This window comes from Nannobrachium achirus (genome assembly GCF_963921795.1).
Source record: "Nannobrachium achirus genome assembly, chromosome: 18".
Classification (NCBI taxonomy): domain Eukaryota; kingdom Metazoa; phylum Chordata; class Actinopteri; order Myctophiformes; family Myctophidae; genus Nannobrachium; species Nannobrachium achirus.
The window spans coordinates 21,566,948-21,688,843 of record NC_137825.1 but is presented as its reverse complement, the minus strand read 5'-3'; the positions used below and the strand labels follow the sequence as shown (position 1 = coordinate 21,688,843).

The window sequence follows — 121,896 nt, the reverse complement described above, 5'->3', positions numbered from 1 at the left end:
TTAAACGTCAACTCAGCTGCCGTCTTGTTGTGTCGTTGGTTTGTGTCACTTTTTCCCCTTGTTATCTCTTAAAAGAAAAAGAAAAAATGGACTATAGGCTACATCTCTCTCTCTATTAACAAAAAAATATAATACGGTTGCAGTTTGTCGTCATCAGCACCGTCCCGACGTTACTTTTCTCTCTCTCTCCCACAGTCTGACTACATGGATGGGACTGCCTGCAGGCTACATTATATGAACCAAAACCAGAAGCCACAGCAAGACTAATATGCAGCAACTTTAATAACGTTATCTTTATTTTATGTTTCTTTCTTTTAAATATACTTGTTTATTATCCCGTTTTCTTTGGCGTCTAGAGTAACGTGCAGAACGCTTGACCGCTTCGCTGAAGTTCAAGACTGAAGAGTAGACGGACTCAAAAGTTCTCACACAACACACACGCACGCACGCACGCAGACAGACACATGCACACGGCTGTGCGTTTCAGCAGTAGGAGGTGGAGTGAGTGAGAGCGAGAGAGAGAGAGAGAGAGAGCGAGAGAGAGAGAGAGAGAGACCGTTCCTCTCCTCTCCAAAAAGTTTTTTACAATAGCAAAAAGGAAAGTCCAACTCTGCGCCGAGGTGGCAGCCCTCTCCACACTACTATAGCCCTCGCTATGGATTGTATGTATTTATTGGTGTACTTGTCACTCGCTCTGTTGTTTTTGGACCGTAGACACGCCGCGGAGTCGCATGGTGAGTCATTCATTTATTTATTTTTAATAATTTTTGGGGGTCATTTTTCATTCTCACTCACTGCAGGCTGCTGGGACTTTTTCAAGGCATCAGCCTCTTTGTAGCACAACTACTACATAGCCTAACTGTGCAGTACATAATGATATAGACTCACAACGTATAGTTTAGCCTATATACTTGCTCCTCTGGTGAACATTAAGTATTGATGAACTAAACCTTTTGCATGCATATATATATATATATATATATATATATATATATATATATATATATATATATAAATATATATATATATATATATATATATATATATATATATAGAGAGAGAGAGAGAGAGAGAGCTATTTTCAGTAAGTTTGCACATTGTTTTAGTAAACAAATCTGTTTTTACCAACTTCAGCCACAATGTAAATATAAAGTTCAGTGAACTCCCCCCACCCCATAACACATCTGTACTAAAAGTATATTCTGCTGTCAACAGACATAATGGTTCTTTAACAGTCGATATATTCAATGAGAAACCTTTTAGCCAACTTGATAAACCTTACATAGCCATTTGTACAGTATACCGGCGGTGGGTGGCCTCTATAACCCCACCACACACACACACACACGCACACACACACACGCACACACACGCACACACGCACACGCGCACACGCGGGGTCTGTTGAACGATGATTCTCACTCGTCCCCTTCCTCCCTCCACTTGCTTTATCTCGTCCCCATCATACAGAAAAGAGGCTCTCTGGAAAGTTAAGTGAATACGGTCTTATCGTGCCATTCAGCACAGACTCCCGCGGCCGCTACATCTCTCACGTGGTCTCCGCCGCAGCTGGAGCCGGGAGTGGGAGCACAGGTGGCGGTGCTGCCAGTGCCACCGCAGCCTCGTCCCCTGCCGGCACAAGCGCCAGCAGCAGCAGCAGTAGCAGTAGCAGAAGGGTTGCCCGCAGTGCCCCTCAGTCGCCCGCCACCACCAACACCACCACCACCACCACAGACAACAACAACAATGCCGGGCAACAGCAGCAGCAGCACTTGTTTTTCAACGTCACCGTGTTCGGCAAGGAGCTCCACCTCCGCCTGAGGGCCAACCGGCGGCTGGTGGCCCCCGGCGCCACCGCGGAGTGGCAGGAGGACTTCGAGGAGCGGGCCAGGGAGAGCGTCCACGGGGACTGCGTCTTCACAGGGGACGTGTCGGACATGCCCGAGGCCTCGGTGGCCATCAGCAACTGCGACGGACTGGTAAGTGTCGAGGTGATCCGGGCCGGGGGGTATGCTGCGTTGTGCATTGCCTGCGCTCAAGACGGACCTAGAGTAGAAAGCTGTAAAAGCTCCCTACCTGCAATAATAGCTCGGCCCGGGAGGGAAACAATGGCCCCGATCTTACAGGCGTTGATCCCCCCCAACTTGGTAGCCTGGCATTAGCCAGACTGATAATGTGGATTCACTCACATGTTCGTCCGCGGAGAAATCTGAAAATGACCGGGCCAGTCAGTGACTGCGTTTGACTGTTCAGTTGAAACACAGTCACTGATTGGCCCAGGTCATTTTCTGATTTCTCATGCTTATTTCTCATATTTCTCATTCCCCATATGGGCCGAAGTCCAGACTGATACCGTGGAGGAGCTTGTGAGTGAATCCACGCTATCAGTCTGGCTAATGCCGGGCTATCCACTTGGAGCAGTGGTTCTGAACGTGGGATCGAGAGGACCCCTCACCACCCCAGGTCGTCCTTGAGGGGGTTCAAGGGGGTCTCCTGCAGCTAAATGATTGATAGTTAGGAACGGAATGGACTCTTACAGGTCTGTAACTCTGGCAGTACAAATGGAACCAATTGTACCCTTACCAGGTACATTTGGTTCCATGTGTGTACACTGTCAGGTAGTCCATGGAACCACTGAGTTGGGAGAGTGGTTCGACAGGTAGAAATATAAACATTTCTTTCAAAAAAGACTTTCACATTTTGGTATGATGATGGTCTGCTTGAACGTGGTGGTGTTATTCATTATCAGTTCAGTTGTAACTCTATACATGCATATTCAGTCAGGTCCAGCACAGTAGCCACTTAAAATATTATTCTGTTCTAAAGCCGGCGGGCCGCACGTGCAAATTCATTGCTCTCCTTCTTACCGACACTTATGTAAGACACTCATCTTAAAATGTGGTAACCTGACGCTCTCTCACATATGGGCCCCCACATATTGGCATCGGCAGTGATGGCTCAGCAAAGCATCACACATTGTACTGTATACCTCTCTCTCTCTCTCTCGCTCTCTCTCTGTGGCTACAACTGGATGCCTGCTTAACACAGGCATCTCCATTCTCTAGGACAGTGGTTCACAAACTTTTTTGCTTGAGAAAAGGAAGAGAAAATGGGATTTTGACTCAAGTCGCGACCCCTAAAAATTGGCCCGTGGCTCACGAATGGGTCCAGAGACGCACTGTTTGGCAAACAGTGCTCTGGGATACCTCTTGAACTCGGCAAAACAAGCAAAGCCTTGCCTGGGGGGGGGGGGGGAGGGGGGGGGGGATTCCAGGGGCAACCCATATGCTCCGTGAAGGACCATAGTAGCCCCAAATGCCCTCGCTAACTAACTCTCAGACTCATTCCTGTTATTTCCTAAATTCCCAACGTACTGTGCACTTTGCAGTCAAGGGGACAATCTCTACATTTTGCCTGGTGAAGACGTTTTTGGGTCGAAACGTTGCGCCATTCAAGAAAATACGTCTTGGAGCTTTAAACCAGGGGTCTTCAATGTTTTCAGGTCAAGCAAGGACCCCTTATTTGAGAGAGAGATGAAGCAGGGACCCCCACAACCTTATCATAGATTCCATAGAGTTTAATCATTTGACAGCACAATTATCAGTGTATTTTGGATTCATTGCAATTTGTGTTTTCAGATATTTAACCACTTGAACCGTCAATACTCAATAAACTTGACCTTTCACTCTGTAATTAGTCTGCTCTTTTTCCCCTCTACACCAAAGCTCTTTGCCGAAAATAGACGATCTACAAACTCACAACGCCTCGCAGTGGGAGGCGGTGTGAGCTTGTAGATTTGCTATTTTTGGCTAAAGTTCTCAGAATATGGCCGCTAGGGTTAAGTGGTTCATATAAAAAAAAAAGTTTCTATCACTCAAAGATTTGGAGGACCCCCTGTAGTAACTCTGAGGACCCCCTATGGGTCCTGGACCACCTGTTGAAGACCCCTGCTTTAAACCATTTTGCGGATGCTTTTGCCTTCCTCCTCTCTGCAAAGGGTAGAGCAGAGCCAGTCGATGCACTCGTCCCTGCCATCAATTCCGATGGGTTCATTCATTCATTCCGAGTGGGATTGATGGGTTCATTGGCGAGCAGTGACCCTGCTCTGTCAGCTGCCATGTGGTTCCATGTGTGCACTCTCAGAGTTAAAGAAACACTGAGGACTACTGTATATACAGTGTACATTGGGGGTCCCAGAGGTAAACAATGATGAAATGCGGGGTCCGTGGCCTAATGCATATCAAACTGGGTATTGGGGGACCTTGAAATGACAAAGGTTTGAATGTAGGAGTTGAGGCATTGCATTCAGTTTAACTCAGTTCCACAGAATGATATCGTGAAAATAGCCGAAGCTCACAAGTCACAAGGCCTCGTCTGAGATTGTACTGTAGATTTGCTATTTTCACAAATGTTGCCTCTTTAAAGTCATTACATTTTCACTTCACTGTCATCTGGGGACCCCCACGGAATCATGTGGGGCCTCCCTGGGGGTCCTGACCCACAGGTTGAGAACCACTGTTCTAAATCACCTCTCAACTGTAGACATCACAGTTTGTGTGCCAGCATACAATATTGTGAGTTTATTACCTGTCTGAAACAGTGTGGAAACACCTGTTTATTGTCATCATTTCTGAGAAGGGCTGCAAACATTGATTATTTTCTCAGCGATTACTCTATCAAGTACCTTTTCGATGAATCGAATAATAAGTCGTTTGATTTTCTTTTTTAATAAAGTATATTTGTAAGAATTTAATCTATCAATGAATCGATGACCCATTTAGGCCCTAATTCATACTGGATTGCACAATGGTATCGTGCAAGAAAAGTGAAAGTAGCTGATCTACAAGCTCACAATGCAGCAAGCAACGAGATGCGCTGTGAGCCTTCTAGGGTGGCTATTTTCACTAGGCCTACTCTTTTTACTTTTATCATTTTTGAAACTTTTGGGCACAATATAACGAATGACCCAAAATAGGAGGCGACTATTAATTGATTATTTCATTAAACAATCAATTATTGATGCCTTTTCTGTAATCCGGTAAACGATTGATTAGCTTGATGAACCGTTGCACCCTGTTTGTGAACTCGATGATCTCGCCCATAGCCTCTTGATTTTGTGTGCCTGTGTGCGTGCACACGTGCACGAGCGTTTGTGCGTGTGTGCGTGTTTGTGCGTGCGTGCGGGCATGTGTGTGTGTGCGCGTGTGTGTGTGCATGTGTATGTGTGTGTGCATGCGTGCGTGTGTGTGTGTTAGTGTGGGACAGTCGAACTCTTTGTACCAGTGTTTACAACGGACAGAGACAACAGAGTTTGCCCTCAACGATCACATTGTTTGCCCTCTCGCCACATCTGGGAGATGGGTTTAATAGAAGCGCATCATGTCTGCCGTACGCAGCCTTAAGTCCCCTCATGTGAGCTGACCTCAAACAAACCCAACAGCATCCAGTGGTGGACAGTAACTGAGTACATGTACTAGGGCATTCACGAATAGTGATTTTTAGTATTCGAATTATTCAACCTCAAAGTATTCGAATAGTCGAATATTCGACAGGACTGTCCAAACTGTCAAATATTAAGTAAGCAAGAGGCGTTGCGAGGCGTTGTGAGCATGTAGATCGGCTATTTTCACAATATTTATCTGTGGAACTGAGTCACATTAAATGTAATTCCTACAATTCAAAGTGCTTGTCAGGGTGGGGGTCCCCAGTTCAAACATGTTTATTTTTGGGGTCACAGCCTAAAAAGGTTTGAGAACCCCTGGTATAGAGCATTAATAAATTCATCCACCAGGGGCATTGACACAAAAGAATATTCGACTTCGGTGAACAACGTTGAATAGTGACTTTGATATTCGAATATTCGAATATTTGCTGAATGCCCTAACATGTACTAGGGATCGGACAATGGAGATTTAATTTATCGTGATATCGTCCTCCGTCATGCACTGGGATCAATTCACCTTTTATTTGCCAAGCTGCATATCCGGTACCACTTAAAGGACAACTTTAGTTTTTTACAACAAGGGTTCATATTTTAGATTGTAATTAAAGAATTTAAAAAATGGAGTGTTAAAATTATTTCATTTACTTCTTTCTATTGTTTTAGAGATTCTTATTTCAGTGGTTGGGGGCATGCGTACAAGTGGCTAAATATGTCATTTTACACAGAATAAGCCCATTCCCAAGATACAATGCAACCTTTCATGGTTGGATGTGACTTATGGGGGCTAGAAGTGTTACTGTAAATAGCAATAAAGAAACATTTTGTCCAAAATGGACCAATCTTACAAACTTTGAAAGCCAATCTCAGCCAATCAGGATGGAATATCGACAATCAGACAGATCCATGTCGATCACATGACTGTAGAGATACTGTCTACCGATTTGCGTGATTTTTGGACAAAATCTGCCTCCTTGGTGGCGCTAGAACAGGCCCATGTGAAAAATGTGGGGCAGAGGTTCTGAATTGGCATCCAGGGAGTGTGTGTGTGCTCATTTTGGCAGCGACCGGGCCAACGCCTCCAGGGAGATTAGCTGGTAACAAACTTTGTGGACGGACGGAGGCGAAAACATAGTCTCTCCCCATGCCTTCGGCTGGTGGAGACAATCACAATTTATTTTGTTACAATAATCGTGATATGTAATGTTCATATTGTCCCACCCCTGGACTGACAGCAGAACTGCAGCCTAAGTTGAACTGGGTATCAGACGGTGGCATCAGTTTGTGTCTGAAGTAATAAAGCAGAGCGCTACGGGACAATGCTGTTGTTGTCTTCTCCAATCACAAAGTCATTTCCTGAAAGGCTATAGAGTGTACCCACCCCCCTTCCCCGCCCCCGAAATCCAATCTGATCAAATAAATAAATAAATCATGTATTCACCTGCGAATAGCGATATCAAACGATATCAAATTTTTTTCCATGCCATCTGAGGGCAGTAAGGGGAACTGTGTGTGTGTGTGTGTGTGTGTGTGTGTGTGTGTGTGTGTGTGTGTGTGTGTGTGTGTGTGTGTGTGTGTGTGTGTGTGTGTTGCCATTACTTAGATTGTTGTGCTAACACATGGATACCCTGAAGCAGTGGTTCCCACACAGGGGGGGGGGGGTTCCCTTGCAGGTCTGTAACTCTAGCCTTTATGGGGTCCTTGAAATAAAAGTTTGTAGATCCAGACTGCCCTAAAAGGTCAGGAATGGCTGAATTTGCTCCTGTCATTTTGCGAACTATACTGTATGTATAGGCCTGTGGTTCTCAACCCTTTTATGGGATCGGTGGGCTGCGTGCATTTTCTGAGCATGTTTAATTTAATGATTGATCCCAGTGCATGACGGAGGAAGATATCACGATAAATAAATTAAATCTCCACGATACGATTATCGTGAGTGCTTTTTATCACGATAATATCGATATCGTCCCATCCCATCTCCCCTGTTGGTGCATGTGTCACCTGTAGGCAGTGGCGCTCAAATTTGTTTGGTTGAAGTAAAAGTAGCAGTACCACAATGTAGAAAATACTCTGTTACAAGTCATTCAAAACATACAGTATGAAATTAACGACTCATGTACAAAAGTGCTGGCATCTAAATATACTTCAAGTGCAAAAGTACAAAGGTTTTTTTTTTTTTTTCTAAAATAGCTGATCTGCAATCTCACTAAGCGTTGCATTTGTGACACATTATGGAGCTTGTAGATCGGCTATGTTGGAAAAGACAAAGTATACAATAATGGCTTAATGTATACGTTTTTCTTTTTTCAGTTATTATGAAAACGGCCAGCTCATGTCAGTGAGTGAGTGAGTCAGTCAGTCTCGTCTCATGTCACACTCCATGGATATGGCCATCCCATTTACTTAAAGATCTTCAACTCTTGGTCTCATTTTACGCTCTCAAGAGTAAAATTACCGTTAAACAGAAGTCTACACAATTAGAGAATGTTTGCCTGTTATCTCTCTTATGGTACCGCATTCAATACAGCATGGAATCAAAATTTTAAGTTTCTGGTCTGAGAGGCTAAATCCCGTGACGAATAAATAATGGACCTTGATTAGATATGAGAAAAGGGTTGATAACCACAGGTTTATACGGTAGAATTGAAAAAATTTGACAGAAATTCAAGTAAAAGTACCCAAAACAAAAAGTTAACTTCCCGTTTCCGGCAGTGCCTGCGAGGCATGTCTCCTCCTGTGGCACTTCACTTCCAACGTGCATTGTGTTCTCTTTTCAACTCACAGCTCAAGGTTTGACGGGGCTGTAGGACACAGGGGGAAATGGGGGGGGGGGGTATCTCTTTCAAGGACAATAATCACGACCCGCCGCCCCCTTAAGAATATGGACCATGTGTTGCCTTGGGCCGGGGCCAACATAAACACAGACGTGTCCGCGCTCGCATGGGTTCTCATCTCTACAGACGAGCGTCTTGAAGGCGCGCTGCTATAGAGCTAGACAGACAAGACAGACAGCTCCCAGGGCAAATTATTTAGTCTGAGAGATGTGCAGGGGTGTCACAAGGGGGGGAAAGTGGGACTGAGTTACTAGGGCCCAAGGTGGAGGGGCCTTAATTATTTTATACTTTAGCTATTGGAAAAATAGCAGATCTACAAGCTCACTGCGCGGCACCGAGTGCCGCGCTGCGAGCTTGTAGATCTGCTATTTTTGAAAAGTCGTGAAAATGTGTGCAACTCAAATTTTGCTTCTGGGGGGTCCCTGGAACTAAATATTTTGAGATGGGGGTACGTGGCCAAATACATATCATTTTGGGGGTCCTTCAAATGAAAAGGTTTGAGCGCCACTGACTTAGAAGGATTTGAAATATTCAAAGAATTTTCAAGATTTTTCAAAAAGGGTGCCGCGCTGCGAGCTTGTAGATCTGCTATTTTTCAATAGTTAAAAGCACAAAATACTGCGTAATAATGCTTTCCCAATGGGGGGCCCGCAGTGAATCCTCGTACCCGGGGCCCAGAATTTGGTGCGACGCTCCTGGTGCCTGATGTGTGTGAGCGGCGGGCTCAGAGATCTTGATGTGATGGAGGTATAGAGTGCAGGAGACGACTGATGATCTCCCGATGAAAGCGAGGGCCCAGATTGAAAGCATGGCTCACGTGCAGATAGGAGCATCCGATGCGGGAGAAAACACTTGATGAGCCTAAAGCCTGATTTATACTCGGCTCCGAGCGGCGGTCGTGTCACGCACCGGGAAATAGTAGATCGTCTAATTTCGGGTTGCACTGGGGGCTTGGTTAACAGACTCACTGGGGGCGTAGTTAAAAGACTCACCGGGGGCGTAGTTAATAATAATGAACTGCATTTTTATTGCGCTTTTCCAAGTACTCAAAGTGCTTTACAATGGTTCATTCATTGAGTACTTTTTCCCACCACTGGTCGTGTTGCATTTTAGACCAGCGGTCTTCAACGTTTTCAGGCCAAGGACCCCTTAGTTGAGAGAGAGATGAAGCAGGGACCCCCACAACCATAGGCGATTTTAAGGGGTGTCCCAGGGTGCACTTGCACCCCTTGGCCACCAGGCGGCCATTTTTTTTTTTTTACTTTTTTTTTTGGTAATGTAACTTTATTTTATAATTATTAAATAAAACAGTGATCGTGGTTTGTAAAATGTGCGCAAAAAGAGAGGAGGGGCAAGTATTTCTGATGTTAACTTGGCAGACTCGGCAGGCACTATGGGTGGTCTGTGAGATTAACACCATATAGGCATTTTACAGATTGAGAAAGAACACAAAATTAAACTGCAGCAAATAATTGATCAGTATGCAAGTGCCAAAAACCGGAGGCTGCAGTTCATTGTGTAATAAGGATGATTGCTTGATTGCTTGATGATTAACAGTTAACTTGATGTTTGGCTTTATATGTCCTGTGCTGCCTCTGCCTGCAAAATATAAGTAAATAACTTTGCTCATGGTGTCTAGAAAAAGAAACACCTGTTTTGCACTTTTCTTGTTTATATTGTGTTACATTTGGGTAAAAAATAAACTGCAGAAACCCATTAAAACAACAGGACAAAACAGCTAAAAAACTAATTTTTTTTCGCACGCGCACTTGCGCGCGCGTGCATGAGATAATAGAAATACTTGGTCTGTCTTGCACCCCCTGATAGAAGAGGCTAGAATCGCCTATGCCCACAACCTATTCGTAGATTGAATATATTTTCATTGACAGCACAATCATCAGTGTATTTTTGGATTCTTGTCAATTTGTGTTTTCAGATATTTAACCACTTGAACCGTCAATACTTAATAAACTTGACCTTTCACTCTGTACTTAGTCTGCTCTTTTTCCCTTCTACACCAAAGCTCGTTGCCAAAAATAGCCGATCTACAAGCTACACATCTACACGCCTCGTGCTGCGAGGCATTCTGAGCTTGTAGATCTGCTATTTTTGGCTAAAGTTCTCAGAATATGGACGCTAGAGTTCATTCAAGTGGTTAATATAAAAAAGGAGAACAAAGTTTCTATCACACAAAGATTTGGAGGACCCCCTGTTGTAACTCTGAGGACCCCCTGTTGAAGACCCATGTTTTAGACCTTGCAGGGTTGTCTGATTTGTTTCGACGCAACAAAGAATTGATGGCATTTTGTCTGAAACCACAAATCCCTCACACATTGATTGGTTCCCCTGTGAAAATGAAACAGCTTGTGCAGCTGGTAGATGGAAAAACATGATATCAGATTAATACAAAGTAGCACTATGTAGAAAAAATACTGTAAAAGAACAAAGTATTGACATCCAAACGTACTTAAAGCTCACAGCGCGACTCGATGCAACGCTTTGTGAGTTTGTAGATCGGCTATTTCTCTAATTGTCAAATTATAAAACGGGGCTCAATTGGTTCATGTATGCTTTGTTAGTTTACTATCAGAACCCTCACATCTTGACTGTATCTGTCTGTCTGTCTGTCTGTCTGTCTGTCTGTCTGTCTGTCTGTGTAACGCTCTGACATCACTGTGATGTCAGGGGAACCAAATCCCTTTTATGCCCATTTATGGAGATCCCTGTGATGCCAGGGAACCAGATCCCTTTTATGCCCATATATGGAGATATTGAGATCCCTGTGATGCCAGGGGAACCAAATCCCTTTTATGCCCATATATGGAGATCCCTGATGTCATCAATGTTAAGCCCATATCTGTGAATATCTATGGGTACCAGTGGTTTCCATATGGATAACATGGTCCGATATACATCACTGGCCAGATGGCCAAGACATGGCGCTAACTGGCCCTTTAGGGCGAGGTCGCTTTTCACCCTTAAGCGTCTTATTGGTAATAATAATATACTGCAAAGCAAAATAAATAAATAATTAATAATATGTTTGAACTAAAGTATAGTTCAAACGCGACGCGTTGTGAGCTTGGAGGTCGGCTATTTTCGGTGAGTGATACCACTCTGAATTAAGCATAATCAAGTCAATAATGGAGATGTGGTGTAACGGCATGGACTACACAGAGAGGGCAATTCTTACAACATAAGATGCTGCATTCATGTTCAGGAGAATTTGGACAAGGCAATTCTCCTGAATGCTGCCTTCAGGTATGGCATGGAAAGAGGGCATTTGCATCTCTTTCACCATAGAAACTTCATTCATAGTCTGGAAAGGGCACTTTTTACAGACGGATAAAAGGGCAGGGGCCCAAGCCCCCTTTGATGTCTATGTGTGCACGTGCCAGAGAGAGAGAGAGAGAGAGAGAGAGAGAGAGAGAGAGAGAGAGGGAGACGTCCTCTCTCTCAAACAGGGTGGCATGACATCAGAGCCAGTAACAGATTACGTTAGCTTGGTCCCCTGCCATGCGCCCAGAGGGGCAACACTGCCTCATCCCTGGCATCCAGGCACATGTCATGCCAGATAGGACATGCCACTTGCTGCAGAATACGCTATCTCCAGTTTAGAGGGCCCTGTCTCTGAGCCAGATGGCCCCTGGATATGTATCTCTGTCTCTGTTGGGTGGAAACCAATCATTATGTCCAAAAAAACTGTTTGCTTTTCAGGATTCAAAATCAAAAGCATCAAAAGTAAGCAGATCCACAAGCTCCAGCGTGCAGATCTGCTCCTTTTGATACAAAACAGTTATTGTTAGAATATGAAGATATTGGTTTCTGCCCGACAGCATCGATATATATTTGTCTGTGATGCTGCGTCTTTGTTAATTGAGCTTGAACTTGTAGATCGTTTTTTTCTGGCAAAGTTATTTGGTGTAGATGGGGGGGGAGAGACAGTCCAAGTACAGAGCCAACTCAGTAACCTCCAGTTTACGTCAGTAAGTCTATAGTGTTTATGTGGTTTAAGTGGTCCATTTGGTTCAATTTGTACACTCACAGAGTTACGGGAATCCTTGAAATTAAAAGGTCTGAGGACCACTATCAAAAGTTTTTTTTTCTTCGTTTTTTGGGGCATTATGTTATGAATAGAACTTGTTACAACCATGTTACATGCGTTATGTTAGTGCGTGCAGTGGCCTGATGCATGTGTAAGACTTGTGTTTGTATTGTGTGTTATAGGTATAACTGATTAACTGTGCCAAAATGCATAGTTTTCTATGCATTTCGGGGGTTTTGGGGGGTTGACTGCCTACTTTTATTCTGCCCGTGGCCGGGCGTTTCTTCTTGCCCCCCCCTAGTACAACAGGCTAGATCAGGCCCTCAGAGAGACTTTCTTCAACCCATGCGGTTTTGATTGAGCAACAGGTCGGGCAGGCCCACAGTGAACGTGTGTGAATGGAAGGGTTTGTAGAGTGGTTCTCAGAACAGCGACAGCTGCGTGCTATAATAGATGCACACAGAGTATTGTTGTGGTGGGCCATGAGTGATGGCTATGATTACACTCCGAGGCCTGCCCCTGCCTTTAGTCAAAAAAGACATCAACACCTATTGTTGAAATAGACTGTTAAAAGTATTTGAGTAAACCTACAAAAGTAAACTGCCATCAAAATAAGTAGTGGAGTAGGAGGAGTTACATTTTTTAAATTGGGAAATCAGTAAAATCTCAAAATTGTACTTACACTAAGTATAGTACGATACTTGAGGAAATGTACTTACTGTAGTTACTATCCACTGCCTCTCATGTGTTGGGAATTAGCACAGATGACGGCCCCGATTGGATTACATGCGTGATGATGGAAACACGAGCAACTGGGATAACTGCAGTCGGAAGAAGAGATGCTATTTCTGTGTCCCGTCGGTTAAATGGAGACAGATCCACCTAGCAACAAGAGGCAGCAGTTAGTTGGGGGATTAGATCACAGTGGTGGAAAAAGTAGTACTCAGGTTTAAAGCATCAACCACAATGTTGAAGAAAGTACTCAAATGTTTTACTAAAAGTATCAATATTGCAATATAGAAATACTCTGTTAGGGTGCCCTCAGGGTGCCCTCACACCAAAATACCTATGAGAGTGGAATCCACGTTCCGCCAATGCATTTCAATGAGAGTGAAGCGGTGAGGGCACCCTCACACCAAAATACCTATGAGAGTGGAATCCGCATTCCGCCAATGCATTTCAATGAGAAGGGAGCGTTTTTTGAAGAAATCCTCTGCTGGCATGAAACCGCTTCACTCTCATTGAAATGCATTGGCGGAATGCGGATTCCACTCTCATAGGTACTTTGGTGTGAGGGCACCCTTACAAGTAAAAGTCCGGAATTCGAAATGTACTTGAGTAAAATTACCAAAGTATTTGTATCAAAATATACTTTTAAGTACAAAACCTAAGTTATTCATTATGGAGGAGGTCCCATTTCACAAGTTTTCAAATGTTTTCAAATCTTTTGAAAATAGCAGAGCTACAAGCTCACAATGCGTCGCATTGTGACGCATTGTGAGCTTGTAGAGCAGCTATTTTCAAATGGCCGAAATGTATACATTGCTGAAGTGGTTAATGTATGTTTTGTAATGATAATCAAAATCGAGAGAGAGAGACAGAGAGAGAGCGAATATAGAAAACTGGAAGCACTCCAGTAAAGTAAATGTACTTAGTTACTTTACACCACTCATTTTGGGGGACCAAACTCCTTTTGGCTGCTGTGACTGACCGAGTTTGGAAAACTACTTTTCCATCTATCGGAGATGATGGAAAATTCTTTGCACAAATTGCTTTATCCGTGAATGTTTGCAGGAATACTGTAAAAAGGGGGGCTGGTGTTCATCTTGTGTTCCAGTGCAGTGGGCCAAGTATTGTTATTGTGTGTGCGTGTGCGTGTGCGTGTGCGTGTGCGTGTGCGTGTGTGTGTGTGTGCGCGCGCGTGTGTGTGTGTGTGTGTGCGCGGGTGCGCGTGTGTGTGCGTGTGCGCGTGTGTGTGCGTGTGAGTGTGTGCGTGTGCGTGTGGAAGTTATTGGGACAAAAAGTACTCAACCCCAGTTACCTGAGTCAAAGTAGAGATACTCCCTGTCAAATGTCAAACTTTGCGACGCTCGACACGGCCACTCGCTCACTTTAGCTCGCTCGGTGGTGTCTCACGTGTCTCAAGTCCGCTTGAGACAGCGCGCCTCCGTCGCTGTTTGGTCAGTAACTACTCCTTGTTTTCTCAGTCTTGCGTTCAGCCAATGAGAACGCAGGGAGGAACTGTCGGAAGATGTAACCATAAAAGTAATATATATAAATAGAGAACGGATAGCCCCGCCCCCAGCTATACATTTCAATGCAAGTTGCTCAGTGGCGTTTTGAAGCACCCGGAAGACTGCAGAATCCAGGTGCATTGTGGGTGAATCCAGGTGCATTGTGGGAAATTGGCACACTTTTGTGTGCCAATTTTTCTTACGTCGAGGAACGTCCTAGGTCACGAACGTCGAACGACGTCCATTGAACCCATGGCAGACCCCAGTGGCGCGCTCTTATGCTCATGTATTTCACCCTGCCTGCGGCTTCAATATTTACAAGCCGTTTTCTGGGGGCTTGGATGTAACCCATGAAGTAACGTGTCACTCTGCAAGTCTAACTAAAGTTTTCCACCTGTCCAGTCAGTCATTTCTGATACAGACATAACCGTTTTTATTTTATCACCCTATTGTAGATCAATGATAAAACATTATGTAGTGATATAATAATAGCAGCCACTGGACTGCCAGTCACCTTCTGTGTTTTGTTACGATTGATGCACGACTACCGCACGAATTCCGGGACTTTTAGTTTGTAAGTCAGAACTTTTACTTCAGTGAAACATACGAGTACTTCTTCCAGCACTGTCTGCAATGCAGTAGTCCAAGTGTTGTTGTTGTTGTGTGTGTGGAGGCTGGGACTTAATGAGGCACAGCACAGAGGCCCCGACACTACGTTAAACACTTCATCACAGTCACGTAAAACAGTGGTTCTCAACCTTTTCAGACCACGACCCCCAAAATAATTTAATTTTACTGGCCACCCTGACAAGCACAAAGAGTTGAGGCATTACATTTTGTATAACATGGTTCTATTGTGAAAACAGCAGATCTACATACTACGAGCATGTATACAGCTATTTTCATAATTTCTGCCTCTAATATTTGACAATTTGGCATTCATCATAGAGGTATTTAAAAGTCCTTAAATTTAAATTGTCCGGCACACAAAACAATGTTGCACATTAAGTTAATCATCTGGGGACCCCCCAAAATAATAGGGGTGTCCAGGCCCACAGGTTGTGAACTACTGACCTCAAAGGCACACATAATTGATTTGATTGGTTGCTGTGAAGGGCAGTGTCCCCATCGCTGTGTGCAGCATCTACTGTATGTCAAAACATCTCATACTGTGTATGCTCCGGTGGTGTAAAGTAACTAAGTACATTTACTTAAGAAAAACATTGAGGTATTTGTACTTTACTTGAGTATTTCCAATTTCCAATACTTCTACTTCTACTCCACTACATATTGGACCCAAATATTGTACTTTTACTCCACTACATTTATTTGAGAACTTTATTTACTAGTAGACAAACTATTTACTATAGTTACTGTAGATTTTGATTATTACTTCAAAACTATACAAAACGCTGCGACACATTGTGAGCTTGTAGATCTGCTATTTTCAAAAGATGTTTATACATTTAAAACTTGAAATGGGAGATTCTGCACAATGACTACTTTTACTTTTGGTACTTTAAGTACATTTTGATGCCAACACTTTCATACTTTTACTCAAGTACATTTTGAATTACAGACGTTTACTTATATTTTAAATATTTCTATATTGCAGCATTGATACTTTTACTTAAGTGAAATATGTGAGTACTTTTCCCACCGCACACACACTACAGTACGCATACTGTACATGTCAGCAGATTTGCGTGACAAATTCATTTACCGGGGCAATCTATAATTGCCCCGATCTTGATAGAATGGAATTATCCACGCTAGACAAGCATTTCTGTTATGACAGCCCAGTCAGCATCTCACTGTCAAACTGTAATTCTGTGCTTCGTCTCTGTCGTGTCAGGTGGGGGGAAAATAATGTTACTTTTCAGGATTCAAATAAAAAAAATGGCAAAAGCAGCAGGATCTGCTACTTTTGATGCTTTTGCGACACTTGTAGCAGGGTGTTAATCTACAAAAAAAAACACTTAAAAAGTTAGTCAATGGAGATAAGAATAATATCTAAAATGTATATAGAATTTATAAGTGCTCAAAGACGCTTTACATGGGGCTCATGAGAAAACAATAATGAAAACAACTTTATCAAGGAAACACAAAAGAAACATGGCTGGAATAACATAACTACAAACTGTTTTCCATTCATACACTCTCAGAGTCCTTGAAATCACAATCGTTGAGAACCAGTACACTGTGGTATAATATCGTGCATATTGCATAGCCCTGTTCCGTGGCCGATTTTGGGACCCCCGGCTATGTGTGCCCTTTCTGCCTCACCCCGGTGGGAGGTGAAGGCTGATAAAAAGGAATCGACTAGTAATCCCTTGCTCCCACGACCTGTCTCACGCTGTTATTTCAACCTCTAACCCTGCCGACTCAGCAGTGTTGATTTTGACAGCAAAGTTTTAGTTTTAGTCGTAGTCTTTTGAATAGCATTTGATTTGGATCCAAGATGCACTGGAGTAGAAGTAAAAGATTTGGAAATTGGAAATACTCCAGTAAAGTACACATACCTCAAAATTGTACTTAAGTGCATTACTTAAGTACTGTAAATATACTTGGTGTTACTTTACACCAGGGGTCTTCAACAGGGGGCCCTGGACCCATAGGGGGTCCTCAGAGTTACTACAGGGGGTCCTCCAAATCTTTGTGTGATAGAAACTTGTTTTCTTTTCTTTCCTTTTTTACCACTTGAACCCTAGCGTCCAGATCTACAAGCTTGTAGATCTGCTATTTTCGGCAAAGAGGTTTGGTGTACAGTAGATGGGGGGAAAGAGCAGACTAAGTACAGAGTGAAAGGTTAAGTTTATTAAGTATTGACGGTTCAAGTGGTTAAAATATCTGAAAACACACTTTGACATGAATCCAAAATACACTGATGATTGAGCTGTCAAACGATGAAACTATATGGAATCTATGAAAAGTTGCGGGGGTCCCTGCTTCATCTCCTTGGCCTGAAAACGTTGAAGACCCCTGCTTTTCACCACTGCATACAGTAGGCTACAAAAGCAGAAGAGGCTCTGCGGGTGTCCAGGCGTGCGTGCGTGGGTGGGTGGGTGCGCACATCCGTGTGCAGCACACTTTTTAACCTAAAATATACAGAAGAATGTTGTTTCTGGGAATTGAATCGGTGTGACTCCATAAACTGCGTGACCTCCAGCGACAGCTGGGCTCAGGGACGACGGCTTGTTGAGATCTTTGAGTTTTGAGAAGAAAAAAGAAAAAAAAAGTGGGGGAGCAGGGGGGATTAACTTCTCTCTCTCCTTTATGGATCAACAAAGTGCACGCCTGGAACTGAAATTATACGTTTCGAAACAATCGGCCCACAAATTGCAGGTTAAGCCTGTTGGAATGACGGTGAAGACATTGATTTCCCTCTGCACATTGTAGTGCAGGCATCCGTAGCCTGTGGGCTCTTCCTCCATTTTTAGATTGTGTGTGCATACGTGCGTGCGTGTGTGCGTGCATCAATGTGCACACAGGACCTGTTCCACCTATACCAGGGGTCTTCAACGTTTTCAGGCCAAGGACTCCTTAGTTGAGAGAGCAATGAAGCAGGGACCCCCATAACCTTTTCGTAGATTCCATATAGTTTCATCGTTTGACAGTCACAGCACAATCATCAGTGTATTTTGGATTCATGTCAATTTGTGTTTTCAGATATTTAACCACTTGAGCCGTCATTACTTATAAAATAAACTTGACCTTTCACTACTTAGTCTGTACTTAGTACTTACTGTACTTAGTCTGCTCTTTTTCCCATCTACACCAAACCTCTCTACCGAAAATAGCCAATCTCACAATGCCTCGCTTGTAAATCTGCAATTTTTTGGCTACAGTTCTCAGAATATGGACACTAGGGTTCACGTGGTTAATATTAAAATTACTGGAAGCTGTGGAGGACCCCCTGTAGTAACTCTGAGGACCCCCTAGAAACCCCAAGAAGACCCTTGGACTAACTGATTTTCAAAAGGGAGGACGGGGGACAGAGATTTATTTCGGGGCCCTCTGTTCATTAACGACTTGTCAGAGTGTGGATGATGCACTGGCTGAGTAGAGAGAGAGAGAGAGAGAGAGCCTGCTGCTGCCAAGCTCGCACGGCCAAAACGACAGCCCCTCTGAATGGCATAAATATCCACCTTCAAAGTTGCTTTTGCCGGTGTGTGGAATGTAGTGTATGGGTGAGCTCTGGAGGTTAGATATATTTGCCTTTTTTCTAAGAGGTCATTGACGACTGGCCCGGATGAGACTCATACCTCACTAGTGTAAAAGACGCTGTACTTTGACATTATATTTTTGAGCGGTGCCTCCCGCTCCAACATTTGACCCAGTGTGTATGTCTGTATGTCCATATTGTCACTGTCTGTCAGACAGAAACCGTGTATCTCTTAAATTTCAAATGTGTATGTTTTTTCCCTGCTTCATCATACAAGACTGTCGCACAAGACTAGTGAAAATAGCCGATCTACAAGCACACAATGCCTCACAGTGCGAGGCGTTGTGTGCTTGTAGATCGGCTATTTTCCATCAGTTTAAATTGTTTTTAAAATTGATAAATACAAAACGAACGGTTTTGGACATAACAAGGTTTCCACTCGACAGCATGATATGGATGAGTACGGCCTCAACAGCTGCAATTGACCGATCATTGCGGTCATAGCGGATTTTGTCGGGGTTTTTTTTTCATGTCATATGAAAGTGGGGAATCGTCATAGCTACAAATTGACATATTGGTTGTGCAGTTTGACCCACCACCAGTTTTGGAAATATGGCTCATAGAGTGATGTCTTGCAGAGATACAGCAAGCTGAGAGCACAGGCCTGAATTTCTGTGATCTGTTCAGACAGGGAACAATGTCAGACTCATGCGACAGCTGAGACTGAAATCAGGCAGTGGTGTCAGTTCAGAAAAAGCTAAGGTATGGCAACATGATGACTGGTGTCTTGCATGTGCGCAAGACACCAGTCATGTTGCCATACCTTAGCAACAGGCATGATACATTTATTTTAAGAAGTACATTTTATTTTCCCCCCCGTTTCTACGGTTTCTTGGGCTGGATATGGCAGCCTGGAATGGTTGTTCAAGCGCAGCTAAACTTTGCATGTTAGTAAACATGCCACAATTAACAATAATGCATTGCACCTGTGCAGCTGACCTGCAGAACCTGGGAATATACCATTGTCAAGATGGGGAGAATATAATTATAATACATTGTTAAAGTGACCAAATTTTGCATTTGTAGTTATTTTACTATAATTTAACAACATAATAACAAGCACAGATAGATAAAGAGACATTCATGGATTTATATTTAAACATAACTTTTGTTTTCCCCCCTGGACCCAGGGTATGGCAGCTGCATACCCCTGTCATACCCAATTGACGCCCCTGTATCCCAGAATGCATTACTGTCTGAAAGGTGTAAGCAATTCTTCACTTGTGTTGAAGATAGTTTTAGAAAAAAAAAAAAGTATTGTTGAAATGCACTTTTTTTTTAATTTATAGCACTTGCCACTTTAAGACGACATGACAGTGACCATTGTCATCTTGGTGTCTGTCATCCCTAATTAGTGGGATTGTCCCCATCCGTGCAAGTGCATATCAGGCAGACCGACACGCAGGTCTGCTTTCAGATTTTGAGTGAAACATTTTTTGTTTGAAAACATTAGTTACTAGTTACTTTGTAGATTTTGGATTTTTATCAAAAAACATAACTATTTCAGCCCCATATACCTTTTGACCATTTGAAAATAGCCGATCCATGAGCTCACATTGCGTCGCGACGAGCTCACAATGCGTCGCGATGTGCTATTTTCCAAACATTTTTATACATTTGAAAACTTTAAATAGGACACTCTGCCTAATGAGTACTTTTACTTTTGGGTAGTTTAAGTACATTTTCACACCAATACTTTTGAATTCCAGAATTTTACTTGCAACAGAGTATTTCTATATTGCAGTATTGATACTTTCACTTAAGTAAAACAAATGTAGTACTTTTTCCACCTTTGTTGATCTTTGAAACATCACAGGCATGTGTGCGTGTGCGTGTGCGTGTGCGTGCGTGTGCGTGTGTGTGTGCGCGTGCGTGCGTGCGTGCGTGCGTGCGTGCGTGCAGAGGGGTGAGCTTCAGGTGAGGCCCAGTCTGTCTACACCACATGTTTACATCTGTTTCCTCTGCATGGCTCTCCTTCCCAGATGTTGGTCCGGTGCCGCGGTGTACCATTAGACACTCTTCCCCCCCAGACAGATGTTTTTGGCCCCTTACCGTACGCCTCTGTGTACCATACATAGACCATTGGTTCTCAGAGTGGGGTCCGGGGACCCCCAAGGACTGGGGTCCCCCGCAAAAGTAGTTAATGTAGCGTCACAAGACTCACAATCGTTTTAAGCTCTTTATCCATGTAGTGCCGTTTCAACTTTTCAGTGTTTACTGCCACTGTGTTTACTGAAGAGATTCATTTTATGTTTGGTTGCTCTCAGGTGTTGCGTGCTGAAAAGATCTGCTATTTTCTGCACACAACCAAGTGTAAAATCAGTCATTATGATGCCATCAAGGCCTGCCAAAATACATTTCAGTTGACAAAATCAACTGTAGATTTAGTCACCTAAAATTAGACTAAAACTAAAACTTTTCAGGGGACTAAATTATGACTGAAACTAAATGACATTTTATTCAAAAGACTATGACTAAAACTAAATCAAAATTTGCTGTCAAAAACAACATTGACAGACAGAAAGACAGACAGACAGACAGACAGACAGACAGTCTCTGGTGATGGTGGGTGGTGGGTGGGGGAGAAGACCACAGAGGAAGCATTGGAGTACTGTATGTCTTACTTGGAATTTCCTGGTTCGGGTCGGCTCGGAATTCCTTCGCCATTCTGTCACCTCTCTTGCCCTGCCGACTGTCACTATTCAAATCACAGCGCACGTATGCGTGTGTGAGTGTGAGTGTGAGTGTGAGTGTGCGTGTGCGTGTGTGTGTGTGCGTTCGTGCAAGCTGTCAGTCCGGAGATGATGATGAGAGCATGGCCCTTTATATGACACAATTTAAATTTAGAACGCTACAACGTTGTTCTCTGGGTGCTTTGCTCTATTTATACATGTCTTCTTGCAGACTGAAATACACATAACTGTAGTATCCCTGCCAGATTCTTGTCGGCATGCTTTTTTTTCTCCCCCCTCACACACACAAGTATAATTATGGGACATACTGTATTTTCTTTTTTCTTTGGAAGGCTGTGGGAATAGGACATATATAGCATATCATTGTTGTCGGGTGCTAAACAGTTAGTTTTTTATTTATCATTTTAAAAATGATTTAAACTAGTGAAAATAGCCGATCTGCAAGCACACAGATGCGAGGCGTTGTGTGCTTGTTGATCTGCTATTTTTACTAGTTTTGCGCAACAGTCCTGTTTGATGAAGCAGGGGTTTACTTGACAGAAAAACGTACAAATTTGAAACTTGGTTTCTGTCTGACAGTGATGATATTATCGTTGCTGTCCTCCTATCTCCATATTCTAACTTTTAGAATATGGAGATTGTTCTTGATCATACTAGAGCTTCACACAAAAGCATCAAAAGTAGCAGACATGTTACTCATGACGTGCTATACCACACAAGTCAGCCAATGAGAAGCCTGCCTAGCATTTTCTAGACATAAATCATTATTTTGGTTGTTTTATGAATGATAATCCTATCTCCCCTACCATTACCAAGACCTCACGGGACAGCAGTGGCTCAGGAGGTAGAACGGCCGCTTGGAAACCAGATGGTTCAGCAGGTTGGTGCCTTGCTGACAGAGCCTTCCAGTTGTACACCCCCCCCCCCCCCCCCCCCCCAGTTCCTTTTTCAATTTTGACATTATGTTTGTAATTTTTTAGTGGGATGGCCGTGTCCTCCTCTGGTTGGGTATCACTGCCTCTATCTATTGTGAGGCTTTTACACACTTCTTTACAAGATCAGCTACAGAAAAGGTCCCCATGTAACAAGCTCTGGAGTAGTGCATGCAGTGCAACCCTTAATACTTGGTGAACTTGACCTTTGGCTGCGAGTCTGCGATGCATTGTGAGCTCCTTTCCCCCGGAAAAGGGATGCTGGGGTTTAAGTGTGGTTTAAAATGTTACTAGCCTACGTGTGAGCGCTAGTAGAATAATAATAGAGATCTCATTGGAACATAAACTATGTACTAGGCTTTTCACGACTACTGATTATAGTTGACAAATTTGACCTAGTAGTAGTCGACTAGTCCATGTAATAATAAAGACGCGGAGAGGACTTCTAGCCTAACAATGACAACTGTATCTTGTAAAACAGAAGGTTCAAGCATTCTGTAGCAGCAACCTATCACAGTTTCTGAACAAAAAGATAACTGTACAGTGGTGGTGACTATAATCTAGTTGAAATTAGCAATCGCTACCTTGTTATAAAGCAGACTGTTGAAAAACCCCTAACATGTACTGTATTTTGATGAAATTAGGCAGCTTCATAATTGTGTGTAAAATGGGGCCGCGACCCTCTAGTGATATACACTTGACTACAGCCCTGTTAACAAACAATGAACTCCGTTTCAAAGAACCTCTCACTGACCGGAGACCCCCGGGGGGTGTGGGGTAGCGAGGGGAGGGGGAAGAGGCTTTTGAGCAACAATCTGGTCTTGAACACAGCCATAAATAAGACCAATCCATCCATCCAGCGAAATATTTACGTTAAATCACTTCAGTGTCTAAAACAAAGATGGCCAGGAAGAGGATGTTTACCTTATGGAAATCAGTGTCTGTAAATGTTTGCCCTCTTCTCTCTTTCCTGCCGTTGTGCCGGTGCCACTCAGAGCTGCTCTGTGGCCTCCTTAGAGTCCTCCTCCATCGCTCTGAGTGTCCTCCTGTCTTCTTAACCCATTGAGACCCTTCTACAGAATGTTTTCTAAAGCAGTGTTTCTCAAACCTTTAAATTTCAAGGTGTCCCCTTAACTCTGACAATGTACATTTGTACACTGTCAGAGTAAAGGCACACTGCTGCGTTTTTCGGGCCGAATATCGGAGTGAATTTCGGAGTGCGTGAATAAAAAAATCAACCTCACGTTATGTCAATCACGTTTGCACACTGCTGCCCGTTTCGTATTTATTTTCGGACCAGGGTTGATTTTTCCCGATTTTCGCAGCTGTCGCACTGAGTCCATTGCTCTCTCTCTCTTTCCTCTCTCTCTCCCTGGCCTACGGCTTTCGGATTTCCAAACCTCAACGAAAACACGCAGTGCAGTGTGCAACCACCTTTAGACTTGTATGGGCCCATTTAGAGCCCCTTAAAGTGACCCACAAGAGTCCCTGGAATCCACTTTGAGAAATGCTGTTCTAAATCTTATCAGTTTTCTGAAAAAAACGTAGGTTGCTACAGTATATCAGTGGTGCCCTCAAACCTTTTCATGTCAAGGACCCCCAAAATGATATGTATATGGCCGCCGACCCCCCAACCCCCCCCCCCCCCCCCCCCCCAGGGACCAGGGACCCCCCAGAAGCAAAGGTTTTAGTTAAAAATTACAGATATTCAAGCTCAAAGTACTTGAGAAAATGTACCTAGCAGACGCTTAATCCAGAGCAATTTACAATAGCAAGGTAAGCAATAGCAATACATCAACATCAATACATCAAATGCATAGAAATTGTAATCTAAGAAAAAAACTAGGGAGCGAGTCTGCCGTTTTTAGTGCAACAGGGAGTTTATTCCACAGTTTGGGGGCCAGGAGGGCAAAGAGTCTGGGACGAGAGGATCGTTTACCTGGGGTTTTTAGCGATGGTTCTGTCAGCATCCCTGTGTTAGCTGATCTGAGTGAACGGGAGGGGTTGTGGGGTTCAATCAGGTTTTGAAGGTTACTTTTTACAATGCTGGTAAAGTGCTTTGGAAAACCTCGCAAATAGCTGGAATCCTCCCAAATTACTGTATGCGTACCTGCGTCACGCGCCCCCGCTCAGCCCCCGACTAAATCGCCCCCAATTGATTAGGCCCCGCCCACGCCGTAATTACAGGCTCCCCGGACAATTACTACCCTCCAAGAGAGGGGGTGGGGGGGAACACGGTGTTGCCATGTCGGCTTATTATAAGCAACGTTTGGCTTGTTTTTCTGTAAAGTCGCTTGTTAAATATCGGTAGTTTTGTGGATTGCAGTAAGTTGTTTTTTGGGGGGGCTTGTTTCTGAAGTGTAGTTGCATATGTTTGGCTTCCTCTCTAAATGTTGTTTAAACTAGTGGTTCTCAAACATTTTCATGTCAAGGACCGCCACCCAAAAGAAGAATATGTATTTGTCTGCGGACCCCCCATCTGAAAATATTTTGTGCCAGTGACCCACCCGGTACCACATTTGTGTGATACGTTGTGAGCTTGATAGCTCGTCTTAATTTCAAATAGCCAACGTATACAGTATATAGGTTTAAAGTGCTGCACGTTTGCCTAATAGTCGCTTCTTTTGGAGCTTGTTTTCACAGACGCGGCTGCAGGCTTTTATTCCTCTCACAAAAATCTGGCAACCACGATCGGTTTGGCTGGTGGTGGGTGGACTAATTTGGAAAACCTCTCTCTCTCTCTCCCCCCTCTCCCTCTCTGTCTCTCTCTCCCTCTCTCTCTCTCTCTCTCTCTCTTGTGTTTTTTCCAGGCAGGTCTGATCCGGACCGATAATGGGGAGTTCTTCATCGAGCCCCTGGAGAAGGGACAGCAGGATGTGGAAGTCAAGGGGCGGGTGCATGTGGTCTACCGCAGGTCCGCCGTCAAGAGGGAGCCCAGCCAACGCAGGGAGGACGTCCACAATGAAGGTAATACAGGCAAGAGGCCTCTGTGTGTGTGTGTGTGTGTGTGTGTGTGTGTGTGTGTGTGTGTGTGTGTGTGTGTGTGTGTGTGTGTGTGTGTGTGTGTGTGTGTGTGTGTGTGTGTGTGTGTGTGTGTGTGTGTGTGTGTGTGTGTGTGTGTGTGTGTGTGTGTGTGTGTGTGTGTGTGTGTGTGTGTGTGTGTGACGTCAGTGGAAACAACAAGAGCAGTGTGTTGTGCGCAGGCACGTGCACACACAGACATCAAAGGGGGCTTGAGTCTGTAAAAAAGTGCCCTCTCCAGTCCAGACCATGAATGCAGTTTCTACTATGGGGAAAGAAATGAAAATGCCTCCTTTCCATGCCATACCTGAAGGCAGCATTCAAGAGAATTGCCTTGTCCAACTTCTCCTGAACTTGAATGCAGTATCTAATGTTGAAAGAAATGCTCTCTCCAGGGTTCCCACACATTTTTACCAATTAATTTCCAAAACTTTTCCAGAATATTTAACCCAATTTCCAGGACTATATAACAATAATTCAGCTCAATAACAGGTCGCTTACTCCTAGGGCAATGCCCAAAGACAGGTAGTGTATGCCAGTGGTTCTCAACCTTTTCAGGCCGTGGCCCCTGAAATAATCATGTTTTAACTGGGGACCCCCACCCTGACGAGCACTAAGAGTTGAGAGGAACTTTGTATAACACGGTTCTATTGTGAAAATAGCTGATCTACATGAGGCGTTGTGAGCATGTAGATCGGCTATTTTCACAATTTCTACCTCTAATATTTGACAATTTGGCCCATGTTTAATTTGTCATTTCAGAGGTATTAACAAAATCAATAACCAAAGACAATGCATAGCTATTTTTTCCAGGACCTTCCAGGACCCTTGATAAATTCCCAAACTTTTCCAGCACTGGAAAAATATTTTTCTAAATTAAAAATATTTCCAGGAATTTCATGACCGTGGGAACCCTGTCTCTCTGTGTAGAATTCCTTGCCGTTACGCCACATCTCCAGTATTGACTTGATTATGCTTAGCTCAGTGTGGTATCAAGCACTGAAAATAGCCGACCTCCAAGCTCACGACGTGTCACGCTACGACGCGTTGTGAGCTTTTTGATATTTTCACCTAAAGGCCCCTTTTCAGCCCCTGCCTCTCTAACATTCTCTGCACGTCCCTGAACAAGAGCAGTGTGTCGTGTGTGTTGTGTGTGTGTGTTGTTGTGAATGTCCATGCATCTTCTTTTCCTTTCGGCTCTTCCCTACAGAGGTCACCACAGCCTACATCTCACCCTGTCCTCTGCCTCCTCCTCTCTCAAACCAACTAACTTCATGGTCCTCTGTCCCCGACCGGGGACGCTGTGGGCACTGGGTGGCATGTTCTCTCCTCTGTGTCATCAGTGCCCCGTGCCCACACTCTAGGTTGGGTTGACGAAAGGGCCTTTCTGTGTGGAGTTTGCATGTTCTCCCTGTGTCCCCTAGGGTAGCTACCCTCACGAAAAAACATGCAGTAATCCTGGTCTTTATACTGCCTCCCCCTGGTCTGGTTGGAATAACGTTACGTGTTCCTTCTACACTCTACATCTTACCAGGGAACCCCCCACCCCCACCCCGTCAGGTGATAAGGAGCGGCCCGCACACTCCTCATTCATTGAAGGAAGCATGAGCTCAGTTCGGGGCAATTGGCTCCCAGGATTACAGTTTAGGCAATTGGCACAGTGTGAACAATGGGTCACAAAATTGTGCGATAAAATGTATTTAAAAAAAAAAGGCGTAGTGTTTGTGAGGTTAAGGTTAGGGTTTAGGTTAGGGTTAGGCATAGTTTTGGTGAAGTTAAAGGTTTCACAGGGTTTAGGCGCCGCCTGGGCGACACACCAAAAGGAAGCGGGAGTCCCGTTACGCCATGGCCCTTATATTCCACTCAGAGTTATGACCGCCACAGACACACAGCAGCAGAACCAAGGTCCCCTTCACTTCAACAGCTGTTAAAGTGAGGAATGCTGGGATTTTGCGGTAATGCCGGAGGAGGTGTTGGAGTGGAGTGGCGGGGGGTTGTTGGAAATTACTTCTCGGAGAAATGACCCAACTTCACCATGAATTCCTTTTCTTTCTTTCTCTCTCGCTCTCTCTCCCTGCGCACAACAATAGCTTGAGCATCTGGTGGTCTGCTAGAACTGCTGCTGCTAGTGCTATTAATCCACCCCACTCCGTCTATGGTGTCTGTGGCTGCATGAAGGGTTTTTCAATTTCCTGCACAGCACTCGCACCTCGGCTCCTGACTGCAGTGTAGCCTTCAAATCAAGCTTTTTTAATCAAGAAAGGCACTCGTTTTTGTGTTCATAACGGGGTATGATTACATTATAATTTATGTATTGTGACTTTTTGTGTTTTTCCTTTGTGAATTAACGTCTTACATCATACTACAGCATCACGCAAAAGCATCCTTCGCTCCCTTTTCTTCTTTTGATATTGTTTCATTTGAATCCTGAAAAGTAACAGTTTTGGACATACAAGCTCACATTGGCACAGCGCTTCTTTACCATAACTACAAAGAAATTACTTTCTCCCATGCAATTGACCTTGATGTTCTAGTTCCATACAAAGGGGAATGTATATTACATTATACTGTACAAGGCTGTCATGCATTCAAATAAGCTCCTGGGAGAATGATAATAATATAATAATATACCAGTAAGACTCCCTAATCGGGAGATAAGCGACCGCCAGGTGACATGTATACACAAAGAGGGCTGTAAGTGGCATTGGTTCCTGGGTGTAGGGGGACGTGTAGACATAGTGTGTACCGATTTGTGTGATTTTAGGGCAAAATCTGTAGGAGCAGTGTCCAAAAATGTGTTTTGCAAGAATCGGCCTCATGGTGGCGCTAGAAGAGGGGCATGTGAGAAATGAGGGGTGGGGTCTCCGCGTTGTCTTGGCGGACAAATAGGTACCGGCCCCGGCTCTCCCGGACGCTCCTAGCCCGAGTTACGGCATTTTATGTGAGCTGCAGTGGAGGGGGTCCTCCACTGGGGGCGCCACCACTTTTGCATCCGTTCTGGAGCACCAGGAGTCGGTGGTCCCCGGGAATTCCCTGTGAGCAGCCCCGTTGGGGTGGTCATTTGGTCATTTTTTACATCTGGGGGTCCCCCAGGGACCTGGGGGTCCCTGGAGCTCCGGGGGTCCTTGGAGGTTGTAGTTTGGCAGGCAAGGAACGTGTGTGCAAAATTTGGCATGGATCGGGGCAACGGTTGCGGAGATATGAGCAGGGCAAGAGTGTGACGTGTGAGGTGTGACAGACAGACAGACGGAGGGACGGACGGACGGACGGACGGAGTTACTTACACTTTGTGGTGGTTTTGATAGTAAGTGCGACCTGACGGTCGCAATTATATACCGTGGATGGCATTGCACTTTATAGAGTCTGCTTCCCATTCGTTATCAATGGAGTCAGCTTCACAGTGTTGAGGCATTTTGTTGATAACTAGAAGGGGCCATTGGAAGTGTGACAAAAACAACAGATCTTCCGCCCTCACATCTAAAGTTCAGGTCTCACATCTAGAGTTCAGGTCTCACATCTAGAGTTCAGGTCTCACATCTAGAGTTCAGGTCTCACATCTAGAGTTCCGGTCGCTGCGTGGCCCTCATATCTAGAGTTCAGGTCTCACATTTAGAGTTCAGGTCACTACGCGTCCCTCACATCTAGAGTTCAGATCGCTACGCGGCCCTCACATCTAGAGTTTAGTTCCGACCAATATGTCTGAGTCATAGTGTCAGGCTTTGTACCCGTTGTACCTGTTGTCATAGTAACATGCCTATAACATACTGTATATGGGAGTATCGGGTTTGTTTATGGTTATTTTTGAGTCAGAGTGGCGTGGCCGTGGTCCCGCCCGTTAGTTGCTCTTAAGTCCTATATGCACTTTGTCATATCCAACCATCCATCCATCTTCAACCGCTTATCCGGAATCGGGTCGCGGGGGTAACAGTTCCAACTGAGACCTCCAGATTTCCTTATCCTGAGCAACTTCCTCCACTCCCTCAGGGAGTATACCGAGGCGTTCCCAAGCCAGTTTGGAGATATAATCCCTCCATCTGGTCTTTGGTCTGCCACGGGGTCTCCTCCCAGTGGGACGCGCATCGAGGACCTTCCTAGGAAGGCGCTCGGGGGGCATCCGTACTAGATGCCCGAACCACCTAAGCTGACTCCTTAGAAGTGTAGGAGCAGCGGTTCTACTCCAAGTCTCTCTCGGGTGACTGAACTTTTCAATAAGGGAGATACCAGCCAACCGTCTGAGGAAACCCATTTCGGCCAAAAATAAATGAAGCACTGCTTTCAGGCAGGGCACAGTCTGATTGCTTTCAATCAACCACACTTTTCTACACTCCAGTAACAGCTCATTCCCTCAACAAGGCGCCCCGTTTAAATACGGCTTCCTCCTACACTAGATCTCTGCTTTTCAAGCGATGCCACGCGCTGCTGATGTTGGCAAACCTTGCCTCCACCACCCCAGCCTCCGTCTTTTAGTTCCGAATCTTGCATTACTCAAACGCTTAAACTGAAGGTTAAACTGAAATGTATCATGTGTGGCCATGGCCTTTAAGTAAACTGAAATTCAATGTGTGCATGGCTCTAAACTGTATTCAGTGTTCTATGGCTTTAGTGTTACAATGCATTCAAGTTGGCATGACTCAAGTTAATCTGATTAAACGTCTTGCTGTGGGCCCGCTCTTGTATACATGTGGGGGGTGTGCATAGCTTTTCCTGATTTGACAGTATGCCCAAGCAGGGCATTCATTCAAAAGAAAAGTTGAAGTATGGAAATATGAGGTTTCTGCCCGACAGCAAAAACAATATACGGTTATCAACAATATGACTTTCTCAGGAATTCTCCGCAATCAAAATGGAATTCGATCATTCACAGCCCCGAAGCCAAATGCCAAGGCTTTTATTGTACATGGCTGTTTGAACGAGGCAGGTTTCTGCTTCTTGTCAACATCTAGCCCACAATGACATTTAGAATCTTATAATTGCATCCTATAATCTCCCATTTTCAGCTGATTGCCCTGCTATTCGCTGGGTGCCGCCGTCGACGCAGCTTTCAGCGCGCTGGGATGATGATTCTAAACGGGGCCGTGTCTCACCTCGTCTCACGGAGACAGCAGCTTAATTAATGTCAGGCACTGACCTGATGTGACCTGCAGGGGTGTGAATGAATGAAGAGATAATGTACATTATTATTATTATTATTTGGTTATGCAACTGTCAGACTGATGGCTTTTAGATTACTATGCATTTGATGTATTACCTTGTGCTGTCCTTGCTCATTGTAAGTCTGTCTGGAGTGGATGGATGGATGGATGGATGGATGGATGGATGGATGGATGGATTAATGGATGGATTAATGGATGGATTAATGGATGGATGAATGAATGAATGAATGAATGAATGAATGAATGAATGAATGAATGGACGGACGGACGGACGGATGGACGGACGGACAGATGAATGGATTTATTTGGTGATAAAAGGAACACATCAGCACTTCCACACATACAGCAGACACAATATCACACAATACACAATAAAGCCCTAAGGCTTGTTTCCATTTTGGTCCTCTCTAAAAAAAAAAAAAAAAAACATTTACAACATAAAAGAGACAAATACATTGTGTAAAATGAAGTTTTTTTGCTATTAGACCAGTCAGAATATTTGTACAACGAATTAGTTCTCAAACGTTCTGAAAACGTTTTGTGCCAGGGACCAAACGATCTCAGTGGCTTGTTTCCATGCTCACGAGACATACTGTACAGTAGAGGATGTAAGATGAAAAGCTGCTGCTGTGTGTGTGTGTGTGTGTGTGTGTGTGTGTGTGTGTGTGTGTGTGTGTGTGTGTGTGTGTGTGTGTGTGTGTGTGTGTGTGTGTGTGTGTGTGTGTGTGTGTGTGTGTGTGTGTGTGTGTGTGTGTGTGTGTGTGAGATACGGAGGAATGAATGAATGGCCTTTGGAGTGGGCGTGAGTCAGCTCTGAATGCACATATTATAGTTTGTAGAGTGAATGTAGGCCAGAGGAAATAGTCTTCTGACTCTAGCCTCTGTAGGCAGCAGGAGATTTAAGAGTCTGGAGAGGGTGTGTTTTCTTTTTTTTTTCTTTTTTTTTTTTTCAATTTCTTTCCTTTCTTTTTTCTGGATGGATTGGAAATGTAGGCCCTAATAGCAGTGATTCTCAGATTCTCTTTTTTCATGTCAAAGACCACCCAATATGACATGTCTTTGGCTGTGGAAGTGTAAAAGAAAATCGATCCATAAGGAAAAAACAAAGAAGAAAAAATAACTTGTTGATCATGTATCAGACACAGACATTCATGCAGTGGCTTGAAAAGTCGATCCCATTTTTAGTTGTTTAACCCTGTCTTCAACGCTGAGCCAACTTAGGCTAACAAAATGTGTGGGAGAAACAAGGGTCATGGGCCCCAGGTCAAGAAGTTGCCGAATCAGTTTGTTTTGGGAGGTTTGGAGCTTAGTCTTTAATTGCTTTTTGATGTTGGAGTACCATGAGGTGCAAGGCTAAAGCGTAGTCAAAGTGGGACTGAATGAGGGCTGAGGGGAACTTTTGTTGACAAAAGTGGAGATTCTGCCCAGGAATCTTGTTCTTTGATTACATTTTATTGATCACCATTGTTGCCATGCTATCCCCAGACAAGTATTTGTCAAGAATACAGCCCAAATAGGTAATCTCTTTTGTGTGACGCTGCAGTATGATCAACTAGGGCGTTAGTTTGAGAGGTTGGAGATGAGTGGTTTCTGCCCGACAGTAACAAAATAATCCAAGCACTTCTTCGTTCCTCCACCACTGACCGCTGTTCCTATGCTACGGTCATGCTTTTACAGTGGTGGACTTTGGCATCGCGGACCTCCCTGCAGCGCTGGACGTGTTGGAGCACAAGCTATCGGAGGAGTCTGAGCGGAAGCGGCGGCACGCCAAGAAGGACGACTACAACATCGAGGTGCTGCTCGCGGTGGACGACTCGGTGGTGCGCTTCCACGGCAAGGAGCACGTGCAGAACTACGTGCTCACACTCATGAACATAGTAAGTCACTGTCATCAACATACAGTAGTATGTCACTGTCATCAACATAGTAAGTCACTGTCATCAACACAGTAAGTCACTCTCATCAACATAGCACTCTCATGAACATAGCAAGTCACTATCATCATCATAGTAAGTCACTGTCATCAACATAGCACTCTCATGAAAATAGTAAGTCTCTGTCATCAACATACAGTAGTATGTCACTGTCATCAACATAGCACTCTCATGAAAATAGTAAGTCTCTCTCATCAACATAGTATGTCACTCTCATGTACCTATAATCACTCTCATCAACATAGTAAGTCACTGTCATCAACATAGTAAGTCACTCTCATCAACACAGTAAGTCACTCTCATCAACACAGTAAGTCACTCTCATCAACATAGTATGTCACTCTCATGTACATATAAGTCACTCTCATCAACATAGTAAGTCACTGTCATCAACATATTAAGTCACTCTCATCAGCATAGTAAGTCACTCTCATCAACATAGTAAGTCACTCTCATCAACATAGTAAGTCACTGTCATCAACATAGTAAGTCACTGTCATCAACATATTAAGTCACTCTCATCAGCATAGTAAGTCACTCTCATCAACATAGCACTCTCATGGACATAGTCACTGTCATCAAGAGAGGTGGGTTTTGAAGGAGAGGAGGAAGGAGGCATTTTTTCGATGGTTGAGGACTGGGGAGTGCATTCCAGAGGGCAACAGAGAAAGCCCTGTCCCCCCAGGTACGGTACTTGGCCTTAGGGACTTCCAGGAGGTTGGCTTCACTGGACCTGAGGGAATGGGAGGGGACATATTAAGGTTGGAGAAGATGGGTGAGCTAGGGGGGATTAGCCAGATTATTGACAAACTCATAAAATAACAAAACTAAAATGTCATTTAGAAGGTCATTCCAAGACAGGTGCGCTGATAGCAAAGATGTTTCCTCTTTAGCAACGACATCATCTTTATTGTTATCATCTCCTCATTAATGTTATCATCATTAACCAGCCCCGGTGTCCCCACACAACCTACTCAACAAAGACAAACTTTGACATTGTAACCTTTTAGGCAAACCTCTGATAGGTTGACCTTTTGACAATTAAATGCATTACACACCAGCACAGTAGTTTACCTAAACAGTGGCTTTGACCCAATAGCACATCTACAAGACTCAAACACCAGATCTACCCGTTGCGTTGTGAGCTTGTTCATTTTCACTGTTAAATCGTCTCTGTCGGTTGGAAACCTCATGTCCAAAACTGTTGCTTTTCAGGATTAAAATGTAAAGAATAGCGAAGCAGCAGACCGACGAGCTCGAAACGCTTCCGCTTGAGGATCTACTACTTCTGACACAAAAAGGTTGAATATGGAGAGGTTTCTGCCCGACAGCAACGAAATAGGGCCCACGGGCGGGCAAAAGAAATATGTAATATAATATACCAGTAAGACGCACTAGGGGCGAGAAGCGACCTCTTCGCTCGCACTGTTAGTCCCCACTCTCAGGGGCAAAGCTTGTAAATCTGCTATTTTCAATTTCTTATACATTTGAAAACTTGAAATGGGACATTCTGCATATTGAGTACTTTTATTTTGGTACTTTGAGTACATTTTTTACCAATGCTTTTGCCCATTTTTTATTCCAGACTTTTACTTCTAACAGAGTATTTTTATATTGCAGTATTGATACTTTTAAGTAAAAAAGAAAATAAGTACTTTTTCCATCACTGCTGAATACAGACTAAAGCAAACCCTCAAGCTCATTCATAATGGGTTCCACCAGCTCCTTCCACCCTAATCTGCTTACCGGGGCCCAAATCCCCCCCAAGTCAGATTTCCAGTGAGGTGCTGGTTTCACTCTGTAACAGTTACCATTTGGACGCAGCAGCCAGTGGCGTCACAAGGGGGGGAAAGTGGGACTGAGTTACTAGGGCCCAAGGTGGAGGGGGCCTTAATTACTTTAGCTATTGAAAAATAGCAGATATACAAGCTCACAGCGCTGCAAGCTTGTAGATCTGCTATTTTTTGAAAAGTTGTGAAAATGTGTGCAAATCTTTGAATATGTGTATTTTTTAAGCGAACATTTGTGACTCAAATTTTGCATCGGGGGGTCCCTGTAACTAAATATTTTGAGATGGGGGGTCCATGGCCAAATACATATCATTTTGGGGGTCCTTCACATGAAAAGGTTTAAGCACCACTGACATAGAAACATGGGTTTTTCAAAAAACCTTAGAAGGATTTGAAATATTCAAATACTTATATCTGCTATTTTTCAATAGTTAAAGCACAAAATAATGCATAATAATTTCGTTCCCAGTTCAATGGGGGCCCCCAGTGAATCCTTGTACCCAGGGCCCAGAATTTGGTGCGACACCCCTGGCAGCAGCGGCCGCGGTGGTCAGATTAGCCGCTCCCCGGCCCGCACTAGACCAATTATAAAGCTGACTGGAAACCCTTTTGGCAGCCGGAGGAGAGCAGTGCCAGAAGTCCCCTCGCACTGCTAGACTCTCAGGGGGCAAAGCGTATTTACATAAACAAGATATTGTCCCCTCATCCGCAACTGGCCCGAGGTAGGGAGCAATCTCTCCTTTGTAATGGACCGGCGGTTCATTCATTGTGCTGGTGTTAGTGGGCGAGTCGGTAGGTAGGTGGCGATAACCCTGGCACGTGCTGACTGACTCTCTGATAAACACTTTAGAACAATGGTTGTCAAACTCAGGGTTACTTAATTATTGACTGCTTTAACTATTGAAAAATAGCAGATATACAAGCTCACAGCGCGGCACAGAGTGCCGCGCTGCGAGCTTGTAGATCTGCTATTTTTTAAAAACCGTGACATTTTGAATTTTCTATAAGTGTCTTTGAATCCTTCTAAGGTTTTTTTTTAAAACCCAATCTGGCTAGCCATCGTCAAAGAAAAGGTCCTTTTCACTTAACTGGAGCTCAGTTATGTCTGTTCTTGAGAGACTACTATGTCAGTGGTTCTCAAACCTTTTCATGTGAAGGACCCCCAAAATGACATGTATTTGGCCACGGACCCCCATCTCAAAATATCTAGTTCCAGGGAAAATTTGAGTTACAAACGTTTGCTCTAAAAATACATATATTCAAAGATTTGCACACATTTTCACGACTTTTTCAAAAATAGCAGATATGCAGGCTCACAGCGCGGCACCGTTTCAACAGTTAAAGCAGGCAATAATTCTAGGCCTAAATGGGTTAAGGGGGGTTCCAAATGAACCCTACAGTTCTGTTACTCTGAGTGTGTACAAATTGAACCAAATGATTCCCTGCGGATAAAAAAAAAACGAATGTTTATGTCTGAAAATGAACTGATAAGATACGTATCGCAGATGAGAGAGAGAGACTTTGAGAGGCCAGTGGTGGAACATGTACTGGAAGATTATGCTATTTTCTGAAAAGGTTCTACTATGTCTGATTGCGACTGTAGGGAGCAGTTAGTATCAAAACGTCCGTCTCATGCCATTTAGTGAGTCATGCCTCATGTCACACTCCATGAGATCCCTGATGTCATCAATATTAAGCCCATATCTGGGAATGCCCATATATGGACATCTCTCATGTGGTTTAAGCCAAGGAAAAGTGCAACATTTGCCACTGAGATGTACAGCATTAGTGGAAGTATAAAGTACCAAGAAACGGAAACACGCAAGTAAAAGTAAAAGTACCTTGAAACTCTACGTCCACTGCCATGGCCCTGTTGTTATGTCCAGGGACGTGTTAACTGGTTAGTGGTTACCATGATAACCGATAGCCCCTATCATATGATATCAGGAATCATATAGGGTAGAACATTAGTTCTATGCCAATCAGACACATTGAAACACCTGTGTTGGTCCTCAACATGGCCGTTTAGGACTACAAAGGCAACTCATGAATATACATGAGAAAGAAATGTGAAAACTGGGTGTGGAGGCTCACAAACTCTCTGTACTCGGAAGAGACGGTATAAAAAAGGAAGATGAACGGGCACATCCACCTTTTATACCCCACTGGGGCTTGATAACATGGGGCGCTGTTCAGCTCAGTAGGCCCAGATTTTGTTATGAATAACAAAATACTGGGAGTGTATTATATTCTTCTGGACAAGTCTAACCAGAAGGTTATCTCAATAGGCGAGTTAATCTCGCCAGTGTTAACGAACCGGGGTTACCTATGCAACTAGTTATCTTCCTCACCACTACTGCTTGTAAACCAGAGCCGTGCTGTTTGTGAAAGAGCTCTGGCCCTGCCCGGCTTTCCAAATCCCCCAGAATCCCTTGTCCCAGTGCGGGAGGAGGGGGGGGGGGGGGCTGCTAGAATGTGTATAGTACCACCTGGAGAAACTCTCCCCGAGGGATTGATTACTGAACATCCTGTCTGCAAGAAAGCCAGGGGAGACGGCCGAGGTGCCTGGCACACAATGGCCGCCTTGTTTGAAGCCCTGACCAGGTTTTGTCCACGTCGATGCGATGCTGAAGCCACAGGCAGGGCCAGGGGATACCTAACGCCCTACTAAAGCCCCACCAACAGCTGCTACTCTCATTTCTTTTCTTCTTCTTCCCTTTTTTTGAGAGGGGGGTGGGAAGTAAACTAAGTACATTTTGTTGTTGTTGCTGTCGGTCAGAAACCTCTTTGTATTCAAAATAATATTTTTATGTTTTCAACGTAAATGAACGCCCTGCTTGATCATACCACAGCACTGTTTCCCAAACAGCGGGCTGGGACCCATTTGTGGGTCACGGACCAATTTTGAAGGGTCACGAATCAAACCATTCTCACAGAATATCTTCTCTGTCTGTATTTAAGTATGGTGTGTGACGACAAGACAACCAATACGAAAACATAGTCTGTAAGGAAATACCAAAGGGGACAGTTGTACAGAAAAGTGCGACATGGGCTTGTTTTTCTGTAAAGTTGCTTGTAAATATTGCTATCAATCAGAGGCGTCACAAGGGGGGGGGGGGGGGGGGGAGTGGGACTGAGTTACTAGGGCCCAAGATGGAGGGGGCTTAATTATTTTATACTTTAGCTAATGAAAAATAGCAGATACACAAGCTCACAGCGTGGCACCGAGTGCCACCGAGCTTGTAGATCTGCTATTTTTGAAAAGTCACGAAAATGTGTGCAAATCTTTGAATATATGTATTTTTTAAGCGAACATTTGTAACTCAGATTTTGCTTCTGGAGGGTCGACTGGAACTAAATATTTTGAGATGGGGGTCCGTGGCCAAATACATATCATTTTGGGGGTCCTTCATATGAAAACGTTTGAGCACCACTGACATAGAAACATTATTTCAAAGAAGGATTTGAAATATTCGAAGACAAAAATAGCAGATCTACAAGCTTGCAGCGTAGCACTCAGTGCCGCTTGCATATCTGCTATTTTTCAATAGTCAAAGCACAAAATAATGCGTAATATTGTGTTACGCATTACGCCAAAACCCCCTCCCCCTATGAAGAACATTCATGGGGGGGCCCGCCCGCAGTGAATCCTGGTACCCATGCAGGGCCCAGAATTTGGTGCGAGTGCGGACTGTTGTTTTTCTTATGCTATATTTTTATGGGAGGTTTTATTTATTTTTTCCATTTTCTCAGTACAGTTGCCACAGAATGTCTGTGGTATGTGAGGTGGTTCCTGCAACACCCTGTGCCACACTCCGCCACAAATCTGGTGTTGCGCAACACACATGTTTTTCAGTGGCACCTCTGAGAAAAGTTTGTTTCTTTTCATTCAAGGAAACCAAGTTAAAAAAGTACATTATGGGGGGAGTCTGGGAGAACTTGGGAGAAGGCATGGAAAAAAGCAATGATTTGTCTGGTACATCTTACACAGTGATTATTTGTATTAGCCTATTATCATTTAAATCATTTAGAACGGGTACACATTATTCTGTATCATTATTTTATGCTTTAACTAGCTCACAGCTCGGCACCGAGTGCCGTGCTGCGAGCTTGTAGATCTGCTATTTTTGAAAAACGTGAAAATTCGAATTTTGACCTGATTCTATCAGTGTCTTTTGAATCCTTCTAAGACTTTTTGAAAAACCTATGTTTCTATGTCAGCAATCTGGCTTAGCCATCGTCAAAGAAAAGGTCCTTTTCACTTAACTGGAACTCAGTCTGTTCTTGAGAGACTACTATGTCAGTGGTTCTCAAACCTTTTCATGTGAAGGACCCCCAAAATTATATTTATTTGGCCACGGACCCGCATCTCGAAATATTTAGTTCCAGGGACCACCCAGAAGCAAAATTTGCTTTAAAAATACATTATATTCAAAGATTTGCACACATTTTCACGACTTTTTCAAAAATAGCAGATCTACAAGCATTCAATAATTCTAGGCCTAATTAATTTACAATTTAGGCATTTAGCAGATGCCCTTGATCCAGAGCGACTTACAATAAGGTACAATAAGCGATACATCAATACAATAAGCAAGGTAATACACCGATACATCAATATCAGTACATCAAATGCATAGAAATATCAAGCTAGACAAAAATAACGTAGGTTGACCGAGCACCTAGTCAGTAAAAAAGCTTTATATAAAAACCTACGAAAAAAAGCTATGTAGCTTTCATGTATGGTCATTGGGGGGTAGGTGAGCTACAGTAAGTGCTATGGGCCTAGGTGGCAGTCTGAAGAGGTGAATCTTCAGGCCACGGCGGAAGGCTATGGAGTGAGTCTGTTGTTCTATACTGTAAGTGCAACAAGGGAGTCTATTCTACAGTTTGGGAGCCAGGAGAGCGAATTGTCTAGGACGAGTGGATTCTTTTGCCCTGGGGTTTTTAGCGAGGGTTCTGTCAGCGTCCCTGTGTTGGCTGATCTGAGTGAACAGGTGGGGTTTGATAAACGCCGTCCCTCGTATGTCTGAAAATCATTTTCCCTGGGGGAATCTGTGACAGCTGCTGAACGTTGGGGTCCCATTAACTTTACTATACAGGAGAAAACACACAAAAATAAATATGCTTTAAGTAGCATGTGAGGGGTCAAACTAGGGGTTTTACATGATTCTGAATCCATTGCAAGCATTTGTTTTGCACGAAAAAACATTCCTTCTACTAAAAACGGCCCTACACATCTATGGTTTAGTGATGAGTCATCACTTTTTGTGTGTGTGTGTGTGTGTGTGTGTGTGTGTGTGTGTGTGTGTGCGCGTGTGTGTGTGTGTGTGTGTGTAAAACAAATGCTTGCAATGGATTCAGAATGATGAAACACCCTAGTTTGACCCCTCACATGCTACTTAAAGCATATTTATTTTTGTGTGTTTTTTCGAGTAAAGTTAATGGTGTCCCAACTTTCAGCAGCTATCACAGATTCCCCCAGGGAAACGAAATTTCAGTCTTTGTGAGATGTGTTTCTGGACACCTTCACAAACACATTGGTGAAGAAAGATTTTGGTAAGGAATTTATTCCAAGATCTTTTTTACATCCCCTGAAGAATAACATAAAAAAGTCCTAATACGGAAATGCAAGGTTTCTGCCTGTCTGCGACGATATCAAGAATTCAACTCGTTTTAAGCATTCATTTACAAAAAGAAAGAAATATGAAATATGGCGATACTGCGAGGTTTCTCAACGTTTATTGTCATACCTCCAGACAAGGTCCCCCTATGGGATAACCAGCGCCATCTGGCGCTGCAACAGAGTAAAACTCATAAGCTCCCGTACGAGAAATATCATTTGTCGGTAGGGCTGTCAATCACAAACGAGGGCACCGCCCCCGAGTGTATAAAAGCCCTGCGGGCTATCATAACTTCCTCTTCCGCACCTCTGCTTACCTGCAACTAGAGTGTCGCGAACTCAGCCATATAAGTATATTTTTCTGTAAAGTTTAGCCTAAGCGTTGACAAGGAAGTCGGCCACTGGCCTTTATAGATTATTCTCCTGTACGTTTCTACTTCTATTCTTCCTAACAGTTCGGTCTTTTTCTTCACTTTCGCTTTGAGTCTTTACTTCTTTTCTGTACGTTCTGCCACGTGTCTCCCTGCCTTAGCTTAGCTTCGCATAGCTTCGGTTAGCTCACGATGGCAGCTCGTCGGCCCACAGTTAGCAACCTGCTAGCTAGGGTACCGAAGAAGTGCGGCCTTCCCAGCTGCAAAGGCCTCATCGCCAATGAAGATACTCATCCGTTCTGCATTGTCTGCATGGGGGTAGGACACGCCTTGGCCTCTCTGTCCCCTCCGGCCCCGGCCACGGGGGTGAACTGTACTGACTGCCTCCAGTATGATGTTCCAGCCCTCGAGGCCCGCTGTGAGATCGCTGGCGCTGGTTACGGCCTTCACACCACGGTCTCCGCCGGATCCCTCCCAGACACCTCTCCTCGTGTGCCGGACAGCGCTGCACGCCACAGCGCTGCTTCTCGCCACGTGGTTAGGCCTCCAGCGGCCTCGCCCTCAACTAGCTTCGGTAGCCCCGTTGCTAGCGGGTCTGCGGCCCCTGTTTCCACTGCTGTTTCTCCGACGGGCTCGACTGGTGCCGTGCCCAAGAAGAGAACATGCAAGACCGCCCACGTTGTTTCTCCGCCAGCTGCAACCTGGACCGTCCCCCCCAAGGAATTCCACCCTCTAGTCGTCGGTGACATTCCTCTCTCCTTCTCCGTCCCCCAGCTACGGGCTATGCGGCCACCTAGCCCCGTCTCCTGGTATGCTAGCGACGGAGACGAACCGGAGCTAGAGGACTGCGACATGGAGGAGTTGGACACGGAGGGTGAGTACTCGGAGGAGGACGAGTCCTCTTTCCCCTCCGGACAGGGCGGAGGCGCGGCCAGGGTGGTTCCTCATGCCGAGGCTTCCATCTCCGCCGCGTCCTCCCAAGCCCCTTCTGCCTCTCTCCCCCCTTCCATGCCGGCTGGGGCGAGAGGGGCAGCGGCACAAGACCCAAACTCCATCCCCATGGACGAGCTCTCGGTGCTGGAACGTGCCACCATCCGTTGTGGCCTGGAGCTGCCACTCGGAGACGCGCCACTCGGACCACGGGCTAGGATTCCCCTCCTTGGCTAGGATGTGGATTCCTCTCCCCCGCTTCGGATGGAAAAGCTCCCACTGGTCCCAGGCTTTGCAGAGGCCCTGCATTCAACCTGGACTACACACAAGGACCCCCCCAAGCTCCCCTTCCTGGTCGATTGCCGCGACGCAGAGAAGGCGGGTATCCCCTTGTGCCCTCCCATGGACAAGCTGATGGCCCAGTCCCTGGTAGGGAGCCTCAAGCCAAGTCATGAGCGGACCGGTCCTGGAGGCCGTCCTCCCCTCAATCTGGCCGTGGGTAAGAAGCCTCCTGGGTTTGCCATCCCCTTTGACGACAAGCAGTCTTCAAGGGTTAGGAACTCTTACAGATCATCCGCGCTGGCAGCCAGGACGATGAACGCCACCCAGCTGCTGCTTTTCTCCACCAGGCGCCTCCTCAGCGAGATGCGGGAGGTGCCTGACGTGTTGGTGGAGGAAATGGACAAGTCGCTGCGCATGCTGATGGTCCTGAATGTCCACGCAATCGAGTGGCTTGGACACGGCATGGATTATTGCATCCAGGCGGAACGTGCCAGGTGGCTGGACAAGGTAAAGTGTCCTGGCAGTTCCGGAGAGGAGACCGAGAAGGTCCTGCAAGACCTCCCCGGCCACCCTTCCTCCCTCATGGGCGGTGGACTGGAGCTTCTCCGCCAGGAGGTGGCGGATAAGAAGATCACTCTGGAGCTCCTGGGAGCCACGACGGACCCCCAGGTACCCAGAAAGGAAAAGAGACAGGGACGGAGCAAGGCCCCTGGTCAGGCTGACAGGGGGCGCTCTTCCTCCAAACAGGGGAAACAGAACAATCCCCCTAGGACCCCCTCTTCTTCCTCCGCGGGACCCCCTCACACTGCAGCGGGGGCTCAGGCCCGCTCTCAATCCCGCCACCCTCCCAGGCACGGGATACCGGCCAGCTCCCACAAAGCCCGTGGGAAGCCGCCGCGAAAGTGACACTGGACTCTGGCGGGGTCCCCCTGAAAATTCAGGGGACCCCCCCTTGCAAGCGCAGACGTTTGGACAATACGAACAATTTTTCTTATGCCAAGAAATTAATGTTTATTCCTCCTCTGTGCTCTCCTCCAGTGCCTGTAATAAAAAGTGTGTTGATAAAACAATGCCTGTTTATTTCAAACCCACCTGCTTTACTACAGACGACCCCATTTTGCATGAATTTAACCAGTGTAGAGAAGTCCAGGCTGGAATTTCTTTCCACTCAGAAAATATCGCTTCCTCCAGTCATGCAGACAGGTTACAAGCAGAATATTTCTCTTTGCAAAATGTTCCCAGACAAGCTAATTCCTATTCACAATGGTATGGTCTCACTAGTGTGCAATACCCCTCTGTCTCCACCGAGCGGCACTGTTATGCCGACTCTAGTTCAGGACAGGAGTTTGGTCTTAGCGTCAGGGAAGAAGCCAACACATATCACCCAGGGTCGGCCTCGTCTTCCCGCAAGGAAGCATATAAAGGCCTTAGCACAGGTTATAAACGTAAATACAATTCCCCGAGCCGGGGATTATGTTACTTATGCGATGAACCCTGTCCCCCGGGCTCCACGTTGTGTGTCGCCTGTATTATTAACAAGCGAGGCTTCTTGGAGGTCACGTGTTCGTCTCCCACCGGATACGGAAATAAGCGTACCGGAAACGGGAACGCTCTTTCCGCCGGTGACTCCGCGCCTTCCGGCCCGGCGTCTAGCGGATACGGATACGTGCCCGGATACGGAACCTCTCCCTCCCGGCCCAGTAGTTCCGCTCAGGCGGTACAACCCCAAGGCTTCTCCGTTGCTCAGCAACACGTTAGCACAGTGTGCAGAGCAATGGAAACGTTGCAATCCGAATCACTGGGTGTTTCGGACGGTGACACGGGGTTACAGACTACAGTTCGCGAAAAAACCCTCCCTATCCAGCAAGGTTATTTATACTCGAGCCCGCGGCTTGAAGGCGGATGCCTTGAGGGAGGAGATAAGCTCACTATTGCGCAAGGGCGCTATAGTGGAGTTATCACGCGACCAGAGCCGTTTAGGCTTCTGGAGCCGTTATTTTCTGGTTCAGAAAAAAGGAGGGGGGCTGCGTCCGATTATGGACTTACGTGCTCTGAACAAGCACTTGAAAAAGTTCAAATTCAGGATGCTGACGTCAGAGTCACTGATGAAATCAGTGAGACAGGGGGATTTCCACTGTTCAGTGGATCTGAAGGACGCTTATCAGCACATCCTCATTTATCCCCCACACAGGAAGTTCCTGCGGTTCGCCTTCGAGGGGCGCCTGTACGAGTACACGGTCCTCCCTTTCGGTCTTTCTCTGAGCCCTCGGGTTTTCGTGAAAGTGACCGAGGCAGCCATTGCTCCACTGAGGCATCAGGGAGTCAGGCTGGCGAACTACATAGACGATTGGATGATTTCCGCCGCCTCCTGCTCAGAAGCGGCGCGCCATACCAATCTGGTGTTGTCACACCTGAAGGCCTTGGGTTTCAACGTCAATTTTGGCAAAAGCATGTTGTTACCCTCCCAGCAGATTTCCTTTATAGGAATATCTCTGGACTCGGCCACCATGTCCGCTCGCCTCTCCCCGGAGAGGGTGGACAGGTTTCTGACTTGTCTCGGCTCCTTCCGACTGAACCAGGTGGTCAGGTACAAGGAGTGCATGAAGTTGACTGGGCTGATGGCGTCAGCAGTGCAACTTCTGCGTCTGGGCAGGTTTCATATGAGACCTTTCCAGCGGTGGTCACTGGCGCTCAGGATTCCTTCCCTGCAAGGGTACAGGAAGGTGACAGTCAGCCAGGTCTGCATGGACGCTCTGGTCCCATGGAGGGACCAGGCGTTGTTGACAAGTGGGGTCTCCATGGGCGAAGTGGTGTCACGCAAGGTGATCACCACAGACGCCAGCCGCTCAGGGTGGGGCGCCACCCACGAGGGGTGCTCAGCCAGGGGTCTTTGGACCCAGGCCATGTTGGAGTACCACATCAACTATCTGGAGTTAATGGCGATCTACTTGGCGCTCAAGCATTTCGAACCATTTCTCCGGGGTTGCCATGTCCTGGTCAGGACGGACAACACGGCGGCCCTGTATTATCTCAACAAACAGGGCGGCCTCTCCTCGCGTACGCTGGATCAGCTGGCGCGCGAGATGACCCTCTGGTGCTTGCCTCGGTTGAGGTCCATCAGAGCCTCCCATGTCCCGGGCCTTCAGAACGGCGGCGCCGATCTGTTGTCCAGGGGGGAGCCTCGTTACGAGGATTGGTCTCTCCACCCTGCGGTGGTGAGGCAGATTTTCTCCAGGTTCGGTCGACCGCGAGTCGATCTCTTTGCCTCCCAGGAGAACGCGAAGTGTCCCCTTTACTTTTCAGTGAGGGGACCTTCTCCTCTGGGGATGGACGCGTTTGCTTACGAATGGCCACAAGGTCTTCTCTACGCGTTTCCACCCCTGGAACTGATTCTTCCCACTCTGGAGAGGATCAGATGTTCCAACCAGGAGGTTCTTCTGGTGACACCATCCAGGGGAGTGTGGAGGTCTCTGATCACCCCACTGCTCTCTCGACCCCCTTGGCGGCTTCCCTTGCTCAGGGATCTGCTGCGCCAGGCAGGGGACGAGATCTTCCATCCAGACCCACGGGGCCTAGACCTGTGGGTTTGGCCCGTGAGAGGGAGAACCTGCTTGCAGCAGGCTTCTCACCGACGGTTGTAGCCACTATTCAGAGTGCTAGAGCCCCCTCTACTAGGGCTGTGTATGATGGAAGGTGGAATGCCTTTTTGGACTGGTGTGAGCTACAGGAGCCACCTGTGGTGGCTCATATAGCTTCGGCCCAGATAGTCAGGTCCCTTATGCTTCGATTTATACTTTTGTTGGATTTTTGTGAAGATTTGCAAAACTATACATTTTTGGAAAGGTTATTGTCTAAGGAATCAGAAAATCAATGTTTCCATTTGCCCAGATGTGTTTATGGTGGCCATATTGGAAGTTACAAAATAGCCACCATAAAATTATGTTTTGTAATATCTCAGCCTCTAAATAAGCTGGAACATTGATTTTAACTGCTAAACCTACATTTTCAGGGTCAAGGAATCCAATGGTGGTAGTTACAAATCTCAAATAATTACAACATTAACCCTTAGATGCATGACTGGGTCCGAAACGGCCTGGCGTGGTTGTTTTCTTGCATTATTATTATTAATATTATTATTATTTCTGAAGATTTGCAAAACAATACATTTTTGGAAAGGATATTGTCTAAGGAATCAGAAAATACATTTTCCCATTTGCCCAGATGTCTGCGGCGGCCATATTGGAATTGACAAAATGGCAGCTGTAAAGTTTATATCTTGTAATATCTTGACTTAAATAACATGAAACATTGATTTCAATGGCTAAACCTACAGTTTCAGGGTCAAGGAATCCAATGGTTCAAGTTATCATTCATTATTTTGTAACATCCCATTGAAATGCATAATCCACCATATGGGTAAAAAATGGCACAGCTCAGGCAGGCAGTCAGTCAGATAACTCTTGAGTTATTTTTATTGAGATGTATTTTAGTAGTGAACTTTGGATGTTTGTGTAACCATTTTGAACATCATGACATGTGTAATCATATACAGTTTTTAGCATCATCATAATCATTTTCATCACTTCAGATTTACACTTGTATTGGACCATCTCAAGGATGGCCTTTGGGGCTGGGAGGACCTCTGTGGTCGTTCAGCATGCCAATCAAGTGTTTGAAATACCCATTTTGCAGGGGATCTAGCTGTGGATCCTTCAGTGCAATGGCTGCTTGTGTCCATGCCCTTGTTTGGACATGGACCCTGAAGATGCTCTGCTTCAGAGCTCCAGGTGTTTGCAGAACAGATGCCATGGCATTGCAGGGATTGTCTTGATGTTGATGCATATACAAAGGACTCCAGCGTTGACAGCATTATTTTCTTCCATAATTTCAGCTTCATCAGTCTGCAGAGCATTGTTAACATCTTCATCTGTTTTGAGGTAGACAGGGAAATCTCGCTCTTTCGACAACGCAACATTTCGACAACGAAGCGCCTCACCCCACGGAGGTTAGGGTTTGGGTTAGGTTTGGTTGTCGAAAAGATGACATGTAGAAACAGCGACATGCTCCCAAGGTAGACTCTGCAGCTAGGTTGCCTTGCCTATAAAGATAAATGATAAAGGAGAACCTCCCTGTGTGACAGGGAGCGTGTCACTATTTCTACAAGTCATCTTTTCAACAACCTAACCCTAACCTCCGTGGGGTGAGTAGCGATACCTGCCGACGCTCTGTTGTCGAAATGATGTGCGTTCGAAAAAGCGAGATTTCACCTGTGTGACAAGAGAAGATATGCCCCATGAAGACCAGCCACCTCAAGCTGGAGATTCTACCCACCAAGATGCAACAGATACAGGGTTTACAGTCATTAGACAGCACTAGTGGATGGCATGGTGCTTGTGCAGAAGCTGAGCAAAAGCACTGTGACTGTAGTGACAGTCAAGGATCTGAGTGGCTTCTTCAATGACAGACTGATGCAACTAACACAAGATTATGACAAAAGATTCTCTGAAGAGTGCAACCAGAGATAAACAAAGACAAGTAGAAGCTTCTATTAAGTATCAAGTCAGAGATGACACCAACATCAAACACATATGTGTTATGTGTCTGAGGTTGGTGTCAGACTAAGGCTGATCTGACTATCTTGCTGCCAAAACTCTAGAGTACAACAGCTGATCATCACATCTGCTTCTAGATACATTTAGACCTGGTCTTTGAAGAAAATAACCACACAGAAGGAAAACCAACCTAATGCCCAGATCTAGCTCAAAACAGATGAAGACGTTATCAATGCTCTATAGATGCTTTTGGATGAAGCAAAAGTTACAGAAGGAATGCTGTCAACACTGGAGTCCTTGTATGTGCAGCTTACTCACCCAAGAGAAACAACATCAAGACCATTCCTGAACTGCGATGGCATACTGTTCTGCAAACATAGAGCAGAAAGTGACAAGCTCCCTCCGAGCTCTGAAGCAGCACAATCATGAGAGTCCATGTCTAAACAAGGGCATGGACACAAGCAGCCATTGCTCTGAAGGATCCACAGCTGGATCCCCTGCAAAATGGGTACTTCAAACACTTTATAGGCATGCTGAAACCAACGACCACAGAAGTCCTCCCAGACCCAAAGGCCATCCTTGAGATGGTCCAATGCAAGTGTAAATCTGACTGTTCTTCTAGCAGATGTTCCTACAAAGCTAAGCCTGTATTGACATGTGTCATTGCAGCAGCCAGTTCCAGAACGATGATGATTCCCAAGCTCTGATGCACAAAAGTGATGATTGTTGTTGCGACCGAAGGTCGCAGTATACCATGAGAAATGTTGCAGCTTGTCTCCCTCTGTGTCAGTGCTTCCTTCAGTCAGTCAGTATCATCATGCTCTGATGTCACTGTGATGTAGGGGAACCATTCTTAACAGAATGGGTTTGCTGCTCTGACATCACACTCCTGGCTTCATATCTGGCAATGCCCATATACAGTATGGGCATGTTCTGCCAATTTCAACAGGCACTGTTGAGATTGGGTAACTGGTCCGATATACATCACTGGCCAGATAGCCAAGAATTGGCCTTTAGGGCAAGGTCGCATGTCGCCCTGAGGCATCTTACTAGTAATGATTATGATGATGCGTAGAGACTGTCTATGATTTTACACATGTCATGATGTTTAAGATGGTTACACAAACATTTAAAGTTCACAGTTAAATATAAAAGAACTCTGAGTTGGTGTCTGACTTACTGCCTGGGCTGTGTCGGTTTTTTACTCATATGGTGGATTATGTATTTCAATGGGATGATACAAAAATGAAATGATAATTGGACCATTTGATTCCTTGACCCTGAAAATATACAGTAGGTTTAGCCATTAAAATCAATGTTCCGTCTTATTTAGAAGCCAAGATATGACAAAACATATTCCAATATGGCCGCCATAAACACCTCTGGGCAAATGGAAACTTAGATAATAATCTTTCCAAAAAAATTATAGTTTTGGTAAATCTTCAAAATAATCTGACAAAATTACTTGGTGAAACTAATAAGAAAACAATCACACCAGGCCGTTATGGACTCAGTCATGCATCTAAGGGTTATTTTGTAATTATTTGAGATTTATAACTACCACCATTGGATTCCTTGACCCTGAAAATGTAGGTTTAGCAGTTGAAATCAATGTTCCAGCTTATTTAGAGGCCGAGATATTACAAAAAGTAATTTTATGGTGGCCATATTGTAAATTCCAATATGGCCGCCATAAACACACATGGGCAAATGGAAACATTGATTTTCTGATTCCTTGGACAATAACCTTTCCAAAAATGTATAGTTTTACAAATCTTCACAAAAATCCAACAAAAATAGATAAGGGACCTGACTAAGAGGGTGTTAGATTTCCTGCAGGACCGCCTGGACCTTGGTCTGGCGTTCTCTACACTGAGGGGTTATTTAGCGGCTATTGATGCCTGCCACCTGGGGGTGGCAGGTAAAGGCCTTTCTAAAATCCCTGAGGTGGTCCAGTTCATGCATGGTGTGGACCATTTGAGACCTGTGACCAGAGCCTTGTTTCCTGTTTGGGATCTACAAGTGGTTCTTGAGGGCCTTTGCAAGGCACCCTTTGAACCGATTGGGAGGACCTCTTTGAAACATTTAAGTTTCAAAACAGCTCTTTTGCTTGCCTTGTCTACGGCTAAGCGTGTGAGCGACCTTCGTGCGCTCTCTGTGAGCCCTGATTGTATGAGGTTTCTCAATAATGACTCCAAGGTTCTTCTTAAACCTCATTTGAGTTTTATTCCTAAGAACCGTGTGGTCCCGAAGGAACCTGTTGTTTTGACGGCTTTCCATCCTCCTCCGTTTGCATCAGAGGAGGATAGGCGTCTTCATTGTCTTTGTCCAGTTAGGGCCCTGAAGGCCTACTGTGATAGGACGGTGGACAGCAGGTCTACTTCTCAGCTTTTCGTGGTCATGAATGCCCGTCAACGGAAAGCGGTGTCCAAGCCCACTCTGTCGAGATGGCTTGTGGATGCTATTAGGTTGGCTTACACCCGGTCTGGGTCTGAAGTGCCGGAAGCACTTAAGGCCCACAGTACTAGGGGTGTGTCTACCTCTTGGGCTTTGTCCAAAGGTGTCTCCATTGAGGAGATTTGTGCAGCGGCGAATTGGTCTTCGCCGTCCACCTTTGCGACCTACTATCACCTGGACGTTGCGCCTTCTGCTATGGCGCATACGGTTCTGGGTGCTGCTGCCTTTCCTACTACGTAGGGGGGCGGCTCTCTCCCCTTCCGGAGATAGCATGCTGCTGTCTCTAGGATACGTGGGGGGGGACCCTGAGTTTTTCCCTTATTTTATTGCAATTTTATAAGGTGGACCTGTGTCTGCCCTTAGTGCATAAGGCGGGCCTCGGTCTGTCAGGGTCTCTTTTTTCTGTCTGAACACGCCCAGGCCCTGTGGGTCTGGGTCGGATCAGTCCTGAAAGGGGTCACGTCGGTTGACAGGACCTCCTTTCCGGGTGTGGTCGGTGTGCACGACAGTCTTGTCGGTTCATGACTTCTCGGGGAGTATATGAGTCCCATAGGGGGACCTTGTCTGGAGGTATGACAATAAACGTATAGGTTCCGGACGGAACCATGTTTATTTAATACCGGAGGACAAGGTCCCCCGAATAAAGCCCCTCGGTTCGCTAGTTGCGGGCGCAGAGGTGCGGCTTTAGAGGAAGTTATGATAGCCCGCAGGGCTTTTATACACTCGGGGGCGGTGCCCTCGTTTGTGATTGACAGCCCTACCGACAAATGATATTTCTCGTACGGGAGCTTATGAGTTTTACTCTGTTGCAGCGCCAGATGGCGCTGGTTATCCCATAGGGGGACCTTGTCCTCCGGTATTAAATAAACATGGTTCCGTCCGGAACCTATACGATTATACTGCATACATTTTGCATGTTTAGAAAGCTTCCTGAGGTTACGATGCTATTTTTACGCTGTCCTTATTTCCAACAACTTCTGTCTGTTTGGCATCCAACATAAACTCACAAGTATATAGGTCAGCATATAAAACTGTCTGGGAATTTAAGGTCATAATGCAAATCGGGGGGAGACTCTGCGGTCATCGCAGAATGTGTTCTTTGCACTATTTAATTGAGCTGAATAGGCGTCTTGTAGGATGGTATGTTTACTTACATTCCTCAGGTGTTGCCCTTACGTCGCTGAGCGAATAGAGGATGTTGGCCAAGCATAGAGCCCTTCATTGGTGACACAGCTGTCCGCCTGGCTTGGGCCACTGTCCTCCTAAGCAGTGGTGCAGGGGTCTAACCCTTTTCAGGCCATGGATCCCCTAGTTGAGAGAGAGATGAAGCAGGGACACCCACAACCTTTTCATAAATTCCTTGTAGTTTCAACGTTTGACAGCACAATCATCAGTGTGTTTTGGATTCCTGTCAAATTTAGTTTTCAGATATTTAACCACTTGAACCTTTCACTCTGTACTTCGTCTGCTCTTTCTCCCCTCTACACCAAAGCTCTTTGCTGAAAATTTTCAATCTACAAGCTCACAACGCCTTGCGCTGCGAGGCGTTGTGAGCTTGTCGATCGGCTATGTTCGGCTAAAGTTCTCAGAATATGGAAGCTAGGGTTCAAGTGGTTATTATAAAAGGAGAAAAAAAGTTTCTGATTTTAGATTTGGAGGACCCACTGTAGTAACTCTGAGGGTTAGAGAGGCAGGGGCTGAAATCTCTAAAAGGGCCTTTAGGTGAAAATATCGAAAATAGCAGACCTCCAAGCTCACAACGCGTCGCAGCACGACACGTTGTGAGCTTGGAGGTCGGCTAATTTTGATGCTTGATTTCTACACAGCAGGTGCAATTCTTTCAACATAAGATGCTGCATTCAAGTTCAGGAGAGTTTGGACAAGGCAATTCTCTTGAATGCTGCCTTCAGGTATGGCATGGAAAGGGGGGGGGGGTGCATAATTTGCATTTTTTTCCACCATAGTAAAAACTGCTTTCATGGAGAGGGCACATTTTTACAGATGTTTAAAAGGGCAGGGCTCAAGCCCCCTTTGATGTCTATGTGTGCACGTGCCTGGGAGACATAACATGTGTAGATACAAGGTTTCTGCCCGACATCGACGATATAGAACAATGGTGCATTCACCTAAGTTTTGCATATAAAGCCTTCACAAGTCTGTTTTTCCCCCCAACAGATTTAGTCCCGTGTTCACAAATCAAGACAAGAACCAGTTGGCACGATCAGATAAAAAAAACAACAACGTTGAATTCTGCTTTTAAGCAAAAGGCTTCTTTTATTTTCACTCTGCATAGTGATGGGCTTACGTAAACACTGTTGTGTCGTCTCAGGGCTATAATTTGTTCGGGACACCACCGTACTTATAGCAGAGGAGTTATCAGTGCATGGCTGTATCATCAGCAGCTGCTGTTTATGGCTTACAGACAAGCAATGACATCACAAGATTTATATATTTAGAGCTCGCTCTGCACCGGCGTGTCTCGTGCGCCTAATAATAGCAGATCTACAAGCTTGCATGGAGCGCTCATGTAGTTCGGGCTATTTTCGGTGGTGTGTGTGTGTGTGTGTGGCGCGACGCGCAGCCAAGAATAAATCATAGGCATCACCCAGGGCTGTCGCATTTAGCCTCAGAAAACCAAGGAGATTTTGGTGATCATTTTAACTTTAACATTATTAAAGGACGACCGTCTTAATATAATTGGTCCACACTTATGCTGATTTTGATATGGCACAATTTTGGTCTACTTTGTCTGTGTCTCAGAGAGGAGGGCTGTGGACGGTTCAGAAATCTTAGGAAAATACTTAGGAACCGCGGAGCGGCAATACGATTTTTGATTAATATTTATAAATTAAAATTCTCTGGTTTCTCGGGCCGGGGCAGCCTGGACCAACGGCTTTTTCACAGGATTGTCCGGTTGTGGCAGTAAATGAGTGAATTAAAAGAAAATGCGGCCAACCCATCTGATCACTTAACACATATGGTGCCAACCCCGAGTTTCCCGAGTTTGTATTGGTACTAGTGCTGTGCCAACCCCGAGTTTCCCGAGTTTGGGCCGTTTTTGATGTTTTTTTTTGTTTGTTTTTTCAAAGATTTTTTTTTCAAAACATTTTTTTGGACCTCCAGAAATGTATTAGGCATGATCGCGATTGCGAAATTGAATGTTTAACCCCCATATCAACCCATTCTTTCAAACATGGCAGCCATGTTTGTTTACATCTGAAGAAAACATAATGGCTGATAAATCATGAATGCCTGAACGGATTTCCAAGCTGATGTTTTTGTTTGAAAGCTGTGAACAGCATCTACACACGTGGTGCATCATCTAGGCATGGGCGTGCACTTTTTACACACTTGCACAATTACATGGAAGTCTATGGTAACCATGGCAACGCGAGACATTGAAGAGAAAAAATCATTGCAACATAAGTGTTAACACGGCAGCCGGCCGCTTTTGAGATGCTCAAGTGGGTCGCGTGATCCATAAAAGGTTGAGAACCACTGGTGTAGAGGGGAGGGGGGAAAGAGCCCAGCTCAGTTCTGTTGTAAATCGTCTCTGTCCAGCAGAAACCTCGTATCTCCAAGTTTCAAATTTGCACATTCTTTCGTAAATGAAAGCCCTGCCTTATCATATAAGACTGTTGCACCAAACTTGTGAAAATAGCAGATCTACAAGCACACAAGGCCTCGCGGTGCGAGGCGTTGTGTGCTTGTAGATCTGCTATTTTCACTAGTTTCAATCATTTTGAAAATGAGAAATACAAAACGAACGGTTTTGGACATACAAGGTTTCCACCCGACAATAACGAAATCTAACATGATCCAGATGGCTTTGTTGTTAGACCCATAGACTGTTATATTGATAGACTGATAGACTTGCCATTGACCAGCATATGTAGTCATATGGCCAAGTCTCCCCCGGTCCATAGGGATATCCCTTTGGTCTGATGGTTAAGATAGTTAAGACTTTCATGTGGGAGACCCGAGTTCGAAACCCGGGCGTTACATTGGTGCCGTGACCCGGATCGGGTTTCTCCATGGGAAGAGGTCAAAAGGGGGGTGAGTGTAGCAGAGGGACTCACTGCCTCAGCCTGATGGCCTCCAAAGTCTATTACAGGGGTCTTCAACGTTTTCAGGCCAGGGACCCCCAAACTGATGGGGAGATGGAGCAGGGACCCCCTACCTCGTAGGGTGGGGGTGGGGCTACAACATATTGTATATTTATGTATAAAATTGTGTTTCATGTACATAACATGTTATTGTGCATTCAATACAATGCTATTAAAATAATAGATTAATATATTCATGCTTTTATTTTAAACATGCATGTACAAGTGGCCGTACCACTGCCATTTTATACCTTATCAACTGAGGACCAATGTCAATTGCACAATAATCATGTATACAAGCTATTCAAAAGAGACAGAATCATGTTTTTTTTTTAAATATTTAAATACCCCTGTACAAGTGTCCATAGTGGTATCCCTTTGTTCTTTAGTAGCGGCCGTCAGTCTCGAGAGATCATGGCACAAGCGCACTTGATTAGATCAGGTGGTATTGAGGGAGCATTTCTTAGTGTGGCTGTACAGTCCCACTTTCGAATGACAGTCTCTCTGACAGTGATTGCACTTGAATGTGCTGCTGTCGCCTGCTGACAATAATGATTGAGGTGCCTTTCGCCGTGCTCCTTTCTGCTGCTGCTTGACTCAGCACCGTTTCACTTTTCTCCATTCCTTTCCATATCGCCTGCCTCCAGCTGGCACGATCGTCAGCACAATCCTCCCAGTTGTCCACTCCTATGCTCATGGATTTCATGTCCCGCTTGCACACGTCTTTAAACCGCAGGTGGGGGCGGCCCACTGGCCTGGTGTCCATACAGCAGGTCCTTGGGGATCCTCCCATCTGCCATGCGGTGGACATGGCCGAGCCATCGAAGACGCCGCTGTCGCAACATGGTATAGAGGCTGGACATCTGAGCTTGTTTGAGGACTTCCTCATTTGTCACACGATCTTGCCATTTGATGTGAATCCCAGGTATTTCACATACTGTTAATGACAGATGTGTATTCTGGAGTGACATGTATTTTCTTCTCTTTACTGACCGAGAGAAGAGGAAAGACAACAAGGAGACTAGAGACAAGGAGGTGTGCTCTGTCCTTGCCGTCTTTCCTCAGGTAACCTCTCTCTCAGGTACTGAGTAGAATAAACAGATTTAGTGAGACTTACAGTAAATCTTATGTCAACCCGAACACACGTGGCTGCAGAGACACAGGGCCTTAATCGCCACGCAATCTCCGAGCCCAAGGAGAGTTTAGTCCCAACTTGTCACGCTAATGTGTTCTAATTCAGTGCTGGGAAAAGTACTCAAATGATTTACTTATAGGTAAAATTACTGCGATGTAGAAATACTCATTTAATGAATATATCATGAATAAAATGGAGTTTGAAGTTACAATGGGTGTGTATGGGGCCCTCGTCCTGGAGGAGGAGGGCTGATAACATTTACATCAAATATCTATAAATATTGAATCAAGCGAATTCAAATCTGTTCAGGGTGGACGATAAAATTACCAAAACCTTTTTTTTAAAGTGAAATATCCCTTTAAGTACAGTGCTTAGTTGACTTAGTTACTTTACACCACCACCTGTCTGTCACGCAAATGTTTTCTAATATACTAACATCCTGTTTGATTTATTTTCTAAAGCATTCGGTTCTCTCTCTTATCTCAGTCAACAAAACCTTCCCTGACACACAGACAGCGGAAAGCTGATCCCTCCAAAACCGCCTTACAACACACAATGCATAAATTATTTCCCCTCTGCTTACGACATACCGAGATGTCAAGCTAATGTGTGGCTGCGTCGTGCCCAGTGTAAACCCTCTTCTTGCCTTTTCAAAGGCAGATTGTGAAACGTGTGTTTTCTCTCAATGACAGGCTTAAAGGAGTCAGTCACGTGTGAGATGTGAGGGCGCCTTGTGGAGCCAAATTACTCTGTGTTTACCAGTGAAGTGAGAGAGTCGAGAGCCACGCTTTGGCATGTTTATAATCATTTGTAGCCTCTCCGTCTCAGAGCGAGCTGACTTCTTGACGTCGTCCCTGTGCGGCAGCAGGCACGTGCACACACATAGACATCAAAGGGGGCTTGAGCCCCTGCCCTTTTACCCGTCTGTAAAAAGTGCCCTCTCCAGACCATGAATGCAGTTTTTACTATGGTGAAAGAAATGCAAATGCAGGGGGCATTTTGCCATACCAGAATTCAAGAAAATTGCCTTGTCCAAACTCTCCTGAACATAGCATCTTAAGTTGAAAGAATTGCCCTCTCTGTGTAGAAATCCATGCTGTACGCCACATCTCCAATATTGACTTGATTATGCTTAGTTCAGTGTGGGATCAAGCGAGAGACAGCTGCTGCCGGATCAAGCACCGAAAATAGTCAACCTCCAAGATCACGACGCGTCGCACTGCGACGCGCTTGGAGGTCTGCTATTTTCAATATTTTCACCAAAAGGCCCTTTTAGAAATTTCAGCCCCTGCCTCTCTAACATTCTCTGCACATTCCCTGTGCGACAGAAACCTTGTATCTCCAAATTTCAACTTTTGTTCATAAATTATTATTTTTAACTATAAGAACAAAGGAAGGAGTTTTGGACATGCAAGGTTTCCACCCGACAGTGACGAATTATGGAAAAAGGAGCAGGAGACTATGTCCTCCCCTCCACCCCGTCCCCCCGTTCCATTTTGCCGTGCGGTGAATGGCGTTCGGCGACCACAGATCGGAGCTGTTGATTGACTTAATAGGGCCTGGGAGGAGTGGTGACATGCGGCCATCATCTGATGAGGATAAAGCATGGAAACTGGATGGACCGTAAAGGGCTTGACCGCAGGCGGACTCCAGTTTGGCCCAGTCTCCGTTAACCACTTAAACCCTCTACACTTTTCCACCAGGGGAACTTTGGTTCTAGTAGTGGTTACGATCTAGATTCTTCTTGGAAACCTGGTGCTTTAACACAGTGTTTCTCAAACTTTCAAATGTCAAGGTCTCCCCTTAACTCTGACAGTAACTGCTTCGTTTGGTTCCATTTGTACACTGTCAGAATTACAGACTTATTATATGGGTCAATTTAGACCCCCTAAACTAAAGGAACCCACAGAGTCCCTGGAATCCACTTTGACAAACACTGCTTTAACAGAACCGGCTTCAGCCCCTGCCTCTCTTAACATTCATTCTCTGCACGTCTCAGACACACTCAATTGACATCACGTCGGCGTAGCGCTAGCTGTGTTGGCACTCATGCTTCATTCGGGTGATTGATTGATGTGGTTCTGATGTCCTTGATGTGTTTCAGGTTGATGAGATCTACCATGACGAGTCGCTGGGAACCAACATCAACATCGTGCTGGTGCGCATGATCATGGTGGGATACCGGCAGGTAGGAATGTCCTCCTCACCAACCCCTCTCTGAGCCCTCTCACTGCTCTCTGTCTTTGTTTCTCATGAAATAAGGGTGGACTCGCTCTCTCTCTCTCTCTCTCTCTCTCTCTCTCTCTCTATATATATATATATATATATATATATATATATATATATATATACAGTATATATAAATCGTCATTGTCGAGCAGAAACCTTGTATCTCCAAATTTCTAATGTGTATGTTTTTTTTTCGTAAAGTAAAGCCCTGCTTCATCATACAAGGCTATCGCACACAACTAGTGAAAATAGCAGATCTGCAATCACACAACGCCTCGCATGATTGTAGATCTGTGATTGTAGATCTGTGATTGTAGATCTGCTATTTTCACTATTTTAAATCTTTTTTTAAATTATAACAAAAAAGTAAGTTTTTGGATATACAAGGTTTCCACCTGACAACGACAATATATATCGTTGCTGTGGGTAAAAGTATCAATACTGAAAAAGGGCATAGGCTATATAGAAATGACTTACCTCATGAAACCAAAACATGGACGAGCCAGTGAGTGTCTGTCAATCACAGGGCCCTGAGCGCAATTTGACTACAATTTGCCCAGCCAGTGCTTGTGGGCCAGACCGGTCTGCAGGAGACACATGATACTGTGAATTCATGTGACCGGGATGGTTTACCAGTCTATGTTCGATTAACCTACATGAGCAACATTAAGTCGGTGCCCTGGGTGCACTCTGCCTTATTGAGTGGTGGTTGTGTTGAAGTGGTGAATCAATGCTAAAGTACAGTACATACTATGCCCTAATGGGGGGAAATGTTTTCCACTCCACTACGTTTCTAACAAATCCATTCCCTCTTGGAAACAGTCATTTGAGTGCAGAGCCTACTATTTTGTGATGCTCCCCTGCTTGAATTTGAATTGAAACACACATGGCCCGGGTTTAGGTTTGCACTGTGATTGTGAATCTGCATCGCGAAACGTTGTGAGCTTGTAGATCTGCTATTTTCAAACATTTTAGTACAGGGAACTTCAATGTTTTCAGGCCAAGGACCCCTTAGTTGAGAGAGAGAGAGATGAAGCAGGGACCCCCACAACCTTTTCGTAGATTCCATATACTGTAGTTTCAACGTTTGACAGCACAATCATCTGGGTATTTTGGATTCATGTCGATTTGTGTTTTCAGATATTTAACCACTTCAACCGTCAACACTTAATAAACTTGACCTTTCACTCCATACTTAGTCTGCTCTTTTTCACCTCTACGCCAAACCTCTTTGCCGAAAATAGCCGATCTACAAGCTCACAACGCCTCACGCACTGCGAGGCATTGTGAGCTTGTAGATCCGCTATTTTTGGCTAAAGTTCTCAGAATATGGTTTCTATCACACAAAGATTTGGAGGACCCCCTGTAGTAACTAACCCTGAGGACCACCTAGGGGTCCCGGACCCCCTGTCGAAGACCCCTGTTTTAGTACTTTTACTTTTTGGTACTTCAAGTATATTTGAATACCTTTACTTTTGTTCTTTTTCTCAAGTACATTTTTAATTCTGGGCTTTGACTTGCAACTGAGTATTTCTTCTTCTGAAGTGTATTGGATTGGAACTGTCTTGTTCACATTGCCTCATATTGGAAGAAGAATAGAGGCAACACGGAGCACGATGAAGGATGTCTCACATGTGCATCGCATGTGTCAAACAGTAGTGATGGGACACGTGTAATGATCTATTTTTGAACAGCACATGCATGTGATTCGCACGTACTGTATCGGCGGCGACCAGTAACCGAGTACATTTACTTCAGTGTTAGGGTTAGGGTTAGGGTTATTTTTTGGGGAGACTTATGACTTTCACTGCGATTCATTTCAAAGACAAAGACTGGACTACATCTCTAGGAAGGGGGGAAAAGTACTTTATGAATGAACTGCGTAATTTCAAATATAGTGAAAGTAGAAGATCTGTAAGGTCCACAACGTGCGCGTTGCGGTGTGACAGATTGTGAGCTTGTTCTGTAGATCTGCTAGAACTGTTATTAATAATATATATGTCTGGAAAATATTAAAAACATAATAATGTCTACATTTTAATAGAGCAATGCATTGATAACAAAAAGGGGGGAAAATACTTGGTACTTTTGGATACTTAACCTTTTAGTGCCAGCCCCTAGAGGGCACCAAAGAATGCCAGGGTTTGTCCCATAGGCGAGCGTATTAGCATCCGGGGACTCACGTTGCAGTGACGCGCGTGCTCACGTTCGTGCACGTCATGGAAAGGTCCCGGATGAAAATGGCTACAGAATAGCTATTATGCATGTAGCACTCATGCATGTGTCTGGCCGTTTGTTTTGAGTTATTTTCCATACATTCCCTCTGTATTTGGAGAGCTGGGTGACTGAAAGAAAACCAGCTCCAGGACGTTCTGTCTCATTGGATAGTGAGCATCACTGCCGGGTGATAGTAGAGCAGTGCTGAACCATGAACCCCCAGCTCGTGGCCGGAAACGCTCGGCCGGAAACGCCTCCGACGCGTCCCCGGCGGCGCGTGATACGTCATGTCCGTATTTTCCCTTAACATGGGAGTGAATGGGGGTTACGAGCCAAAGAGCCGACTGTGTGACCGCACTCTTAGTTTGCTGCTTCTCTACCCTGCTGCTGCTGCTGCTGCTTTCTGCTTAGCTCCCACTCTATGAAGTTACAGCTAGTTTTCTTTTGCATTCTCACATTTTTACATTTACTTAAGTACTGTACTTAAGTGAAATTTTGAGGTATTTGTACTTTTGTAGTTACTTTGATTATGATCACACAACATATATTAACCACTTCAGCCCTATAAATTTTGGCCATTTTCAAAGATTTTTATACATTTGAAAACTTGTGAAATGGGACATTATGTATGGTATAATGACTACTTTCTACTTTTGGACTTTAAGTACATTTTGATACCAATACTTTTGTACTTTTACTCAAGTATATTTTTAATTCCGGAGTATTTCTACAGTACATTGCAGCTTTGATATTTTTACTTTAGTAAAACATTTGAGTACTTTTCCACCACTGCTCACCACCACTAGACAGAGGCAAAATGATTTTTTATTTTTTTATTTTTTTCATCTCTCCCCAGTCCATAAGCCTGATCGAGCGCGGCAACCCGTCGCGCAGCCTGGAGCAGGTGTGCAGGTGGGCCAACACGCAGCAGCGGCGCGACCCCGAGCATGATGAGTACCACGACCACGCCATCTTCCTCACAAGGCAAGATTTTGGTCCCGCAGGTATGCAAGGTACTGTATTTCTTCTCGATCGAGGACATGTGCAGACTGAGTGCTTCAGGTATCGTTCACACAATGTTGGGTGCAGTCATTGGCTTCAAGTCTCAGCCCCAGGTAAAGTCAATGAAACCTTCATGGGGGGTGTGGGGGGAGGGGAGGGGGGGGGGATGTCGCAGCACAAGGTCAAGAAACAGCGTGTATCTGTTCTGCATCTAGCTTAAGGCAAGACTCAAAATTTAGAGTGAACATTTTTAACACAAATCTTTGCTTCTGGGGGTCCCTGGAACAAAATATACAGTACTGATATACAGAGCATCGCAGTGGGCGTGGTTTACTGGTCCCATTAAAAAATCTCCCATTCATTTTCCCCATAGACTTTTACAAAAATATTTATAACAATTATGTTAAGCCTAGAACCAAGCCATCCAGGATTGCAGTGAATCATGACGATAAAACCTTTGATCCTATGTGAAAACATATTTTAATATTAAATTATTTGATATACTACTTTCAATAAATAGATTTTCAAAATGTTCTTTTCATAGAAAAAAAAGGTTTTATGGTCATGATTCCCTGCAATCCTGGATGGCTTGGTTCTAGGCTTAACATAATTGTTATAAATATTTTCGTGAAAGTCTATGATGAAAATGAACCCTAATAGATTTTTTAGTGGGACCAGTAAACCACGCCCACTGCCATGCTCTATAGTAGTAGCAACATAGGCCTACGTTTTTCAGAAAACTGTTAGGATTTAGAAGACATTTGTCGAATCTGACTGTATCAGTGGTTCTCAAACTTTGTCATGTCAGGGCCCCCCAAAATTATATGTATTTGGCCGCGGACCCCCATCTCAAAATATTTTGTTCCAGGGACCCCCAGAAGCACAGATTTGAGTAAAAAACTTTCACTCTGAATTTGAGTCTTGCTTTAAGCAAGATGCAGAATAGATACACGCCAACACACCTGGTGCCCCCAGCCCATGACCTCACTCACACTGCTGGTCAGTGGTGGGAGGTAACTAACTGCACATTTACTCTAGAGTACTGCCATTTAAGTACAGTTTTCTATACTTTAGTCCAGGGTTCCCCAATTAGTTTTCCCCAAGGGCCGAATTATGTCTAGGGTACCAAGCCGAGGGCCACAACATTGCAGGGGACGACGGTGGCGTTCCCGCTACTCCAGCGACAGTTTAGATATCGTCGTTGTCGGGTGAAAATCTTGTATGTCCAAAACCGTTTGTTTTGCATTTATCATTTTAAAAATGATTTAAACTAGTGAAAACAGCCGATCTACAAGCACACAACGCCTCGCATTGTGAGGCGTTGTGTGCTGATCTGCTGTTTTCACTACTTTTGTGAGACGGCCTTGTATGATGAAGCAGGGCTTTACTTTGCGAAAGAACATACAAATTTGGAGATATGAGGTTTCCACCTGACAACGTTGCTGCTCTTATACCACCATTATTACTGGGGTTGGTGGGGGCCAGACAGTAGCCCCCCGTGGGCCGCAAATGGCCCGCGGACCGCCTATTGGGGAACCCTGCTTTAGTATATCCGTTTTTACTTGAGTGAGGTACTTGAGTAAATGTGTTTAGTTACTTTACACCAGCGGATGAATCAGACTACTTCCTCCACCACTGCATGAGGTCAGGGACCGGCGTTGACCTTTGACCTTCTCCTGTCCTCTGCCATCACCTCGCTGACTTGAGGTCAACGACCTCCGACCCTGGGTCTGAAAATGACAACCAACAACAACCATATGAAAGGTTTCTTTTTGGCATGTAGATAAAAAACAGAAATGATTCATTAAGATTTTTTTGTGTCGTTACGTTAGACCAATGTTTCTCAGTCTTTCACATTTGTGACATTTCAAGGTCTCCCCTTAACTCTGACAGTGTACAAAAGGAACCAAATGGACCTGTTAGGGTCCATTTGGTTCCATTTGTACACTTCCAGAGTTACAGATTTGTATGGGTCAATGTAGACACCCCTAAAGGAACCCACAGAGTCCCTGGAATCCACTTTGAGAAACACTGCGTTAGACTAACTGTTGTTTTTTCTTTTGTATTATTTTAACTTGATTCTGTTTGGTAATAGAGCGGTGGTTCTCAACCTGTGGGTGGGGACCCCCAGGGGCGTCCCCACATGGTCCCCATTAAAGAGACATTGTGCCGTGATTGAACTTTTTCTTTTGTTATTAAAAAGAAAAGAAAAAGACCATTGCTGCATCAAAAGTAATCAACCTATAAAAAAAAAGTCCAAACCTTGCCAAATTGTCAGTTAATGAGAAAGAGGCAAACATTTTGAAAATGGCTGATTATATCTGTTATTTTCATAATATTTATCCGTGGAACCGAGTCATACTAAATGTTATGCCTCAACTCCTACAATTCCAAGTGCTTATCAGGATGTGGGGAGGGGTCCCAGTTCAAATATGATCATTTTGGGGGGTCACAGCCTGAAAAGGTTGAGAACCTCTGGTATAGACTAGGGTTAATCTAATCCAACACATTCTCACACCCAAACTCGTGCATACAAGAAGACGTTTCCTTTGTATAAAGATTTGTTTATGGAAGAAACAAGAAATGAGAAGCCAAGAACAAATACTTGATGAACGAGGCCAAGACGGTAACGGCTATTATCAAAAATCCAAAAATGACCTCCAAAACCACACTGAGATTCTTCACCGGTTCACCATAAAGGAGCGTTATACAAATGGAAATTGTCCTTGTAATGAACCGAGTGGGTTTATTTTTCTTTATTATTTTTATTTTTGTGAACTACTGCTTTAACCTCAGCAACCAAACCAAAGAGCCTGGTGAATACAGTACATGGTCTGGATTGAACAAAGACCCTCTTTCTCCAAGTTCAATACCACTCATTGACTTGTGTGTTTTATATATTTTACTTTAACCTCTTCTAACCTGACATCCCTATTTCGGGCATGCCGTTAACGAGGGCATAGCAGTATTTTCAGAAAAAAATAATGGTTTTTCTATATGTGGCACCAGAAAATGGCAGCCACTGCTAGTGCCCTATAGGCGAAAACATAAAATAAAAAAAATTAAAATAAATGTTAAAAGAAATTCTGGAAATAGCCATGTGCTAGAGCTGTTGGGAGCTCATAGAATGGCTATTTTTTTGAAAACCTTTGTCATGTCATTACAGGCAAGAGGTTTCTCCAATGTAGAGTCCAGGAACCACAGGTCAAAAGAGTCCAGGACAGGTGGACTCTTTTGGGTCTGAGAGTGTACAGATAGAACCCACGCGGGTTGGTTCCATTCGTACACTCTGAGTTAATTAACATCTTTTATTTGGATTTTTAAAGTGTACATTTGGAATCCGAGTGTATTGTGATTTTAACCACTTTAGCCATTATTTTATCCAAAACTTTCCAACATCCCTTCATGCATTGCGCAGAATGTGCAGGCAGCTTCCGGCGCCGCAGCCGAGAGTGATCTACAAGCTCACAACGGTTGCATCTGCGACGCGACGTGAGCTTGTATGTCTGCTGTTAACCGGAAGTGTCCCGCAAATAATTCTACAGTAAATTCTCGCGGAAACAGATATACTGTACAAGCTTATAGAACTTCACTTCGTGTATGCTATGAGCTTGTAGATCTGCATTTTTGAAATCGTGACATTCTTTGGGGGCCCTTGACAAGAAAGAGTGTGAGAAACTGTTCAGGATTTAGAAAGACATTTTGCAGAATCGGCCTCAGATCTTTAACCGGTTTAAAAAATCAAAATAATCTGGGAGTATAAAATAAAAAAAAAAGTGAAATCTAACGCTCGAGTGGTTAAATCCCAACGTGTCATGTTTGGAGGATGTGATCACAGAGTCTTAACTCTGAAATACCTGGAACGTGCCCGAGTCGCGTTAGATTTTAACCACTTTAACCATTATTTTGTGCTTTAACTATGGACAAATAGCAGATATACAAGCTCACAGCGTGGCACCGAGTGCCACGCTGCGAGCTTGTAGATCTGCTATTTTTGAAAAATCGTAAAAATGTGTGCAAGTCTTTGAATATCTTTGACCCAATCTTTGACCCGACTTCTAAGTCCTTCCTCTAAATCAGCGGTTCTCAAAGTTTTTCACGTCAAGGACCCCCAAAATTACATTTATTTGGCCGCGGACCGCCATCACAAAATATGTTGTTCCAGGGACCCCCCAGAAGCAGAGATTTGAGTTTGCTTTGAAAAATATATTTTGAAAAATGTGCACACATTTTCACGATTTTTCAAAAATAGCAGATCTACAAGCTCGCAGCGCGGCACTCGGTGCCGCGCTGTGAGCTTGTATATCTGCTATTTTTCCACTGGTTAAAGCATTCAATAATTCTTAGGCCTAAACGGGTTAAAGTACCTGTTGGGCTTGTCACACCTCTTCCTCGGGACGTTGCCACGGTGACAGCGGTTGCTGTTGTTCATAACACGGACAGTGTGCGTGGCTGGGTGAACACGGGTTCTCAGGGTCACGCGCAGACATCACACTCTGATGCCACACGTTGGCCGGGAGACGATGGAATCCATCTCTCCAAATAATATCCTCCTCCTCCGCTATACCCGGAGGGGGAAACCTCGCATCCATCGTCGCTGCCGAGAGAAACAGAAACCTCTTATCTCTGTGTTATAACTTTTTGTGGGTTCATTGCAAACATGTTCAAGATTTTTCAAAAAAATAGCAGATCTACAAATTTGTATATCTGACATTTTTGAATATCCAGTGTACTACAGTATATCATTATGTACTACAGTATATATGGTTAAAATCATTGTTATATTAACAACCATTGCTGGGAACCCCCTAGAAACCCCTACAAGGACCTCGCGCCTTACTTAACGTCCTTACTTGATCAAACCACAGCGTCACACAAAAAGTATTAAAAAGTATAGCGGGCACGAAGTGACGCGCTTTGAGCTTGTAGATCTGCTGTATTTGAAACTGAATCCTTTTTGATTTGGAAATAATCGTCCCTTAGAAAACAGGCCGTTTTGACCATACGCGCGATATGGGAAAAGAGGCTGAGATATATCCCTTTTTCTTAGCAGATCTACAATACAAGCTCAAGCTTGTACAGTAGATCGGCTATTTTTGATACTTTTGTGTGACACAGTATTATGATCAAGTAGTGCGTTAATTTACGAAAGAGCGCAAAAGGTTAAGATATGGATTATGGAGATATGAGGTTTCTGCCCGCCAGTGTCGATATATATTGGAATCAATTGGGGTACATTGATTGTAATCAATTGTTGTCTTAGGAATGCGACGAAAACAAAAAAATAATATGATTGAACTCAAGTCTCCATGGCGCGAGTAATCAATAGAAAAAAAGTCATTTTGGGGGTGAACTACTCCTTTAATCTAGGAAAATACATGAAGAGTCAAAGATACAAGGTTTGCGGCCGAACGAAGTTATGATTTTGTGCAACATGTTTGAAATGTTGGACTACCTCCAAACAGCCATGGCCTCAGGGACCCCCCGTGTGATCTTTGGCGACCTGCCAAGAGGGGCCAGGGCCCCAGATTGGGAAACACTGAAATACAGTGTGTTAACAAAGTGAGAGTGAACTGATATAACAACAACAACAACAACACTGTTGTCACATGCAGTGTTTGTGATTTCCACGCTGTCGGGTGGAAACCTTGTATGTCCAAAACGCTTCCTTTTTTTATTATTACAAAAATGATAACGATAATAAAATAGTATATCCGATCTACAAGCTCACAGCGCATCGTGTCACGCAGGCTACGGTCTTGTATTTTCTCTACTTTTGTTTGACACTCTTGTCTTGATGAAGTTAAAAAAGAAAAAAAGATGAAAGATGTCAAATGTTCTGCCCTGCGGGAACAATTTTGCTCTCTACAGAGATCCGTCTCTGTCATAATCCTTCAGTGTTTGAACACCATGTAACCACGGTGTCCAAACTCTCTAGACAATAATTATACCAAAGCATTTATATGTGTGTATAGCTTACGCTGTAACCTTTTTCGCTTGATTGTGCAATACAAGCTCACATACAACGGCCTCTTCATTAGAATGTAAAACCTGCTGAATACATTCTCATGAACATCTTTTATCTGTCTTCTTTACAGATAAAGGGCTAAAAGCCTGATTTTAGACTTGGTTTTGCACCGAAAACGGGTGATCTACAACGTCTTGTGACTATAGGGTTGGTATCCTGTAGGGCAGGGGTCTTCAACGTTTTCAGGCCAAGGACCCCTTAGCTGAGAGAGAGATGACGCAGGGACCCCCAGATTCCATATAGTTTCATTGTTGGACAGCACAATCATCAGTGTATTTTGGATTCATGTCAATTTGTGTTTTCAGATATTTAACCACTTGAACCGTCAATACTTAATAAACTTGACCTATCACTCTGTACTTAGTCTGCTCTTTTTCCCCTCTACACCGAACCTCTTTGCCGAAAATAGCCGATCTACATGCTCACAACGCCTCGCAGCGCGAGGCGTTGGCCAAAGTTCTCAGAATATGGACACTGGGGTTCAAGTGGTTAATATAAAAAAAAGGAGACAAAGATTTGGAGGACCCCCTGTAGTAACTCTGAGGACCCCCTAACTCTGAGAGGGTGCACATGGAACCAAATCTACCCTTGCGGGTTAAGCTCTGACTTAATAGAACCCGGTTTCCGGATGTTGGATCCGGTTCTCCCAGGTTCCAGATCCCAAACCAATAGTTGTGACGTTGTTTAAAGATCAGCCGTTTTCAGAGCGAGACACCGGTGCCACGCGAATCATCATAAACCAGGCCTAATGCTCAACTGCTTTTTTCCATTTCACTGACAGCACTGAAAACCGTAGGTTCATTTTGTCATTATTTTTACCTTGGGATTAATACAGTAAAGCCTGTTACCGTGTCATTCATAACATCATTGCCATCATCATCATCATCATCATCCACCATCATGACAACTTTGCTGCAGCCATTTTTCCTCTCTTTTCCAACACCAACCAGAATGCTAGACGCTTTTTGAGGCTGACATTTATATTATCAACAGGGCTGTCTTCATGTCTGCATTTTTCTGCTTTTTACCTGCATGCCAAAAGCCCTCTCTGACGGTCAGAAAGCATGGGATTGTATTTGAAAGCTGAGAGCCATCGTTGAGAGGCCCAACAACCAAATGTTTTGCTTCTGAACCAAACACCAGACATTAGGATGCGCTAAAGCTGAATCGCTGCACATCTCTTGATCGAGTTATGTATCGTTTTATTCTTGTGCTTCTTTGCTTAAAATGCAAATTTACACTGTACTTTTCTTTTTTGCACAACTGTGTCGCTTTACAAAGATAATCTATGATTGATAGAAAAAGTGTCAACACGACACAATTTTCCAGTTGAGAATACAGTGTTTTTGTCAAGCGATGCAGTCAAATTAGCCTGAGGGGAAACATAATTATGTACTGTGTAGATATTTTTTTAAGAATTGACCTTTCAAGGCCAGATGTCCACCAAAGCGTTTCTTTCTTTCTTTCTTTTTGGCTGAAAATATGAGGCGTTCGTTCTTGGCCAAGCGGCCAAAGGTGAACATATTTCATTCAAACTACAGACATGAATGCCCAATGCAGAATAGACCAATGGTTCACAAAGTGACCCTGCTGCTCTCCCATTGAAAACCATGCAAAGCATTACCCTGCGCTCAGGAAAGAACAGACAAAAGAAAGGCCTGGGTGGACACGGCCCCTAGGTTTCAGGTTGTACGGGTGAACCATGTTTTGTATGATTATTATTACTGTATGCTTTGTTTTGATCATGTCTGTGTAAAAGTTAACCTTAGTAAGTTGGGTTAAATATGAGATGCGTGTGCCTCATCTCGGGGCTTTTTATTTATTTCTTAAATCTTTTCAAATCGTTGTTGTCAGGTGGAAACCGTTTTGTATTTATCGTTTTATAGTGAAAATAGCTGATCTACAAGCACACAACGGCATGTGCTTCTAGATCTGCTATTTTCACTAGTTTTGTGCAAGAGTCTTCTATGATGAAGCAGGGCTTTACTTTACGAAAAAAAACATACAAATTTGAAACTTGGAGATACGAGGTTTCTGACAGTCACAAAATATATCATTGCTGTTGGGCAGAAACCTCTTATCTCCACGTTTTTTCATAAATTAACGCCGCTGCTTGATCATACTACTACTAGCGTCACTCAAAAGCACCAAAAGTAGCCTATCCCCGAGCGGCGCGTTTCGAGCTTGTGTCTGCTGCTTTTGCTACTTTTGAATTTGAACGTTTTTTAGACATACAAGGTTTCCACCCGACAAGAGACGACATGTATATTCAAGATGTACATTCAATCCAAAAAGTATCACACTGATAGAAACTCCAGCCTTTTTCTTTCCCCTCCTAAAAATCCACCCCCAGAATGTCCAATGTTTGTCTGCTTCCTTCCTTTCTTTCTTTTAGCATTAGCAATTTCCTGCCTTCTAAGATGATTTGTTATCTTCTTGGAAGTTTCATTTGTATCCGGCATGTCCGTAACTAAGTACTGTACTAGACTGGTACTGGTAGTGTGTACGCCCCCAATAAAAGGCATAAATCTCGAACAAAAATATCTGCCAACACAAACAAGCCAAATGTATCTTCAGTAGGCCTGTCACACTTATTACAAGGAGAAAGTGTGCTCCTTTGAAGTGTCTTTTATTTGGACATCACATGTAGCACAACATCATCAGTTGCCGTGTTGGTCTCTCCTGTTGCCTAGGTTACGCTCCGGTCACGGGCATGTGCCACCCCCTGCGGAGCTGCACCCTCAACCACGAGGACGGCTTCTCCTCTGCCTTCGTGGTCGCCCACGAGACTGGTCACGTGTGAGTATACTATAGCGCCACCCGCTGGTGTAAAAGTAACTTACTTATGGGGGTGCCTGACGGCATAGCGGTCCAGGCACATATTGTACCACACAGATCTTCAACAGGGGGTCCTGTACCCCTAGGCCTAGGGGGTCCTTAGAGTTACTACAGGGGGGCCTCCAAATCTTTGTGTAATAGAAAACATGTTTCTCCTTTTTTATATTAACCACTTGAACCCTAGTGGCCATATTCTGAGAACTTTAGACAAAAATAGATCTACAAGCTCAAATCTACAGCTCAGATCTAAGCTCAGATCTACAAGCTCACAACGCCTCACGCTGTGAGGCGCTCGATCCCGCCTACTTTTGTTGCATGTCACTCCCTGTCTCTCTGCTGTTTATCTCCACTGTGTACTATCAATAATGCGTTTCAGTGGTTCTGAAACTCTTTCGTGTCTGAAAAGGTTTTGTGCTATTTTTGGATAGCCCAACATATGAATGGATTAAGTGGTTTAGATGATTGTGATTCTGTGTGAGGTCCCCACTTTGAGAACCGATCCTGTATTTGACCACTTAACAATTTTGCTGCCATTTTAAACATAGCTGTAGTAAGCAGCTGCCAAATTGTCCTTACCTTTTAACGTGGGCACGTGCACGCATAGTGCATGATCTGTGCGCGACTCATGTAGTAGACCGGTAGACAAGATGACAGCTTTCGAATAAAAAAAAATCCATTGGAATAGACAAATCCGTTGCCAGGCTGTTACCCCCGCTGAATCCGCCAGTGTTACATAAGAAAACATTGGAAATGGCCAGCTGTGCGCTATGGTAACACGTGGACACGTTTGCGCACATAGCAGACGATATGTGCGCGGATCATATGCCAGGCGGGCACAAGAAACAAACAGCAATCAAATAAATAAAGAAAAAAGACGATGAAATGACCGTGCTGCTCCTTCCTCTGTTTACAATGTAAACAGATGGGACGGAAGCTACGATTGGGCCTTGGACAGGATACGGAAACCTAGATCCGGTCAGAACCGGAAATACGGCAGGATACAGTTAGGCGGCGGGCCTAAGACTCCGAAACGGCTATATACAGCGATCATACTTTTAATTGTTTCATAATGATTAAAGCTAATTAAATTTCCGGGAACGACGGGCATCGCAGCGTGGTACAGCGGGAAATCAACGGTTTCGACGGGGATCGTGGGAAATGAGTTAAACCCCCAGCATCTTGAATTCTGGGGGGGAAAGCTCTGACATTATGTATGCTATAACGTCTTGCTGCTGGGTCAATATGGATATGACAGGCTGATAATCCCCGAGGCGGAGCCTCCGCCTCAGGGATTATCAGCCTGAAGCCTGATCAAATAGAATCCATTTTCTGATACTGCGTCGTCTATTTCTCGCCTCAAATGTTTTTAATAACATTCTTGAGAGCAACGTTTAGTTGTCAATGATGCTGTGTGTTTGTTTACATGGCTGACATGATAGATACAGCACTAAATTCACGCAGTGCAGCCTGAGTGCAGCAGGTGCTCTGAGCCTTTGATTAGGCAATAGGCAGCGGCCCGTTATAGAGCGGGGTGGTCATTATTCCCCTATAATTCACCGCTGGTTTCAGCGCTCGACCAATCAGAATCAAGCATTCAACCAAGCCGTGTAATAAGTAACAATAATGGTGACAGGCCTACAGATGTGAGTAGTACACTTCTTCTCTCTGGGCACACGGTGACCAAAGTGCTCCAGCTGTCTGATTGGCTGCCGCATGGCGCTAATTGAGTAACTCCACGTCACCCCGCTTGGACTCAGCTGTCGCCGACCCAATTGAATCAAAGAAATTTGCGAGAGCACTTAACCCATCTAGGCCTAGAATTATTGATTGCGAGCTTGTAGATCTGCTATTTTTGAAAAATCGTGAACATTTGAATTTTGACCCTATTCTATAAGTGTCTTTTGAATCCTTCTAAGGTTTTTTGAAAAAACCTATGTTTCTATGGCAGCAATCTGGCTATAGCCATCGTCAAAGAAAAGGTCCTTTTCACATAACTGGATCTCAGTTAGTCTGTTCTTGAGAGACTACTATGTCAGTCGTTGTCAAGCCTTTTCATGTGAAGGACCCCCAAAATTATGTTTATTTAGCCACGAACCCCCATCTGAAAATATTTTGTTCCAGGGACCACCCAGAAGCAAAATTTGAGTTACAAACGTTCGCTTAAAAAAGACATATATTCAAAGATCTTTCAAGACTTTTCAAAAATAGCAGATCTACAAGCTTGCAGCGCGGCACTCGGTGCCGCGCTGCAAGCTTGTATATCTGCTATTTTTCAATAGTTAAAGCATTCAATAATTCTAGGCCTGAATGTTAAAGGGGCGGCAGTGGCTCAGGGGTAGAGTCGCCGCCCTCTTGAACACGGAGGGTTCCTGAAAGGGTTCCCAGTTGGATCCTGGGCTCCCTCATGAGTTGCTGTCGAAGAGTCCTTGAGCAAGACTCTGAACTCCTTGCACGGTTTCCTCCGTCATCGTCGGTGTATGAATGTATGGGTGAATGTAATGCACAATCTCTCTAAAGCGCCTTGGATAAAGGCGCTATATAAATGCACCATGCATGTAGCCTCGCAGGCCATCCCGAGCTACGTCATCACCAATGTGCTTCCTTTCTCGGTCTGGTGTCCCTCCCATCGAGTCTCTTTATGAGAACTTTGGTTTCAAATTTCCAATCAAAAGGCTGCATTTCGAGCGAACCCACCTCACACCGCTCCTGATTGGTCGAGTAGCTGCTACAGCTCTCGCATTTTGTAAACAAACATGGCGGACCCCTTGTCCGACGCGAGTTCACAAATTGCAAATAAAAGCTGCATTAAGCGAAGTTTTATCTGAAATCAACGGCATCTCATAACTTGAAAACGAACAACAGTTTGCACCTTTGGAATTTCTGTCTGGAAAAGACTTATTTGATGTTCTCCCGACGATGTTTTCATGCGCTGGTGTCTACTGACTGGACCTGTCAGTCAAAGTGAGTAACTACGTCATCGCGTAATGCGTTGTCTATGGAGACAACGCATTACTCTCCTTTTGGAGAGTCTGGCTGTTGCGAGGCTACCATGCATGTACCATTTACCTGAGAATTGGTTTTAATAAATTGGAGCTTTGATTCCGCAGACTGATTGATTGATTGTATGTTTGGGTCCAGAGGAGACTACCAAACGTTCTCTTTTGGCTCTCAGCTGAAAGAAGGTTTTTGTATAAAAGATTTTTGTTAAAAATGTGTTAAAGCACTATATTCTGATAGTAATCCATTGTTCAGTAGTAGTGTTTGTTCAGCATCAGGGGTCTCCCTGTCTCTGCAGATCTTTAATAAACACAAAATACGTTTTCCAGGCAGGTGAGCTATTTTTGAAAATATTTGAAAATAATATTGAAAATGTTTGGAAAATGTTTTAAATCATTTAGAAATGTTCTCTTCTGGGTGTCCTTGGCAATGATATTTTTATTTGGGGGTCCGCAGACAAATACATATCAATTTGGGGGTCCTTGACATGAAAGGGTTTGAGAACCACTACTGTAGATGGTGTCCTTTATGGGTAGCTCAATAGCACCTCCTATAGGTCAGTGCAGTCATGGAAAGTATCTAAGTATATTTACTCATGTGCTATACATAAAATACTATACTGTACTTCTACTTCTACTCAGAGGCAAATATTGTACTTTTTACTCAACTAAAGTATTTGGCCAGCTTTAGATACTAATTAATTATGATGTGTTACGTTTGGTGCTGCAAGTATATTTTACTTTGTACAAAAGTAAAAAGTAACACTTTGAGTACATTTTATTTAGAGTGTTTTTCTGCATTGCGTTAACGTAAGAAACACTGGAGACTTTAAAGACTAAATGTTTCCTATTTTCCAAGTGTATGTATTTGATTTCATATAAATAGGCTTGCCACTCTTTCCATGAGCATGGATTAAGTGTTCCAATCATTTTCCTCTCGGCTACCTTTTATTGTTTATTTCTTTCCCCCCGGTGGGAAAGGACTACCCTTTATTCCCCTGTGGGTAAGAGCTACCCTTCATTCCTTACCAGTGACCTGCAGTATGACTTTGTTTGGAAATGATTTGCTTTAGTTGCGCCAACAATAAAATGCTAGTCCTGCAGTAACTTTCAACACTTTACGTGAGTAAAATTGAAAAAGGTATTTGTTTTGTAATAGCAATCTAAATGAAAAGTAACTTCATTATTTATTTATTTTCTCAAATGTGTAAATATGCTTTATCATACAAGGCGGTCACACAAAAGTTATGAAAACAGCAGATCTACAAGCACACAACGTGTGCTTGTAGATCTGCTGTTTTCACTAGTTTAAATCATTTTTAAAATGATAATAATAAAACAAACGGTCTTGGACATACAAGGTTTCCACCGGGCAACGACTATATATAAAGTGCAGAAAAACTGAAACTATCAAATTAAGTAAAATTACCTCAGAACTGTTAGTCAGGTACTACTTGAGTAGTTAAAGGCCATTCACACTGAGCACTATAACTATATAATTGGTTATTACTTTTTTGTATTTATTTTTATTCAAGATTAAAGCATTTGAAGTGGTCAAACTAGCTGTTTTGAAGCATGTTCTATAAAGCCCTTATGGTCTCGGCTATTTCATAAAAGGAAAGGTTAAAAGCCTCAGTGTGTGAACAGCAGGAACAACAACTAAAACATCATCATTTCACATCATTATTGTATTAATAGTTCTATGTGAGGGGGTGAGTGGTGCCCTTTCACACATCACACACAGTAAAGTTTTGTGATTTGAAGTGAATGTTCATACTTCCCACAGATCATAACCACCCACAGAGAGTTTGAAAAAATGACAAATGATAAAAAAGAAATCATGCTGCTGGTTGAAGTACAACAATGTGCAAACACAGCAGCAAGATTTGTGAGCTCCTGTGATAGGAGAACGATATCAAATGGAACACAACCACCTTTAAAGACTTGGCCTGAAATCACGCCAATCGGTACATAGTATTTCTAAAGTCATGTCATCAACATGGATCTGTCCCATTTCCCATATTCCCTCCTGATTGGCTACGATTGCCTTCTAAAGTTTGTGTATGCGACGTGATGGTCGCTTATCTCCCGATTAGGGAGTCTTACTGGTATTGTATTGTGTACACTTCTGCTTTGGCAATGTAAACGTATGTTTTCTCATGCCAATAAATGTTTGCCTGTTGTCTTCTCTGTCCCCCATGCATGCACCACCACCACCAGGCTGGGCATGGAGCACGACGGCCAGGGGAATCGATGTGCCGACGAGACCAGCATGGGCAGCATCATGGCTCCTCTGGTGCAGGCGGCGTTCCACCGCTACCACTGGTCACGTTGCAGCAAGCAGGAGCTCAATCGATACATCCAGTACGTATATGGGCACAAAGCACTCACATGTTTTTACTGAAGTAAAAGTATCACCACTGCAATGTAGTACATTCAAACACTCTGTTACAAGTAGAAGTCCAATTAATTGAGTAAAAGTACAAAAGTATTGGCATCAAATGTGCTCATGTGCACGCACGTGACGTGCACATGACATCATGAATTTAGAGGGCCACCACTTCAAAAATCCATATCACACCACTGGCGGGCAGGCTGTTTACCTCGTCACGGCATCATGGCCACATGGATGCGGGGCCAGGGTTTGATCTGCTGGGGGGAATCCATGCCTTTTGCTTTTGATATCTCCCACACTCACATTGTTATGGCCTGAGGGGATCTGTTTTATGTCCTTCTGCTTCTGCCTCCGTTTGTATGCAAGAGCTGGCGAGAACTTCTCAGATTACTGTGGCTCTGACTGAAGCAGGGATCTTTGATCATATCAAAAGTTTGTATTAAAATATTTATGTTGAAAACACCTACTGAACGTTTGTGCAAAAGTTTAATAATGATACCGTATAGCTCACTGTTTCTGTGTCTTTCTCTGTGTGCGTGCGTGTGTGTGTGTGCTATGTTGTTCCTCATCCAGCTCTTACGACTGTCTCCTGGACGATCCATTTGAGCACAAGTGGCCCAAGCTTCCCGAGCTCCCCGGGATCAATTACTCCATGGACGAGCAGTGTCGCTTTGACTTTGGCGTGGGATACAAGATGTGCACCGCTGTAAGTCCCTGTGGAATCCACACTTCATAAGAGAGACATACAACCTTAGATCAGAGGTTCTCAACCTTTTCAGGTCGCAACCCCCAAAATAATCATATTTGAACTGGGGATCCACCCCACCCCCACCCTGACGAGCACTAAGAGTTGAGGTATTACATTTTGTATAACACGGTTCTATTGTGAAAATAGCAGATCTGTGAATCTGTTGACTACAAAAGTTCAGTACATGTAATTAGTTACTTTCCACCACTGGTCAACAGCTAGCTAAATGATTGATTGCTAGGAATCAAATGGACCCTTTTAAAGCGCTTCACTCAGCTTTAAATATAAAACAACCTAAAAGGTTTATGAGAACGTATTAAAAGAGGATGAAGGCATATAAATGTGAAAGAAACCTCATAAAAAGGCATACAGGGATATTAGAGTGCATGAATTATAAAGAGCAACATTGAAAACGTGCAAGAAACAATGAAAGACCCTAAAAGGCTACAAATGTGGCTGATTTGTTCTCATTAAAGTTTACTCCTGGGAGCTTCAGCGCAGAGAGCACATTTTTCTTCTTTTGCATACCAATGTGTCCAAGAATCATCATAAAAAAAAAAAGGATCAAAAAGAAAAACACAACAGACTAATCAGACCAGCTAGTCTATAAAAGTGTGTTTTGATGAGTGATTTAACAGAGAACGGTGAACGTGCCAGCCTGCTCTCCTCAAGCAGGTAACGATTACCGTTTAACGGTGGGTCATGGAACTCTGAGAGAGTGTTTGAACGGAACCACATTGATTTGTTCAATGTGGCACAACAATCTGGTCCCAGAGATAAACGTCATATCCAGGGATCATCCTGTCCATGTCTGTGGAAAATGATTTATTGATGTATTTTCATTATACTGCTCTTTTTTTGTTTGTGTTATGTGAAATGAAAGCACTGATTGTACAGAATTGACTTGGACTACAGGCTGCATCGGTCCGTGGCCTAATGGATTATCGAACGAGGGGTCCTTGAAATACAAAATGATTTGGAAAATCACTGCCTTAAATCCCAGGACTTTGAGGATGAGTGGATGAGTCATGGCAAGGGATGAAGTGTGAGACACCTACTGTAGGCAGGGTGGTGGGTCAAAAAAGACACCTACTAGGTAGGGTGTTAGTATATCTACCACTGCCAGCTTGTATATGTGCTATTTTTGCCAGACCCATGAAATGGGTAGGCCTACATAAGCAAATGTCGGTCTGTCTGTCTGTCCGGGTTTTCTATATAAAGGGTATATATGATGATGACATGATGATGACATGCCTACAAAAGGCATGATGTCATAAATGATGATGACAGACAGGGGGTCTGGCACAACCAGGTTGACCTGGTCTAGTTTGAATAGCCTAAGTGTAAAATAATGCATTTTAGCTCAAATATAAAATGACACAGACACTTTCCTGGTCTTAATGGGTTAATACTGGCCTCCTACAGAGTCCCACTTCCAGACATAATTACTTAAAAAATAAGTATATGATAATAACAGTAATAATAATAATAGTCCAATTAAAATGCCTTCATATCTTGCAGATTCTTACTAAAGCCAGGTACACACCACCCTGTAGAGTAGACAATATGCCTTCCGGTGTGTTCCAAGATTTCTAGCGGGAGTCTGCGTTTAACGGACGTTACGTCATGCGGTGCGGGTCTGTTTACATTCCCCAGCGAAAAAACTAAAATAGATTGTAGCTCTTAACTCACTCTTAATAGGTGTAACATTGCTTGAATCAATGTTTTTGTTTGTATATTGTTTATTGTGAGCGCAACCGACGGAGCAGGAGACGTAGACCAGAGTTAATTTCGTGCAGGGAATACGTTTGCAGGAACACCGCACCGTGAAAAAAATACAGCTTCCGGTGAAATTCCTACGGCGGAAGTTGAACGCTTTCTGCCTTCTATTGTCACCAGGCTTTTCTCTTCGGAGATGAGTAAGCCTGGCTACGCGAGGCTAGGTACACACTGCAAGATATTGGTTGGGAAGTCATCGGATCGTTAAAGTAGTTCACACTACACAAGTGTCTTTCTTGGAATCGTAAATCATAATATCGTTGTTTCCCCCATCACTTACTGTACTGTAGTTCAGAACGTATGACTCTTGTTTCCTCCTCACTTGTAGTTCAGGACATACAGTATGACCCTTGTTTCCTCCCTTACTTGTAGTTCAGGACGTATGACCCTTGTTTCCCCCCTCACTTGTAGTTCAGGACATATGACCCTTGTTTCCCCCCTCACTTGTAGTTCAGGACATATGACCCTTGTTTCCTCCCTTACTTGTAGTTCAGGACATGTGACCCTTTTGTTTCCCCTTCACTTGTAGTTTGGGACTTATGACCCTTGTTTCCCCCCTTACTTGTAGTTCAGGACATATGACCCTTGTTTCCCCCCTCACTTGTAGTTCAGGACATATGACCCTTGTTTCCTCCCTCACCTGTAGTTCAGGACGTATGACCCTTGTTTCCCCCCTCACTTGTAGTTCAGGACGTATGACCCGTGCAAGCAGCTGTGGTGCAGCCACCCTGACAACCAGTACTTCTGTAAGACCAAGAAAGGTCCTCCGCTGGACGGGACAGAGTGCGCAGCAGGAAAGGTAAGACATTATTGTTCAAAAGTTTGACGTTTTGCGTCTGCTTTTCCAATATTCCACATAATATATCACTTTGATGGGTCCTTGTCACAAAAGAGTTTGAGAACCACTGACTACTGACTGAATCTGTATAAGATAGATAGATACCTTTATTATCCCAAGGGGGAAAATCAGTTTACCAGAGGCAGCACAGCAGTTTAAGGTTAGCGGTCTTAGGTCTTAATGGTTTTTAAGTAGGGCTTAAAGGACGACTTAGCATTTTCTATCTTCATATAATTGGTCGTCACCAATGTTCGTTACAGTACGCTACCATTTTATGAGGACCAATTATATGAAGATGAGGCTGAGCCTTTTATGTGGCTAGACCATGAAATACTTTCATACGGTGAAAGGTGGACCAGTTTCTTCTCTTGAGTGGAGAGTCAGAGAGAAAATGATCCCGTCATTTTAGCGATTTTTCTATTTTTATGAATTTAGAATAATGGCTGTGTCTCTCTCTCCTCTCCTCTCCTCTCCTCTACTTCCTTCCAAATTGGTCTATACCAAGGTTATCATTGCTTCGAGTTTTCCAATCGTTTGTTTTTCAGTTTGACTTTGTTAAAACAAAACATTTATTGTTATAAGGTTAAAGCACTATATTCCAGGCTTGTCAATCCTGAGACTGAACAAACATTCTAGCAATGACTACTATCTGAATATAGTATATTCAGATAGTAGTCATTGCTAGAATGTTTGTTCAGTCTCAGGGGTCTGCCTGTCTCTCCAGCTCTTAAACAAACAGAACATATTTTTTTAGGTGGGTTGCATGTAATATGATGCGAGGATAAAGTTTGATTCCGAGGTTCTTTTTTTCTTCCTTCCATTTCCTGACAAGTATCGTTTTTTTGGACTATTGCAAGGTTTCCAATCCACCCTGTGACTAGGGATGAGACGACATGAAAATTAAGAAACGATAATCAAAATATCTCCAACATCCATCATCCTGGGGAGGAACATTTGCACACAACTATCCAATCTACAAGCTCACAACGCGTCGTAACGCGACACGTTGTGAGCTTGTAGATCGGCAAAGAGACTTGGTAGAGTGGAAAAAAAAAGTACTGTACGTTATTTACAGGTCCGTTTTACCATTATTATAGAGGGTTCAAGTGGCACAGGATATGCAGCTCTGCAAATAAAAAGGTGAATTGATTCCAGTGTCATGACGGAGGATGATTCGACGATGAATTAAATCTCAATGACACCATTATTGAGTGTTTTTGTCACGATAAACGATTATAATGATTATGGTCCCATCCCTGCCTGACCTGCGACAGTGACAGAGTTAACCTTGTCTCCTCTTCTCTTGACCGCTGCAGTGGTGCTTCAAGGGACACTGCATCTGGAGGTCCAGCCAGGAGCCCCAGGGTCACGACGGCAACTGGGGGTCCTGGTCCAAGTTCAGCTCCTGCTCCCGGACCTGTGGGGGAGGGGTGCGCTCCCGCAGCAGGCAGTGCAACAACCCCGCGTGAGTGTTAACGCCAGCTTTGCATTTCGTCTACTTAACTCTTTTACTGCTTCGGACGTTCCCGTTCACCCCAATTTTGACCCAAGCGCGCTGCCAATACGTCTCGTTCTTTTTACCTTGTCTGATGACTGTAAGCTGATGAGGGGTCGCGCCGCCGGGTACAGTAAAAACATCTCCTGTAACGCTGCTCTCAAAAATCCACCGCACGTAAGCAATAATGGAGTCCCAAATCACTTCCTGGCTGTTTTCTGTGGATCTGATCTAGAAAATGCATTTCTATGCTCTGAATGGATGGCAAGCGGAGCGGCCCAATTCACATTATTTCTTTGCATAAGGCTGCCCTCTGCCGCCAGCTTGGCTAAAGTACACATATGAGCGTCCATTGTAAAAAGAATTAGTTTGGAAATAATCAATAGATAATTTTCTATAACATCGCAAAGGTAAGCTGCTTTTTGCTGGCACCAGCCCCAATAAATAAAGAATAAATCTGGCAGTAGAACTGTTAGTTTATACTATGACGACAAATGTGCGTCGACTACCTTTTTTCACAGAGGAAAACTAGATTAAAACTAAGCTATGATGACTAAAACTAAAGACTAAATATATTGACGGCAACAAATAAAAACTAGACTAAAATGTTAGGGAGGGACTAGTGGAGAAGAGATCCAGTAGAACTAAAAGACATGTAATTTTATGTTTGATTGCGCTGGGGTGTTGCTCTTTGAAAATAGCAGATCTACAAGCTCACAACGTGTCGCACTGCGCGCTGGTAGATTCAGTTATTTTCAGCACGCAACCAAGAGTAAAATCAGCCATTACGACGCCATCAACGCCTGCCAAAATCCATTTTCGTCGACAAAATAAACGGTAGATTTAGTCAACTAAAAACTAGACTCAAATTTAAACATTTCAGATGACTAAAATAATATTTTAGTCATTTTTGCTTAGTTTTAGTCATATTATGACTAAAACTAAGCAAAATCAATGGTGTTTCAAAATCAACACCAGTGAGTAATACAAATAATGGACCACAGCGCGCGCACACACATACTCAACAATGACTCACGATAATACATTTTATTTTTATCACACTTTACATGTGAAACAAATCTGCTACAAGATTGTGCTACATTACAGAATACATTTGCATAAAAACAATCTAAAAAGGAGGGTTTTAAGAAACAATCAAAAAAATCAATCGGGAAGCAAATACCAAATATAATAGGGGGTAGAACCAGAATTGCAAACCGAATGCTTCATTCAAAAGGAAAGTCTCTCTTGAAAGCATTACCAGACTGCATAGAGAGCTGAGCTGGTGGTGCTGGAGTCAATTCCACAGTGGAGGGGCAGCTGAGCAGGAGGGCTCGGTGGCCTATGGTGAATCACTCATCAACTCCAATTTCACATCACAGCAGGGAGAGCTGTCACTTAAGGGTTCCCAGGGGTGATGATGGCAACTGTCTGTCACCCTGGACTATAGTGTTCACATCATTGCTGTCAGGGCAGTAACCTCTTATCTCCATATTCAAACTTTAGTTTTTTTCGTAAACAGCCCTACTTGGGACGTGCAGAGAATGTTAGAGAGGCAGGATCTGAAATTTCTAAAAGCGCCTTTTGGTGAAAATATCGAAAATAGCAGACCTCCAAGCTCACAATTAAGCATTATCAAGTCAATACTGGAGATGTGGCGTACGGCATGGATTTCTACACAGAGAGGGAAATTCTTTCAACATTAGATGCATTCAAGTTTGGACATCAGGTATGGCATGGAAAGAGCGAATTTGCATCTCTTTCACCATAGTGAAAAGAAGAAGGATTTAGAAGATATTTCTAGAATCGGGTCAAAATATTCAAAGAGTTGCACAAATCTTCTTGATTTTTCGACATAATGAGGTATCCACCCGACAGAGACAACCTTTTAACAGATTAATCACAGATTATTTGACACGCTTGAGTGCCCGTCCATCTACCGTACAAGATGTGACACATGTCTTACTGATCTGAGGTTTCTTGTCTGCGTCCTTATTCGGGGACATTGTACACGAACATTGATGTACATGTAGGGCTGTCACAATATGACATTTTACATGACGATTAATTGTCACTCAAATAATTGGCGATTAACGATTTAATTGTGTTTTTGTCGTTGATAATTACATTTCTGTTTGGCTTTTAAGCTTTGAAGTTGCATATGGCAGATATGACACATAACCTAAACACACAAATAAATTACTGACATATTTGACAACTTACTACATAAAAAATAACATTGATAGTGGAAATAGCCGATCTACAAGCTCACAACGCGTCGCGATGCGACGCGTTGTGAGCTTGTAGATCTGCTATTTCCACTATTTCTGACATTTTTCAACATTCACGATTATGACGATTATGACAAAATAATTGCGATAATGTCAAATAATCACGATTAGACGATTATGTAATAATTGTGACAGCCCTATGTACATGGCGTCTGGTTGGCTGAGGTAGCCTGGCATCTCCAGAACCAACGCGCAAATGTTGACAGAGACGTCATTGCAGGAAAAACTAACTAAAAAAGTGACCACTTTTACCCTATTTCAAAAATAGAGAAAATAAATAACCTAGAGGGTAACAAAAAAGTGACCACTTAAACCCCTATTTCAGAAATAGCAAGAATAGCCTGTCTACAAGTTCACGAGCCTGTAGATAGGCTATTTTCTATGATGACAGTTTGTAGATTTTCTATTATGACATGTCCAAAATAGGGACACCAGGTTGAAAAGGTTAATGCATTGCAGAAAAGAAAACACAGTTATGTAACGAGTGTCCCATGTCTTGGTCGCGGATGGAGATGCACTCCACAGTGTAGCCTTGAATTGTATCGTTCAGAAACCTCTTTTTCTAACTTTTTGTGTTTTTTGTACAATACGCCCTACTTACAGTACGCATATACTATATCTATACTAACAATGCCGATTGATATGAGCCAGGTGCTCTGAATCCTTGATTCGAGGGCGTTCTGCTATTGAGTTCAGTGGTCATAACAGACCTCATTCAGACTGACCAATCCGAATCGAGCATTCAACCATGCCGTGAAATAAGCTTCAGTATTGGTGATGATTTAAACCACTTCAAACGTCATTTCAAAGATGGTGACAGCTTTTTTTTAACCCATTAAGACCCGAGGAACCGAGTCTTCTAAATCCCAATGGATTTGGATTTCTGAATATATTCAAAGATTTGCACAAATTTTCACAATTTTCCAAATATAGCAGATCTACAAGCTCATAGCGTGGCACTCGGTGCTGCGCTATGAGCTTTTATATGAGAATAAAATAATGGTTAAAAAGTGACTTGGATGCTTTCCGGGTTAAATATGGTTTTGTTTGTGCAAAAGAGGACAAAATGTGCCACAGAGGCTCAAAAATCCAGGTCCAGGCACTCCGGTGGATTTAGTAATAAAAGGCCTTTGTTAGCATGTAGATCGGCTATTTTCACAATAATCTTTCTGCGGAACCGAGTCACATTAAATGTAATACCTACATTTCCAAGTGCTTGTCAGGGTTCTTATGACTTCCTATCTAGCCAAGCTTTATAAACCATGAAGAAATATATATACTGTATTTTTAAAGACAAAACAATAAAAAATAAAAGAAAGCGAATATTCGACTTCAGTGAACAACGTTGAATAGTGACTTTGATATTCGAATATTCGAATATTTGGTGAATTCCCTAGCTCATTGTATTCCCTTTCATGAGCACCGGTAGTTTGAGGGATACCAGTAGCGCCTCTGCTATCTTCTTTCATGTTTTTTTTTGTGTGTGGTCTTGTTCTTGGCCTGCAGGCCCGCGTACGGCGGTCGCGATTGCCCCGGCTCTACCTTCGACTACCAGATGTGCAACACGGAGGAGTGCGCCGGGCCGTACGAGGACTTCCGGGCCCAGCAGTGTGTCCAGCGGAGCAACAAGTACCACAAGAACATCAAACACACCTGGCTGCCCTACGAGCACCCCGACGGTATGCTAAGCAGCTTGGATCAGATTACTGTAGATATCTCCTTCATTGTTATCCTCGAGGGAGAATTGTTTTAGCTCGGGTCAAATGCATACATTCATGACGATACATAAATATACACCACAATTAATAAGCCCAGCGAAGTACTTCAAATCTATAAAAGGTGTGCCTATCACGGTCTTTAAAAGAAAGAAATGTCCTCTCATTTCATATGTGTTCCATGGAAGCTATTGGTACACAGAGTTTACTGTAGCTCATCCAGGTGCCTGTCTTCATTTGTGCGTGCGTGCGTGTGTGTGTGTGTGTGTGCGTGCGTGCGTGCATGCGTGCATTCGTGCGTGCGTGCGTGCATGCTTGCGTGTGTGCGTATATTCATGGAGGGCATTAGCAAGCAAGTCCGGTTCAAATTAAATTAAATGTATTCAGAAAGGCCACGATGATATTTGCAGAGAGAAGTTTGATGCATCAGCCTGCATTTCATGCATATTGTATGTTATGTATAGAAAACATCCATTATTCATAATGATAATTTGCATGTTCATTGTGTTTTTGCAGAGGCCCATAAGTGTGAGCTGAGCTGCCGGTCCAAGGAGACAGGAGAGGTGGTGTTCATGAACCAAGTGATGCATGATGGGACGCGCTGCAGCTACACCGACCCGTTCAGTGTGTGCGCCCGCGGGGAATGTCTGGTACGTCTTTTCTCTTTGAAAGATACTGTATTTTCTGGCCTTGATAGTACATTGTGAAGATAGACAGATATAAGCAGGGAGATAGAGAAGGAGCTAAGCTCCAACATCTGGCTTTGTCCGGGACTTGAGGCTTGGCCTACATCTGGCCTACATCTTTGCACAAAGCGCTCAAAGTTTGTTCACCAGGGTCACATTGGCCAAGCTTCGCGGGACGCTTAATGGAATGAATTCATTAATAGCACCGCTCACTTCACACTAGGTGTGATTATTATTAGTTGTGCAAGTACTGCGTCCAACTGCGTATGTAAGTAGGTAGGTAGGTAGGTAGGTAAGTAGGTAGTTAGGTAGGTGGGCTTAAACACCCAAAGCTACCTACCGGTAGCTTTGGGTGTTTAAGCCCGTAGCCCAATCAGGGACCAGCATTTCTGGTGATGCCAGTGGTGATGTCACTGGCATTGTCAGTGCTGATGCCGGATGCCAGACGTGAGCACACCTCATGGTGCACAAGTAGGCCATGTATGGCCTACTTGTGCACAAGGAGCAAGTTGGCACCTCGACAGAGTGCAGTTCTAGTTATTATGTTGTTTTCACCTTTCCTGTAACCCCAAAAGTCCATTGAGTTCGATGGACTTTTTTTGTCCCCTTTCTGATTGGGCAATATAATGTCCAGTCAGACTGGATTGGTCAAGCTTCACGTGACATCTCAATATGGATTTCATCAGGACAGATCACATTTTCTTCCCAGCGGATTCCTCGCGACTCGTGTCTGTGCAATTTCCCAGAATTGCACCTCTATAGTTTCTAAAGTGCTGTTACTTACGTGGGCTTTATTCCTAGTGTTGTTTAAACTAGTGGTTCTGGTAATGTGCTGTAGTTGTCCATGTATCCCCATCTGACAACATTTTGGGCTAGGCACCGTACCAGATTTGAGTTGTTAAAATGCGTCATATCGCGACGCTACTTTCAAATAGCCGATGTACAGCAAACACATACAGCAGGTGCTCATGTGTTAGTCGCTTCTTTTGGCCTTGTTTCCATAGACCTGCACGGTTGCTTATTTCTCTTGCAATATCTGGCAACACCGACCTCTGACCTGTGTAGTCACACTAGAGGCAGCAAATGGAAATGCGTCCAACCATGTTGACAGGGCCTTAAAGACTAGCCTGTTGTCACCTTGTCATGGACATTTCCAGAATGTCATATTCTTGTGTATCTCGTCTACCTTGAGCCTCTCCACCCTGCGGTGCTCATGCTGCCGGTGAATGGCTTGCATCACGTCAGCGACCTTTCTCACTTATTATGTGCTCATCTTAACTTGACTGCAGCTTGCAGCGACAGTCCATCTTACCTTGTGTGAGCCTGTGTTGTCTCCTGTTTGTTTGTCCATTTTTTCCTAAGATCCCAAGTGGTTGGCCATCACTAGTGTGATGTAGCTAGGCTATGTTCTAAACAAGAAAGCATAAGCACATTTACATGAAATGTATTCTACTTTGCAATGTAGTTAGATGAAAATTGTGAAAATGTGGTTGCTCATTGTGTCAAGTGTACATAGCTCGGGGGGACCGTTACTCCGGCCCCCGGCCCCTTGAGTTTCTGACAATGTCGCCCCTGAACAATTTAGTTTTATACCCCTGACCTACAGTATCATGCAGAGAGACAGCAGGGCCGCTCCAGCACTGTATTGTTATGACTGTGTTGTTATTATGTCTGGTGTGTATGCATCATCATGTCACAGCAGCGCTGTCCTGCAGCCTGGGCTGTCTGGCTGGCTGTCTGGCTCCGTACCCGATGTGTGTGTCGGGTTTCATCCTCGGCTTTGTCCATGGCTTATTGTGGAGCTACAAAAAAAGGTGTGTGATTGACTGATCCTCTGCTCTCCTCTCCCCTGCAGCATGTGGGCTGTGACAAGGAGGTGGGCTCCTACAAACAGGAAGACAAATGTGGAGTGTGTGGGGGGGACAACTCCCACTGTCGCACCGTCAAACTGACCCTCACCAAGACTCCCAAGAAGACAGGTAATCATAATATGAATTATGAATGAATTATTCAAGAAACTGTACTTGCGTCACACCGCAACGTATTGTGAGCTTGTAGATTGGCTATTTTCAAAGGGCCAAAACATGTCTAGAGCTGAAGTGGCTAATGTATGTTTATTAATCTAAATCTAAATCTACAAAGTAACTAGTAGCTGAAGTTAAGTAAAATAAATGTAGTTGAGTAAAAGTACAGTATTTTAATCCGAGATATAGTGGAGTAGAAGTAAGAAGTATTGGAAATTTGAAATACTCAAGTCACTTTCCACCATTGTTTAGTCGTTTAAAAAAATAGCTCTTTTGTCTGTTGTGTCATTTATTTTTTGTCTGTCTAAAACCAGGCATGCTGAAGATGTTTGACATCCCGGTGGGTGCCCGTCACATTGTCATCGAGGAGAACGACACCTCTCCTCACATCATTGGTAAGTGTGTACCTTGTAATGTGACCCTGGCCAACGAGCAGCACCTGGCTGCAGACACTAGGGTCCTGTTGATGTCCACGGGAGACAGGAACATCAACAAGTGGCAGGAAGTGACCTCACAGTGTCAAGTGACTTCATGCCGCTTGTGGAGGTCACGTGACGTCTCTGCCTTGCAGTCCAAGGCACTACAGTCCCTTTGAGCCGCATTGTCGCTATGTGTACATGTTATCTTTTATCTTTTAGACAACCCAACTCTACCCCCTAACCCTAAACAGAACCTCCATGGGGTAGAGCAAGAAAGAGGTGTGAGGTCACTTCCTGCCACTTGTTGATGTTCCTGTCTCCCGTGGACATCAACAGGACCCTAGTGTCTGCAGCCAGGTAGTCTTGTGGCCAACTAGTCCAGTCATTATATGAAAAAAACGAAAACAAATTGCAATAGTAGCAAACTCAACTGATTCTGTATCCTCATTATGTCCTTAGTGAGGGAAAAAAAGTCCCAAGGAATCCCATCAAGGGAAAGTTTTGAAAACGACCTACCTACCTTCACTTACTATACACTACACTATAAAGGAAAATATGACTCCCAAAAAATCTGCTTTAAGTGGGATGTGAGGGGTCAAACTAGGGATTTTTAATTATTCTGAATCCATTGCAAGCATTTGTTTTGCATGAAAAACATTCCTTGGGCTAAAAACGGACTCATCACTAAACCATCGTTTTGAGGGGCCATTTCTTGCCCAAGGAATGTTTTTCGTGCAAAACAAATGCTTGCAATGGATTCTGAATAATTAAAAACCCCTAGTTTGACCCCTCACATCCCACTTAAAGCAGATTTTTTGGGAGTCATATTTTCCTTTATAGTATAGTAAGTGAAGGTAGGTAGGTCGTTTTCAAAACTTTCCCCTGATGGGATTCCTTGGGACTTTTTTTCTCTCACTAAGGACATATTGAGGATACAAAATCAGTTGAGTTTGCTACTATTGCAATTTGTTTTAGGTTTAGCCTAATTTTGGCCTAAAATTATTGGACTAAACTGTTGCAGTGCGAATAACACCGCAGCGTTATAGTTGGTGAGAATGAACACGAGTTTAGAGAGGCATGATGTTTGTTGGCAGTCTGCCATTTTTAACTGTACTTGCTGCCTTAGAGTTTATTGTGTATTTTGTGCGTGCGTGCGTATTACTAAGGCCAGATGTCCACACAATGTACAGTATAGTAGAATTTGAGAATTAGACAATTGTGAGGACCAATTTTTCCAAAAGCACTGCTGTTTTATGGTTCAAAAGCTTATACAATTGGGAGACGATTCAGGTTGGGGTTAGGGTTTGGATTTAGACATAAAAATGGCGTTCTCTGTCCTAAAATGTTGTTGTCCTCACAAGTATAGTTGTGTGTGTGTGTGTGTGTGTGTGTGTGTGTGTGTGTGTGTGTGTGTGTGTGTGTGTGTGTGTGTGTGTGTGTGTGTGTGTGTGTGTGTGTGTGTGTGTGTGTGTGTGTGTGTGTGTGTGTGTACTGTATGTAAAGTAAGTGACTACAGTGTATGTGACGCACGGTGATAGACTAAACAAGACAATGGATAAAAAGCAACTCCAGGGACTAACAGTGGAAATGCCACATGGATATTGTTGCTGTCAGGTCCAAACTTTGTGTCTCCACATTTCATTTCATTTTTTTCTAAGTTACGGCCTTGAAGGGTTCAATGTTATGTCCATGTAATAATAAAGTTAAAAGAACGAGATGATGCGCACATCCTTTCCAAGTGCTGGTGCTGGGCTCAGGTCGACATGAGATTAAAAAGAATAGAGGTCCACACACAGCTCAATGCTCCACAGTGTTTATTTAAAACATAAAGTTAGACGATGTTTCGGCCATCAGCTGGCCTTCATCACCTGATGAAGACCTTAACTCTGTATTCTTAGGCTCTGCTTCAGGGTGGTTTGCAGAGGTGTCATTTCAGAAAGAAATAGGGGGTGGGGCAAAAAATAATCGCCTAATTTTTAAACTAGCGAAAATAATCTATCTGCAAGCTCTGACCGCGTCGCCCAAATTAGGGATGCCACGTTAAAAGTGATTAATAAATGAATGGTTGCATTGAACGATAAAAGCCTTATCTAAATTATAACACATGTCACACATGTAGCCTACTGTAGACGATTGATTGCGATGAAATCAGATGAATCTGCAACAACAGTTCAGGTTTGGAGACAATATGCATAAAATAACTGAATTTGAGGTTAAATGTGGGTGTTTGTGATCTCAGATTGTGTGTCACGCTTGTGCACATACAGTACAGTAAATATGTAGCATCACAGGAGCAGAGACACACTCCGCAAAATGTTGTGCGATAATCATTGCAGTAAAATGAGTTATCCTGACGAAAGTGTCTGACTGAATGCTTTACAATTGTAAACAGTTAGAATGCCTCACTGTATAACAACACAGGGCGAAAGTGGTTGAACTCTCTCTCTCTCGCTTACGCTCTCACTCTCGCTTTTGCTCTCGCTCTCGCTCTTTCTCTTTCTCTGAGTGAAAACTCGATGGTTGGCGTTGTCTCTTTTGGTGATAGCTTTACCTGTTATAAGCCTTTTCCTGAAGAAGATCCAAACGGATCGAAACGTTGAAGCAATAAAACAGAGCTGAGTATTACCAGTGTTGCGGACTCTAATCTTCTAATGTACTGCCGTTTGTCCAGCACCTGGGCTAGAGTGGATTAGTGCATGCACTATCACCCCTATAAGCCTTTAGCCGACCTCAGGTATGTGTCATATTGTACGTCGTCTCTTGTGTATGTCAGGTGGAAACCTCATATTATGTCCAAAACTGTTACTATTCAGGATTCAAATGAAAAAAATAGCACACCGACAAGCTCAAAAAGCTCGAAACGTCGCTTCACGCCACGTTTCGAGTTTTAAGATCCACTATTTTGTATACTTTTGTGTGACGTATGATCAAGTATAGGGCACTACTTTACAAAAAAGAAAAACAACAGCAAATGTTAAAATATGGAGGTTTCTGCCCGACAGAAACGATAATACTGAAAAAAGGCTTCAGCGCTGAAACTGCCTTCTTGTCCGAGAAGGAGAGGGGGAGAAAAGGGGCAGAGAGAGGGCAGTGAGTTGAGAGGGAGGAGAGAGAATGTTGTGCGTGCGTGCGTGTGTGAGAGAGAGAGAGAGAGAGAGTATCTCTCAGAAAACAATAGTTCTCTGTGCAATTGGCTGTGGTGAGTTATGATCACCGTGGCGTCCTGCCAGACACACCTCTCCTCTCTCTTCCCCTCTGTATGGGTTCCATTAGTTCATAGGCAGATGAGCGGACAGCTATAGGACTCACAAACAGGGGTGTCTCACCAAATTCTGGGCCCTGGGTACAAGGATTCACTGCGGGCCCCCCAAGAACGTTCTTCATAGGGGGAGGGGGTTTAAATTTAGACTGCTTGTAAATCTGCTATTTTTTTTAAAATTGTGAACATTTGTGCAAGTCTTTGAATATTTCAAATCCTTCTAAGTTTTTTTTTTTAAAGCCTATGTTTCTATGTCAGTGGTGCTCAAATGTTTTCATGTGAAGGACCCCCAAAATGATATGTATTTGGCCAATTTGAGTAAAATTTGAGTTACAAATGTTCGCTTAAAAAATAATGTATTCAAAGATTTGCACACATTTTCACGACTTTTAAAAAATTGCAGATCTACAAGCTCACTCGCACCGCAGCACTCGGTGCCGCGCTGTGAGCTGGTAGATCTGCTATCTTTCAATAGCTAAAGCATAACATAATGAAGGCCCCTCCACCTTGGGCCCTAGTAACTCAGTCCCACTTTTCCCCCCCTTGTGACGCCCCTGCTCACAAACTATTACTGTTGGCTCGACCGCAATGCCAAACAAACGTCTCAGAATGCACATGGACACTTTCCCATGCAGTCAGCAGAGGAATCCCGGTGGTTGTTTAAAAGAGTTCCGAACTGGTGTTTATTTAATTCTCATTGAGGCTTAAGCTCAGAGAAAAGTTCTGATTCTTTCCCCTCTTTCCCCCTATTTCATTGTTTTGTTTGCCCTTGATAGATAAAGTATTCCACCATACGCGCTCCTCTGTGGGCAGCACTGAAGTTCCCCTGTGGGATAAGATAGGTAGCTAGCTAGATGTACAAGCTCGCTCTCTGTCAGCTTGTATGTCTGCTATTTTTTTGAATATTCAACGTTGAAATCTAGTTTTCAATAGGTTAAAGCAGGGGTCTTCAACAGGGTGTCCTCAGAGTTACTACAGGGGGTCCTCCAAATCTTTGTGTGACTTTTCTTTCTCCTTTTTTATATTAATTAACCACTTGAACTCTAGTGTCCATATTCTGAGAACTTTAGCCAAACATAGCAGATCTACAAGTTCACAATACCTCGCAGCGCGAGGCGTTGTGAGCTTGTAGATCGGCTATTTTCGGCAAAGAGGTTTTGTGTAGAGGGGGAAAAGAGCAGACTAAGTACAGAGTGAAATGTCACGTTTATTAAGTATTGACGGTTCAAGTGGTTAAATATCTGAAATTTACATGAATCTAAAATACACTGATGGTTGTGCTGCCAAACAATGAAACTATATTGAATCTATGAAGAGGTCGTGGGGGTCCCTGCTCCATCTCTCTCTGTCTCAACTAAGGGGTCCTTGGCCTTGAAGACCCCTGGGTTAAAGTGAGAGTAGTTAAGCGTGTCTGTGGGAACCTCAAAGTATCAACAAGAACTCTTGAATGCTGCATTCAGGTATGGCATGGAAAGGGGGCATTGGCATTTCTTTCACCATAGTAAAAACTGCATTCATGGTCTGGAGAGGACCATTTTTACAGACAAAATAAAAGGGCAGGGGCTCAAGCCCCCTTTGATGTTTATGTGTGCACGTGCCTGGTCTCCATCTGACAGTGACGTTATGAGCATGCACAAAGCAGGCTGAAACGGCTCACTCACCTTTTTTTCCCCTCTTTTCTTGTGATTGACAGCCGTCAAGAATCAAGTCACCGGGGCGTTCATATTGAACGCGAAGAGCGAAGAGGCCAAGTCGAGGACCTTCATCGAGAACGGCCTGGAGTGGGAGTACTCCATCGGAGGAGAGAAGGAGAACCTGAAGACAGCCGGACCGCTGCACGAGGGCATCGTAGTGCTGGTAGGGATGATGGGACCATAATCGTTATTATCGTCTATCACAAGGGTCTTCAACAGGGGGTCACAACGCCTCGCAGCGCGAGTCGTTGTGAGCTTGTAGATCTGCTATTTTTGGCAAAGGGCCGTTTAGTGTAGAGGGAAAAAAGAGCAGACTAAGTACAGAGTGAAAGGTCAAGTTTATTAAGTATTGACGGTTCAAGTGATTAACACAAATTGACATGAATCCAAAATACACTGATGATTGTGCTGTCAAACAATGAAACTATATGGAATAAATTGTGGGGGTCCCTGCTACATCTCTCTCTCTCAACTAAGGGGTCCTTGGCCTGAAAACGTTGAAGACCCCTGGTCTATCATGATAAAAAAAAAAAAAAAAAAAAACACTCACAATAATCGTATCGTGGAGATCTATTGGAAAGTATTGGAAATCTTAAATTTGTCTTCTGGGGGTCCCTGACACAAAAAACTATTTGGGGGTCCTTCACATGAAAAGGTTTGAGAACTACATTTTGTTTTGTCTGCAGGTCATCCCCCAGGAGGAGGAGGCTAAGATCAGCCTGACATATAAGTACATCATCCACGAGGACCTGTTACCACTCATCACCAACAACAACGTCCTGCTGGCTGAACTGGACACCTATGAGTGGGCTCTGAAGAGCTGGTCGCACTGCTCCAAGCCCTGTGGAGGAGGTCAGTGAGGCTCATGAAGCCTAATAGTCAGGGAATTTTAATAAAACCCTGGGAATAAATTCCTTACCAAACAATTTCTTCACTAATGTGTTCGTAAAGGTGTCTAGTAACATATCTAACAAAGATTAAAATTCAACATCCCTAGCAAAATATTTGACAGCTAGGGTAATTCTGGGTCTCATTCACTTACTATACACTGTACTATAAGGGAAAAAATCTCTCCCAAAAATATGCTTTAACTGTTTTACTGCTACGGACGTTCCCGTTTGCCCCATTTCTCTGTGTCGTGTCGCGCCAATACGGCCGTTCGTTCGTTTACCTTGTTGATGTCTGTTAGCTGATGAGGGGTCGCGCCGCCGTGTACTGTAATCACATCGCCCGCAGTGATGGTCTTAAAAATCCCTTATGCGTTAACATCAACGGAGACCAATTCTCTTCCGTGTTGATTTCTCTGGCCCTGTGCAAAGAAGGTCTCAGAAAGAACAGTCACCAACGTCATTTTAGGCTCCATGGCCATCCGCCATGACACTTTGGGTGGCGGAAGTGCCACCCAAAATAACATTAGCGTCTATGAGCACTTCGTCACTTCCGCCACCCAAAAAGTGTCATGGCGGCGTCCCATGGTGTGCCAACTTCCGGGTGTTGTCTGTTCCTGCCTAACCTTCCTTGGCCCTGTGGCTCTGTGGCCAGAGACTGGTCTCAATGGATGGCAACACATAACGGGCAAATTCACATTCATTCTTGCATGACGCCGCCCTCTGCTGCCTGGTCTGCCAAAGTGCATGTTGCACAATCCAAAAAAATAAAAATAATAATAAATAAATAAATATCTATCTATCTACTATAACGTCGCAAAGGTAAGCCGCTTTTTGCTGGCGCCAGACCCAATAAATAAATAAAACATCTGGCAGTAAAAGAGTTAAGTATCATCTTAGGGTTCTAACTAGGTGTTTTTAAATCTGTGAAACAGATTTTATTAAAGACGTGCGATTGTGCTGAGACATTCAGGCGACCTAGGTCACCTAGGCGACCTATTTGCCTATTGGCTGTCCCCATGTCACATGGTAACCGAGCTAGTTTCATGATTGGGAGCGGCCTTGCGCTGTTCTGGCGCTGTTCTTCTTCTCGAGTTTGGAAAAAAAGGATCCGTTCCGTTTGTCACATTGTCATGATCGTAAAACTTTCTAGTTTCTAGGAAAATTGACTTATATTAGACTATTCTGGATGTGTGGCTAACGGCTAACGCTAACGTTAGCTAGCGCTAGCTGCAGGCTAACGCTAGCTAGCGCTAGCTGCAGGCTAACGCAGGCATGTTATACACAATTACTCATGGAATAAAACGGCGACCCAACTCGGAATGCAATCGTTCACTCGCCGTTGGAAAATTGACTTAGACTATTCTGGATGTGTGGCTAACGGCTAACGCTAACGTTAGCTAGCGCTAGCTGCAGGCTAACGCTAGCTAGCGCTAGCTGCAGGCTAACGCACGAGTCACGGTGTGTAATAAATTCACTTCAACCTCGTGTTGAGCAGTTAAACCTATTTGCTACGTACGTCTACAAAAACGTTCATATTTCAAAGATAAAGTGCTTACTGAAGTCTCACAGATGTCACAGTATGGTACGCTCAAGCAGAATTACCTGTATCTTTCGTATTGTTTAATAAACAGCATTTTAATCCGATCAGACGTCATTTTCTGTTGTTTTTCAGCCATGCGACCCCATCGGTTGCGAGGTGTACTGCACTTAGATACATTAATACCTTTTGAAGGAAACGACGACCGATCGGATTAAAATGCTCCTCTTTAAATAATACGATCATTACGGGACATTCTGCTGGAGCGTACCCTATGGTGACATCCGTGAGCCTTCACTAAGCAATTTATCTTTGTAATCTGACCGTTTGTGTAGACGTACGTAGCAAATTGGTTAAACTGCTCAACAGCAGATTGTGTTGAATTCACGGTTGGCGCAGCGTAGCGTCTTTACATTTAGCCCAATAATGCTAATCTACATCAATAACTAAAGTTTAAAACATACATAAACCACTTTAGCCCTATGTTATACCAAGGCTATTTGAAAATAGCCGATCTACAAGCTCACAACGCATTGCGGTGCGACGCGTTGTGAGCTTGTAGATCTGCTATTTTCAAACATTTTGTACTTTTACTTTTGGTACTTTAAGTACATTTGGATACCAATACTTTTGTACTTTTACTCAAGTACATTTTTAATTCTGGACTTTTACTTGTAACAGAGTGATTCTACATTGCAGAATTGATACTTTTACTTAATTATAAAAATGTAGGTACTTTTTCCACCACTGTGTAAACGTTTGTGTTCTCATGCCAATAAAGCTTCTTTGAATTGAAGATTGAATTGAAGATTGCTCCCCATGTGGCGGAGTACACAATAATGGTAAATAAAGTAGCTTACTCTAAAATAATCCATCCATCCATCCATCCATCTTCAACCGCTTATCCAGCATCGGGTCACTGGGGTAACAGTTCCAACTGAGATTTCTAGAGTTCCTTAATAATAATAATTAAAATAAACAATACTAATGATTATAATTGCGACCGTCAGGTCGCAGTTACTATGAAAACCTCCACCGCCTGTCTGTCTGTCCGTCAGTCTGTCTGTCTGTCTGTCACGTCACATCACACTTTTTTGCCCCTATCCATGTGAAATTTTCCACACACAATCCTTGTCTGCCAATCCACAACCTCCACCCTTCCAGGGACCCCCGCAGCTCCAGGGACCCCCGCCAAATTTTTTAAAACACATTTTTGAATACTGCTCCTACAGTTTTTGCCCTAAAATCACACAAATCGCTACACAGTATGTCTACACTTATCTCATCGACATGGATCTGTCCCATATAGCGCCACCATCAGGTCAATTTTTTAACACATTTTTGGACCTAAACTTTTTTTTTTTCTAATTTTTCTTTTCAAACTTTTTTTTTTTCAAAAAAAATTTTTTTTTTCAAACTTTTTTTACACTAACGTCAACACACCAATCCACAGATTTTATATTGACTGTGTGTCAATTCTTGTTAATTATTCTGAATCCATTGCAAGTATTTGTTTTGCACGAAAAACATTCATTGGGCCAAAAAGAGACGCACAAAAACGATGGTTTAGTGATGAGTCATCACTTTTCACAAGGTGTATTTTTGGCCCAAGGAATGTTTTTCGTGCAAAACAAATGCTTGCAAAGGATTCAGAATAATTAAAAACACCTAGTTAGACCCCTCACATTCCACTTAAAGCATATTTTTGGGAGTGGTTTTTTCCCTTATAGTAAAGTGTATAGTAAGTGAATGAGACCCAGAATTACCCTAGCTGTCAAACATTTTGCTAGGGATGTTGAATTTCAATCTTTGTTAGATATGTTACTAGACACCTTTACGAACACATTGATGAAGAAATTGTTTGGTATTAATTTATTCCCAGATTTGACAGATATTCTGCTAATTTTCATTACATTTTACTCTCAAGTAACACAAGTACTGTTACTTCAGGCCAGGGCAATCTCAATGTACTCATATTTGGATGCTAATGTATTTTTGTACATTGACCATTCTCTGCCATGAAAAAGACGTTCATGGCACGTACTACAAAGGTTCGTGTTTCACGTACCTTTGAAAAATCGCTGAATCTGCACACGGGAGCGTTCAAAAGATGCCCACAGGTCTCCTAGAATTGGAGAAAAATCCCTGTCCACTCGCGACGATCCACTCCAAAAGCCCCTCTCCCAAAATACAAAACTCGTCACGTGGCAGAGAATGAGTTAAGTACATTTTACTCTCAAGTACTGTTACTTCAAGACAGGGCAATCTCAAGGTACTCATATTTGTTTTGTTCTTTGACTTAAAAGAGGATTTCACCACTTTTCAACCTGTCTTCATATAATGTTGTTCATGATAAAATAGCAACAAAAAAATTCTACTCAGTCTGGGTCTCTTAGGAGAGTTGTGGGCGGGTCAGAGATCCATCCACCAGTGACATCATCGTTTGACAGATTTCTTTTTTTAAACAATATTTTTGAAAAGAATATTTAGATTTGTATTGTCGCGAGAAGAACAATGGCTTCCATTATAACATTGCAACTTTTCAGGAACATAAAGCCTGCAGTTTCTATTAGCTTGGATAACCCATTGATGATGTCACTGGTGGAGGGATTTCTGACCCGCCCACAACTCTCCTATGAAAAAAAATAATTGTGCTATTTTATATGAACATTAAGGAGCTATATAGTCAACTTTTTCTTGAAAAACGGATGCTAAAATAAAAATAATGTTTCGAAAATATTTTATAAAATAATAAGCTTCATAATGTGTTTCTATTCAAAAATGACCATAAAAAGCGTAAAATAATGATAAAATAAACATTTTGGCCATTGTCAGACCGACACTTTGTTTACATTCTAGTCTATAGACTAGAATGTAAACAAAGTGTCGGCCCTACAATGAAAAAGTTGACTATAGCTCCTTTAGTGAGGACCTATTATATGAAGACAGGTTGAAAAGTGGTGAAGTCCTCCTTTAAGTAAGAATTTTTACAATTGTTGTTTTGTACTGTGGCATTATTGGCATTGATCCTTTATTTTAGTCCAAATTCTGAGTACTTCTTCCCAAACTGGAGGAGGTCAGTGAGTATAATTGGTTGGATGTCTGCTAAGCCTAGTTACTTTGTAGCACACTGGCACTTAACAGTAATTGTTTATCGTGGCCTTCTATTTACGTGTCCATTATGTCCACTTGGCTCCGTGCCATTTTCAGATTCTTCTCTTGATCTTGTGCTTTGTTGCTCTGGATACAAGATTCAGCTCAACCAATGTCAACATTGTAGCGTGTGTACATGTTTAACTAAGCGTGTGTGCGTGTGTGTGCATGGGCACATGGCTCATTAGTGCCCTGGAATAAGGCTCGTTAACAGTAATTGTTCCAACACACAGGTATTCAGTACACCAAGTACGGCTGTCGGAGGAAGAGCGACGGCCGTTTGGTGCATCGCAACTTCTGCGAGACCAGCAAGAAACCCAAGCCCATCCGCAAGAGGTGCAACGTCAACGAGTGCAGCCAGCATGTGTGAGTGTGTCTCCTGTACTGTATGTCTTTTGCTTTAATGTGCAGTAGTACTGCACCTATGTTCCCCAGGTTCTATGTTCCCCAGGTTCTACATTATGTTCCCCATTTACCCCCACAAAAAAGGTTCTATGTTCCCTGCTTACCCAAAAAAGGTCCTATGTTCCCCAGGTTCTATGTTCTCCACTTACCCCCACAAAAAAAGGTTCTATGTTCCCCGCTCATCCAAAAATGCAGGAAACGTTCATTTCAAATTATTAATAACAACTCTAAATACACACAACAGAACATAATGAGGAGAAAATACGAATACTACCGGTAGTTAAAATATGATCATTTTGGGGAGTCCCCGCAGTTCAAATATGATTATTTTGGGGAGTCCCGCAGTTCAAATATGATTCTTTTTTTTTGGGGGGGGGGGGGGGTCGCAACCGGAAAAGATTGGGAGTCCTGGCTCTGTGGCAATGATTATCTGAATATTGTGCTTTAACCTTAAAAAAAAAGAAACAACGTTTGTTTCAACCAAAAGAGATGTCACTTACACTACTTTTCCTGTCAGCTGGGTGCTGGAGCAGTGGGGCCCGTGCAGCAAGACGTGTGGGAAGCTGGGCTACCAGTTGCGGGCGGTGCAGTGCATGCAGACCCTGCACAACGGCACCAACCGGCCCGTCCACACCAAGCACTGCACCGAGCCCCGGCCCGAGATGAGACGCACCTGCAACCACACAGCCTGCCCAGCCCAGTGGAGGACAGGGGCCTGGTCCCAGGTCAGTGATGTCTGTGTGACCCTTCAGTTGTCCCCCCCAGGAATCCGCGTTTACGCGATCGTGGAAATTATCGCGGATTTCTCAGCCATTCTCGGCTGACCGCGGCAGTAAAACCTGACATTTTATCAGTTATTACTACTGTAATATTATAAAATGATTTACATGGTGAAGCCACCTCATAGGACTTTGCTTCACAGGGCCGTGGGGGACTAGTTTGAGTGACGCACGGTCCCTCATTCCTTCTGAATCTGTGTCCTGACCTATAGTTTCTCTTTGCCTATGGTCCTGACAATGACAATGCTAGTTAATGCAGAAGAGAATAAATATTACACCCATACTAGGTATCCTCTAAAATGTAGTTACTTTGGATGACTTTGGATATTAAAAACAATAACAAAACTTTTTTTTAATTTTATCCTCCAAAAACGATTATTTGAATATTCAATTATTCTAACCAATCCCTATTTAATCCCTATTTAATCCCCAATTAATTGTAGCTATTTCATGAAGGATTTTACTTGATAAAACTTTGCTTAACTGATAACTGGTAATTTTAGGTTGCTTTTTAATGTCTGCGGAATATTAACAAAAATAGTGTTGAGAACCACTGAATGATGTGTATGTATATGTGTGTGCATGTGCTCGTGTGTGTGTGTGTGTGTGTGTGTGTGTGTGTGTGTGTGCGTGTGCGTGTGCGTGCATGTGTGTGTGTGTGTGTGTGTGTGCGTGCGTGCGTGTGCGTGTGCGTGTGTGTGTGTGTGTGCTCAGTGCTCAGTGAGCTGTGGCGAGGGCATTCAACAGAGGCAGGTGGTGTGCAGGAGCAGTGACAACAGCATTGGCCAGTGTGAGGGCGACAAACCAGAGACCGTGCTCATCTGCAAACTGAGTCCATGTCCTGGTAAGTCCTGAACCACACAGACTGTCTGATATAAACATCTAATTGTTGTTTAATTTCAGTCCTGAATGACAGAGAATGTTTAACACAATATCTGCCAGCATTCACTTACGCTTTATTTTGAAGAGCCCTGGAAGCCCCGATTGTGTCCAAGTTGTGGAAATTGATGATCTATAATGGCGGCCGAGTATGTTTAAATACTCGGCCGAAAATTTTAAATCCTAACCGCTGCTTACCGTCGCAGTGAAAAAAAGCGGTTCGCGCCGCGGCCTTCAAACCGTTTGTGAAACTAGATTCCGAGATAAAGCTGTTTGTTTGCATCAGCATAGAACCGGAGCCTATGGAGAATAGACGCTCACCAGCGGCCAGAGGGCACCTGTTTAGCTGGTGCGCCATATTTAGAAGCTCTGTTGTTTGTGACCTGGCGGTCGCTTCTCGCCGTTAGGGCGTGTTACTTGTTGGTCAGAAATGTAAACGGCACGATACAGTCAGACGTGCGTGCGTGCGTGCGTGCGTGCGTGCGTGCGTGCGTGCGTGCGTGCGTGCGTGCGTGTTTGTGCCTGCACAACAGCGCCCCTCCTTTAACTTGTGTGGCCACTCAAGGTATTGCCAGGCTACAGACATACCCAGCCAGCCACATAGCCAGCCAGCCAGCCACAGACATACCTGTCTATTGGGAGCGCTTTCACCGCTCCAAAAAAAAAAACAGTAAATGTAGTTACTTTCCACCAAGAAGAGAGTCTCTGCTGAGATGAAGGCCACTTGGCTGGAACCCATTAGGAACCTTTCTTTTCTCTCTTTACTCTTTCTCTCTTCATTAGAGTTTGCCTTGGACCCGCACTCTGGCAGTATATCTTTTAGTCCAGGCACTTAAAGTCAAACCATTCCTCTCAAGGACCCTCACTCCCTCAGTTTGATACGCATTAGGCCACGGACCCCAATTTTGCTTCAATTTGTTCACTGTCTGAGTTACTGACCTGTAAGGCTCCATTTGGTCAGCGTTTTTTTGGTTTATTTTTGTCCAATGCCAGTCACTGCGTCACTGGACCACAGTGCACACGGCCAGCTGACATTATATGAATCAAACCAAACAGAAATCAAGCTGCCTCGGCCTTAGCTGCCTCGGCCTTGTAATGAATACCGGCATCTGAATGTTGCAGACTGGCCAAGGCCATTGCGTTTCTCACACAAACTACTTAATGTATTGTACACAGTACAATCCTTGGTCTAATTTAACTCAGAAGAGTGTATGTACAGTTGGAACTAAACAGACCCGCATAGGATTTTATCCCGTGCGGCCAAGTTTCCTAAACTCTCCCCGAGTTACAGGAGCTGTACTCTTAACTTGGCCGTCATGGTGTCTGTTCAGGCATGGAATACATGTACAGTACCTACAGTATTATTTGCACAGGGCTGTAATTTTGTTAACCTTGTCAATCAAGGGACATAATTGGACCACTTCATGCCTCCATGTGCTAATCAGGGACGTGCAGAGAATGTTAGAGAGGCAGGGGCTGACATTTCTAAAAGGGCCTTTTGGTGAAAATATCGAAAATAGCAGACCTCCAAGCTCACAACGCGTTGCAGCGCGACACGTTGTGAGCCTGGAGGTCGGCCATACCTTCAGGTATGGCACGGAAAGAGGGCATTTGCATTTCTTTCACCATAGTAAAAACTGTATTCATGGTCTGGAGAGGGCATGTTTTACAGACAGATAAAAGGGCAGGGGCTCGAGCCCTTTTTGATGTCTATGTGTGCATGTGCCTGGTGCTAATGGGCTACAGTGGGTACAGTACAATCACTACTGTACAATCAAGTCATTTTGAAGCTGCTGATGCTGTCTCATAACATAATAGTGTGGGACATTATGCCACTCCTACTGAGTACTGACTCCTACTTCGCCCCCCAAAAATTACACATTTTCTATCAATTACACATCCCATGAAGCCTTGAATTCATGGAGATTTTTTGTTTTGTTTTTGTTGCATTCCTAAGCCAATAATATGATGAAGATCAAAGAGTCTCCTACTGAGTCTCATATTGACCGATGGCCCGGTCATTAAATTGTTGGTTTAGGATTGCGACAAAAACTAAAAAGATGCTGTTCTACAAGCTCACAATGCATCGCGCTGCAAGGCGTTGTGAGCTTGTAGATTGGCTATTTTTGTATAGAGGTATAGAGGGGAAAAGGAGCAGACTAAGTAAAGAGTGAAAGGTCAAGTTTAATAAGTATTGACGGTTCAAGTGGTTAAATATCTGAAAACACAAATTGACATGAATCCAAAATACACTGATGATTGTGCTGTCAAAAGATGAAACTATATGGAATCTATTAACAGGTTGTGGGGGTCCCTGATTCATCTCTCTCTCTCAGCTAAGGGGTCCTTGGCCTGAAAACGTCGAAGACCCCTGGTTTAAGTGCATGCTTTGGGATATGGGACTAAGTTTGATATTTGGGCCTCTGTCTGCTTGCTACAGGCCAGTCATCGGTGCCTCCCCTCACCATTGAAATGGCAGAGAATTCCACATTGAAGGACGAAGGTGTACACCAGAGAGTCGCTGAAAATCCTGTCCATAAAATATCTTCCAGTAAGTCAACACACCATTCTAAGTGGGGAAATGTGACGGGTGTCAAAGTCTAAGTTCATTTTGAAAATAGTGTTCAACAAATGTGCAATGTTGTTCTTCGAGACAATTGTGTAGTGAGTCAGTCTCTGAATGTGTCATTCATCTAGTAATCCCTCAAGACAAATTCAGCTTATCAAATTCAAACGAATAAAATTGCAGATGGGTTCCCAGATTGCTCACCTAGAGACTGAGAACAATCTCAGAGTTTTCATTGTTAAAACTGAGTGGTAAAGGGGCCTACTGGTCCAGACGCATACCACTTAGGCATTGCCACATAGGCATGGATGCCTTGCGGCGTCGCCGGTTCGATTCCCGATCTGGACGACATTTGCCATGTGTCACTCCTCATTTCTCACCCCATTTCCTGTCAGTCTACTGTCCTATCTAATAAAGGCATAAAAGCCCCAAAAAAACTAATCTTAGGCGTCTTACTGGTAGAGCCCAAATGTACAATATCGGTAGAAACAATAAGAATGGTATTAATAAGAGTTTGTGGATGTGGGTTGTAATACTTTGTTCCGCTCTCGTCTCCAGATGAGCCATGTCTGGGAGACAAATCCATCTTCTGTCAGATGGAGGTGCTGGCTCGCTACTGCTCCATCCCCGGATACAACAAGCTGTGCTGTGAGTCCTGCAACAAGAAGGAGGGCCTCCCCACGCTCCACCCCGACCTCCTCGGGGAAGAAGAAGCCGACGCCTCCATCCCGTACAACCCCACTGCCTCACCCGCGGCCCCGCTGCCCTCCCAGACCACCCAGAGCCCGCCACAAACCACTAAGGCCGCGGGCAGGCGGCTCCGCTCCACCGCCCAGGGGCTGACCACCGCCGCCGGCGCCTCTGCCGTCACACAACGCCAGAGCTCCGGCGAAGCTTCGCCATCCACGGGCGCCGTCGGCGGCGCGCCGCAGGGTCCCGCCGTTGACTCCTCCTCATCCTCCTCCCCCTCCCCCGCCGTGGCGGTCGGGAAGGAACACTTGGACCCGGGGACTCTCCTACCTCCTGGGCCCCCGCGGCCCACAGCAGACTCCTCCAGCGGAGGTGCCTCTAAAGAGCACAGTCCGAACAGCACTTTAGGCCCCGCAGCCGCTGACAGGTCAAAAAGGGACGCTTTAGGATCCGAGAGGGACTCGACTCACAGAAGCCTGTCTGTCCCGACATGAACGCTGACTCATCCTGTGAACGTGCTGCTCAGCGATGCAGCTTCCGCAGGGTTCGATTTGCTGTGGGGGATCCAGGGATCCACCACCCCCGCCCCCCATCTGGTCATTCTTTTCTTTTTTGGGCCGGTGGGGATACGTTTTATCCCTGCCTTCTGGTCAGACTGTATTAAATGCATGCGTTTCCTTTAGGGAAATGCAGACTGTCTGATATATCACAATTGGACAATTCGAGTTCTTTTCCTCCCAAACAAAAATTGAAATGGCTGATCTACAAGCTTGAGTTTGTAGAACTATTTGCTGTACGATGAATTATTCGTATAGGGCTTACGACGTGGTCGAGAAAATCTCTCTCCGTTTTTTTTTCTTTCTCTTTTACAAATCGAACCCTGGAGCTTCTTCATGTGTCAGCTCATCCTCCTTGCAGCATCTGATGGACTTACACTAGTGCTGCAAGAATACAGAAAAGTTTGAAGATTTTGTTTATTTTTTATTCTTTTTTGTTTTTTTTGCCCCAATGCCAGTGGACTTAGACCAGTGATGGTTACCTCAGCAAAACCAGCAGAGTGCAGCTCTGTGCACACTTGCACTGCGTTACTCTGCTCATTTCTGCTTCACATATGAAATGGAAGAAAAACAACAACAACAACAACAACAAAACAAAGAAAGGTGCTGTAAAAAAACTAAAATGACTACGAGACGTTGTTCAAAAACAAATGTGACGACTGCATTTCTACCATGTATGTTTTGATGTGTGTATAGTTGTGTAAGCCTGTTGTTCCAAGTGCATTAGAACTACTATTTTGTATTGTGAACCTTTGTGGTGTCATGGACATAAAACAGGGCTCTTCAACAGGGGGGCCGGGACCCCTAGGGGGTCCTCAGAGTTACTACAGGGGGGCCGCCAAATCTTTGTGTGATAGGATCGTGTTTTTTACTTCAACCACTTGAAAACTAGCATCCTTATTCTGAGTGGAACATTAGCCAAAAATAGCATATCTACAAGTTTACAATGCCTTGCGCTGCGATGCATTGTAAGCTTGTAGATCGGCTATTTTTGGCAAAGAGGTTTGCAGAGGGAAATGTAGAGCAGACTAAGTATTTGACGGTTTAAGTGGTTAAATGTCTGAAAACACACATTACTCCAACATGATGACAGTGGTGTCAAACAAGTCTAAGCTGTCTAATAAATCTATTTAATCTGCAGCACAATTGTATAGGTTATATTGTGGGGGTCCCTGCTTCATCTCTCTCTCAGCTAAGGGGTCCTTGGCCTGAAAACGTTGAAGATCCCTGACATAAAACAAATGCGATTCCCTAGTTGTGGGTCAGGGTCCACTGGGGGGACCGTGAGGATAAGTGGGGCCCCAAATAATTGGCATTCAAAAATTATCATTCAAAATATTTGAATGATAATATAACATTGGTGTTAATATAACAATGTTTTATATATATATATATATATATATATATATATATACCGGTATATGGTGTTATTTTATAAAAAGAGTTTTCATTGTGATACCGATTAATAAGAACTTAGTCGGAATACAATAGAACGATTGATCATTAAGAAATCCCATCGGGAAAAAAAATGGGGATCCGACCAGATACGAACCGGAAATGGGACCGGAAGCACTTTTTCGCGGGTGATTAGAAACCGATTTGCGATAAACGGCGATTATACTTTTACATGCTTTATAGCGATTAAAGCATATTAAATTCTCTGTTTTTTTCGGGCCTGGCGGAGAGATACATTGTGGCAGGAAATGAGTTAAGATTAAACATGCTCTGAAAATGCATGTGCCCACCACGGACACTTTGCTTCAAGTGGGCCCTGATCCAGAAAAGGTTGTGAACCCCTGCATTAAACACGTTTCGGGGAGGAGTGTCACTCAAGTAAGCGAGCAGAAAAATCCCCAGAGTGTTAATTTAACTCTGACAGTGTAAAAACAAAAATAAACTTTTTTTTTTTTTGCACTCGGATATAAAAATCACTCCAGATCGTGGAGTGTGGGGTCGTTGTACGTTGCTCCTAGTAGACAATACAACTTTGTCTTGGTGCTGTCTGTGATGAACTTCCCATACAGCAGGGGTCTTCAACAGGGGGTCTGGGACCCCTAGGGGGTCCTCAGAGTTACTACAGGGGGTCCTCCAAATCTTCCAATTCTTTTGATATTAACAACTTGAACCCTAGTGTCCATATTCTGAGAACTGTAGCCAAAAATAGCAGATCTACAAGGTCACAATGCCTCGTGCTGCGAGGCGTTGTGAGCTTGTAGATCGGCTATTTTTGGCAAAGAGGTTTTGTGTAGAGGGGGAAAAGAGCAGACCAAGTACAGAGTGAAAGGTCAAGTGTATTAGGTAAGGACGGCTCAAGAGGTTAAATATCTGAAAACACATATTGACATGAATTCAAAATACACTGATGATTGTGCTGTTATTTGAAACAATATGGAATCTATGAAAAGGTTGTGGGGGTCCCTGCTTCATCTCTCTCTCTCTCAACTAAGGGGTCCTTGGCCTGAAAACGTTGAAGACCCCTGCCATACAGTATATATTTGCAAGCCAACCCCACTGAGCACAGTACAAATTCCCAGTATCATTTGAACTCTGAAATGTATCCATTTCAATCCAAATGGACCATTTGGAAATATTTTGTACACAAGTTACTAATTGATAACTGAGGATATTCTACTGTGCAGCATGCCCAGTTTTGCCTGTGTGGAAGTCAGTCGGATATGCTTTAAAAACAAAACAACAAAAAAAGGAAGAAAAAAAAAAGAAAAGAAAAACTCGTTATGGTATTTTTTTTGTTTTTTGTTACTGATATATTTTTCAAATAATATTGTATATAATGTAAATTTTGCCACGTTATGATAAAAAAGAATTGAGAACCAACAACATAATGGAAAGTGTTTTGCAATTGAGAAAAACAGATAATGTTGTCTACAGAGGGTGGTCAGACCAGTGTCATACTGTGCAAGTTGGTGTTACACCATTCCTGTATTGCAGTTCATAACATCATTGTGTATTGTATAGTTCTTGTATATACGTACATGAATGAAAGCTTTAAATGTTAATATTTATTGAATTTTTAAATGGTATGGAGACAAAAGTAAACTACGTTTGTGGAAATATTGAAATGTTATGTTTTTATTTCAACCTTTTTAAGTAGTTTTTTTCCAATGCTTTTTTAATTTCGATTTTTTTTTTTTTTATTATTAATTAGACATGAAAACATGCATTTGTGTTCCTTAACTGTCCATAGTTTAATACTAGACGTGTATATATATATATATATATATATATATATATATAGCTCACTGTGTTAACACACTGTCTATAAGAGCCGGAGGTTGTGAATTTGACTCCCACTCCCGCTCTATGAGTTGAAGCTTTACTTTAAAGACCAACATCCGTAAGAACAAGTTCACAAAAAATCCTCATCAGCTTGGCTTAAGTAGAGTTGGAGCGGATAGAATCATTCATCCAAGGTACTCAAGCCCAACAAAAAGCAGATGAGCATATTGATTTACGAAGTTAACATAAATGGAGCACAGGATATTTTAGCCTCCCTGTTACATTCCAATCTACTAGTATTATTATTATTATTCATATTAATGACCAGGCCTAGAATTTCATCGTTTTGGGGCACGGCCATTTGGCCTTTGGTGGTGTTAATTTGTTTAGGGCACAAAGGCCAAATGCTAGGGCAGGAAGGCCATTAAAATAAAAAGAAGTTTAGTCCATTGAAAGAATTCATTGAATTTAAGGGTGAAGGATGATTTTGAAATGTAGACTATCTAAAGTGAAAAGAATCTCAGCCCTGCACAAATCAAACTTATAGTTAGTAAGTACGAAAGTTGAGAGGGAAGGCGTAGATGGAGCAATTTATAACCCATTTTCCAAAATTGCTTTAAAAGTCACGTGTAATTATTGTTATTATTTCCATGGCCATCTGAACTTTTGTCTACTTCCTTACCTTCTTCACTTCTACTTTTTCCAAATGATGGCTTTGAACTTTACAAAGCACAAAAGATAATTAGAGACTGTGAGAAGAATTGTCACAATGACATCATCCACCGGTCAGTATTCATTTGCTTAAAAACCTGGGCTCTTTATTAAGAGTGTTAATGTCAGTGTTAATAGAGCTGCGAAGTTTGACGTCATTTACAGTACACATCCTACCTGGTTCCTGTTTTTTTTCCTCTCGTTCGGAATTCCCATATACTTGTTTCATATCGCGTCATATAAGAACTGTGTTCCAAACATAAACAAATTATCTCAGCGGTTTGACTCATATGGATATGAAGAAACAACTGATGGTGAGAAAACGCTAATGTTACTGTTGCCGAATTAGTTACATTTTTGCCAGAGATAGACTGTATCAAATACCAGTAAGACTCCCTAATCGGGAGATAAGCGACCGTTGGTCGCTTATCTCCACAAATAGGCCAAAAGTTTGTTTTACCAATTATTACACTCTATGTGAACATTTACATCAACAAATCCCAAGTACTATGCAGAACGACCCATTTCAAGTTTTTAATGTACAACAATATTTAGAAAATAGGTCTACAAGCTGACAGTCCTCGTCCCTTATATTCCCATAGGTTATATGGAGATCTCAGTGTTTGTCAGTCCTTGTTCATTTATGCCCATATATGGACATCTCTATATCTACTGTAACAGTCCTTGTCCCTTTATGCCCATATATGGAGATCTCTTAACTGTAAGTCCTTGTCCCTTTTATGCCCATATATGGATATTCCTGATGTCATCAGTATATGAACATATATGGGCTTTCTGATATGCCCATATATGGAGATCTCTTAACTGTAAGCCCTTGTCCCTTTTATGCCCATATATGGATATCCCTGATGTCATCCGTATATGCCCATATATGGGCTTTCTAATATGCCCATATATGGAGATCTCTGTATCTCCATATATGGGTATAAAAGGATACTTCAGGTCTGACATCAGGTTTGTTTATATTGGGTTGCTAGGTTTGACATCACAAACTCTATGGGCCATCTGACCTAGAAATCTATATTTGGGCATAGATGACTCATCGTGACCTCATCACACGTCGACCGCACGTGTGACGTGCGGTCGACCGCACGTGTGACCGACGGACGGCCGGTGGAGGTTTTCATACTAAACTGCGACCTTACGGTCGCAACTAAACTGCGACCTTACGGTCGCAATTAGTGACTGACTACAGAGCCACCTCCCCGACAATATCGTGGAGACAGTTTGTTTATTTTTGGACCACAATGCTTATATGAGACGATTTTAAGATGACTCAATGTTATTCTCCATAGAGAAATTATTTCCGCGAACCAGGGGATGAGTGAGTGACGTCATGACTTTGTTACTCTATGTCAAAGGGCATTTGAGAAACCAAACTGTTAAGTTAAAATCACATTACGGAGATCATTCCAATGAGCTCCAGAATACCCCTTATCCCTAACCTTTTTGACATTTTTAACTATTTTTATTTTATTTATTTTTTATATTTCAAAAAGTTGATCTACAAGCTCACAACATGCCGATATACATCGGCTATTTGAAAATGTAAAATGTTTTTCAAAATAGTAAAAAGAAAAGGCAAAGAAGTTTATAGCGATAAGGGGTAATGCATGGATAAAGATATAGCTGAGAATCTCAACAAAAGACACCGTTGTCTACATGACAAGAAAGAGACACTGGTGTCTACATATTGACAAGAAAGAGATGGAGGAGAAGGTGGTATAGTCAGCTGGGGCATTAAGGCCACTGTGGCCTCAGGTCATGCCATTGTTTTGAGGGGCACAAGGCCAAACTGAGGCCTCCCTGAAATTCCTGCCCTGTTAATGACACTTTAAATGTTGTCAGAGTGTTTGATCTCTTAACCTTGAGATCATCAAACATCAAAGACAAGAGGTTTGTCATTTCACTGACAGCTGCACTAACCAGTTGTCTAAAGCACCAGGTCCACTAGGGGCAGACATACAGCTGCTTGGTCGGATATGTTAGATTTATACCAAGATCATGGAAGCAATGTCATTGGGATATCCAGGTGTCAATCAACTCTAGACAACCTAGCAGGTACAAGAGGGGGGTGGGGCTAAAAGATGCAGGAAGGTAAACAATCTGACAGTTAGAGAAAGGGATAATAAATATCAGTGTGGATATAGGCTACATTGTATCAGCATGTCTGTGTTTTTGGAGCTGGGTTTCACTCAGTATTTCTACCATAACCAGCTGACATTAATAACTACCAGATGGACTTTGGCTGGAGGAGAAGAGAGTGTGGGAGACATTTCAACAGGTTTCTGAGTGAGTATGGACGCTGTCTGACAACTTCAGCCCTAGAATGGCTATGATGATTGATATCACTTACATTTCACAATGTCACCGACAGAGGAGGGCATACAGTAGGAGTAGTCTATGGCTATACTGTATATGAAATACATACAATAAAGGAATATCACCGCCAATCTAGGACTACAGTGGGACCTTTAACAGTGTTGTGGTGATTTGGATAGTGTGCTAATAGGACCTGCTCCTGCTACCAAAGTTGTGCAGTAGAGGTGATCAGGACTTGTTACTGCACACCAGCATTGGTGGAAAAAGTACTCACATTCTATACTTAAGTAAAAGTATCAATACTGCATTGTAGATGTAGGCTACTCTGTTACAAGTAAAAGTCCGGAATTCAAAATGTACTTGAATAAAAGTATGAAAGTATTGGCATCAAAATATACTTGAAGTATCAAAAGTAAAGTACCAAATGTTTGAAAATAGCTGATCTACAAGCTCACAACGTGTTGCACCGCGACACGTTGTGAGCTTGTAGATCGGCTATTTTCAAATAGCCACCGTAATAAATAGGGCTAAAGTGGTTTTATAATATAAAATGTTTTATAATATTATAAAATAGTATATCTGCAAAGTAACTAGTAAGTTATCAAATAAATGTTGTGGAGTAAAAGTACAATATTTGGATCAGAGATGTAGTGGAGTAGATGTAAAAGTATTGGAAATTGGAAATACTCAAGTAAAGTACAAATACCTCAAAAGTGTACTTAAGTACATTACTTAAAGGGGTACTGTCACCTAAAGGGGTACTGTAACTTTTAAAAAGTCATCTTAAAATATGAGTTAATATTTTTATGATGTCATTGTGGGAATGCGCAATTATAAGCCAATCAAATTAATTGACTGTACTTAGACTACTGTACTGGTCAGCTGTTGTTGGGGGGCGAGGGGCAGATTACACTGTGACAGTTTCACACTGTTTCAGAGTCCACACTGGAGAGAGACCACATGACCTACTGTATCAAACTATTATAATTTAGGGGCGTGTCAGCGGGCCTTTAAAAGTACTTAGCTACTTTACACCACTGCACACCAGAGGATCCAGGTACAGTCAGTCAGTCGGTCAGTCAGTCAGTCAGTCAGTACTGTGTTCTCCAGCTCACCCAAACTCATCTTGTTGGGGTACTGCTTGCTTCGATTGATTGAAGACTTTATTAGAAGTTTGCATAGAAAAAGATACAGTTTCATGACGGTACAGTTCACTGGTACAAGGTCAACTAAAAGGAGATCCTAGGAATTAAAGCACTTGGCTTATTTACACAGGAAACTATTGAAGTATCTCATATAACTTTGAATGACAAACGGAAAGAACACAGTACTATGCAGTAGATATAGTAAAAAAAAAAGTAAATAAAAATAAAATAAACATAAAATAAACAGTGCAAAAAATATATATACAGTAGGTAAATACAAAGAGGGGTCAGGGGAGGCTGGGCTAGGTTTGTTATTGCCAGTTGTGAATGGCTGCTGCCTGTAAGTGGTTTTTCAGGGCGATTTTAAAGGATGCTACGGAACCACACTCCTTTAAGGCCTTCGGTAGGGCATTCCACATTTTGGTTGTATAGCAGAAGAACAAGTTTGCCCCTTTGTTTGAGTTGACTTTGGGTTGAACGTGATCTGTGGCGCTGCCTCTGGTGTTGTAATTGTGGACGTCCTTAAAGGGCCACTTCACCTCTGGGACAACCCTATCTTATTTTATTGTTTGGGACACGATCAACACAATCCTGAGTTATTTTTTGTGTTCAATCTGTGTTTTTAGATATTTTCTCATTTTCAGCATGACTAGTGATGCATTTTGCATCATCAGTGATGCGTTTTGCATCATATGATGCAAAACACATCACTAGTACATGCTGAAATACTAAAATATCTCAAAAAACACAAAAAATAACTTGTGTTGATCGTGTCCCAAACAACAATAAAATAAGGTCAGGTTGTCCCAGAGGTGAAGTTGCCCTTTAATGTTTATAAAGTATTTTGCCAGGTACATGGGTATCTTAGTGGTGTAGTGTATCTTGTACACCAGGGGCCAGTTGCACCACCAGAACGTAAGTTCTGCCTTAAGTTAGGGAGTAAAGTCCTTACTAGAGGCTTAGTAACTACTAGTTAATTTGTAACTAAGTGAGTTACTAACAGGTGTTGCACCACGACTTCTTAAGGCATAACGTAACTAGTAATGCGTAGACTGTTCCTAAAGTAATGTATAGTCGCATAAAATGACGTCATAGCTCCCGAATCCAATGAAAACGAACTGTTTCTAGTAAGGAAATAAAGCTTGTATCGTCTTTTGTCAACAGAGACCTCCGTCTCTCCACTGGCATGTACACAAGTCACTGATATGCGCATCCCTGCGCACTTCCCTGCAAACGGATTGTAGGCTATCACAAATTATATTGGCCTCATACATTTTCCCCCGTTATGAAGTAACGCAGGGCAACGCATATTTGGAGACACAGGGGAAGAGAGCGCACCGTTCAATTCGCTGTTATGCTGTATATGAAGTGGTTTAAAAGTACTCAAATTAATTAAAAAAGTATCAATCCTGCAATATAGAAATACTCTGTTAATAGCAGACACATCGTGAGCTTGTAGATCGGCTATTTTCAAATGGCCGAAATGTATATAGGGCTTAATGTATGTTTTAAACAGATGGGTTGTTTCATTGTTGAATTAATTAAATAGCCGATATAATGCTGTCTGCCACGTTAGTAGTGAAGTTGCTCTACTCCCATAGAGATAGGTTACTTAGTAAGGGCTTAGTGCTGCCCAAAGGCTGGTGTAAATATTTAGTAGTTACTTACAGATACGTTAGAGTGGTGCAACAGCTGAAATTTTAGTAATGCGTAAGTCTCGACTTAGAAGCCATTTACGTTACAACTAGGCTACGTTTGAACTTAGTGTGAGGTGCACCCCGCCCAGGCCCATTGCTCTGTCATCTACTCTGAGCCACCCCACTCTTAACTGGTGAGTAGTGGTGAGGTGAGTCTGATAGGGAAGGTTAAGCGGGACCCTAATTAGATTGTTTTGGGCTGTTTGGAGCTTAGTTTTCAGGGCTTGTGGGGCGTCACGATACCATACGTGGACTCCGTAGTCAAAGAGGGGCTGGATTATTGCACCAGCTATGGTCTTCAGTGTGTTGAAGTTGACTGCAGGCAGCAGTCTATCTAAAGTTTTCAGTTTAAAGGAACTGTGAGCACAGACAATACTTTCAATCAGGATTAAAAACTCCAACAAGCAATCAGGAAACAAGTGTAGTTTGTGAAGCTAACTACAAAAATAAATGTTCCTTTGGACTGGATGTGTCCTTCATGTTAGAATCATTTTTTGAAATGAAAGCAGAATGATTCACTACTTCTTTCTTACATGTATGATGCTGCTTTAATGATGTTATTGTTTTGTTACTATTGGTTGGTTGAAATGTCACTGATAGGCATGTCACAATTATGATATAATTGCCATCATAATTGTCTCCATGTTGCAAAAAATATAGCTATGTATTGTATATCTGATCTATAAGCTCACAATGCAGGGGTTCCGGCAACGCTTTATAGGCCGGGCGGGGCGCCCCCCCAGAAAACCCCTCGCCCGTCCTAGGGTCTAGGGAAAAAAAAGAAGAAAATATCCGGTCGGTGGACTTCAAAACAAAATAAGAACGATTGGTACAAAATGTAAAGTAGCCTATAAACAAGCTCGCCAACGTTTGGTTTAGCTGTGTGATGATGTGAGCTTGTAGATTAGCTATTTTCAAATAGCAGATGTACAGGGTCAAAGTAGCTAAACTGGTTTTGCTACACAATGTTAAATAAATGTGAATAATGATAGCATAATGTAGTTGCATTTTCCTTTTTCACACCATGTTTTGAGGGCAAAAATGATAACTGATTTAATAAAAAAATGGAAATATGTTTTGATTTGTTTCTTATAAGCAACTTATCTCTCTTATTTAACTTCACTTAAAATTTTGAGGGCAAACATAAGAATTAATATAATAAAAATTAATCAAGAAATGCATTTTAATTAAGCAAATTAATTAATTAATTAAGCAAAATTTTCCGGCTCGCGCACAAGCACGCGAGCCTATGCTTCCCCCCCCCTGGTCAAGACTTTTTCCTGCAAATGCATTTGGGTCCCCATCCGGAATCAATGGGGGGAAGTGTACTATTATCACATTTTTGTCTTAGTAATGCGACAAATAAAATAAAAATATATTATTGAACTCAAGTCTCCATGGCGTGAGTAATCAAAGAAAAAAAAAAGTCATTTTGGGGATTAACTACTCCTTTAAACAAATAGCATCTCTCGTACCTAACTGCAACTGTAATACCAATAATGAAAGTAGCTATTTTACTCTTAATAATGAACACAATTTGTAAAATGATATACTGCTATACTGCTAGCTATAGCTGAGACAACAGGAAGAAAAACAGAGCGAACATGTGTGCGAGTGTGCATGCCATCCGATCCGCGACTGGTTGCGGCCCTCATCAAGTCGTCTTTCATCCAATGAGGCCCTCACCCCAAAATGAGTTCGACACCCCTGCTGTAGACAATATGCCTTCCGGTTGGTTCCAAGATTTCTAGCGGAAGTGCTGCGTTTAACGGAAGTTACGTTATGCGGTGCGGGTCTGTTTACATTCACTTAATCACTCTTAATAGGTGTAACATCGCCTGAATCAATGTTTTTGTTTGTATATTGTTTATTGGGAGCACAACCGACAGAGCAGGAGACGTAGACCAGATTTTTTCCTGCTGGGAATACGTTTGCAGGAACACCGCACTGAGAAAAAATACAGCTTCTGGGAAAATTCAGCCCCACCTCCTAGAACGGCCTCTCCCTCATATTGTCACCAGGCTTTTCTTTTCGCAGATGAGTTAGCCTGGCAATGCGAGGCTACTAACACAGTGGTTCTCAACCTGTGGATCAAGACCCCCAGGAGGGTCCCCACATGATTTTGGAGGGGGTAAAAAAAAAAAAACTATACTATAAGAACTGGTCAAACATTGGCCAAATTGTGAAATACTATAAGAAAGAGGCAAACATTTTGAAAATGTCCGATCTACAAGCTCACAATCCCTCGCAGCGTTTTGAGCTTGTCGATCAGCTATTTTCACAATATTTAATATCTGTGGAATAGAGGATGACATTTGACAGGAATTCCCGTGGGTCCCGTGGCATTCCCGCAGGACAGGAGTCAAATTTGTATTAATGCAGGATCGGGACGGGACAGGAATGAAAATCAACAGGAGTGGGCAGGAGCAGGAATCATCCCAGACCAGTTCATCAAATCGCAGAAATAAATTGCACAGGAAAGTGAGGTCTTTGAACTGCGAACATATACATTATATAATAATAAACATGATATCAAATATATGGATATGGATCAAAATAGAAAAACATCTGCGCATTTGTTTTTTATTTTTTTTCGGGAGCGGGATGTGAACGGGAGTGATTTTGACCAGGAGCGGGATGGGACCAGGAGTCATTGTACAGGAGTGGGACAGGACGGGATTTATTTTTTTACTCTGGCCCAGGATTGGGATGGGACAGGATTTTTTCTGCGGGAGTGGGACGGGACAGTATTTGATCCTATAGTTTACTGAGGCACTACACTGTCTCTCTGCATTCCATGTAGGCCTATGTGTTTACCTTGCTTAATGTATGTCACTCTGCATGGAAGAGTGTCTGCTAAATACCTTCATTGTAATGTCACTGATGTAGGTTTTAATCTATTGTTTGATTGGGATGTTATTTATCAGTGGTGTAGCGTTACGGCCCCAGTGCATATGGGACAGATGTTGTTTATATCTGGCTTTGTCCGGGCTCTGAAGCGTGGCCTACATCTGGCCTACATCTTGGCACAAGCGCTCAATGTGTGTTGTACGCCCAGGGTCACATTGGCCAAGCTTTGCGGGACACTTAATGAAATTAACTCATAAATGGCACCACTCACTTCACACTGTGTGCACATGTGCACGTGCGCACATGTGCGCGTGCAGCTCAAGCTTTGCATGCACACTCCCAGTAGGTCAAGGAAGAACCTCTGCCCCAAATTGAGCATCATTTTGTTGTTATCAGACTATTTTACTAAAACAAAGTAAAACCATGGCTGTGAGTGTTCTAGTATAGCAAATGGCAGCAACTGATTATAATTGAATGTGACTTAAAACTTCTTTCAACACAGGCGTACTTTAGAGTTATAAACTGAATCACTCACACAGGGCCGTTCTCCTCCCATTAAGATTTGAGGCCGATTTCAGACCTCCTAAATCAGGGGGGTCCAAACCTTATTCAAATGGGGCCACATTAGAAAATATGTAAACACCAAAGGGCCGACTATATCTCCTGACAAAATGTGCTTTTGGTCGGACCTAGCCCCATATAGAACGGTTACCTCACCCGTCGCTACATACTGTTGTGCTCCGAGACGAGGTCCTATAAAGGTTTCCCCGTGGGGGGGTCAACGCCTCCAACGTTGAGGTAGAAAACACTCTTCCTGAAATTGTATCCACAAAGTAAAGGTAGTTCCGAGCTCCCAGACTGTGATGACCTAACCAGGGTCCATAAAACATGAACCAGGGCACGAACTACCTTTACTTTGTGGATACAATTTCGGGAAGAGTGTTTTCTACCTCAACGTTGGAGGCGTTCGACCCCCCCACGGGGAAACCTTTATAGGACCTCGTCTCGGAGCACAACAGTATGCAGCGACGGGTGAGGTTCTATATGGGGCTAGGTCGGACCATAACAAAGTCAATTTCTTGATTTAACTATTATCATAAATATTTAATATCAATGGTCTTTTGCCACGTGTGTGCTCTGAACAAAACACAAATAACTCGCATTACCAAAAGTAACCAGGTGTGCAAGGTAAAAGAAAATCAACAAAGTAGCCTTTCTTTGACCCCTTCACATTGAGACAGGGAATAAGGAATCCTGAGTAATTATACTATCAAATGTGTCCTTGGATGGACTATAGATATAACTGTCTATAGCTATAGTATCTGATCATTATTCTACTGTTGAAATTAATTGATTATAAATATAACTTTGCATCAGTTAATGACCTTTGTGTTTGACCTTCAGGGTGGATCCATTGTTGAGGGAGGCGATCAAGATCCTGATGCTCAGAACTCCACCTTCTCTACTAGACCACACCATGTTAGTGTTACCAGAGGGTAGGAGTTTAACCCACACACCCACATACAAATACTGTATATCGTAACACCACAAATATTTACCCTAACATCAAAGGGCCATTCACACTATAACTATGACTATATGGTTCACCATTGTATTTTTATAGTGCTCAGTGTGAACTGCCCTTAACGCCACAAAACAACACTAAAACGGGTTCTATATGCCCATATTGTTAATGTTATTTTAATGTTATTAATTAATGTATTATTATTGATTGTTTTCCTGTAATAATTATATCTGCTCTCCTCCCCACAGATACACACACGCACATGCGTGCGCGCGCGCTCACACACACACACACACACACACACACACACACACACACACACACACACACACACAAACACTACTCAATGGAAATCCTTTTGACAGGCGTTTATTAATATACATTTGTGTCAATAAAGAAATTAAATCAAAACCCACCTTGTCGTGTTTTTTGACGACATAGGGTTAGTTAGGTTCATGTTTTTGCTAGTATGATTACAGTATATGTTGTGTCCTATGATATGAGTTTTTTTTTTACTATATATAGAGGGTATGTGCGTGACATCATCATCATACCCGTAAGTTATGCGGGAACGCCTATTGAGCAAAAACTACTTTCTGGCTTTGACAGTCCATACATCCAAACAAAAAGGTCCTATCTGATTGCATTAAACGACGTTAAACAATGTTAAACTCACTTTGACACTCGATTTGCCACTCAATTTGCCATTCACTTTATGCATGCGCATAGCCTTTATTAATGGTTGAGGTGAGGTTTTTATGTTGTAACAAAAACATGGAATGGAAGTGGTTGGAATCTATTTTAAGAGGTTTCAAGTCAAACAGGCAGAATGCTGTCTAGAATCAGTTAAAAAACTGAATGCAGTTGATAACTGTGGCTCAGCTTATAATTGTTCATTAATGTGATATGCTGCATGCCATGAGTGATATTTTTTCATTAACATGATATGCTGCATGCCATGAGTGATATTTTTTCAGTTAAACATTGAAACGTTTGGATGTAGTATGACGCCGCCTGAAACTTTATAGCCATTCATTATTTTAATGTAAAGACCAAAATGTATGTAAAAACCCAAGAGCTAATCTGTTTGATTAGAAAATAACTCTTCTATTTTTGGTAACTTATCAAGTTATTTATATATAAAGGGTAAAAGGTGCATTTATTAGCACCTTTCTCCAATGAGCTTTATGATGGAAAAAAACAGAACACAACATTAAATATGCGAATATTTAAATATATTTATGTTTCTCTTGCTTCGACTTTAAATATGACCTCAAATATTATTTCAGTGTGAAAGACCTGGTGGTGTAGTGGTAAAGTACAGGACTCGTAAGCAGAATGTTGGGGGTTTGAATCCAGACAGTAGCAGCTTTAACTTTTTGTCCATAAGAAGAGTCTAGCCCGCCTCAAGTGGTAGAGGGAGGGGCTTAACATTTTAAGAATTAAAAAAAAAATTGTTTCATTTGCTTTTCCCCTTCTGTCTCCTTTCGTCTCCACCTACTCAACTTGAGCCGTTGCTTTTGGAACCTCGTTAGTGTCGTACATTGTACATTCTGATGCTTACTGTCTTTTACAATCTTTCGGGGGTTTGCATTGGGCCATCTTTCGGGATTTTTCTTTGCACAATTCTCCCTTGAACCATCTTTCGGGTTTTTCCGTACCATCTTTCGGGGTTTTCTTTACACGAATTTGCCTTGTTTCATCTTTCGGGGTTTTCCCTTGGACCATCTTTCGAACTTTACCTTCACCACTGGTGAGGTTTGAACTCGCAGTCTTGGAACTGTCATCTTTCGACATTACCTTCACCACTGGTGAGGTTTGAACTCACAGTCTTGGAACTGTGAGGCATTTTCTTAACCACTGTGCCACGGTGGTTACTTAATCTGTTCTCTTGCACGTTCTTAAGTGAAAGATCAGAGGTAAAGGTACATGAGCCAGGTAAAACTTTGAAAAATCCCTATACTGGGTTTGAACCAGGAACCTGCCGCTTGACAGCACTGTGTCTACTCCACTGCACCACCATGTCTCATGCAGCTTTGGTTATCTTGCACAATTCTAAGTGAAGATTAGTTGAAGTTATAGGAGCCAGCTAAAACTTTGAGTAACATCCTTGACAGATTTGAACTAGTAACCTTCTGGCTACAAGGCGTTCACCTTAACCACTACTCCATGAAGATTTGCACAGGATTTATTCACTTGCACAATCCATTTAAAAAGAGGAAATAAACAACAAATGGTTTTGTTTGTGGTAACGCCGGTTCAAACTTGACCAATACACCTGGTGGCTTTGAACCCTCAACCTTCAGGTGATGAAACCTGTACTTTGACCACTGCTCCACCATGGATGATATTCTTCTGCTCTCTTACAAGTTCTTGATTAACTGATTAGACTAGGGTAAAAGAGGCAGGTAAAACTAAACTAAAGATCCTTGCTGGGATTGAACCAACAACCTTCTGATAATGAGTCCCTTTTCATAACCACTACTCCATCAAGGTTAACTCTTTGTGATACCTCTTGCATGTTTTTCACTAAAATATTAGATAAAGGCGCACAAAATCCAGGTAAAAAGAGGAAATAAAGAAAGAGCAAATAAACAACAAATGGTTTTGTTTGTGGTAATGCCGGTTCTCAAACTTGAAAAATACACCTGGTGGCTTTGAACCCACAACCTTCTGGTGATGAAACCTGTACTTTGACCAGTGCTCCACCATGGGTTATATTTTCTGTTTCTTACAAGTTCTCTATTAACTGATTAGACTAGGGTAAAAGAGGCAGGGAAAACTAAACTAAAAATCCTTGCTGGGATTGAACCAACAGCCTTCTGGCAATGAGTCCCATTTCATAACCTCTACTCCAATCAAGGTTAACTCTTTGTGATACCTCTTGCATGTTTTTCACTAAAATATTAGATAAAGGCGCACAAAATCCAGGTAAAAAGAGGAAATAAAGAAAGAGCAAATAAACAATGGATATAAACCATGGATTATATTCTTCTGCTCTCTTACAAGTTCTTGATTAAAAGATTAGACCAGGGTACTAGTCCATCAAGGTAAACACTTTTCTGGTTCGTTTCTCTACCATATTTTTCACTAAACGATTAGATAAAGGTGCATGAGTAACGTAAAAGATGGCAGCTATCTTTGCTGGGTTTGAACCAAGAACTTTAAAGTTGCAAACTCAATGTCTTAACCACTGCACCAACTGTAGTTGGTACTTATAATGTTCTCTCGTCATATAAGTCATGTCAAATTATTAGAACTACTCTTGCTGGGATTGAACTGGGGACCTCCTGGCAATAAGGCCCATATCATAACCACGACTACTCTATTAACTCATTGAAACTACTCGTGTACGTTTTTAAAGGGGCCCCACCATGCTTATATCAAAATACATATCTTATATAAATATTATAGTTGTATTTAGGTTTTAGCCTAAGTAACCCGTTGGATATTTTAATTTCATGTTATGACTGCCTCTAATTCCAAGCCATTTCAGATACAATACCAAATTGCCCTTGGAATCCATTCAAGCCAATTTTAGTACCACTTTACCTCATGGTTCAAAATAGTTTTGTTGCAACTTCTTGCAAGGAGTTGCATGACATTGGTGTGGTTTGGGCTTTGGCGTTGTTGAAGAGTTCTTATTTGTATGTTATAATAGTTGGGTCGAAAATGGCAGTTCCGTGACCGTAGAGAGCAAAGGTCCGTTTCTCAATGGATTCGTGGAGGGTTATTAAACAAATTTGGCCGGGGTGTCTTTTAAAAAATGGCTGGGAAAATGTTTGACAGCGAGGGTAATTTTCAGTCTCATTCACTTGCTATACACTACACTATAGGCCTAAAGGCAAAAATGACTCCCAAAAAATCTGCTTTAAGTGGGATGTGAGGGGTCAAACTAGGGTTTTTTAATTATTCTGAATCCATTGCAAGCATTGAAATGGCCCCACAATACGATGGTTTAGTGATGAGTCATCAATTTTCACAGTCTCTTAGGGTCTGTTTTTAGCCCAAGGAATGTTTTTCATGTAAAACAAATGCTTACAATGGATTCAGAATAATTAAAAACCCCTAGTTTGACCCCTCGCATCCCACTTAAAGCAGATTTTTTGGGAGTCATTTTTGCCTTTATAGTGTAGTGTATAGCAAGTGAATGAGACTGAAAATTACCCTAGCTGTCAAACATTTTCCCTGCCATTTTAAAAAAGACACCCCGGCCAAATTTGTTTAATAACCCTCCTAGATGACAAATCCATTGAGAAACGGACCTTTGCTCTCCACGGTCACGGAACTGCCATTTTCGACCCAACTATTACCCTTCAATTATTAAACTCAAGGTTGAAAGACTCCGGCAGTGAGTGAACTCCGGGAAGACTGGGATTTGAACATGGAATCTCTGTGCATAGAGCCTGATGATTAGACAACACCATCACTACAATACTTTATTCTATTGGCAACAGGGTGCCACCTTTGAGCTAAAATTGGAACAAGAAGATTGGCATGGTTACTTAATGAGAATCATATAGAGTCAATCCATTCAAGCCAATTCTAGTACCACTTTACCTCATGGTTCCATTACAGTTTACAATTTAGGCATTTAGCAGACGCTTTTAATCCAAAGCGATTTACAATAAGCAGATAACATCACAATAATCAACAAGATAATATGTCAGTACATCATCAACAATATAACAAATGCAAATGGATATCTATCTAGAAAAAACACAAAATAATCAAAGTTCTAAAAAACCTAAAAAAACAAAAACAAATGCTAACTAGCTTCATGGGCCAGGGTACTAAAGTATAATCTGATTTTAATTCCTACTAAAAATCAGATTATACTTTAGTACCCTGGCCTTCATGTATGGTCATTGATTTTTTCTGTATCTCATATTGTTCAGATACGGCCATTTAGAAAATCACAGAAATTAAAGGCAAGGCTTAATTTATGAATGGGGTATTTGGGGGGAGCTGGAAGAGACACTGGGAAGACCAAAAACAAGATCCACTGAGTATATTTTCCAAGTTCAAACTGGAACAACCACAAGCAGAATTATTTGTTGATTCCTTTTTCTTTTCTTTTCTTCTAAAGCAGTGGTTAAGATACAGGGCTTGCAATCAGTATGTTCTTGGTTTGAAACCAGCAAGAACATTTTCCCAACTTTTACCTGGCTCTAAAAAACCCAATCTTTTACCAAGATATCCACATAGACCCTAACCCTCATTCTTTTTTTTCCTTTTAATCGCATGAAATGGAACCATGAGGTAAAGTGGTACTAAAATTGCCTTGAATGGATTGACTCTATGGTTTTCATTGAGGCACCATGTCAATCTTCTCTGTATTGTTCCGATTTTAGCTCAAATGCAGCACCTTTGTTGCCAACAAAGGGCAATATTTATAAAAAATATATATATTTTGAAAAGCATGGTGGGACTCTTTTAAAAACGTACAAGAGTAATTTCATTGAGTAAACCCCAGCATAGATATCTGCCATGTTTTACATTATTTGTGCGCCTTTATCTAA

At 43.2% G+C, this 121,896-nt stretch overlaps 1 protein-coding gene across 1 annotated transcript; it reads left to right on the top strand.

The window, feature by feature from the left end:
* Positions 1–655: 655 nt before the first annotated feature.
* Positions 656–102,803, top strand: adamts14 (ADAM metallopeptidase with thrombospondin type 1 motif, 14; the record flags this gene model as incomplete). Its single annotated transcript, XM_080747284.1, has 22 exons — positions 656–734; positions 1,471–1,979; positions 25,214–25,370; positions 32,255–32,454; positions 56,862–56,945; positions 60,060–60,216; positions 68,927–69,032; positions 74,288–74,431; positions 75,036–75,168; positions 77,675–77,788; positions 79,144–79,292; positions 83,120–83,292; positions 83,845–83,978; positions 85,870–85,993; positions 86,353–86,433; positions 91,410–91,573; positions 92,097–92,262; positions 97,224–97,356; positions 97,913–98,120; positions 98,889–99,018; positions 101,494–101,604; positions 102,178–102,803. 22 exons carry the CDS (start codon positions 656–658, stop codon positions 102,801–102,803), a joined length of 3,882 nt encoding a protein of 1,293 aa, XP_080603410.1.
* Between the last annotated feature and the right edge of the window lie 19,093 nt (positions 102,804–121,896).